This window comes from Poecilia mexicana, unplaced genomic scaffold, assembly GCF_051168715.1.
Source record: "Poecilia mexicana isolate PSO_F unplaced genomic scaffold, ASM5116871v1 scaffold_4, whole genome shotgun sequence".
Classification (NCBI taxonomy): domain Eukaryota; kingdom Metazoa; phylum Chordata; class Actinopteri; order Cyprinodontiformes; family Poeciliidae; genus Poecilia; species Poecilia mexicana.
The window spans coordinates 4,959,615-5,062,933 of record NW_028263373.1 but is presented as its reverse complement, the minus strand read 5'-3'; the positions used below and the strand labels follow the sequence as shown (position 1 = coordinate 5,062,933).

The following is a 103,319-nucleotide window of genomic DNA, read 5'->3' as shown; positions in this document are numbered from 1 at the left end:
TGTGTTTTATACTATAAAGTACCCATTTTCCATTTAATTTAACCAAATCTGATGGGTTTTTTTTTCTTCAAAATCGCTGAATTTTCGATTTTTCGCATTCAAATGCTTGGAAGCGAAGCCGGTGAGGCAGCACCGAGCTGAGCCTCACCTGGGATTGCGCAACCTCTCGCTAACTGCACTGGCTGCCACTCTATGAGAGCATGCTCCTCCTGTCTGTACGTCGCCAATAAAATGGTTAAAAACATTTAATGTATGAACTGATTTTCCATAATTTAGCTTATGTATTTAATATACTGTGTGTGTAACGTGTGTCGTGTGCTGAGGAGCGATCAGAAACGGCAGAGAACAGACTCGAGGTGAGGCAGGCAGTTCTACCTGCCTCATGGCAGGGGGCGCTCATGATCCCAGACATTGTGACTCTACAACTGCAGAGTAAGAGACAGTAACAGCGAGCTAGCCATACGCTGATACAGAGAACGAGAAAGACGTGGTTTTGAATTGTACTTTAACGTTTCTCCCTTTGATGTTAAGCACAGCACAAACTTAATAATATCTACATGTCTAAGTTTGATTGAGATAATGGAATTATTCTGCGGCGGCGGCGGCTAACCATCATATGTTAAAATAGTCTTTTTGCCCTCCAGCATTGTACGCACGCGCGAAATTTCCTTATTTGAACAATAACGTGCAGGGGGTCTAGATTTGTAAATAATTAAGTCGGTCGGACTCTATGGGGGAGTCTCTTTAATCCATTAATATAACTTCCATTCGTTTAAATCTAACACTGCCACAGCAGGAATAATATAAAACATAATAAATATTCCATATGCCACAATGTTTTCAAAACATTGTACTGAATTAGTTAATGATGCCCATTTTAAAATCACTGCCACATTTAAGGGTTTCCAATTATAACTGCATGGACAAATGCTACTTCATCTTTTTTGTTTCACCCAGTTGAACTATTGTGATGGTGTTTTATAAATGTATGTAGAAAACCCCATGAGTCAGCAGTTCTTTAAAAAAAAATGCTGCTGCCAGAGGCCTGACCAACAACAGAAAAATAATGCTGTACCTCAGAAGCAGACTCACCCCACATAGAAATGTGACGGTGCTGTGGAAGCCACTGAGGCCGGAAAGTTAAAACTGTCCTGAATACATGTTTATGCTCTAATTTTGTTGTTAGAGCAAATTAAAAAAAATAAATTTAAATTTAAAAACTACAGAAGTCAAATATTAACAATATGTGGATTACATTTAAATATTGACTTTGTATCACAGTAAACGTTATAGCAAGTTCGTTATAATAGTTGTTACACCGCTCCCTCTTGTCTATGCTGTATTTGCACAGTTTTTCTACTTCTTTCAAAATGTCCTATTTTAAATAACTTGTCACATGCTTGTCATGGAGGTCAAGGTGGGACCCAAACGGCTGAAAGAATAAAGCCCAGATTGATATCAGTTGAAACTTCAATTTTAGTGCAACAGAATAGCCAAACCACACTAACATGAACAATGAAAGACAGACTGCTTAAATAAGAGTAGAAGTAAGGAATCAATATAAGAGAACTACTAAACTTGCTAACTAAAGAAGAATATGTTAAATAAAAAGCTAACAAAACAATTAATCGTTTATTTACTATAATGTATTTACTAAACCACCATAATATGATTACAGCCTATACCCATAAGAACAAACTTAACAGTCATATTTTATTTACTTAATATGTTTACATTTTGTGTAATTATAGTTTCATTTCATTAAATACTGAAAAGTTAAATGATCAGTTGTATGTTTTTACCTTTGTGCTAATCTGCATGCATTCGTTTTGCATGTCACTGCTGCTGATGCATCTGAATTTCCCCACTGAGGAATAAAAACATGTTTCTATTTCAAATTTTCTATTTCTAAAAGGGACTTTCTCACACTAAGCACTGCTGCTTAAAATGAAACTTCTGAACAGAAAAATAAAATGGCTGGTAAAAAAAATAAAAAAAATGTCTACCACAAACTGATTAAACCACCTCTTATCCGAGTTTCTGAAAACAAGACATTTTTAAAATGTTTTTTTTTTTTTTTTGAGGGGAGAGGTTATCTTGACATCACCTGAACATTTAGTGCTACAGTATGAACTCCATTTGATTAACAGAAGATAATCAGGTGTAGGCATACTGTTTTATTATTTGAAAGAAGTAAGATGGAACCAGAAGATGTTTATTACAAAAAAATGTACAGCTGAATTGCAATGCTTTCCTTTCCTGCAATGCTTTACAGATGACAGATCTGTTGCTGGCTCTGATCAACCAAATAATGGCGGCATCACCAACCACACTGGTAGATGCAGCAGCTACTAATCATGTCAGGGTTGGTACGCCAGAAAGTTTGTCTTTGAGATCTAACAGTGTTCTTTCATAGTGCTCTGCAAACGTTGAAAAAGTTTTATGTCCATTACAGCCACAGATTTCTTTTAACAAGTGCATCTGGAAAGTATTCACAGGGCCTCAGTTTTTCCACATTCTGTTATGTTACAGACTTACTACAAATTTCATGACATTTCTTCAAAATTCTGCACACAAATACCAAATTAAGACAATGTGAGAAATTGTTTTTGAGTGTTTTGCCAATTTATTAAAACTAGAAAACCAAAGAAATAAGTTACATAAGCATCCAAAACCCTTGCATAATACTTTGTTGATCCACCACTGGCAGCAATTGCAGCCATAAGTGTTTTAGAATATGATACCTCAAGTTTAGCTCCCCTATGTTTATGCAGTTTCTCCCAAGTTCCATCAGGTTGGATGGTAGATGTCCGTCAGCCATTTCCAGGCCTCTCCAGAGATGTTCAGTTGGATTCATGTCTGGACTGGGCCACTCCAGGAGATCCTCAGTGAATCTGAAGCATTGAGTTGTCATCCTGCTGAAAAATTAACTGCTTGCCTTGTATTTCTTTGGGACTTTATGTGATAAAACATTGCAAATTAGTCTATTAGTCTGGAAACTAATGAGTCCATGACTAATGGTATCTCTGCCAACAGATTCTCCCACCTGAGCTATGGATCTCTGTAGCTCCTCCAGAGTTACCACACACCTCTTGGTTGAATGACTGATGCTCTAAATCAGGGGTGCCCAATATGTCCATTGTGATCGACCAGCAAAATGCTTGTTTAATATTCTTGCTCAATATCCTCTATGAGATCCTGAGTTGTGTCTAAATTCATGCTCGAGGGTTTATGAAATGTGTTTGGTTCAGTTTTCAACATGTATCAAAACTTTTATACATTATTTACATTAAATCTGCTTAATGTATGTAAAGCATATTATATGGTCAGACAACACAGTAACACATTGGTATAAAATCTTCATAGTGCTCACATCATCAGGGTCAAAAGTTCACCCAAACTAGTTCTTTAATGTAAAATTTTGAATGATGTGAGTTATAAATAAACCTTGGGCCAATGGTGTTTTCCTCACATGTTCGAAGGTCCTCAGGAAGCTTGGCCACAGAAACCGTGTGTGACAGACAGCTCTGTGCATGTGGTCGGTTTGTGGAGGAAACCCGGTGACAGATCAGCTCAGTGCAGCTGGGCAGATCAGGATTCCTTTTTCTTTTTTTTACGTGTCCTGTTGCAGCATTTCACACACACCGTATAGAAAAGTCGGTTGACTACAAGTTCAAAGACTGTTTTGCTCCACAAAAATGATACCTCAAGACAAACTTTATAAAATCAAGTCTGCAGATCAGCATCTCTTAGGTCTCCCAAGACTCCAGTACTCTGGGATGTACTTTTCCTTCTTATAAACAGACAAAAGACAGGAAAAACAATTGTTTAAGAACCAATATAAATCCATGACAACCATGCTAACATTTTATTACATGTCTTCTAACAGTACAACATTCAATCTGACCACCACTGCTCACACAGCACCCTCCACACATAATGGCACCTCACTAAACATGAGTAAAAAGCTTAACATAGATTCATCTTTGATTGCTTTAGATTAATCACACACACTGAATCACTGGTGGCAAACTTCCTGTCACCTGCTGTTAACACAAAAGGATAAGACTTACTCGTCTCCAGTAGCACTCAGCCAGAGGCCTGGATCCTCTGCGCTATTATCCTCAACTCACCCCAAAGGTTTTCTCCAGGGTTTAGACCTTGGGGCTAAGAAAAAAATGTACTTTCTATTTTATGTTAACTGGGCCATACATTTTTAATCCTGCTGAGAGATTCAATTATGACCCATTTTATATTTGCTGGCAGAGCCCTTTACAATTAACCCAAGCCCTAACTAGTTACTTTTCCAGGGCATTTTGTAGAGGAACAGGCCCACAGCATCATAGATCCGCCTTTGTACTTGGACATAAATTCTTGCTTTCCCAAATTTTGTTTTTCAAAAACCTCAATTTTAGTCTCTTTTTCAGATTTTTACCTAACATTCCTCCAGAACTATTGGCTGTCATGTAGAATCCAACAGAATCTAATGGCTGTTATGAAAACTTAATGACTGTAACCATCTGATTGTGAACTTTGGGATTTTTTAATTTTACTTATGTTCTGCTTTCTTTATCCATCCTGCTCATCTGTGTGTGGTTTCAACTTTTAAGAGTTCCAGTAAGTGTGGCAACATTGGATTTTGTAAAAAAAAAAAAAAAAAAAAAAACAACCTCAGAAATGTTTTCCTACTAATCCAGATTTTTTTTATAATTCTGTGTGAGTGTGAGATAACAAAATATAATGTCATAATAAGTCTTTTTACACATATTTACCAGGGTTCCTAAAAGTGTTGATGGTGCTTTATGGTGTGGAGATAATTTCTCATTTCAACACGCCTTCCACATTGGCTAAAAAATATATTGTTCTACAGCTCTGCCTAATTTGAATACATGGATCTAATACTTTTTCAATATTTTTACAAATGTATCAAAATACAAACAGCGGTACTGATTTTCACAGGGCAGCGATAGGCAGTACACAGATAATAACTATGACAAATGGCACAAATCATGCTACTGTAAGTGCTACAATGGTATCTGTCACGGTTCACTCTAAAAAAAAGTTGAGAACTTCTGTTTGCAGTCCAAACTGTGTCCTTTAAAGTTTTCTCCACAAAAATATCTCCTCCTCCACGAGTACAAAAAAAAAAAAAAAAAAGTCCAGCAGACACCCCACAGACCCTTTGGTGTTTTAGCAAATCACATAACTCCATGTTTGTAAGTCCCCCCCTCAGGGATCAGAGAAAAATATAAAATCAGAAGGAAGAAAGATAAATTTGTTGATTTTTGTTTTTACATTGAATTGAAAGAGAGGAGTATTTCTTCCAGAAGGCTTTCTAGCAAATGCGTCTTTCCACCGAAGGCTCAGCTATTCTCCACGTCTCCTCATACTTTTGGTAACCCAATAAAGTGTCCTGTCACAGTCCTCCGTCTATAGCTGGGTGGTTGCGTTGAAGCGTCCAGTCCTCCTGTGTTGCCGCTGACTGGCGGGGTGGTGGCAGTAACGTGGCGGCCTGCCGCTCATCTTTCTCTTGGAGCTACGTGATGTGCGAGGGTCTGGGGGGGCTGGTAGTCAGGCCTCCTCCGCGGTGGCATCTATCCCAGCGTAGGTGAAGTTCTCAAAGAGAGCCATGTTAACGTAGGCCTGGAAGACAGGTGAATTTCAGGAAAACCGATGTCAAAATATAAAAACTATTTACAGCATTCAATTGAAATTAGCAGTTAAACTTCATGTAAGTGACCACATTTCTGCCTTGCTCATTGTGACTGTTAATTTGTAACAAAGGGATGTTTGCTCTAAAGAGAAATTGCAGTAACATGATGATTTATGATGCAACACCTTTTGTAATGCAGTGTATGATGAACGTTTTTATACCCTTTGAACTTTTTCACATTTTATTAAACTGTCAAAAATGTTACAGATATAAATCTAAAAACTATTATGTGTTTTTGTAATCAACCATGTCAAAGTTGCTGATTGGAAATAGGCCTATGCTTTGACTAGGCCATTGTGATACATGATTAGGCTTTGGTCTAAACCATTTCATGCTAGCTAAGGATGTATATTTAGAGTGATTGTCCTGTTGAAAGATGAACCTGCAGTTTCTCTTCCAGTCTGGAACTTTTCAACCTGCAACTGGTTTACTTCCAGGATTGTCCTACATTTAGGTCAATCCATCTTCTCATTAACTCTGACTACCTTCCATCTACCTGCTGAGGAAAAGCATCCCCGCAGTATCATGCTGCCTCCACTGAGCATCAGTCAGGTAATGGTGCATTTAGGGAAAAAGTGAAAAAAAAAACAACAACAACAAAACAAAACAAAAAAAAAACAAACAAAAAACAAAACTTGAAGCAGCATGAATCCTATTGTGAATCAAGAATTACCTTCCTGGCTTCCTGCATCCGGCTGAGCTGGACAGAGATTTGTGAGAAGGGTGGTCTCTCATAGGGCCGATCCCTCCAGCACTGCCTCATTAGTTCATAGCTGGGATGACAAACAATGACAGAACTTCCTAAATAATTTTTAGATAAAAATGCTAACACCCTATCATTTTGATAAAACTCCTAACCAGAACTAAAATAGTAAAACAGTTGAATTAATTGCCTTTTAGAACAGGACACTTACACCTCATCATCACAGTTTTTGGGTTTCTCCATCCTGTAGCCCTGTGGCAGTTTTTCATAAAGTTCGGCACATGTCATTCCACAGTATGGTGTACCACCTAATTCACAGACAAACAAGAGGCAGCAAATAAATGTAATGTAAAACATGAGACCATGACCATGTCATGTCTATTATTCAGAAAATCAATTGTGCTACACATGTAGATTTGGAGAAGATAGCTCTTCCTGACACTACAAAAAGAATTAACAAAAAGCAGAAATAAAAATAGAACTTTTCTGGGACTTTCTCTAAAGGGCTTGTATCTTTGCAGTCACAGGAAAACAATTTTATCTTGCATTTTATTATGATGTTGCAAGCATTCTTACCCAAGCTTACAATTTCCCAAAGTAGAACTCCAAAAGACCATCTGTGAGAAAGAAGGTCAAAAAATAGTTGAGATCATGCAAGTCAGAGAGAACATAAAAGTTTTTTTCTTTTTTTTAACTGTCATAAAAGAGCAAATGCACTTTGTTGATGGTATCTGTGATGGTATCTGGCGCCCTGCAAACAGAAACTAGCTGTGCCAATCTACGAATTAAAAACCGTGCAACTCCAAAACACTCTTATCTTGCATTCATTAAATGCAAGATAATGCAACTAAAAATGCATGAACTAGAGATGTACTACACAATTTTTTTTTTAATTTTAATAATGTAGTAGTTGAAGTTTCTTCTTAAAAATGAAGATGTGCTTGTGTCATTCAGTTTCAAAAACATAAAGCCACAGTCTTTTCTGGAATCTGATAAGCAAAACTTTCTGACAAGAATAACCACCAGTTTTATATGTCACAAGCTGGTGTGGTAGATTACATAATCAGACAAAGTGTTTGTGCTCAGTCTGTCTTCTTGCCTCACAGGTATCTCTGCTGCACTAGTTCCTACTTAAATTTCACTCATTCTTCTTTCACTAATTCTTAGTACTGTTTTGGTCCTCACAAGGTATTTTTCTTCTTACTTTTGCTGTCCTGTGCTCTGCTGGCCTGCTCTCTGTTGTATAAACAGGCTCCTGTTGACAGAGTCAACTGGCAGTCTGTTTCCTAGGCTTCCTGGTTTGTGCTTATCAGTTACATTGCACACTTTTATCAGAGTAACAGTGACGGGGGGATGATTTGTTGTTTTCTGAAGAAAGACACTTTGTTTTGTACATAATGAACAACTTTAATGGCATCATTTTGTTCAAATAAAAGACTTACACGTCACTCTTGCTCGTATACACGCTGTAATTCAGGGACTCGATGGCCATCCATCGTACAGGCAGTCTACCCTAGAATCAAACCAGCAGGTGGTTAATTTTCACAAAGTAACTGAAATGTCAAATCCTGAACATTACACCATCTCTGAATCAGTTTAAACGTCTGTCTTCTCAATGTGATGAATTAAGCAATACAAACCACAGCTTTACAATTACAGCACATAAAGGTAGTTTACATGTTTACAGAACACTGCCCTCTACAGGAGAACCTTTTATTGATCCATTACTTGTCTGGATGTTTCCGTAAAACAAAATGGACCCAAAAGTTTAAAAAACAATTAATGGGTTATGTGCTTTCTTTTGTGCTCTTTTACGTGTTTTTTACACGATGGATATATCTGAATTTATTAAGGTAAGATGTTAAGGTAATTGTGTGGGAATGGTTGTTTACTGGATCAGAGAATAAAACTTTTCTATTCTATTGTAAAAGTAAATAAATATTTATTCATGCTGGTGGTTGTGCTGTAAGGTCTGGATCAACATAAAAAATGTTTAAGTTTACTGTGCCATTCATAATCACTTTTTTAACCCGTCAAATATTCAGATTATGTCACCTCAGTCAACCTGACGTACCCATTGCTCAGGGCAGATTTATTTCCTCCCCCAGCCATTCCCCCATTTTGTGCCCAGTTGATGTACATTTTAATTAAACTGTATGTGAGATTAGACTATGTTAGTGAATAAATACAGGATTCTAGTGTGTTAAACTAGCAAAAGATTTTAAAAAACAGCAGGACAGTAACCCCCAGGTTTGGTATTGGACACGACTGGTGTAATTCATCTACTCAGAGATGCTTTCAGCACCCTCTCTTGGATTACTTTGTCAAAAAAAAAAAAAAAAAAAACAACTCACCATTGTTTTCTTGACATACACCTCTTCTCCTCTGGACAAACCAAAATCTGCAATCTTTGCCACTAGGCTGTCCCCTACAAGAACGTTCCTTGCTGCCAGATCTCTGTGAATGAACTAAAACCAACACAGAGGAGATGAGAAAGGAAGTAGTGATAATTGTAAAATGAACATGCTTTACAAAAGGGCGAAAATAAACTTTACCTGAAGTGTGAACATAATTTACAGACAGAATAGAATTTTGAGTGAGTTAAGAGTCATTACTGGAGCCTCTTTGCATAGTTTAGTGAAATCTTGCATGCAAGATTTAAGACTTTATGCAACGTCGCAACATCCAATGACATCAACTGACAAACAGCTGTTTTTGAATCCCAAGCTCAATCAGAGACAGACTATTCACTATGAGGCATATTAGATTTTCTTTTCCCAATCTTACCTGCTTGTCACTGAGGTAATGCATGCCGGTTGCCACATCAACAGCAAACTGCAGCAGCTGCTGGGAGGTGAGGGTAGAAGCAGTACCGTGCTCTTTTGCAAAAGCAGGATCGGTTTCCAACACACGACTCTTCCTCAGAAAGTCCAGGAGGTTCCCATAGGGAGCGTATTCTATGGCTATGTACAGGTAACCTGAAAAAAGACATAGTTCTCATAAAAACCTCCTGGCTAGCTCGGCAATTTTACCATGTAGTTACCATGTAGTTCTGTTACTGTTAAAGTGTCAGTCACTATTGCTCCAGCCTACTATGATACACATACGCTTGCTGTGAGCCGGCATATCATGCACATTTAGGGTTTTATTTATTTTGAAGCACTGCTTTTCAAATTGGCCAATAGCATCCAAACAAGAATTAGGTGGTTGAATCTGAATTTAATGTGGATTTTAAAAATCGTTAATATTCAAGATCAACTTCCCACTTCAGGTAGCTGAATGACTTCTATAAATAACTTTTATACTGTACTCAGATTAAAAAAAATGAAGGTTTAATCCTTTAGTGACTCTACCACAAATTATGCTTCTAGTTGTCAACTTGAGATTTTCAAATCAAAAAAACACTATCAACTGTCTAACATGGCGGTGTCATCCTGTGGTGGTAGTGCATTGCACCATACAATAAAGCAGCAGTACAAACTCCAAGTTCTTGTACTTTATGTTAATTCAACACAGCAGAACATTACTTCCACCAAGGAGGAAGACATACCAACCAGTACCATGATATAGACATTATGTCAGGCCCAATCAATATTTAAAGACCAAGAGCCTTTCAGCATTGCATTCAATCAGTTGTTTAAATTATTCATTTTTATTTTTTATTCCACAACAATATCCTGTCTGTCTACCTAAAAACCCTGAGTGAGGCCTTGACTGACTTGGTTGCAGTTGCTCAGAGAGCCAACCGGTTACAGATGGTAAGGGACTTGGCCTTGAACAATTTAAACTTGACTCAGACGTAGGCCGGACCTTTTTATAAAATCCTCACTGAACTCAACCAGATGGCTGAATCTCTGTCAACAGATGACAGCTTTCAGCCTTTCCACAGGCTACTAGGCATTTGTAGCTGTTGGAAAGGTTTCATGCTGATTTCACCAGGATCAGTAAGAGTGCCAACACAATTAGTGAGGACCGTATGGGGAAGGAAGGAGTAACAGTCTGATGGAGAGGCTGGTCAAATGTCTCACACAGAATGTTCTGTATTTCCAGCAGGAAAAAAAAACAACAAAAAAAACATATTTGCCTCACAGGAAAAATTAAACAAAATATATTATTATATTAATAATTAACCAAGATTTGAAATCACTAATCTTATCAAAACTTAACAGACTTTGATCTTGATTCATGTTTGTAAGTATGAAGCTAAATGGATTAATAATAACCATAATAATCATTTTGAATTTTATTGTGAAAGGAAAGAATTGCAGAAGGTGCCCACTTGTAAATTTTATGCAAATAGTTTTTTCCCACTGTTTTATGGCTCCTTATTTATTCCTTCAATTATTAACCCACACCTTCTTCACTGTTTCCCCTTGAAAACTTATTTAGCTTTCACATAATTGTTGCTGTAAATATTCACAATAACCTAGCCAAGTTCTTTCTGTTTCTTCGTCTCTTTTGTTCATATTATTCAGCAGAATTGTGGTGTGGATTCTTGAATTTGTCAACCATTTATATTTCAAGGCTAAATTGGATTAGCAATGCTTCATCTAATGTGCTTACCACTAAATTTCCTCTCTCATATGTTATCAGTCTTTGATCAAACAAAAATAATCACATTATTTGGGTTGGAATGCTATTAAAAGAAACTGATACATCATGGCAGGAACTAGCATCAGTTCAGCCTTCGGAAAACAGATAGCAAAGAAGTGAGATGCATGGAAAAATCCCTTCAAGCCTCTGTAGCGTGAAAGGTTTTCATTTTGGATTCCGTTCTTCTGGTGCCTTTAATTCAAAGATGACAGAAGACAATTGGGAGGAAAGGCCACTTAATATCATTATAATTATTAATATTACAAAATTGTTCAAACTAATTTTCATGAAAAATACCAAACCTGGATGTTGTTTATTAAAAACAGTTCTTACAAAAATGTTTAAAAATTCTTACGTTCTTTTTAGATTGGAGCGTCAAGCACCTCACAATGTATTCATGAGCCTCGAAACGTTTTCACATGTTATGTTACAACCAAATTCAATGTATTTTTCATGCATTGTTTCAATGTATGATGCTACCACTACTATGTTTCAGTATGCAAAATATGAGTTGGAATGATGGAAAATATAAAATTTCTTTCACTTAGGCCAAAAAGTTCATATTTTCTCACAAGATAGAAAATGCAAACTAGATTACTCACAGTTTTCCTTTTCAAATTTGTGGACTTCATAACATTTTTTTCCAGCATTGCCATGCTCTTTTCATTTAGGGTTTTAAATTAGGCGAACAAAGCTTACTTTATTACCTCATAACTTATTGTAGTGAGTTGTGTAAGCAAGTAAATGCACAGGATTTTATCTAGGGGCTCCATGGTGGAATAGTTGTTGGCATAACAGCATTACCCATCATCGACTTCAAAACATTCCCAAATGCACCACTAGATGTCGCTCACTCACCTCTGTTTTCACAGGCTCCTATCAAGTTGATAATATTGGGATGCTGGCCCAATTTGCACAACACTTCCAGCTCTCCAGCAAAGTCTCTGTGGTCATTCTCTGAGGCAAACTCTGCAGGCAGAACAGCATGCTTCACATTGTTACACAAAACACAAGCAAAACTAATTTTCCAGAATAAATCTCACAGGCGTTCACTAGAATCTCAGAAACTTGTCTTTTAAAAATCTTTCAAGCTTTTCTATGTATATTAGTGTCTTATTCACAAATATCCAGAACACTAAACATTTTTTATGTAAATGTTAAGCTTCTAACCTTTGATCTCTCAGTCACTTGACAATGAAAGAGATTCCTAAATTTCAGCTCTTTTCTCTCTAGATACTAAGACAAGAATGAGTTTCACTGTACTTTAAACAATGTAGATCTGTTTTAGTTCCAACTTGTAACGCTGTCATGATCAGGTAGAAGGACAAAAATGAGTTTAAAAACAGCTAGTATCCAAAGAAAAACTTGGGCTTTCAATAACCTTGAGAATATCTGATCAAGACCAATTTAAATATCAAACTATGTGTCTCATTGCAAGAAAAGTACAAAGAAATTTGAGTTGGTTTAAAATGTTGAAAAGTACTTACCTTTTAGCATCTTGATGGCTGCACTCATTTTGTTCCCATCCTTTTTGATCATGGCTTTAATGACCTGTTATTAAAATATGGTTGGCTTAATTGCTTGAAAACTTGATTGCCATTCATGCATTGATCAAAGTAGTAAACATGAAATAGTGTAAACCTGGCCAAAGTTGCCCTCTCCAATGACATCTTCAAATTTAATGTCCTCCCATTCAAGGATTGGGTAGGTGAGCGGTTCTGGCGTGGGTTTGGGTCTTCTTGTTAGGGTCAGGGTTCCTGAGTTAAACTGCAGAATAGTTTCTTCTCCCTACCATAAACGTTGGCAAATAAACAAATAAATGTGAACGTTTTGTTTTCATATGTAGTCTTGAAAAACGTTTTTATATTCTTCCAAAGTTACTACCAGCACACCCTCACCGATCCAGACTGATAGGTAAATGTGCGCCGACGGTTGAGCAGCATCTTCCTGATATAGAACAGAGCCAGCAGGGCGAGCAGTATGGTCACACAGGTAACAGTTACTGAGCCCACCACTGCCACCAGGAGCTGATTACCGTCCCCTGTGGGCTTTCCAGAAACACCTTGGGTGGTTGGTGCTAAAATCTGTGAGTCTGTTTTCATCGGAGAGACAAAGTACAAAGGGAAAAAAAATGAGAAGAGAGACAGGGATTATTTCTCTCAGGAAGCAGCACATGTAGTTTTAGTAGTAATCTTAAGAGCTTCTTTTCCAATTGCCAATTTTATCAAAAAAGTAACATAAAACCTACTTCAAAAGAAACAATAAAGTCTTTACATCCTTCTTATCATAATTGAAAAAACGACCCAAGGACATTGGGATTTTCTTTCCTTTCGTGCCCTGAGATGCAGTGTTTTGATTGTGTTTTGCTTAAACAATGTTAAAGTCACGCAATACCTTCAACGAATTTTTACATCCAACTACATTATTACAACCCTAACCCCCCCAAGAAACATTTAAACATAGAAAACAAGCTCCTTCTTACCATCTCCTTGTGTCTTCTCCTGAACAAATGTACTCCACTCTCCGGGCACTTTGGAGCAAGCTCTCACTCTGAACTGGTACAGGGTGCTGCTATTGAGCGCCGTCACGTCTTTTGTGGTCTTGTTTCTGTCATTGATGTCCAGCCAGTGATGAGGACTGCCCTGGCCGACTGGCTGGTACTCTATGACATATTTAATTATGCCTCCGTTTGGATTCTCTGGGGGCTGCCATCTCACCTGGACGGCCGATGTGGAAAGGGCTTGGGCCTGGACGCTGCGGGGAGGTGAAGGCCCTGGAATGCAGACACAGACACTATTAGCTGTTGTAGAACAAATTTTGCAACAATAAAAAAGTTGGAATAAGATTTTTTTTAACATTTTCATTTAGTTTGTGTTTTATGTTTTTATTTTTTTGATTGCTTTACGTGTTTTTGTGGCTTTTGGTAGCTTTGCTGTTATTTGAGACACCTACATTTTTATGTCAGAGATTTATGTAAATTGTGTAAAAGAACAAAAGTTGGGCCTTGTAGCTCAAGTTTGTCTTGTAAAGTCTCCAAACATCTTTACATATCCATTTAAGTATTTTAACAGTAAAAATTGCAGATCTCATTTATTTTTTCACAACCATCAAAAAAATTGAGCAATAAAAGAAACCAGAGGTTTCCATTTACCCTGGCTGTTGACACGGAAGAGGAAAGGTTTGGAGGCTGGCCCCTGGCTGCCACAGTTGATGAGGCGCACCACCACACTGTAGTCATGATGATACTTCAGGTTGTGAAACTCGGTAGAGAGCACATTGAGCAGGGTGGTCTTCTCCAAAAGTTTTTTATTGGACGGTGGGGGTTCAAAGAGCTGCACTAAAAATCCAGTGGCTGTGCCAGGAGTGATGTCACTGTTGGTAGGTAGCCGCCACCACACTTTAGCATTATGGCCATCTACTGTCCTATTTTCGATCTCGGGCTGAACCGTGGGTTCTGCAGCAAACAAGTAGAAACAGTAAGTTAGAAGTGCTAATTACACCAGAAGTTTGCATGCACTATAGCTTTATTTCTTACGGTCTGAAGTTAAATCAGTCCAAACTTATTTTGATTAGGTCTGTTAGAATGACCAAATTCATTTCTACTTGCTAAATGCCCCAATCATAAGAAAAATGATATGTGAGAATGTTTTAATGAAGCTTACATACATAATGATTACTGTCTTTTCAAACTAAGAGTCATCTGGAAAGCCCAGATGACAATATTATGGCTTTGGAAATTTCTGATGGGTTATCTGACACATTTGAGTTAATTGGACAGGTGTGAATATATTTTAAGGCTACACCTGGAGTCTGCTGGTTTCCAGTTTGACAAGACAGAAAGGTCAACAGAAATCATCATAGATATCAGAAAAATAACTGTGGAGCTGCACAACTCTGGTTCATTCTTTGGAACAATGTCCAGATGCTTGAAGGTGCCACTTTCATCTCTTCCAACAATTAAACGCAAGTTTAAACATGGTGGGAATGTCCAACCATTATACTCCTCAGGAAGGAGATTGGTTCTTTGTCCACAATGTGCAGAATAAAAGCCAAACATCTAGTGAAGATGCTGGCTGCAGCTGTTAAGACAGTGTCATTATTCATGGTGGTATCCTGCACCACCATGGGCTAAACAGTCAAGTTGCAGGGAGGAAGCCATTAATCCAAGAGAAACATATAAGCGCCAGATTGCAGGTTTACTAACATACAAAGACTTTCATTTTTCGAAGCATGTTCTCTGCATCTGATTAAACTAAACAATTACACTGTTTGGCCATAACGGCCATCATTACATTTGGAGGAAAAATTGGGTCGCTTGTAAGCCTGAGATCACCGTCCCGAACGTAAAATATGGAGTCAGTATCATCAAGCTGTGGTGCGTTTAGCTGCAGACGGAACTGGTGCACGTCATAAAATGAATGGCATTATGAGGAAAGAACATTATGTGGAAATATTGAAGCAACCTCTAAACACATCTGCCAGAAAGTTAAAGCTGGGGTGCAAATGAGTGTTCCAAATGGATAATGACTCAAAGCATGCAGCCAAAGTTGTTACAAAGTGGCTAAAGGACAACAAAATCAATGTCTTGGCATGGGTGTCACAAAGCCCTGATCTCAAGCCAATGGAAAATGTGAAGGGGGATCTGAAAAAACATAGAAAAATAATAAAAGGTGAAAACTGGGACAGCAAAGGTTAGCTGTAAGTTCAAATAGGAAAGCTTTAACAATGTCAGTCTTCTCCATTTTTACCTCTCATTTCTTAAACATAAGATTTGAAGAACTAAAGAACAAATTCAGACTTTTTCAAAATGCCACATTCAATATTTCAGGTCATTCTACGTCAGTAGTCTTGCTATCTTTTGAGTTTTGGGAAGTGTTATAGCGGTGAAGTCCCCTTTGCATTTTTTGTGTTGGCTTATGATTTTGTCTCCCCTGTTTCTGTTTCCTGATCTCTGTGTTTAGTTTTTAAGTAATTTCCACCAGTCAACTTCTCTAACTTGTCTTATTCTTTTGATTCCCTCTCATTTGCTGCCATTCTATAGTAATTAGTCTTACTTGGTCCTCAATATCCCAAGAGTTTCAGTCGCTCCTGATTCTGACTCAGTCTAAATGCCTGTTTTGTTTCCCTTGGTCCCGATGTCTCCATGCAAGTTATTTCAACTCATGTTGCCTGATTTGACTTCACTCTTTCTCCCAACTACATTTGGTTGATGTCATTTTAACTTTATTGACAATTAAGTGTTTTATTTTCCATCTCCTTTGGCTGTTTGCCTCAGTCTTGTATTTGGTTTCATCACTGGAACGAATCTTGATAAAAAAACAGATCAGACCTGAAAATGGACCTCAAAGGTGAGCTTATCAAGTTTTTGCAACATGTGATAATATAGTAAAGCAGCATCTCACCTTTTATAGGATTGAAGATGTGCCTTTGAAAAAGATAATATTGCCCCCACCCTGCAACTCCATTGTTTCACGTCCTCGTACCTTTCCAGCGTTCAATACTTTACTGCCACTGCTGTCTGAACACTGCAACGTGTGCTGCACTTCCTTTCTGCCGCAGTTTCAGGCATGACATCACAGGCACAACCAAAAAACATAATTGTGACACTTTGTCAGAAACCAAAGGTCTGATCAGTGACAGTTTATTGTCCTTTTCTAGCAGCCTTCAAACGCACAGCCTTGACCATGGCTTCAGCATTCCAAGACTCCTCATCATCACCATCACAAACACACCTCCACCAGTCTTTGTTTCAGTGTTCTTGAAAATGATCTAGCTCCTACCAAAGACTCTTTAAGCGATTTAAGTATGAACCCAAATCTGGCTGTTTCTATGCTTTTGGAGCTAGTTCACTTATTTAAATGGCCCACAAGTTATCCTCCAGACCTACTTTCTGTCCTATGGCTGTATTCTGCTCATACCGCTGTAGCTGTAGAGGACTCCCCGTTTACTTCCACAGCTACTTGGCCTCCATTTCTAATCATCTTTGCCAGATCCTTCAGCTTCCAGGCCAGCTACTATTTCTGTCATTTCTTGCAATGGACTCCAAACCACCCTCCAGAGCTCCATCATTGGACCATTTAGCTTCCCACCTGAACTCGCATCATTGTTGGGCCAGCCTCCATGCCCCCCACCTGAATCATTTGCCTCATTTGCCCTTGTGAACTCTCTCTCTCTCTCTCTCTCTCTTTTTTTTTTTGCTCTGTTCCTTCAGGCTTTGCTTCCAGTTAGTTTTATTTGGACCCTTTTCAATGCATCTAGAGAGGTACCTTGGGAGTGGTTGTACTATGTGTAATGTTGAGATTTATGGTAAGTTTTGTCAACTTTGGTTTCACATTTGGATAATATCTGTCCAATGAGAATAATTACTTTCCCTTAAGCAGGTGTTTTGAGTTAAGTTTTACAATGTCCATTTATATAGCATAAAAATGTGGTTAATTCTAGTATAATTATAGTGTAATTAAAGTGTAGCTGTAATAATATAGTAACTGTAATAATATGTAGTTAAGTGAATTTTATTATTCTTTCTCTACTATTGTTGTGCCCCCCCAAAGAGGCAGTTTCTTTATTCAACATCTTTCTTGCAAGCACAAACTAAGACAGTTGTTTCATTTGTTATGATTGGAATCACAGTACTAACTCATGTTTAATGAAATTATGTCTTTATTGTCTGATAGTTTTCCTTGTCCAGAATATGCCTGATTGTGCTCTGGTATTTATTTATTTTTTTTTCAGATCAATACGTTTTTGTTTTGAACGTGTGTGGCTGTCTGAACTGATAATTCAGTTCTACATTGGTCTCACCAGGACAGTCTGTCTCCATGACGGCTTCTGGTCCAGATTCTCCCTCTCCTCCCTCCCCTGGACGACTCAGCTGGACGCGAACGCGGTACCTTGTTGAAGGCTCCAGGTTCATCAAAGTGATGGGCTCCTTGTCACTATAAACTGAAACAAAACAAAGAGATGATAAGATTACTGTTGTAGATTCTTGTCTTCTATCTCTTTTAGCCTCTTTAAACTACTTACAAGAAACCCGCTGCAGCTTACATAACCATGTTTCTGTGTGACTGCCGGCAGTCACATGTAAACAGACTGAAACTGATAAGACTACCCTTTAGGGAGGAAACAGATTGCAGAGAAGAATAAAAGCTAAACTCGCGCTACAATCTTTGCCTCACTTGGTTACATCCCTAAGGGGAGCTCAGTGTGGCCCAGCGCTGGACGGTGAATGTAACTCTGTATCTTTTCTATTTGTCTGACATGTATGGCTTGTACCATTTGATCATTTTTCGGCTTTAAAGCCTGCTTTTATACATAACCAAATTTCATTATTTCTCAAGGTAATTTGCACTGAGGGGTTCTGGTCGGGACCTGGTTAACGGACCTGGTGGTGCACAGAGACAAAAATGAATGAGCTCCAACATTACCAAACATTTCAATTGTGGTTGCGTTGGTTTAATTTAGAGTTTGGCAGTTCAAGTCCTTAATGGTATTCTGCTGCTTTTAGATGTGTCCCTGTTCCAATACACCTTAATGTGTACAATGTAAATATGTCTAATCAGACACATTTTAGTTTAAGCAACAGAAGTGTGGATATTGGAACTTCTCATGACCATCTGTTCAGAGATTATTATATGTATGCTTTTCCACAAATATTAGTTTTGTGAGCAGTTTCTGTGTTTATGGTTAATTATGATATATTGTTTTACTATCCCTTTTCCTTTTATCGCCAACTTAAGCAAAGTTTTGCTGCTCAGATAATTCTCTTGGCTTTTGCTAACATGTTACAACATTTGGGACTCCATTTTTTACAACTTCTAAGGGGAGAAAATTGCTAAAACATAAAAATCATAAAAGCACTTGTACTGGCTTTATGTTTTTCTCAGCCTACCTATAATTGAGGACCAAAAGTCTCTGTTCTCCACAGGCTTGTACAGAAGTTTGGTTGAGATTATGGGGCCGTCGCCTTTGTGTGACTCCACCGGCATCACCAGCAGCTGCTTACTCCTTTTTTCAAGTAGCTTTGGAGCTGTCGTTGGCACTGGGGGCACTGTGTAGAAACATGACCAACAAATGTGACAAAATGTACCCTTTGTACACGCACTACTCAAAAGTAACTCCACACTCAGACCTTTGATGGTAACGTTGAACTTGCGAGAGTCCCTGCCTCCATTGGTGGACACTCGACACTCCCACAATCCCCCTTGTTTAGCACTCAGTGGAGGGATCTCAAACAAGGCTGTGCTCCGATTTGACTCCTGGATTGTCTTGGAGGCCTAAGTGAAAAAGATGGAAAATGGCTGAGCAATACAGGATGAAAGCCGCATGTTCATTTCCTGTGCCCACTTCTGTTCCTGCTTGACTTTTCCTCAAGAATGTCGTCCCAAGGAAAACCTTCTTTGTTCCTGTGGGAAATGCTGGCACAACTATTCATCAGATTGTTTCTGTTATTAAGGAAACAGAGCAGTAACAATAACATGGTCTGAGCATATCACGTCAAGGCAATGCATGGAGACTGCTGCAATGTAGAGTGATACAGCCTTATCTGGTTAAACCATTGTTGTGTTGACTTCCTCAAAATGTGACCCAGCTTTGAAAGCATCAGTCAAGACATAGTTCAAGTACCTTTTCCCCCTCAACTTCCACATTTCTGAAACTTTAGTCCCTATATCTTACAGCTGCTGGGGTCTTTATGCCTCTTTATGAACATTTCTTCTCATCCATTACTGTCATTTCACACGTTTCTTTGCCTTATTGCTGTTTTCAAAGCGCTAATTAAATTAAGAATCTGACACAAAGTAATACTACAGGGGAATGGGATGAGGCTTGAAAATAAATTTGCAGTGCTAGGAAAAGTGATTACAATTTGTGAAAGAGAAGAGAGCAGAGTTTTACTGAAACATTTTGTAGCAGCAGGCTTATTAAGCAAGACAAAATCTTAACATCATATGAAAGGATAACACAAGAATGACTGAGGGGGCAGTGGTTATGTGGCACACCACAATCAGCAGCCAGACCATGAAGACACACTGGCAATCTTTGAGGAAGCATGATGCTTTTTCAAGTCAAAATATGCATTACAAAACAAACAAAAATGACATAAAAAACAGTTCAAATCTTCTCACATGCACAGACTGTATAAAACTGAATAAACTACAGCTCTCTCGAAACTTGTGTTTGAGCCATAATCACCTGTAGCATTTTTATGTACATCTGCTAGCTGTAGAAAAAGTTGTATAATTTGAGTGTAGTGACAGATGGTGTTCTCAGAATAATGTTTTAGAGGCAACTTGTTCTGTTTCTGGTGACATGGTCCCTGGGAGGAGAGAGAGTACCGATGGACACCTGTGTGCATTGGAGTAACACTGGTAGTTAGACACTGGATCACTTGTGAAGTCTACCTACATGCTGGCTGAATTTCAGTATTTATTTTTTTTAATTATTTATCACTAACAACCATTCACCATTACGGTAAATCACAGGTAGACTAGGCTCACCTGGGCAGAGTGCCAGTCTGTTAACTCTCCAAGGTAGTTTCAGCTAACATTTCCCCTGAATTCAACCTGATCAGAATATAAATGAATTTGTATGGCAAAAAACTATGTATGATTTTTCCTTCAATACATTACTTTGTTTTAGCCTATTACTTAAAATCCCAACAAAATACATTCACGTTTGTGATTTTAAGATGAACAAATTTGATTTTTTTTTTTTTTACAATGCATTGTGTACATTTGCATTTTAAATTATTTATATACTATATATTCATGTTTATTTTAGCTAGGCCTTCAATATATTATCCTCCCAAGACTACTTCTGGTCTACTGACCTTCAGCACAGTGTTGTCCAACTTTCGAAGCTCAAAGCTGTTGTGGCTGGGTAGGGGGTTGCCTGTAGCTGAGCATTTGACTTTAGGACTGGAATTCAGATTACACTCCAGGTCACAATCCAATTCCAGAATCTGAGGAGCCCGTTCTGGAAAATAATGGAACATTTTCGGATTAATGGTTTATAGGTGATATGAAAAGGTTGCAGGATAAGAATATTTTGAAAGTTTTGATTTTGAATCATGGTAAAAAATACAGTTCTACCATTTTGGTATTTGGGTAAACATGGTGTATTTATCACTACATAAAAGCTGATTAGCCTTTTAAAGTTCCAGCTTTTAAATGTTTGGTGAGCAATACTTAGACTGTAACAGTTTCTACATCTTTCAAAAGTTATGTGAGGCTGCTATTTTCTTTTTGTTGCCTTAACTCAGAATAGTAGAGCTTTAATTTTTTTTATTTTTACGTAAGGGGTTAATATGTCTGTTATGATGCTCACCAGACTTCTCACAGTTCTGTCCTCTCCATCCTGTGGGACATTGACATCCACTGAAACGGTTGCAAACTCCTTCATTCTGGCATTTGCAGCTTAACCGGCAGTCAGGCCCATATGTGTCATTAACACAAGCTGAAAAAAAAAGGCAAACCGAACACCATATAAAATTTAGATAGTTGAATTCAGATCTAATGTGGCTTCAAGGAAAGTTAGGTTTTAAAAACCTTTTTCACAGAGCCTCCCAAACCAGCCGCTGGCACAGGAACAGCCATAAGGATCTGGGAGGCAAAAGCGAATCTCTTTGCAGTTGTTGCTGTGGTCGGTTCTGCAGGACTCCTGGCAGTTTCTCCCAAACATTCCTGCCCTGCAGGCTGCTCCCCATCAGTGGAAGGTAAAAATCACAAATGTATTTATTTGTATTCCTAAAAAAGTGCTGTCTTTCAAACTGAATTGCAAAACACCCTGACTGCAACCAATCTGTCAGTGTCACCAGCCAGGAAAGCTGCTGAAACATCTTTTCAGTTATTTATGTTTCGGCACACAATAGTCAGTGACGTTATAGTGAAAACAAAACCCTCACAATCCAAACGTTACAGATCATGGACCAGCTGTTTAGATAAAGGATATTTAAAAAATACAGATGACCTTTTTTTGTATATTCTAAGAGACATACAGACAGATAGATAATCAACTTTTATGGATATTATTCTGCTGTATTCTGTCTCAGTGTAGTACAAACCTGTCTCACAGCGTGTCCCCATAAATCCAGGAGGGCAGACACAATCCCCATCTAAATCATGACAAACTCCTCCGTTAAGGCAGTCTGGGCAGTCTTTGTCGCAGTTATGGCCCCACTTCTTACTAGGACAGTCTGCAGAAATAAAGTACTTTATTATAAAATATGTTCCTTACTTAATGATGACTTGATAAGTTTTTGCTTTGTCTAAAAAGTAATTTCTGTAAGCATCTACTGCATAACCATTCTTTACAATCATGTGAAACATTTTTACATGCTTGTAAATATTAAATAAATTCACCCACACATTTAAATCCAAAGCAACATTTTTTTAGTCATTGAAAAGACTTTTAGGTTACAGATAAATGTAAGGGTTTTAATGAGTATTAATCACACCATGACACTACATGTTATTATTGATCCATCAGAGTACCAGGATGTTGGTATTAAGTTTGACGTATGTCCAAATGTCTGATGACTAGTAACAAGTTGCATCACTGCTAATTACAAAGCAAAGCAAACAAAGATTCTTCAAGGACCCTACTGTATATTGACCCACTTCTCTTCTACAGTACATAGGTCAGACACACACACAACTTTATATTTTAGTGTAACTGCATGACCACAATCCATTCAGTCACGAATTAGATGTCCATTTTATTACAGAGTACGTAGATAGAAAAATAGAATTCCTCCAGCTCATCACAACAAAACAAAACCAAAGTAAACAAAAAACCCATAAAATGATAGATTTTGGTTCCCAAAATGGAACATTGTTCAGTTGTTGATGTTGACATGAAAAACAACAGAACAGATAAGAAACCTTGTTCTGGAGCTTCTCTCCTAAACAATCCTGTCAAACAGCCAACATGCAGAAATGTTTCCCTCCTTTAAGTCAGGCCTGAATTTTATTTGTCATCAGATTTTATTATACAGCCTCTTAACGCTTAAATTAGAAACATTTTCATAATATTTTATCTTCAGTCATTTTTCTTGAGTTTTTCTCTTTTTCATGTAGAGCTTTTTGACTCACATTATGTATGAATGGGGATACATAAATCAGCTTGCTTATATTTTGTCCACATATCATCTTTATAAAAAAATATAGAACAAATAGAAGAACAAACACAAAATCATGAATCTTAAGCTTACTGTGAGCAATTCTCCAAAGCATCCGCGTTTCAGATAACTTTGAATCTTCAAAAATTCCAGTGCAGATTAAAAAAAAGAGACTGAACATCAACTAATGAAAATTAACCAAGCAGAACACTTTGGTAACAAGTTGTAAGCAAGTTTTAAGAATGAAGCAAAAATAGCAAAGACACAAGCCAGGAGGGAACTGATAAATGTTTTATGAATACGGCTTTTTAGAGCAACATGTTCTGCTTTTTTATGTTTTGTGCAAACCACAGGGGTGAGAAGCAGATTCATACATCTATCTGAATGCCAACAAAAAGGCAAAAAACACCCACAGAATACATTTGGATTTAAAAATCACAGGCATCACTTGTTTTCTTTCCACAACAGACACAAAATCAAATTGTCAAGGGTTTTGTTTTGCAACTCTCTATAAGTGCGTAAGCCCAGCTGAAACATTACTAGTTGGAGAACCCACAGCAGCTTTTGTGAAGCTATGAGAAACAATGTGAAACATGAAGGGAAAATCTCTCACACTGGAATGCAATCTCATCTGGACTGTGGTAGTATTATGGTTTAGGCCGGCTCCAACATCTGGGCCAAGAAAGCTTTCCACAATTAATGAAGTAATTCTGGATTAACACAGTAAACTTTGAAGAAAACCACTAATGTGTGATAGAGTAAGACAATAAAAACACAGTGGTTTTAGGAAATACCGTGGCTGTTTATTTTCCAAGGAAAAATATTTTCTTCCAATATAAGGTTCTTCAAATATATACAGCAGGGAACCTATTTAAGAAAACCAAAAAATTATTGCATAGTTAAGTCTGGCTCATACAGAGCAATGGTCAAAAATGAATTCAAGCTGTTGGAACGATCAACAGAAGCTGGAAGTAGTTAGCTACAGTTGTTGCTGCACGTGGGCTCCATGCAAAATAGTGAACCTGACGGTTAGTGCAATTCTACCACTGTTAAATAAAAGATTCCCACTTTCAAAGAGCCTTTTTAAAAATCAAATTAACAATGTTAATTGAACAATGTTTTAAAATGAGCTTCTTATTCATCTATTGCATCACACACAATCACATAGTGCAGTTCAGTTGCATGCAATGCTTTTCATCAGTGTTTAGTGTGCTTTGTCACACTTTATAACACTGCATCAATAAAACTAGAGAACCACGGCACTGTAAAGTAGAAAGGAAATAGCACATTGTTTTTAAGACGACTGCTAAAAAATGAAAAATAGAAAGAAAAGGAAAGAAAAAAAAATCAACGGTGACTTTTATCTGAATTCAGCTCCCCAGAGTCAATCTTTTATAGAATCATATTTTGATGCAGTTACAGCAGCCACTTTTATGTCTCTACCACCTTTGCCTTTATAGAGTCTGTATTTTTGCCTATTTTTCTTCTAACATAGTTTTTCTCCAAAAAATTGACACACATGTAGCTCCATTCATGTTTCTACTATCCCTAGAGCATAATGCTGCACCACCATGTTTCACCATCAGGTTTGCTGACTTTTCACTCCACATAACATTCATCTGGTAGGTCAGAAACCAGAGAAGCATCTTCCACTGCCGTCCTCTGCATAGGAGGTGACAAACTGCAAACATTGGGGCTTCTTGTGACTTTCTAGAAACAATGGCGTTTTTTATGAAGCTCTTCCAAAACAACCAGATTTGTGAAGCATATGACTTATAGCTGTTCGTTTTTAGAAATGATCCCACCTGAGCTTTGGAACTGTGTAGCTCCTCCACAGTTACTAGGGTCTGCCAAGTGCTGCCTTGTCTTGGTAGGTTTGCTATAATCTTTCCATTTTCTGTTCATCGATTGAACTCTGATATATCATTTTATAACCTAACCTGCTTTCAATTTTCCTGTGTGAGTCTTAATGATGTTTGTTTTCTAACTTTTTCCCACAATGCTAAGAGGCCTTCACAAAACAGCTGTATCCATGCAGGGATTAAATTACCAATGGATGGACTCTGAAGGGAAATGCACTATTTTTGTTAACAACACAAAAAGACAAAGTTCCAGTGAATGCTTGACTTTGGGGTTGTAATGTGACAAAAGATGAGAGAGTTCAAGGGTCAATTTTACTTTTGCAATGCGCAGCATTTAAAATATGTATACACAACACTGCTTGTCCTACCAAACATGCATGTAAGCAGTCTCACATCTTCACCCAGATATGCTCCTCCAACATAGCAACTGGTGGAGAGTTTTAGATTTAACAAACCTCTAACGATAAGTCTCATCCAGGCGCCGTGGAGGGGGCTGTCCGCAAAATAGCTGGCGCTGTAGATGCCTTGATTGGCCAAAGTTGCATTCTCCACTGTCAGCGTAGCAGTGCTGTTAGTCACTTCAATCCAGTGTGTCATATAATAGTAGTTTCCTTTGAAAACATGAAAAAAAAAATACAATACACTGTAGAGTGTAGTTTCTGCTTTCACTTCCTTCATTATATTTGTGTGAGTATTTTGTCTGGATGGTCTTTTAATGTGTTTTGAATTTCTGTGCTTCCCTTACCGTTAAATTTCCAGGTCACGTCCCTCCGTTCAGAGCCCAGCATCTCCATGCTGAGATGTGCAGTCTCTCCTCTGTTCACAGTCATTGTAAGGTACTTTGGAATAAAAATAGCTGGAAACGCAAAGACCACCAATGATTTTCCAGCAAGATGAATGAATCTGGTTGTCTAGAAGTGGAACATACCTCCATTGTTGTTTATCATTGTGAGCTTAAGTGGTGACTCCTCCGGGGTCTCACAGTAGAAAATTCCAATATTCTCAATTTCGCGGAAATCCTTTGCCACAACTCTGTGAGAGTCCTTGTGCACTTTGAAACTAGTTGGTCTTGGTAATTTGAGGATACTGTTATCTCTCCTGATATTCAACCTGACATCCGCAGGGCTGTTTTCACCATTGATACAGGAGATGGTGAAGTGACTGACGCTGGCGACCTTTGCTGTTGAGGTCATCGTCAAGTCCATCACTGCACCTGCATTACAGGACACCACGTAACAGTTGCTGTATGCTAAGTTGTTTGCTTTCAAGTCCAGAGTACACATAATTTACATTGAGATCCATAGCTGGATGGGTAGTTAAAGTTCAGATAAAAAGAAAATACACCTTACATCAGGTCTAAAATAATATACCACAAGTAACCCATTACCATTATTTACTAAACAAAGATGAGGACAAAATGGAAAACTACTACTCAAAACTGTGAGATGCTAATTTCCTTAAACCATAATTACATAACCTAGCATTTCAGGCAATATTTAGTTGTTAAATAATTACTTATATACACATATACATATGCATATGCAGTATTTTCCTGGTCAAATAAAATGTATGTATCATAAAATGTTAAACTAATTAGTCATGGATCTCAAACAGTACAAGTTCCACTGATGGTACGTTGGCAGCATGTACTGATACCTAAAAGAAATTTTGACACAATACAGAAACAGATTAACTGTGATGTATAATTAATTAATAATGAAAACATTAGCTGTTTCCATAGTTGGTCATTTTATTGAAACTATTTATCAAAAGAGAACAGAGAAAACAAATAAAACAAATGCATATCCAGAAGTTTCAGTTCATACCCAACTTTAGCTAAATTGATATATTCTAGTTATCTTCAAACAACAGTTTCTGACTGAAACCCTCAGTGACTGTGCTAGCTACTGTTAGCAACACAAGCTAATGTTTTTCTCTGTGAGCTCAAACACTAAAACAACATATGTAAAGTAAGTGTGCAGTTTGCTGTAAATTAGTTAACAGGAGAAACATTCAGAAGTGCAAATTACATTTTTCATTTTCTGTGTTTTTTTTATTTATTTATTTATTTTTTTTTTACTTCTGGTTAGTTTTTATATGCAAGGCCACCATTATGGATTGATTCTAATAGGAGATCTTACTGGTGCACTGAAAAAAGTTGATACAACTGAAATAAATTGCTTCCATAAGTAACAAGTAACTGAATTAAAAAAAAAATCCAAAATTATTTGTAGCATGTACTAAGTTGTAATGTTAAGGAAACTTAGTAAATTGACTTCAATAAACTTAATTTAATTAGATGTTGTCAATTGAAGCAATTTATTTTGTTGGAACAACCTTTTTTTTTCCAGTGTAATATTTCAAAATGAAAAACTGATATTTTAACTTCTGCATAAAAATATAATGCACAACTGGATTCTTTAGTAAATTTGAAGTGCCACTTGAGAACAATAGTTGTTTTATTTTTTATTTATTTTTTTGTTTTTAAACAATAACTTTAGGTCCTGTTGTTCTTCTGTTTCAAAACGTATGTCAGTGTTGGACAGCTTAGTATTGTGTTCCAAGTTTTCTGAGAACAGGTTGATTCTTTGCAGTTCCTTAGCCAAACATTTCTGCACTCAGATTTAGTCACATTTATTTTCTCCTCTTTTAGTCACACACATTCTTCATACGTGATCAAATTATTCCAATGTTCAATCTAAGAGCAAAATTTGGCTTAAGAAACTATTGTGCGAGTTGTTTTTTGTATTCTGAGATGTTCTGATGAAACACTAAACCTCATTCTCAAAACACAACTGATTAAAGCCGCGTGACTCAAAAATCTCAGGAAACGGTCCCCCGGGCTATTTAGGATCATTTGGACCTATAACGTCACAAAGGTAACAAAAAAAAAAAAACAGAAATAAAAGACTAAGATATAAACACTTTTAGATTGATATTAGAACAGTTACCTGAGACATATCGCTATCTGTTAAGTCGTGCCAAACACATTAAAAGTCTGCCTGCCCAACATCCCTTCTCCCTGCATGTGAAGCCACAGAGTCCACAGAACAATGGGAGGAAACCTGGATGAGCTTCGTTTTCCCCTGAGGGTTTATTGAACTAAACTCTATCATACCAAAGTTTATGATGCTATATCACATTATTATAATTTCAAATTAACTTAAGTCATAAATTGTTAGCTGAAAGCGACACATGGTCGATATCACGTTTTTTTTTTAAATACAGCTAAACATTTTCTGAGTTTATCTGCTGCCATATCTTTAATAAACTGCCACTCACCTGATAAGTCACAGAAGCAGAACACCAACACCCACAAGATCCCCATGGTTTGTGTAATCCTCACTGGAAAAAATAAAACACGTTTTCCACGAAATCACTTGCCAACCGAACTTTTGGAACTCCACTCCTAAAGCGGCGCCGCTGCGAGACGGCGACGCGCGTTTTTACGCATAACGTATTCCAAAGCTCGCGGTCAGGTGAGGAAAAAAATAAAAAATAAAAAAATTCTTCAGTAACAAAGCAGTTGTCAGAGAAGGTATATCAATACTGTCACGATGACTGCGCTCTAAGCTGTGGTGAAGCTCAACCTCCTCTGGGTGGGAGAGGAAGGAAGAGCGTCACCAGACAGCGGAGAGCTGCTGGCGCTCCAGACCTTCCCGATGCGGAAGATGTTTTAATTATCCTAATATGCTCAAGTGATTGGCTCCACAAAAAAACAAAGACACTCACACAAACAAAATAAAATAAAATAAAATAGAACACAATAATAACTGCTCAAATTAACCTGAAAAGAGATAAAAGAAAATCCTCTTAAAATAATCATTTGTTAAAGAAACGACAATTTGAAAGTTTTACATAAAGTTGATGTTTTTAAGTATTTAATATTAGATGTAATCCTTTCAAACTGTGTCACTTTACAGGAACAAAGAAAAGCCTAATACATACTCTTGCTGTCTTCAAAATCCATCTGTGTGTAATTTAAACTCAGTATAAATACAGCTGGTTTTCAAACGACTCCAAGGTTTGTTAGACAAGATGAGTGAACAAACAACATCATGAAGACAAAGTAACATCACAGACAGGTCATCTATAATCCAGAGAGAGGTTTAAAGAATATTTATCAGTATCCCAAGCTCTGAGCATCTGACAGAAAGCTGTTCAGTCGGTCACTGGCAGATGGAAAGAGTTCAGCACATCTGCAAAAATGACACGGCTGCCCACCTGAACTTACAGTGCAGGCAGAGAGACCATGGTAGATCTGGAGGAGCTTCAGAAATAGATAACTCTGGTGGGGGAATCTGTCAATGCCTACAGCCTTTGTAGCAGGACACGAACAAAGAAATAGTTAAAAAGCTATAGGTTAACTCCAACTATAACACATGCTGCTGAGAAAAACTGTTTTACTCGTATAGAGGAGTCATATTCAACTTTTTGGTGTACGTGTTCAATGTTTGCATTTAGACCCCCCAAAAACACACTCCCTACTGCGAAACATGGTAGTGGCAGCATCATGCTTGGATGTTTTTTTTTTTTCTGTCAGAAGAGCTAAAGAAGTTCATATGAAGATGAATTTAACAAAATAGGCAAGAAAACCTTTTACAAAATATAAATAATCATTAAAAATAATGATTATATTATAATCATTATAATATAATGATTATATTGCAAATCATTATAGATCTGCAATATAATGATTTAGACTACAGCATATTGATGTGTTAGGATTGTTTGGCAAGGCTCTATACCACCTTTCATAGACACTTTCCACTCTGCCTGACTGAACTTGAACTATTTTACAAAAATGAGGTAAATGTTCAGCATCTAAATGTGCTATCAAACACTTACAGATGCAGATCTTTACCACAAAAGATTTACAGCTTTAATTGCAGCAAACATTGGTTCAACAAAGCACTGACTCAAAGGTGCTTAATGCATGGCACACTTTTCAGATTTATACTTGAAGATTTTTGAAAAAAATATTTTGTTTTTACTCACATGTAAGAAAAAAAAGTTTGTTTTAATATAAACGTTTGTGTATTGTATAAATTTTGTTCAAAGTAGATATCGTACAATTAAACTTGCTTTTTCGTTAAAGCCAAATAGATATGAATTAAGTCTCAATAATGCATCAGTAGATGATATGCATTGCTGGATACAAGACCTGGGATTCATGTGTCTTCTAAGACTGACTTACTAATCTGCTGCTGTATAACTTGTACAGAGCAGAGAGCAGCAACAAGCCGGTGTCAAGTTCTGCCAAATGTAACAGCTTTGTTCTCTCACTTCGATGAGCTGCTTACAATCCCTGCAGCTTTTATGGTGAGCCAGACTCCCCTCTTCCCCCCTAATCAGTCAGTCTCAGGAAACGATGAACAATATGCTTGTTGTGTCTATTTCTACCGAGATGTTTTAAACGCACTGCAGTCTCCCATTCTGAGATGTGTGGTTGGGACGATTGCCCATGCTTCTTTCTTATTTGCTCTGCACAAAAAAAACAAAAACAAAAAACTACTTGGTTGATTTAGCGCTTTTCCTACATTTCCTTGTGGCTTCAGACAATCGCCTTAAAGTTCAAATGACTTCTTATTGTTTGAGATTTCCTGTTTTCAGTTTTGGGAAACTACATAGGTTTCATTTGCAAGCAAAGCACTTTCTCTTCTTCTTTAAAAAAAAATATGTATTTCTGAAAATAATGACATGTCCTATAAAGTGGGTCCGTCCCATATTTTCAGGTCAAATAAATCATAAATCTGAAAAAAAAAAAAAACATTCCCTAAAGAAAAGGATGTATTTGTGCTTGAATTAGATGAACTTAAAGAACAGAGTGGATACTTCAAAGTACAAAAGCAATCAGAAATAGTTTAGTTTCCTGATGAAAATATTTTTATTTTGCTTTTTTTCTGCAAAGAACAGAGTCTTGATGTTCACCATCAACTGAGATCGATGAGCTCCTCAGTGACCTGTTATTGTGACCTGTTTGCCTCAGCAGAAGATCTCGATCCCATTTTCTCTGCACATGCCTTTTGTACGTTTATGGATAAGACTGAGCTCAAAAACACGATCGGTTGCCCATCTTTTTACATCACCAAATCAATCCTGACTGAAATCTACATCTCACAACCTAAAGCATACATTCACACAACTTCTGTCATTTTTAGCTCACTTTTGAGAACCAAATGAGATGGTGAGTAAAATAGAAAGTGCTAAGTGTTGCAGACGCAGCTTGGTGGAGCCTGCATGGAGCGCCAGAGGAAAAGCCTAAAGGCTGGGTCAGCACAGGCGCTTCTGCCTTCAGCTGCATAAAGTCTGTCAAGAGCCAAATAAAAAAAAGGTGTGAGTGTTTTTTTAGTGACTGTGTGTATCTGAGCACAAAAACTGCACATGTGTCTGTATGTGATGGTTCCTTTGAAGAAGAGAGAACTGTGAGCAAATATGAAGAGTAGCTGTGTGTGTGCACGCGTGTGGTGTGCATGCATGTGTGTGTGGAATCCAGTGTGTGTGCATAAGTAACTACAAAGGAAATGGCTCTTGTTGGTTGGATTTAAAGGGTGGAGGCGAATATCACTTTGACAGTGACCATTGTGTCCTATAATCTTTGTTGTTATGCATCAATTATGGAGTGTGTTTATTGTTACAGCCACAGCCATTTACTTAATGAGATTACCAGGCAAGGCCATTCCTCTGTCAGTGTGTTAACCAAGTTCAACAAGGACTATAGCACTATATACAGTAAATCATTTTCAAAAACAATACACTTCTTGCATGGTTTTGAATAGTAAGCCTAAAAAAATTAAGCATGGATAAAAAGAACACAATCTGTAATTTATTTTGTTCCACAGGATGTTTTACATTCAGATTCCCTCCAGTAATAAATGGGAATCCTGTCAAAGAAGCAGTATTTATCTTCTAATTAAACTGAGCTTTAATGCTGTAATTGAAAGCATGTCTTAACCAAACATTACCAAACATTCTTGTGTTGTTTGGTAATCTGTATTAACCTTCAAATATCTTCGCAAGAAGTTGGCTTTACATGCTGTGTCGTGTGAATTTATGTCAAAGTATGCAAAGCCTCAATGTTGTCATGTGGAGGTGTAGGTGGTGGTGAGGAGAGACGCTGAGACCCAGGTTTTAGTGATGATGATTTTAATGATGAAGATACTCCAACAGTCCAAACACAGGCAGCACGGCAGAGAGACAGGCACGCAGCCAAATACCGGTAGCAACTGATAAACTGGACATGAAACGAGAGCACGCACAAACCAGGACTTGGCAGTTCCACTGGTGAGTACGATTTAACGTTAGAGCAGTAACAAACCAACTTAGACGATAGACACCGTTAGACAAGGACCCGACAAAGAACACAGACAACAGGTGGGTTTAAATACACACGGGGTAATCAGGGGAATGAGACACACCTGGGGAGCAATCAGCGGGGAGGACAGGACAGAGACTAACAGGAAACAGGACTGAACACAGAAAAACTCAAAAATAAACACAGAAACACGGATCTTGACAAATGTATTTTCGCAGGATTGTTTGAGCTGGACCAACAGAATATAGTGCATCACTGTAGTAGAAGGAAAAGAGTACATGTTATTCAAATAAAAATCTGAAAAGTGTGGCATACATTTGTATTTAATGCAACTTTAATGAATATTTCGTAGAACAAACTTTTTGCTGGGATTAGATACATCTGCAAACTTTGTTTATAGAGACTGAAATTTCTGCCCACTCTTCTTTGCAATCAGATAGAATGAAGAAGAGTGTGAATATTTTCCAGTCGTAGCATTTGGATTTCATCCCAGACTTTGACTGGACCTTTTTAACAAATGAATATGCTTTGATCTAAACATCCCACTGTGGTTCTCACAGTTCACTTAGGCTTGATGGTGAACCTCCACCCTTTCACGGCCTCCAACTAGTTTTCTTCTGTTACTGTCCTGCATTCAGCATCTTGCCAGAAACTTTTCAACAGGTTTACCTTTCCATGCTGATTTAAAAAAAAACAAAAAAAAAACATCCCTAATTCACAATGCTGCCACCTGCATCTTTAGTATTTGAGATTGTGTTTTAAGGCTGACATGTTAATCATTCTTCACACCTTATTTACATAACATGCTCCTCCAAAATTGGCAAGTTTGTGAAGGATAAAATGAATAAGTTGTACTGTTGACATCTGATCTCTGCAGCTCCTGTGGAATTCCCATGAGCCTTTCTGCTACTTCACTGATTGATGTTTTTCTTGCTCAGTTTGGCAGTTTTGTGGACGGCCATGTTTTTGTAGGCTTGCAGGTGTGCAGATGGCAGAGTGAACTGAAAGTTCAGAATATTGCTTCACAATGTAACCCTGTTTGAAAATTGTCCATGACTTTATCCAGAACCTTCCTGCTGTGTTTCTTCGTCTTTGTCATTCTGTTTTTTTGTCTGATCACAAGTAGTGATTAAGATTGCCTTATGAAGATGAAGGGTTGCACAGGGATATCAAAGCTTTAGAAGGCAGTTCATCACATTTAAGGAGTTATTTTAAGCATTTTATACACATTTCTCTTAAACAGCATGTATCTCATAATAGTCATATTTATTTCCATGTTGAAAATCAAGACATATACAATACAACACAGACTTTTCAGATTTTTCTTTCTAAACAGTAAAACAGCCATATGTTCTTTTCCTTCCTTCTCGATGATGTGCTGTGTGGTGTTGACCTATAGCATAAACTATCCACACACTCTACATTCAAGTCTGCAACGTGAAAAAACTCCATTCAGAAAACACACTGATTGATTTTAGAGAAAGCCTGCCATGTTTGTCTCAAACACTTTGCTGTAGCACACTCATCAGCATGTTTTGGCGTTTCTGACATTTTGTTGTGGTTGTCGCACTGGTGGAGGTGGTGATGGTGAAGACAGGGGTGTGTGCAAGTGAGAACGACAACAGAGGCGGGAGGTCTGAAAGACTTTGTGAGAAAGTTTGTATTAAATTCCCATTTCCCTTCATTGTGTGCTGAGCTGGCCTGGATCCACACGCACTGATCCTGCTGGGCCCTGGGAGCCCAAGAAAGGGGGGCACTCACACCTTTTGGGGCCCCAGCTCACCCCAACCGATTCCTCCCTAACTGCAGTTTCAAACCCTTGATCTTCATCCCACCAAACCCCCTGATCTCTGATAAAGAAACCATGTTCAGTTCTAAGTGTGCGCTGGAAAACAGGATAACACCAGTTAAATGAGTAAATGTAATCACTGCTAAATGAATTGATGAAAGACAAAATGGCAGAATGTGAGATAAAGCATGCATGTGTGACAAATATTAGCAGATTTTAGATGCCTCCATCAGAGCAAGTCGGATTTCCCCAACGATAAACAGCCACAAAAGCCTGATAACAGAGTTTCTATGGGAATTTTGATTGGGCTTTCGCTCTGTCAACAATTATTAAAGCACAGTTTTCTTAACCACATGTTAAAGAATGTATTTATATACCAGAACATCTTTCTTTACTTTGTTGTTTTCCACTGCAAGATAATGAAGAAACAAGGAAGCCTGCAGTTTATGTTGTCAAGGCATTCATTGAAAGACCAGAATGAAAAATGACAATACATCCTTAATGTGAGGATGGTTAGTCTGTTGAAAAACAATGGTGAAATGACCAACTGCATGGAGAAAGATTCCATCTGCAAAAATAAAATAAAAATCTGAGAATCTTTCTGGACCAACAAACACCTTTTCATGGTTTAGTGACAGACCAGATATCTACAGCTTTTCACCAAAAGAGAATAAAAAAATACACAATGAAAGTGATTTTATTCATTTCTAAATCAGATGCATCGGGACACTATCATGTTTCTAACCACAATGTCTCTGCGAAGAGACAATCCCCATAACATCAAAACAACCCAGTTTTGGACCAGCAGCAGACAGATGTGGACCAAATGCTTTTCCATGAAAGACAACCTCAGATTTGTCACCGCCTTCACACAAATGCCTCCGAATGGTACAGCTGTGAAAATATCTGAAGAGACATTAAACCACACTCTTGGCTAAAGGACATGAAGGCATAAGTGTCAAAGTTTTGGAATCCACACCCTTTGTCACATGTCACTTCCTTTGCCATATTTCCTCTCACTTTCCACTGTATACATTCTCACAAAGCAAAGCTGCCATTTACATAACCTACAGAGGAAAAACCCTCAAACAGATGGAGCAGTGAGTGAAATGATGACTGGTTTTGATAGAAGAGAAAAACAAACAAGAGTTGGCATAGTGACAGAGCAATAACTATCCTAACATAAAGCAAATTCGTGAGGTTTTTGAAATTTTATTAGGATAATGGGTAAAACTGAACATTAATGTAATCAATTATTGTATTGATTATTAGTTATACTAACATTTGTCAACTATTTACAACAACAAAATCTAAAGAAAATATACTACTTAGTAAATGAATAATATGTCAATTTATTTCTACACACAAAAGAGACATTTTTATGAGTGTATTATTGAATGTTCAGAACATTTTGACAGTATTTTAAGTGTAGAACTACATCCAGTAGTTATATGATTGCCAAAATTAAATCAGTTTTCTAAATGCTGAAATAATGACAGATTTTTATGTTTTCCATACATTTAAAGGTCATGGTTTTGTAATGGGCTCTCTAAAACACTGACTTTGTTCTCATTAAGCCACTTTCTAACTAACTTTGTGGTATGATTAGTGTCACTGAATATTTTAAGTGAAAGTTTATTTTCCTGGCTAATGCCTTGAGCTATTGCTTCAATATTTCCTCACAACTCTATTTCTTCATGATATCATCTATTTTGTGAAGTGCAGCTGTTCCTTTGGCAGCAAAACAGCCATAACATAATCCTGTCACCCCAATATTTACACTTGGCATGATGTTACCAGGTTATTATTATTATTTTTAATCTAAATGTAAAGATGGTTATTATGACATAACACAGTTTTCACATATTTGTCCATTTGCATATCTGCAAACTATAATCTAAATTTGTATGTGACATTTAGAGAAGTGGCCAATCAGCCCATATTGCTGCAGGACTCTTTTTCTTCTGGATTCAAACATGGGCTTCTCAACTAGAAGAGTTGTGAGCATCTATGCAGAATATTTGTGAGCATCTATGGAGAATATTTCACTTTTGTTCTGCGGTTGATTTGCATATTTCACACCAAAACACATTGATCTTAGGAACACAGAACTATTTACCTTCCTGAAAGTTGATGATTGGAGACTTTTGTTGGGTTTATACTCGAATATTCTCGTTTGAACAGATGAGCAAAGACACTTAGGGAATGTGAAAATGTACAAATTGAGGAACCAGTGTTGTAGAGGTCTCTTCTTCATAACTTAACTGTAAATATTACATTGATGAATTGGTCACTTTTGATGCTTTTAAACATCATGTAATAACAAAAAACATTTCTTAAAATATATATCTGAAATGTGCATGGTGTGCATGTTGTGACACAAAGAGTTAAAGTAGAAAGCAACATTATCTCATTCTAAACCTTCATTTAAATAGGATGTTCTAACTGACTCTCACAAAGTCATGACATAATCGTCTGAACTGCATAGCTGCATGGATAATGTCTTTGTAGTTATTAGCTCTTGCCAGGAAAAGAGTTGTCATGAGGTCAAGATCAGCCAATCAGCTCCACTTTCAAGACTTCATGTAATTATTCTATTTTGCTGTCTGCAAAGACAGATTTACATTTTAGAATGTTGCATGTTAGTTCATGTTTAAAATCAAGATATAAATCATTTCAACTGTAAAATTAACTAAATAAATCAAATATGAGGTAAACGTTGACATATAATGACAGACATTAAGGGAAACACATTTGAACATAATACATGCAAAGTTTATAAAAACGTTAATATTTTGAAGATTCTGGCATTCTACCTGAATGCATAAAAAAAGTATTTGTAACTAGAGTTGATTGAGAATATGTTGATGAAACTCAAGGAAAGCAGCGAATGAAGTGTGAGATTGAATCTGCTGTTTTCATGTGCAGTACATTTAATAAGTTTATTCCACAGGAGCATGTAATTCAAGGTACCCTTTGAATCCCTTACTTATCTACTGCAGACACCCACATATAACCTCATATGACCGTATTCTAAAGTCGGGTTGGAAACAAATCGAGTTACTGACAAGTTTTACTGCCTCATGATTTGGGTATCAAGTTTCTAATGACAGGAACACTTCCCTTCTTCCCCTCCCATTTCCTCGGGCTCCACCAGCAGTCTCATTACAATTATAAAACATTTAGATAGACTTTATGGTTATTATCAAACCGTAACACAAACTGATGATTATACAGAAGTAACAATGTTACCATCCATATACAGTAAGTCTCTGTCAAATTGTAGTCAACAGAATGTTATTAACCCATATCAGAGAGGTTTCAACGTGTATGTCGGCAAGTTTCTCAAGATATAAAAGAAGAAAAGATCAATATGATCTATACAGTCTTAGACAGCTGAAAGAAAGTTCAACTCTATAGGTTTAAATGCAGAAAGATCAGTGAGTAGTAGTGTACTTAGACAAGATGGGAAGACAATTATTGTTACATCAATAGCTAAAGTGGAAGCGTTTTCTAATACAGCCCATGAAAGAAGCAAAAGAGGTTCTATTCCATCTTAAAGTCATTTCTATTTGACTAAAAATAATAACATTTTGGGAAGCAAAAGCACATTTAGAAAATAATAGTTTAATGAGGTAAATATTGTGATGTCACAACATGGAGGAATGTTTCATTTCAAATCTGAATATAGAAAATAAGGGCGTCTAGTCAAACCATCTATCTAAATTTAATGGATAAACTTACTTTAGCCAATAAGTCTATAATACATTTAAGACAGATGATTGACTTCAAAATAACCAAATAACCAAAATACCGTTAGTACAAACATAAAAAGACAGTCATTGTTCTCCACTAATCTGAAACACACGTCCAGCCGAACAACAGGCGGTACACTGAGTTCATTTAAAATCAATCCACCTGTTTATAACTGCCTTTGTTCACTAACTGGAAAATTGATCAAAATATTTGACGTATATTTTATGATGATTATTATTGATAATTTTGATAATCTCATTTGACAACATGTAAATAAACAAACTCAACTTAAGAACAGTTTACACACTGTCATATTTTATTTTTAAAAATGTAACAATAGAAACACCCTGTGTGGAAAAATTAAATGCATCCTTGATTCAGTGGTTTGTAGGAACATATATTCACTTCTTATGAGAAGTGATTATATGAGTATTATGTTACTTGGAATGCTGAGTATTTTCAGCTCTGAAAAATTATGACTTACATTGTTTTTCCTATCCAAAATTGTCTTGCTGTGCCTCCCATCAAAATACAACAGCCAACAGTTTAGCCACATTGTTTTGATGGTCCTTTTCAGGCATTTTTTGAATTTTCTGTCTCTGAATGATAGTATCTGCACATGAATCACAGACACACACACCAAAATCTAACAGAGATGAATCTACTTGGTCACCAACATGTTTTGCATTAGTTTCATACGCTGACAGAAAACATGGTGCAAAACTCAATCTGAATGACCCGCCATCAACCCCATTCTGCCAGTCTGCCTCCTGGGATGAGACTGGGAATGTGGCTGCGGTGATCTGGGTCCATCACCAGATGTGGAGTACAGTGACCCACCAGTCCGACACCACACACACCCTCCATGTTTTCAGGATGTCAGCGTTTAAGACCTGGTGACCTTTCACAGGTAGCCGTGGTGGAACCACAGACATTCACCTCATTAATGTTGTTATAGAAAAGCTCTGAAATAACACAAAGGAAGTGATCATCAAAATTGAATCACTGGCTTTTTTTTTTTTTTTTTTTTTTTGCAAAGTGACACTGCATACTCCTATTCTGCCTACAGTGTTATTGTTTTTTTGGCAATTTGAGAAAGAGTTTGCAATGTGCAGAACATGAATAAACTATGTTCTCTGTATATTTATCCAGATCTTCTGCAGAAAACCAGAAATACCTCCACTGGCTTTATCTTCAGTGGAGATTTGAGCAGTGAGTTTCCATTGAGACTACTGCAGTTTTTATGAAGAAACTGTATCTGCTATTTTTAGGTTTTTCTGAAGTGCTCCTTAACTCTTGGAAAAGAGCAGTCAGGCTACCTGCGTAAGAAATCTTGGTGGTGGGTAGTTTATGATGAAAAGATGTCCTTTCCTCTTCTGGACTATGGTTCCAACAGTGCTCACTGGAACCTTGAGAAGTTTAAAAGTGCAGCAGCTACTATTGCCAGTAAGTTTGGCAAGAGTAAAGTCTATATGTGAAGGATTGTTTGCCTTTTCAAATTATTCCACTTCAGTCCAATACTTCAGTAATCAGAAACCTCTTTTGAGGCAATCAGTTAAAACTGTACAATCTTAAAATGATATATTAAAATATGTTAAATTATGTGACTTCACATGATACTGTCAAATAGAGAGTGCTCCAAGAGACAGTTTAAGAAAGCAAAAAAAAAAAAAAAAAAAAGAGTGAGATGGATGAGCTGTTTTTGCTTGTCTAAAGTGTCTAAAGGACTTGAGCCAGATTCAGGAAAAGGTACGTCTGCTGAGGGCTGATATGTGTGTGAAGGAAGTGGAGGGAACACAGGGGCAGGAATCGCCCTGCAGACCGGAAAGGCCTTGTGGAGGTGATGGTGGGGGTGGAGGTGGAGGGTGTCCGCTACAGTCTGATAGCTTGTTTGAAGCACACACACACGCACTCACACGCACACACACATACACAAACATACGGAGTAACATATAACGCACCGCTCTGCAGGCCGTGGATTCTTGTTCCCACCAAGCTAGTCAAGAGGAGACAAAGTAAGTCAGATCTTGATGGCTAGTGGTGGCAAAACATGCATGCACACTTATTAACTCAGGAAGTTAGTGTAAGTGCATTTAATTATGTGCAAAAGTGCTACTGTAAATACAATGGTGCAATCAACAGTGATTCTGTTGTAGGAAATCCACCTTTTAATGCAGCAGCAGTTGGAGATATGAGCTGCAGGAAATGATCCTTAGGCCTTTTGTTTGATTTAAGACTGGAGGACTTCATTGTAAATAAACTGAAAACACTAGCAGCTCTTTTAATTGTTCTGCCGTTGCCCTGACATCTATTAAAGACATATGTATATTAGTCAATAATTGATTAAAATGTTGACATATCCAAAGGTCAAACTTTATTAGTGGACACAAATGGAAAGAAGTAAAGAAAAGCCTGGTAAAAACTGTGAAGTGCCAAGAGAACGGCATTTGCTGTGCCCACAGTGTTCTCTTCACAATGCATTCTTTTTCACCAACATCCTTTATTCTTTGTCAGGGTTAAAAACCAAACACTAAAGCAAACAAAAACAGGAAAAGCCAACAGTTTAAGTTGTTTCTCAGATTTTGTCTAAATTGCCTCCATGTTGCAGAGGATGACTGCTTTTGGTACATTTGGGTGAGAGGGGTTAATTTTTTTAAACAAACACCTGGTTTAAAAAATAAGTTTTGATAGTTATTTAAAAATCTGAAGTTGTTTTAAGCAGGCTATAAGGCATATGTCCAATAAGAGAATAATAATTTCAACCATTAGAGACTTGACTAGGACTTGAAAATTTGCAAATGTGGACATACATAGTGGAAACTAGAAGGACACTTTTAACAGAAGCAGTTTATTTTTTCAGCTTCCTCTTAATTTTTAAAAAGCGACTATTGTTAAATAGGATCTGTTAAATTTAGAACAATCTATCTTGAAAAGTTGATGACTTAATGAAGCATGCATTCATGAGCTAACTTCATACACCATGTCTTAATGCTAAATTCAGACTTTTTACTGAAATTTGATGTTTGTTTTTTTTGCATAGTTGTTCATATTACTAATGACGGCCGACTGCAGTCAGACTTCTGTGTGATCAGAAGAACATGGACGTCACACAACAGCACACTGTTTGCAGAATCTTATTTCAGAATTTCAGAATTATAATGTTCAGCCAGCCATTATTGGCATTAAGATTTACTGCATCTGTCTTCTGCTGGTGCAGAAAGAATTATATTTTATGTTAATGGTGTAAAAATCGTATTAATTGTGACATGACCCTTCAGACTGCAGATCCTTTCAAGACTACCGGATACGATTTTGTACCACATGTGGAATTGACACAAATCAGACTTTATTTTGGCTGAAAATTTCGGACCTTTCTCTCAAAAAGTCAGACTTGGGTCGTACATGTCTGCTGAGTGAAAGTTGCTTTACAATGATAACTTTTTTTTACCAACTATCAATTACATGATCACCTTCTTTTTAATTTAATTTTACATTTATTAGATAAAAGAACATTGTTTTTTCTTAAGAAGTCTCTAAAAAGTAAATTGTTATTTATTAAGTCAAAACATTTCTAAGTCAGCAGCTGAGCGATAGACTAAACCTTATGTGCTTCTTTGTGTATGTCTTCTCATGGGCCTGGTTAGAGAGATTTTTATAATTTCCATCCAAAATTGTATGTATCAGCTAAGTCGTACTGGAAGTACCACTAAAAAATACAGTTAATATATGCACTGGATACCAGCAGTAAAAACCGTAGAAGCATTAGTAGTATGATACTCTGTCATAAAGTGTCTCTGGGCTCTCTCACTTTTCACATTAACAGACTTACAGCTTCAATAACAGCATTAGGAGGAGTGCAGCTGGAGCATATTAAAACTGTGGCGACTTCAATGCTCACTCCAAGGTAGATGGGAAATGGATGTGTTATAATGCTCCTCGTTTCACCTTCACATAGTGTGTTTATGTAATACTGGGTGCATTTCTGCTTAAAGCTTTGGTGTAAATTCATGAAACCCTGACATCGAAAACAAACAGTGAATTAAGCATGCCTGGTTATTAACATCTCATTAGAATGAGTCACTTTCTTCACAAAGACAATAATCCTCTAATCAAACCCAGACCTGGATTATTGGGTATCCAGTTGCATGTTGCAAATGCAACAGAATATTTAGCATGGAATAGTTATTAAAGGTAAAGAAAAATATATATATTTCTTCCAACTATCTTAGAGAAAATGTTAGACTGAGTCTAATGCATTTCTTCCTCTTTTTATTATGGTTATGGCTATGGTTGCTCAGGGACTCCCAAGACCATCCAGAACCACAGGAACCAGCGGACTCTAGCAGTTTTAGGTTATAGCCAAGGCTAGTGTGAGGGGACGTTGGAACTGCCAGGGCCCGCTGGTTCCTGTGGTTCTGGCTGGTTTTGGGAGTCCCTGAGTTCTGGTCAGCATTCTGGACACTGGCTAGGCACAGATAACATGAATTCCCCTGGATTGCATCCACCTGAGGGTGGCCACCTGTGGGAGCTCTGGGGGTCCCTGACAGCAGTCTCCACTGTGCTAAGCTGGTTCCTTTGACTTTCCATCAAACTCAAAAAGTTTGATGATGCAATGCTTGAGGCTTGTGCGGGCACCTGGCCACCAGCGTGACCAGATTCTCTGTTCTATCTGTGCATGGGGATGTGATGGTGAGGTAGGGTGGGGTTTGGATCTGCGCTCTGCATCTTTCCTTGTGTCTCTTTGAGGGATGCTGCTCCTGTGCTTCACTGCCAGGCTTCCTTCACATCAGGTAGACAGCTACTCTGAGAGAGTATGTTATGATGTATGGCATTTTTCTAACCCCGTGATGATGAGTTGTTATGTGGTGAATCACTGCTGTACCTTCTCCAAAATAGTTTAACAGAATGGTTAAGTCATACAGGAAACATCTACTTCAGCAGCTGATGTTAAAAATGGTTCTACAAGCTATTGAATCATAGGGTGGGCTTAGTTTTTTTAGACCTTTTAACTCTTTCCTTGCTTGAATAGTATTGGCAGGAGTCTATTGTGTGTTTTGTACACTTGAGCTTACATTAAATAATTTCTAAATCTCGCAAAGATCCGATGACTTTTCATGACAGGTGAAACTCTACATGTAAGAGGGGGGTGCAGTATCTTTTTTCCTATAACCACAAATACATGAGGCCCTTGAGATAAATTTTGGGGTGAAAGTGAAAAAAAAATGCAGATGCAGATGTTTTATTCATAGACATATAGATTTGAAGCAGATGTGTAGAAATCCTGTCTCACATTTTCCTGTTTCCTGACAGGGCCACAGCACATGGACTCATAAACTCCAAAATATGTAAAAAATGTGAAACTATATCGCCTTGTAAAATTCACACCTAGATTTGTTTCAGAAGGGAAATGTTTTTAGGGAAGAAAAAAAAAAACACAAAAGAAAACTGGCAGTTACCATCCAGCAAACCTCCAGAGAGCTTCGGATTGTCTCCTCTAGATGACCAATGGCCAGACACAGGATTGTTTGTCACATAGCTTTTCCTCCTCAAGTGCAACTGTCCATTGTTATGTACAGCACAGCACGTGTTGTTATTTCCCCCTTCTTTTAAAGACCTTGTAAGGTTTTCCCATCTTCTTCACAAAAAGAGCCGTGACCCCAGACCCCGGCACTTTTCTTGCAGAGCAAAGAGTAAACAATGCAATTCAGCAGAAGTGAGTGGAGTGTTGAGGGGAGAGGGGGAAGAAATGTCCTTGCAACATAATTTTATACAGATTCTGAGTCTTTATTATGATCCTAAACGATCCAGAAAGCTAAGAGAGGATTAATTAAACATCTTTATCTGTCACTGATTTTAAAAGTGTTAACTGATTCTGATTAAAAAAAAATATCAATGTTATGCTCTCTTTGCAAAATAAAGTACTGTATTTTAATTTAAAACCAAAATATGTTGTCACTGTCATTTATATGTAATTTTAATGGCATCAGGTTTCATGCTACAGTGGATCTCTGGTATTCGCTGAGGTTAGGGAACACAACCGCCCAAGAATACTTGAGACTCCCTCTAATAACACTTATAGCTCAATAGCTGATTATTTTAATAGTGCAAACACCAAATATCTGCTTTAATGCACACAGTGGAAAGTATATTAGCACTACCATGGAAAGTAACATATTTGCGAGCATTGCATTAGAAAACATTGACCAAGTTAAAACAAAATACATTTTTTTAGTTTTTCACATGACTGAACTATTTTGTTAACAGCAAAGGACTTGCTTACCATCCTTTTTAAAATTTTATTTCTGATTCGAGAATCTTTATTCCCATATCATGCTTCCCTTAAATCACATCAAAAACTCAAATATGGAAGAAAAGGTGAACAGCATGACATATGAAGCACTTAAGGAAATATAAAAAAACAGAACTGCAATACTTTTGTATACTTTTATATTGATGTCTACATATTTTTAATTAGGATCATTATTCAAAATCAATTCTAAAGCCTCTACTTTAAGCATACTTTTTTTGAAACTCTGTTTATTATCTGTTAATGGTCCTTTTTTTGCTACCAAAATGTACAAATATTGTTTTATTTCTACCTACAAAGAAAAAACAACATTTCACCCACTATAATTTTCATTATGCTGTTACCAAAATATAAATAGTAGTGTCATCTACAAATAAAAGACACTTTAGTTTAGTTAATACTTCACAAATGTCACAGATGTATAAAATCAGTTCAGGTTCTATCACTGAACCTTGTGAGATTATCCATTTAATATATTTTTGCCCTGATAGTTGATTTTTAAACAGCAAACAGTATTTTGACCTTAAGCACTTATGAGAAGGGCAAATAAGCAACCGTTTCCAAATAATCTTTTCTTAAAAAGTATTAATTAAAAAAGTATTTTGCAATACACAATACTCAAAATTACATGGATGAAGAACAAGCTTGCATTGTTTCCTCTTTGCTACCAGCCTTTCTGAAACTCCTACATCTTCCAGATGATGCTGTGTTATCATTTTTGATTCTCAACCCATCTTTGTCCCTGATATTTTCCACAAGACATGCAGCTGAAGCATCCTGGAACATTAACAGGGAGTATTGGTATGGGAATTAAACGTAAAGATACAGGAAGGTCAGGAAGTGGCACTATTGTTCTCAGGGTCACATCGCTTTTCCTTTCAGAACCTCAGAGGCATTTCTCTCTGTTCAATCTGTGGATCTGATATAAACAAAACTTCTAGACGCCGCAAGTATCTAGTCACACATCCTTTCCCAAGACGGAGGAGAAAATGTTTATATTTTAAATTCACGAGACAAAGTCTGTCACCTGAGGCAATTACATGCAAACAGACACACCCAGAAGAAGAGGAGACAAATGATAACAAAATTATTCTTCAGGTTATGGATGGGTCCATCCACAGAACATTTGTAATAAACAACTTAGATTGGTTAGTTACTGTGTTACTTACAGGTAGTTACAACGTGAAGGGTTACGTACTGCTTTCACTACGTGTTTAACTTCTTCCTGGTTTGCCACTGGCCAGGTCTAATATCTCATTGGCCGGGGAAGGGCAGGAGGAGGTGAAAGAGGGAGCACACCTTGGTAACCAAAGTTACTCATTAACATGTTATTCCTGGAATGAGCTGCAGAGCACAACAAAGATCAACCTTTGCACAGCACTTCTCTACGTCACAGGCAAAAGCAGAAGAAAATGTTAAAGCTCACTTGAAGTATGTGGGAAGTCGAAGAGAGCAGGTGTAATCTGATACCGCTGGGACTCTGATGACCAGCTCACCAGGTAAGACCTACTGTAAACAACTGGGCTTTTAGAAGGGATTTCGCTAGCAGTATTTAAGACAGGCTGGGTAAATGTTTCTCTCCTGAATACAAGTATAACGAGGCTACTTACAAAAACTGCGTAAATGTAAAATTTATGACATTTGATTTAAGCAATATAAAAGCACTCAAAGGTAGTCAAGCTAATGAGCTATTTGGTTTGATGACCTTTAAGAAAGTGCTGAGAAAATATAACAAGCCTTACTTGCACTGAAAAAAAAAACATTTTCATATTTTGTTCCTTTAATGTAAAACTACAACATTTTCTCAGCAAATAGTTGAACAGACTGACTTATTATTGATCCCTAGTTGTAGTCAATGTGTGCTGTAACACATACCAGCCAACTTACTTTTATTTCATGATTTTCTATGGAAATAAAGTCACAGAGCTAGGAGTAAAACTTTATTAACAACAAAGTGGCAACATTTCCACTTTCTTGTTAATAAAGTTTTACTCAGTTATGGTTTAAGATTCTGATTCAGTCATTGTATCCAATATATGTAGGAAAGATGAAGCTAAATGCATAGTAATAGGGAATGTAAACTGTGACTGAAATTCAATATTACTTTAAAGTAAATTGACAAATTAATCTCATAACTAAGAGAGCACAGTTTTCAGATCTGCCTTCAAGAATATTAAGCAATAACCGACAGCATTACTTTATTGTTTCTGTTATTTTTGCCATTTTATGATTTGCCTGTTTGGTTTTAACACTTTAGACAACTGTAAGTTTAAGGAAACATTTTAACTTTCTTACACTTGGCAAAAACTTTTAAATGTATTTTATAATGTTCATGTTTCCTTTAATCAGTGATCAGATGATTAAATCCTGAAAAGTCTTTTGGTCTTTTTATAATGCTGACCAAATTAACCAAACCAAGGATTTTTGTTTTCTAAATGAATAATCCAATGTCTTTCTTTAATACAATTTTTTGAGTTTAATAAATATGAGATAATATTTAGCGACATATGCTTTGATGCATAAATCTGGATGACCTTGTAAATGATGCTTTTTTTCTAGAAAAAAAAAAGCCGCTACCTTTATAAAAACATTTATAAAACAAAGCTGTAGCTCAGTTTTCTTCTCTCTTTTTCTTTTTCTCGGAATTTGCAGAAACAGGAATTGGCAGGTGACACTTCAAATCAAACAGGAAATACATCAATTTGGAAATCATTTCACATAATTGTTTTGTGTTCTTTTTAAAGAGCTCTTTGTACAGCCTCTATTTTTAATAACGTACACTGACCACCATGTGGGACATCAACTGTTTATACTTATAATATTTATGCACCAGCAGCAGTTCACCTTTACTGGATCACACTTTCCCATTACAGATTGTATAAACAGGTGAAAACTGATAGTTTCAGTATTTCTTTGCTAAAGTAAGCCCACAATAAAAGTTTATTGCATGCTTATTGTATACACTGTGGGACTTTGGTAACCCTACTGTCAGTCTGGAATAAAATGGAAATCACTAGACATCTGAAAACTCATTACTTGAACTTTAATGAAAAAAAAATCTGACATTTTTTTCTAAGTGCAACAGCTCTTAGGTTAACAGACACTTATCAGTCTCTGTTAACCGTTGCTCAGGGTTCAAAAATGATGTGCCTGTCTATTATCTTTGACTTGCAATGCCATGACCTGACTCTCTTTGTACATTTCAAAGCAAACATAAGTGCAGAACTTGGTGGAGGGACAGAAGAGAAAGCCTGAAGCTCACGTACATCTTTTTGTTTCTTAGCTTCTTGGTCAACATTTATACTGAATAACCATGAATTATGAATATTTGCACATCAGATAAAAAAGAAGATAATTCTGACTTGCAGTAATTATATAAGAAAACATATTTTCTGCAAAGTCTTAGGCAAATTGTGTGGAACAGTTAATTTTTGAATAAAATCAAACTGCTAATTATTTGGTCTTTTTCATATGGTTTGATTACACTCAGACACTATGAGGTTCATTTCAGCTTAATAACAAAAATAACATCTGTCACCCTCTGTCACTGTTAGAGTCAACAGACACTTAAACCTTAATTCAATTCAGGGCAACAGAACAAAGAATGACAAAGATAAACTGGATTTCTTTTACAAAATTTGTTTGCAGATGAGTGCAGGAAAAAATAAATAAAAAAGCAAAGTTAGCCTTTATCACATACATGGATTCACGTATTGAAGCACACAAGAGCTGCACAGGAACAACACCCACACATAAAATGCATACTTCTATCTCCCGCTGGTCCACGTCCTGCTCTGCCTGATGTGTATATTTTGTCCTGCTTTGCTTATGTGAAGACAGAACAGGAAGAGATAAAGGCAGCCCTGTTGGCTTGTTTACAGCCAACAGTGCTGCAGAGAATGGCAGGACAAGATGAAGGGGAAGAGGCCTAATGGCTGGAGTTGAGCTGCCGGACCCCTCTCGCAATGAAAAATCACCTCAGGGTCAAGAAAGTGAACAAGACGTGCCGAAACCTTAAAACATGCCTGAGAAAGCAACAGACACACAGTGGGGATTGAAAAAAGCTCATAAATTTATGATGGAGAAACCAGGAGAGTGTTACACTAACATCATGATTTATTTTCCTTCCAACGCTAAATTATCCTGTTGTAAAACCATGTAAATAAAACTAAACAAAATTTGGCTGAAGGACATTGTAAGAAGAAAAACATGAGTTAGAGGACCATAGTTTCTTTGCTCTTTGCCAGCCGCTCTCAGTGATATCTAAACAGTTAAATCTCTGAGAACATGCAACAACTTACTATAACAAGAAGAGACAGCAATATGCAGACGTGCAAATCAGAATATTTAAATAACTGTGGAGAGAACAGACCTGCAGCTGGACTACAGGCAAGTAAAACTGACCAACTGAGCCTTTTTTTTTTACCTTGACTTGGTGTTCCAAATTCAAAGCCAAACCGAGGTGATCAGCCTGTTAGTGAGTGCATTTACTATGATAGGCTAATTTTACATGCTATTACAGCACAAACACCTATGTGTCACATGGGCATTGAACTAATCTGATCAGGACATTTAACAGTCATAATTGTAATCAGATGATATGGAAAGTTTTGATTGACCTGTGAGACCGTTCTTTTTCAAAATCTTTTTCTTTTTTTGGGCCTTCAAGTTCAGTCAGCAAAGCTACTTTTAAAAATTAACCCTGGGCATGAATAAATGATTCCAGAAGTTACTCAGTACGTTGGCATAACCTTGACCAAGCACTGATATGTTATGAATTAAGATGAGTTGAGCTCAAATAAAAGGTAATAACAATTTGTTAGAAACCAGAAAAATGATTAAAGACACAAAGTTTTATTATGCTTCCTCAGTCATAAAAAAACAGCCTCAATTTTAATAAGCATCCCACTATTTAATATCTATTTTGCACTTAAGTGAGATATTTTATAGTATATGAATAACTTAGCACCCAAGTTGTTTTAAAAAAGGCAAGCACTCCTTGCCAACATCCATGCCATGCTTAAGCTCCTTGCACACAGAGATCAGTTTGTGCTGCAATCACAGGGGAATGAGAATCCAGAAAAAGAATCACAAAAGCTGATTGCTGAGAATCATCGAAATTCTGAGGTCCTAGATTACAGTTTAAACTCCAAATCTATCTGTGACACTGCCCAACAGAAGCTTCGGCACATTCTTTAGCGATGACGAAGGGTTAGAATGAGGTGAAGATTAAAAAAAGACATGCAACATTTTTGGGGATTTATACAGTAATTTCATAGTAGTGGCATTGCAACTCAAAAAATTCCCAAAACACATCTAGGCCAAAACCTTCAATCTGCACTATAATCAGTAAAATATACACAGATTTCAAATATTGTGTGATTCCTTCCAGCTCCACTTGCTAAGATCTGCTCATGGAGAAGTCAGTAATTAAATGTTGTGCAAAAGTAGTACGGATATGAACAGACAACGCCCTTCACATGGGTCCTATCATGCTAAAACTGCTGGCAGTGGTACAAAACCCCCAATATTTATGAGGGATTTTTTTTTTTTACTTGTCTCATCTTACACACGCAGTTGAAACGCCACATTCACATACACAGAACGAAAAGACATAAAACTGTATTTCTCACTGCCTCATTCAATAACAAGATAAAGAAAAGAGAGACTTGTGTTTAGACTTCTTCAAAGTAAGAAGTTTATAGGCAGATTTCCATCCCTTTAAACAATTTTGGGAAGCTCAAGTGATGATGCCACAACCTTAGAGGCCTCTGATAAACTAAAATTCAATCTCTGCGTTAGATGGAAGCACAGCTGTGGAAGCACTTGAAATTGCATCTCAAGTACAGCTTCCTTGTGGCGCATCGGACTTGTGTGAAAGAATTTTGGATCTCCACATGATTCATCTTTTTAACATTTTTCAAATGCGACAAAGGCACCACATTTATCTGTTCAAACAGTTATATTCAAATTTAAAAGCCATGGGAACATTTAGGCGTCAAACTATAAAGCAAAGAAGTGGGTTCCATGTCCCAGAGGTGATTATGCTTTGGTAAAAAATGTGCATTTCAACACCAGAACTTACATAAATGACTCTCTAAAGATACAAGCTAAAGCTACTAAGAGAGTATTACTGTCCACTGAGTTCCTTGTTGACATGGGCTGAAAGGCCACTCAGAAAAGAAGAAGTAATTATTCAAAAAGCAACATATAAAGTCAGGTTATTGTCTCCAAATGGACATATTGTCATGAGACATGATAAAACTCAAAATTAGCCAAAATGAATTATCATTACATTTGGAGGAGAACAGTGGGAGCCTGCAAATCTGGGGACACAACCAAAGCCATGAAGTATGGGGGTGACAGGATAATGTTGTAGCTATCTGCTGCTGAAGGAACTGGTGTGTTTTACAAACTGAAGAAAAGAACATTAAATCGATTAAAGCAACGTCAGAAGGCATCAGCAAGGAATTTGACAAAATGTGGTTCTTTCAGATGGACAATGACCCTAAAGACAGAGCTAAATAACCTACTGAGTGGCTAACAGACAACAGTCAAATTTGTGGTCTGAACTTTAAGCACCACAAAGGTGGCATATAAACTGAACTCTGTTAGACCAGTTCTGTCAGTAAGAAAGGGTCAAAATTTCAAATTATTATGAGTTTGTGGAAAAACACAAAAACACAATATTTTACCAGTTTAGACATTGTATGAAATAAAGAAATGCATTTAAACTTATGAATTTGAAGAAAGTTACAATACAAAATATCATAAAAATGATCTGTTTCATAATAATCTGCCACTTAGCAAATGAGAATCATCTGGGCAGTGCTAACTGATGTAAAAGTGAAGCCTGTAGCATGAAAAAATATGTTAATTTTCATACAATGTATGTAAACATCTGGTTTTACTTGTTAGGATGGAGCATCTTTACTTCAAATATCAATCAGAAAATACCTTAAAAAGAAGAATAGTTGAAAATGTGAAACATCTACAGGAAGAGAAACGTGTTTTTAAACAGCTTGATCCACAGCTCTTATGCAAACAAATATTCATGTTTACTGAGATCATTAGAAGTTAAAGAAGCTTGTGTAATCCTGTCAGACGGGATTTTTTTGTACATCTGTTTGTACTTTACATACAGGGAAGTTTCCTGCACACTCATGGATGCAAATGTCCAGGAAACATTTAAATAACTTTACATAAGGATCTTCAGCTCACAGGTTTATATTTGCATAGAGTAAATAGACACACATGATGGTTTCAGCACAAAGTCAGTGTATGACAGGTGAAGAGAGCATCAAACTAAGTCCAGTTGTTGAAACCACACAGATCACATCTTTATAGATTAACATCTTAACCTTTTTAAAAAATATGGTAACACTTTATTTGAAGGGGGTTGAATAAGACTGTCATGACACTTTCATAAACATGACATAAACATCAATAAGCCTTCTTGAATATTTATGACTGTTGTCATAAAGCGTCATTCGGTAAATTATGACACTTTTAATACAAAGTTGACATTATTCAAAATGTCTTTGTTATGACAACTTGACATTAACCAATAAATCATTACTGTTTAAACTTTACCTTTAATAACATAAAGTTACCTCATTTTTAAAGTGCAGTCAGTAATTATTTTAAAACAAATTTATATCAGTAATGATTTCTTAGTTAATGTCAAGTTGTCATAACAAAGACATTTTAATAATGTCAGCTTTGTATTAAAAGTGTCATAATTTACCGGATGACGCTTTATGACAGCAGTCATAAATATTCATGAAGGCTTATTGATGTTCATGACATGTGTTATGTCATGTTTATGACAGTGTCATGTCAGTCTTATTCAACCCCCTTCAAATAAAGTGTTACCAAAAATATTTAGTGTTTTTTTTTATTCTATTTGCTACTTCTGTTGCATCTTTGTTTTGTAACTGCCCAGCATCCTTGAGTGTCTTGAATGATGTTTTTTAATAAAAATGCATTAATTCTTTGTGATGATTTTTTTTTCTGTAAACTTGAAAGCCAAACATTATAAAACCTACAAAGTTATCTCAGCTGTATCAGAGGGGAAAATGTTTACTGCTTAAATATTTTCCATTTCCTGGTTTTGTGCTAAACAAACCAAAATGGAAGAAAGACCGCCAAATGCTGCAGTGTTTCTAATTTGAGGACATTTCCCCTCAGCGCTGCTTCAACAAGAAATAAATCTGAAAAACTTTGATATTTGTTGTTGCAAAACAAATAATGCCTGCAGGCTTCCTTCTTATTACCCTTCAAGATCCTGCCAGGCTGCGGCGTCTATGTTGTGGGAAGCCATGTACTCAGATCCTTCAGGCGACTCACACACACAAATTTGTGAGTTTTTATTTGTTGCAGAAACACCTTAGAAGAAGGATTTCAGCAGAATGTGGGACTTCCTGTTTACGACACACTTTTCCTGCTTTGGGTGAACTCCAGAGAGTTTGTCCTCATTAATGGCTTCAGAATAAAATCACTTCTTCTTATGACATTTTATTTATTTTTTTTTGTGTTAAGTGACACATTTAGGTCATTTGATTGTGTCGACTCTGATGAGATTTGCTTTCTTTGGCACAAAAACATTAGCATTTCCAGCTAAAATGCTTGTGAGCTTTGGGAGTCTAACTGGAGAAGATATTTTTTTTCCAACCCTTCTTATAAATATGTAAACAGGTAAAAGCTAAAATGTTCAAGCAAAAAGTTAATATGTTATTTACTCTACTTTCTACAGGACCTGGTTTGACTGCTTCAGAAGGAGTCTGATTTATATTCCAGCTTGTCTCCACCTATCCGTCAACACCAGCAGGTCACTTGTCCCTCAATCTTGCCACCTAGTGGAGTTCCAAAGGTTCAGCTCTGATCTGGCAAAGATAAACCAGCCAACTACTCCCCTCATCTGGGGAGTTGCATTCCCTGCAACATCTTCCAATCATCATATTCAACCTTTTACCTACTGGGAAGAATGTAACACAAAACGGCTGAAAAAGAAAATAATGAAAAGCATGATTTTGTGTTTTCTGCGAGTGTTGCAGAACACAAAGTGACCTATCTGGGAGATATTCTCACGAGACGTTTCATGCAAGAGTTGGTTGACTCAAAGCAAGTGAAAGGCCTAATTCACCAGGAAATAAATAAATAAAAAAGGCTCTGACAGAGAAATCATCAGGAAATGGCATCATCAGTAAATCAAACATCCATACCACCACTAACAACTAATGGTAAGAGAAAGGTTTGTTGTCTGTTCCTAAACCAAAAACATTTATTTATTTATTTATTTATTTATTTACATTATATAAGACACAGTATATCCATCATACAACAGAAATCAGAAGTTTACACACACAAGTTAAACCAAACCAAACTTCTCTTTTTTTAGGTCAATTAAAATTACCAAAATTATTTCTATTTGCCAAAATGCTCCACAGTTATCTTCTTGATATCTTGGCAGACTCTTTTTTACTTTCCCATTCCTAATGTGCCAAACAAGAACACAGTGTGCTTATGGTGTGGCCTTAAAACACAAGCAGCTGTGTCTCCAATGAGCTCAAATGGGTCCGTTAACCTTTCAGAAGTTTCCAAAGTCATGACATCATAATCTGAGCGTCCCCCATTGTTTAAAACAGATATTAATAGTTCTGATAGTAAACCTCTGATTTTTAAGACATTAACACAACAATCTCTGACATATTCTTGTGCCTTTTATTGATCATTTCTGGCACATTATTTAAACAAGCAATAGTGATTAAATTGATTTTCTTATGGAGCCATGCTTTGTTGTGACCGTTTGTAAGTAGAAAGCTTCATGTTTTTGTTTTGCTTGTTTTCTTGTAATTTTTGTGTGGACACCCAGTTATCCTTTCATGAATTTACTTGTGCGTTTTTTGCCTGTTCGACAAGCCAACTCTGACCTGCACAAAGTACATAAAGTAGATGATCAACTGAAGCATAATGCTTCTCACAAATCCTGGGCCAGATTTTTGCTGGATTTGCTTCAACTCTTCTTTCAGTTAGCTGATCAGCAGTAAACCGAATCAGCTGGGGGGAGGGCCAGAGCTGTCTTACTTTATGACATATACATCAAAAATTTAAAATATACATATAAATTACCATTGTTTGGATAAACAACAATTGAAGCCCATGACTGCTTTCTACTGTTACACGTTTTCCAAAGCACATCAATATTGTAAAGTACGTGATTTTCTGTGATGCTTTCTTACAGACACCACAATAACCCGCATACCAAAACCTCCCAGTCACAACTGGGAGTTTTTGGTTGGTGTTCTGGCCACAGCCATCTCCGTCTCCCTTCTCCTCGCCCTTCTCGCCAAATGCCAGGTGGTCCGACGTTACCTGGCCAGCTACAGGCACACGCGCCTGAGGGAGCCCGACACCGTTAGCCATTCTGACTCTTCAGGTTGGTTTTTAAACACAAACCTAATAGAAAACTGCTGAACGTTTTGACATGAGGCATGATTTATAAAGGTATAACCTGTTTGAAGGCTGGTTTTATAGCATAGGAGGGGAAAAATGCAAGGCTTTTACATCTTGTGAAATGCATAAACCGCTTTTTTCATCCTTCACATTCCTAAAGGAGCAAGTGAGCTTAAAAACATTGCCAGCACATCATCGTGATAAATCAATGATCAGTTCCAGAATTCAAATCAAAATGTGAAACTCATTACAAACAAATTATTTATATTATTTATTTTTTTTAATATTATGGCTTACATCTAAAAAGACAGCACTTTGTTTTTCAAATAATACAGATATTACATAAAACCAAAACAAAAAATATTTTCAATAAAGAAACCTGGGACTAGTGCATGCAGTAAGAGGCGACCTTTCAGGGAAATGTAAGATTTGACTCTACCTCTCACTTTGCTTATAAAGCCATGTGGAATTAAAAAAAAATAATTCTTTTCTTGGATGTTTCCATTTCTTCTAAAAATATGAAACTACAAAAACTAAAAAAAAAATTCAGAGCAAAAATATATCAGACAGATGATCCTGTCAGTCAGCATGACTTCTTGAACCTTTTGTTTTTAATGAACTGATGCTTGTTTTATTCCCGGCTGCAGGCATGGATGTAGAGTTTGATATGCACAGGGGACGAGTGGACCCTCACTGCCTCCCCCCTGTGAGCGAGGAGGATGACGACGGCTTTATTGAAGACAACTACATCCCGGCCAGTGAGAGAGCCCGGGCTGAGAGAGCAGCCAAGGACATGGAGGAAGACACAGAAGAAGAGATGGATGTGATTGAATTCAGCATCACTTAGAGTCTCTGGACGCATGTGGGTGGTTGGTTGAACCAGAAACCTCCCAGACACCATCTCTACTCCATTGTTTGTCTTTGCAGTTGGTGTGAATGTTTTTCAAATTAATTATTACACATGCCTTCTAGTTTGGAAGGTCTGAATGTGAGCTCTGAAGGACCATTAAATTCACATTGCTGACAGTTTCAAAATATTTTAAAGAGCGTGCAATCATGTAAAAGTCAAAATCAGCAAGAGAGAAGCACTGGCTATCTTGAAACACTGCAAGAAGCAAATATTTAATCCCCTGAAATATTTGGTTGCATTTCAGGTGGCAAACTAGAGGAACTTAACAAGGTACACTAAAAATGCATTTCATGTCACTCATCTGTCTCTGAAATCCCACAGCTTCTTAAATGTTATCCGGCTGCATGAACATTATTTTCTATTTTCCTTCTGCTTAAATTTCCAATGTGGCACTTTGCTTGAAAATTGTCAGGTCAACAGACACTTCATAATGTGGCCATAACCATGAACATTGTCTTCTGCTATTTTTGTCTGTGTTGTTTTTTATTTTTGAATAGCTGAAATACATGTCAAGGCTTCTATTTTTTATTTTTTAAATCCACATCATGTGAGTTTGTTAAAAAAAAAAATACTAGCATGTGTTGTGTGCAAACGTTTCGGTTAATGCTTATAAAAACTGCATCATAAATTCAGATGCTTTCAGTACCAGTACTAAGAAAATATTCAGTATTCTTCTTAAAGCTTCTTATAAGAGTTAATTTCCTAAAACCTAAAAGTATCTATTGTGACTGTAACCTTTTACGAACAGAAATAGTTGATTTGAAATTACTGAAGGGCTAACTTTAGGACTTTTCGCTTCAACGAGCACCAACTCGAATCACTCACCTTCTCTTTTAAACTCCGCGACAATGACATAAACAACAGTAATTAAGCTTGGCACTGCGCGCTGGGTCGAGCCCTGAAGCGTTTCTGTGTGAGGCCACACAGCTGATGAGAGCAGCCTGACAGGTCTGCGTGGAGCTGTCAGGCGAGGCTGCATCCGGAAGAGCGGCACGTCAAGTTCACACCAAAACCGGAAGCAGAGCTATTTTGCCTTCAAAACAAAAGCGTTGAATTTCACACTGTCAGCCCACTGGTGGGAAAAAGACAGGAAAATAGATGATAATAATAATAATAATAATAATAATAATAATAATAATAATAATAATAATAATAATAATAATAATAATAATAATGCCCAAAGTCTTGCATGCTTTAACACAAGCAATTTCACAAGGACGCATTTTATTAACTGTTTATCATTATCATTAGTTCTACATCTTTACATATCTGTTGGATCTGAGGTATCTCGTCAGTCACTTCAAAATCCACAACCTTTTCAGCCTTTTATTTAAGTTGTTAAGAGTGTAAAACGGCTCATTTGCACTGAAAAAGCAACACTAAGCGCTAAGCCAGGCGAACAAAACTGATTTAAGCGTTCTGCAACATTGTGATGAGGTTAAAATTAATCTTAATTGATGATGAAAATAGATTGGTTGAACTCATTTTGAGGCCGGAAATTGTACTTCCGTAAACGCAGTGAGTTTGACGCTCCGGAAAGCGGCGCTGCAGCGAAACGCTTCGACTGAACAGAGCGCAGCTCAGAGGAGGGAGGAGGAGAATGATGGGAGCGACTTTTTCTTGCATTTATATGACCCATATCCTACAGTAGACCTAGAAATCATCCTGCCTCATTCTTGTTCTCGAGGTTTTTTTTTCTCCGGCAAGATGTCCGCCTCGGCGATATTCATCCTCGACCTGAAGGGAAAGGTAAGTTTTTGGCGACTTGTTGGTGGGGAAGTTGACATTAACAGCGCGGCACCTGCGATACGAGGACTATTTAAACTAAAGAAAGCGCCTCTGCTGAAGTATATATTTTTATTTCACCGTGCTTGTTTCTACTGCATTTAGAAAATTTCCGGCATAGTTGTGTTTCAAGAGAGTAAGTTCGTGAATTAAGGCTAAATGGGCTGTAACACTGACATAAAACAGACAGGAAGAGAACGCCAACTCGCCAAACTCGTTTATCGATGCTGAGTGTACACACACAGAGGGCTTGTTCTTGTTCAGCGATGCAGCCCTTATTATGTGTGATGTGTCCTATTTCAAAGTTTTGAACTTATCTCTTGGAGCTATTGTTTCTTTTAATTGCAATTGATCCGATTGAAAAGTACTTCAGTGTGCATGAAAATATATAATTTCGGTTTTTACGTATAATTTAGTCATGAGAAAATATCTTTCCACTGGATCAAGGATTTAATCTGCCTCGTTTTCTTTTGTATTGCTTTCCTTGTCTCTAAAAGTCCAATTTAATTGTCTAATTTTTGTTTCCATTGATCTTTTGCACATGTTTTCTTGTTTGATAGTTAACAAAAACCGTTAAAATGTGCTTTGCTTATTTTTGCAGCAGATAGGTTGAGGGTGTGCATACTGTAGTGAACTCCACCCTAATCTGGTTTGATCAGTAGGTTTGTAATATTTCTCCTGTCTCAGGTTGTTCACACAAACTTAATCCTGGACTCACTTAATTTTGACTCTTAAGATGCTAATGAGATTTAACACAACTTGGGGGCCACTGTCTTGAAACGTTCAGATCCAGCCGTGTTCCAACACACTTCAATCACATGAATGACTGAAATAGCCTCTGCAGAAATGAGCCCAATATATTCAGGTCAGTTGGAGCACGGATCCATGTAAAAGTTGCTACAGTGACTTATGCAGGATTTGGTGATCGCTGATCAAAACAAAGTTTGTACAATTTAAGGAGGAACCAGTTCAGTTAGCATTAGCTCTACGCTATTTGTCCTAGATTTCTACTTGTACTCTGTAAGCAAAAAAGACATAGAGGAAAGTAATGTGCTCTTTTTTGGTAATGAGTAATTTCTTATTTAGGATCCACTGTTCGGCTATTCTTTCTTTAATCAGTAGAATACCGGGTAATTAGGTCTAATTCATGTCTATGGACTGACTGGGACAATAAAAAGGGTCAAAGGTTAGCGCCAAACACTCAACGGGTCAGATCAGGAGCTGAACACCCCCTCCCAACAAAAAAGCGAGCTTCAAAGAAACTCAGTGAGGAGAGAATTTCGGTTTGCAGTGTGAATATTTAATCTCTGTGACAAGGACACCAAAACTTCCTGGATTTCCTGTGAGAACTGTTTTTTTTTTTTTTTTTCTCTTTTCGATTGTGTCCTTATAAAGCTTATAAACGGCCTCATACTGTAAATCTCTGAGTGTAGGGTGGTTGTTCAGTCTGTGGTAAAAACAGGAGGCATAGGTGCGTCATTGGCCGAGGCCCACATGGATACGAAGAGGTGTGTCAAACCCTAAAGTTATATTGATTTTTGTCTGTTGCTGTTCATTTTGTTAGAATATATTTTGTCATATTAAATGTGTTCTGGATTTTTTTTTGTCAGCTCATATTTTTTTCAGTTTCAATTAAAATGCCAAGTTTTGTTCATTTTAATGCTCTGGAATATCTTACTTACTTCTAGTGTAATCTACATAATATTTAGTCTAAGCTATGTATTTGTTTTTAATTGTTTTAACTTCTATGTATATTTTAGACCTGCATTTCACATTTTCTTTTAATTTGAACTAACTTACAAGAAAATATCTAAGAATAGGAAGCCTGCTGGGATTGTTTGGTCAGCACTGCAAACCCGCCACTGTTTGTCTTAAAGTCACACTGCCCAAAGAAAACCTGCGGAGCTTAACTTTGAGAGCAATAACATTTATATCTATAGCTTTTTTTAAGATTCATTTCTTTAATGTCTGCCCTTCATATGCCGAGGAGGTAGTAACAACGAGAGAAAAGTGAAACATGCAAGATGCCAGACTTTGAGGACTGACTTTGGACACCTCTGCACTGCAACATCAGACATTGATTGGTGAACTGTGCAATCAAAGTCAGATGTTGATAGACTAGAAACCCACTGTTTTTCCTGAGATTTTTTTTTGTTTTACCAATATCCCGTAAATTCTTTTGTTCTCTGAATGAAAATGGGTGAAAAAAAAAAAAAAAACTGTCTGGGGTGTATATATTTTCAGGTTTTGACTGGACCAAAACATCTGAGTATATTAGTGTTGGTTTTGTCCATGACATCCTTGTAAATGAGATTTTAAATCTCAAAAGACTCACCACAAATAAGCAAATACAGATAATACAAACTAACCTGTGGGATTCTGACATATCTGACATTTACAGACCTCATGATTGATCCAAAATCTGTGTGTCAGTTTGATTGATGATTAAACAGTCCTGGAGTCACTACACGGGCAACAAAAGGAATTGCTGAATAGCCTTTGCTGCTTGACAACGATGCCCAGAAGGGGGAAAGATCCGTCCTTCATAGCCTGATTGTACAGATTAAAGGTTTCTCTTTTCCCCTCGTTCAGTCTACTTATCTCTGCCCTCAGGCTACTTAGCAGTGCTTCACCTTCCATCCTCACTGTGCCTCTGGCAATGTCCTGATCAGACAAGTTTCTAAATTTTAGTGCTCGTAGAGCAAATATGCATTTTAGTTGTAATTAAAAGTGTAATTAACTGGAGTAAAAGGTTGAATTCTGAATGAGTATTTACATAGTTTTGAAGACATTACAAAAAATCAGTCGAGCACAACCTGCCCATTTCAGCTTTCAGACATATTCCTTAAAATGCACAAGAAGGCAGAAGCCAATCTCCACATCTGCCCTTTATCCCTCCACCGTAAAGCCGTCCCCTTTCCACCATACCTCCTGGGCACCAGCCTGAACATGGATAGCTTCTGGGACCCACTGTTGTACCAAAATGTCAAGCTATTAAAATCATTACGGCATCAATTGTTCCTAGAGCTTCACAATAGAATTTTTCTATACAGTAATTTACTTGAGCTCAAGTTTAGGGTTATTGTGAGCATTTAGATGTCTCCAGCAGATGAACGTGGTCATATAGTAAGTGTAAAATAACTAAAGGAGTCATTAGAGACTTGGATTCAAAAAATGCAAGCTGAAAAGTTTAACTTTAAGTTTATTGGTTCCTCAGTATATGATGTTTTAAATTTGTGATGTTTTCATTTTTAGTCACAATGTTTGTTTTTTTTTTTTGTTGTTTTTTTTTTTGGATGGAAATGCCAAGCTGCTGGTCGATTCCAGACTAAAAATCCCAAATGGATTCTGGGTGACTTCAAAATCGGTTACTGCCATAGAGCCCAAGATAGGCCTTCATTACTATAGAGATGTCATGACATTTTTCCATCATTTCATTTTTCTGTCAAATGCTAAATTAAATCCAGACTCAGTCCTTCAGACACCCCACATTTGTGTAGACTGATTCATCTGGCTACACAAAATATATTAAATTCACAGGGGATAGGAACTGCAGTCATCAATGGACAGCTAAAATTCACGAATACTTGAGGCCTCTTCTAAACACATTTCAGGTGAGAGGCAGGGTACACCCTGGACAGGTCGCCAGTCTGTCACAGGGCCAGACAGGACAAACAACCATGCACACACACACTCGGGAGAATTTAGAGAGACCAATTTAACTAACAGTCATGTTTCTGGACTGTGGGAGGAAGCCAGAGTACCTGGAGAGAGCCAATGCATGCACAGGGAGAACATGCAAACTCCATGCAGAAAGACCCTGGGCTGGGAATCAAACCCAGAACCTTCTTGCTGCAAGGCAACAGCTCTACCAACTGCGCCACTGTGCAGCCCAAATATATAGTCTACAGATTTAATTATTTCTGCTCTTAAGGTACAGCCAATTAGCACCAAGGAAAATGAATAGAGTTTCTGGATTGGCTGCTTTGCAAATGCCAGCCAATAGCATTCAAGTATCATCGCTTTTTGGTATTTCAGCTTCCAAAGCAGCATTTGATTGAATATTTTCAAAAACCTGCTATAGTGGGTGAATTTTCTGCTAATAAATTGGAGCTGCGAGCCACAGAAAAATCTGCAAATCATAAGTAGGTGCTCCACTGTAATTCCTCAGGAAAACTAATGGTTGCTCCAAACTTGATGTTTCCTTTTTCTAACAATGGTGGTGTACAAAATCACTTTAACGTAATTATTTCCAAATATTAGTTTAGTAAAACCACAGTTTTGACAAGCAGTTTTGCTCAGGAAAGGATAAAAGGTAGTAAAATTTGTTTCCAGACAACAATGATAGTAGTTTGCATGTTAACATACTCCCTATTACTAAACAATGGAGCTGTCGGTGTCACTTTGAGCTGGAATCTCAGATTGGGATCAAAAGGAGGCATTGTGACCATTCCTGATGTTAAATGGTTTCTATTGACCAAGGAACTGTGTGGCATTATATCTGAATTTCTTAGGGTTACAGTATCCCATTCATAAGCAAACTACATTTTCTGCCAACAGCTCTTTTGCTTATTTCATAATCAGCCTGGTATTGAAGTAACTCAGTGAGATTTATTCTATGATTTACGTTGCAAAGTGTTGATGGGTGATCCAAACTGACATTAGCTTTGCTGAGATATTTTTTTTTATCTAGTTTGCCTTCGGGTCAAACACTCCAGTGAGGGTTTTCTGGTCGCTATTTGTCTTTGAGGTCAGTAGTGAGTGGATTGTATTGATTTCACATTCTGGACACAGCCACCCATTGTCGTGTGTGTTCCTGCCCCAAATTCCCTCTAAATGCTGTTTTTCCCTCCCTTCCCTCTCTTTTAGATTATCTACAATTTTAGATACACATGATTTAATAAGAGGCAGTTTTGAATACACCTTAGATTTTTTAATTTAGGACATTTTTTTTCATTTGAGGAATGTAAACCCAGGTATAAACTGCACTATATGAAAATAACTGTTTTCTTGTCTTTTTAGTTTTTATCTCTGAATAGGATTTGTAGTTAATCTGAAAGTATGGCAGGTATAACGCATTAAGCATGTTGTGTCAAATCTTTAAATAATTCCTAAATTAAAAAAAAAAAGTATTATATGTAACTCCAAATATCGGCATGCTCTCTAATGGGATTTCATATTTCGTTTGTGAAATTTTCATCATGATATAGTATGTTTTTTAACAGGTAGTGTAGTGGTTCAAATTGGGGGGAAACAATCCACTCTAGATTTTAATGAACCCTGGATTATTAAGTCGTTAGACTTTGGGGCATGCATTATGCTCACTGTTTGTGGAAAGTGTTCTGTTTGATGTACTCTACCTTTGCTGAATGCTCAAAACTGCATGATATTTTCCTTTTTAATGTGGCACTCATACAAACTAACACACGGCGTTGACGTCTTCCTCATCTTAAAGTCACATTTAGGATGTTTTGCAGCAGGTTACATTCTTCTTCACTGCTAACAAGAAAGAAGCTTGACACTTTCATTTTCAGTCACTGTAGAATCAGATGACTAATACCTCTCCAGAGTATGCAGTTGTTTGGTAAATGACAGTTGTGTACTTTTCAATGTACAGCAGGGAAATGGGTGATAAGGGAAACTCGTCAAAGCTCATAATGAGCCCTGAGAGTTTTATATACATTATTAATCAATCTCCCAGTTTTTAAAACAGATTAACTAGACAATATAGCATGGAGCCAGTATTTCCATTATGCCAGTATTTTTTTATCCCATTGCAATGCATATCAACTTCATTAAAATAGTAACTCAAAAACCTTTTGTAGTAGGATGATCTGTGATAGCAGTGACTCCAGAACGACATTCTTTCTTTAGAGAAAGAATGTTGTTGTTTTTCATTAGTTTGGTTTCAGAACTTCAAAGTGAATCTCTACACACTGGCAGTATTCAGTATTGCAGTTTTTTGATGCAACAACCTGTCCATATGTCATTCTTTTTCTCCACTGACCTTTGAACTGCTTACTCTGCGGTTTCCATCTTTCTTCACAGTACCTGAGCATCGGCCTCTCCGCATCCTCGGATTACTTGGCTGGAATTTCTTTTTTATATCTTATTTCCTTCTACCTTTGTACCTGGCCGTGTGTGACCTCTCCACAACAAAGTCTCTATTAAAGACAGAGGAGAGTTGTGTGTCTGTCAGCGTGTGTGTGTGTCTGCGTGTTCATGTGTGTGAGAGAAAGATACAGACCCCCAAAGCAGAGGAATTTTTATTTCTTAATCTCCTTCCATGGTCCATCACAGTGTTTCCCAACCCTGGTCCTGCAGGCACACTGCCCTGCATGTTTTAGATGCTTCCCTGCTTTAACACACCTGATTCCAAGGATTCCTGCTCAGGAAAAGCCCATTAATCAACTATCAATTGAAATCAGCTGTGTTGATGCAGGGAAACACATAAAACATCCAGGACTAAAACATCCCTGTGGACCAGGGTTAGGAAACACTAATCTGGGAAGTTATTTTCTCAGGCTATGTCCACACAACAGGTCTTGATACTCGGTTCCAATTTTTGATACTCAGATTTTGTTGTTTATACTGTTTTGCGTAGTCGTTCATACTACTAATTAAGTATGACCTCAATCAGACGTCTGTGTAAATAATTCAGTTCATTTGTTACTGATTATGTACCACTGATAATCATATTGTTTCTGATGTTCCATCAAAGTACTATGACTTTGCATTCTTGTTATTATTTTGGTTTTGCTATAAATATATTTTTAAACTGTCCTGGCTTATCTTCTTTAAACATGGACCTGTATGAGATTTTCACAGTATAACTGGTTAAACATAATAATTTATTGGTAATTTTATTTTATACATATACTGTGACAACTGTGCGAAGCGCCTGTTAAACTAAGTAGCTGTTTTTAAGTGCTTATTCCTCAAGTTATTGTACCATTTTGCTCTTAAAGTACCATAACATTTTAAAAAGCTGATATTATCTAATTAGTCAGGATTTCTGACCTTTTAGCCAGCATACTGTCTGCTACCTTGAGCTAGTCAACTGTGGATTTAAAACAATGTAGCATGGGAAAAAAAAAAAAAAAACATGGGCGGTTGCTTTTGTACTCATACTGCAGTGTGACAAATCAATCTTAGTCTTAAACCTAATTTGTTTAAGCCAGAAGACTACTTGTAGAGATGCTGAAAATCCAGCTGAAATTTAGTCATTGAGATGTAATTTCTTTGGTAAATATACTTTTTAATTTAAACGTCTGATGCATGCTGCACATGCCAAGATTCTGAATTATTTTCATATCAAGATTTTTGTTTTAATCCTGTCTGTTGGAGCTCAGGCATGGAAAAGCCTCCAACAACTTTTGCTTTGATTTTCATTAAGTAAATGTGGACGTTGTTGGAGTTTTCCTTTTTTTTTAATTGTTGATCTTGAGGGAAAAGAGCCAACATCCACACACCTTCAGTATACCGACATGTTGCATGGCTGAACTTTTACCCTGTATTTTCCCTTAGAAAGTTCCGCAGCGTGGTTTCTTTGAATTTTGACCCCAATCATCTTGTGAACTTTCGTGGGATCTGCTCTGATTCTTCCTTTAAGGAAGCCATTCATCATTCATGCTGAGATAGCCATCAGTCCATTAAAGCTTCAAGGAAAACATTCAGGCATGAAACACTGTTTTCACATTTTGTTGCAAGAGAAACTGAGAGAGGATGAGTTCTCTTTCTTTTTTTTTGTCTTTTCTTTCAACTGTCAGCCAAAGCTTCCTGAAGCATCTTCAGACTAGAGTGCAGATTTGGTATCTCAGCCAAAGCTATGAATCTTTAATGACTGAATGGTTACTGCATAATATTTCCTCTCCCTCTCTGCTCTTGTGTTATCCGTCCAGGTTTTGATTTGCCGTAACTACATGGGAAACATGGACATGAATGAAATTGACCACTTCATGCCTATATTGATGAAGAGGGAGGAAGAGGCTGAGATGACACCGCTGGTCAGCCATGGCTCCTCACACTTCCTCTGGATCAAACACAGCAACCTTTACTGTATCCAATGCGAGTTTATTTCTGTGTGATGTTTTGTGTGGAAGGTGTCTTCACTGTGGATGTCTCAATTCACCAATGGGTGTAGTTTCTCATGAAGACTGACAATCCCACCTCAAAGTGTCAGCCCCTCCCTGTCAGTCATTTCTATTTATGATGCGGGTAAATTTTATCTTCCCAGAACAGAACCACAGGAGGCCCTGTGCTCCAGGTTTGTGTACCCAGCAGCTCCGGAGCTTCTCACTGTCTGTCTTTGCATATCTTGAATCAGAGTGAGCAAAGTGTGATTTACTGTGCAGAATATCCTCCCCTTTTCTACTCTGAGATTATACAGTCAGTCTTCCTAGAACATTATTAATTCAGCATCATATTGCAGTTGGGAGTAACTGCTATTCCCAGTGCATTGAATTACATCCTAGCTGTTCTTCAACCCTGGGTTATGTTCTTAATAATTGCTTTTGAATCAGATGCATTCTGGTGACTTTATATAATGTTGCATGTGCAATTTTTAACTTCTGTTCTTTTGCAAAGGATAAGTGAAAATAATTATTTTGGGTGCAACCTTTGGATGAAAAGTGATTTTTCTTAATAGCTTCTTCATAAGTGGTAGCAATGACAAAGAAGAATGCCAACGCTGCTCTGGTGTACTCCTTTCTCTACAGAATAGTTCAGGTGAGTCATGCTTTTAGTTCTTTAACTTTTACTTTAATACCAGTGAAGTCCTTTTAGTGCTGTGTCATCTGCCGGATTGGGGGTGGTCTTTCGGGACTTGGAAGCTCCTCCCCCTTTGGCAGCCAACTCCATATATCTGTGCATTCATCCCACAATGCATTGTGGATGTATGTTTTGTTTTAAGTGTGTCATCTTTGTCTTTACATTTGTTATCTCCATCTCCCTGCCCAAAGGTTCTCCCTGTTATTACTTTCCCTAATTATCTTTATCTTTTTATAATTGTTACAGCTTGTTCTTGTAAATTCAATTATGCAACAGGGGTAATTTGCTACCCTCTTGTAGGGAAAATCTGCTCCCACACAGCATGGCAACCTGACACACCATGTTCTTTATCTGAGCTGATGTAAATAACTCCAACTCGTTTTTCTTTTTGCAGGTATTTAAGGAGTATTTTAAGGAGCTGGAGGAGGAAAGTATCCGTGACAACTTTGTGACAGTGTATGAACTGATGGATGAAGTGATGGACTTTGGATTCCCCCAGACAACTGAGAGCAAGATCCTTCAAGAGTAAGAAAAGTGATGCACAATCTGTGACTCCACTAAAGTCCTTGGATTAACCTGTTCCTTTTAACTGAGGTGACATTTTAAATATAACGGATTGTGTTTGGAGTGATTCTAAGCCTTTCACCGATGGGTTTCTGCACAAAATCAGTCCACTGGGCTTCCGCTGACTTTATTTGACAAAAATAAAATCGGTGACTTCACCTAAAGTTTGTAAACAACAACCTTAGAGATTTATCTAAGTCTGTGGAGAAAAATAGTGAACACTTATTGACCAGATCAGTGCACTTTTTCATGACATATTAGCCTCCAGACCTGGCTCATTATTATGTTTTATCTTTTTTTTTTTTGCTTTTTCTTGATTCCTAAATTGTATGTGCCATGTAAAGTGAAATGATTTATCTTGAACACATTTTTACACAGTCACAGTGGCGTATGTACACTTTTGAGAGACGTGTAGCTTCTAGAGATTCACATCTTAGCTGGACAGTGATCACAAGTTTCCCTTTTTAAACTCTGATCAGTAATTGGCATGGGAATTGTGATCACCTTTTTTGCCTCTCGCTTTGCTATATTTACTATCCCCCATGTGGGTTCTAGTGGGGTTGAACCTCCAAAGCCTGTGCTGCCGCTTTGAAAATGTTTCAAAATTAATTGGCTTTTCTTTCTCCCAGGTAAGTTGGCATTCAAAGTGGTTCGGTGATTAAAGTTTTCTTAACCAATATGGTTTTTGTGGAAATTGAAGTCGTTTTCTGGTTTGGTGTCGAAATCATTTTGTGTTGAAGTTATTGTGGTGTTTCAGTTTTTGCACAAGATAACACACAAATGCATTCTGGAACCACATTTTCAGAATATCCCAACAGCAATTCACAGCAGGAAACAAAAGGGAAGGGTAACATAATTACCAGTCTTTATAACAAGGATTTGGCAATTATATCTAACAAATGTTTCCACAGAAATTATTTCCTTTAATTTAAACATGAGGCTGATAAGTTAATAAGGTTATATTTTTTAAGCCTCTAAAAGCAGTAACTGCAACACTTTGTTCTAATTTCCGATCTAATTACACATGTTCAAGTGACACTTGTATTTTCCATCAGGGATAAAGAGACTTTGAGATAACTCCTTTGTGGTATGATGCCAGGAAGCAGCAGAGAGGGAATTAGTGTAGCTAACGACTAGGCTTTGAGAGCCATCGGCCTAAACTGTAGTCATAGTAAAGTGCAGAACTTAACCAGTGAGGAAGGTGAGAAGCGCTTACGCTTTGTTCCTGCGCTTTTGGTTTTAGACAGAGTTGCTTTGTCTTCTATTCCCTTCTCAGAAAGGCATTTGTCTCCAGGATAAGACCCAACTTATGTTCTGTAACATGCAGCAACTCTCTGACATTGCCTCAGTTTGCACATTATCCTCACTGATTTTCATTAAAGAGTACAATTGTATAACTTAGCTGCTTATGTGTAACGACTTTTGCATGTAGCTTGATGTTCAGTCTCTTGAATATGTGTACTGTGTGTGTGTGTGTGTGTTGACTGAATGATGCTGATAATCACCCGTCTCCGATTGGCACTTACACACAATGGCACCGTCAGCTGAACACACTTAAGACTCTCAGACAGAAAAGCTCAGCTCCCCAACCCTCCATGGAGACAAACACTCTCTCATCCCTGCAGACCGTAGACACACACACACACTCTGATTGTGTCTGTCTCTGGGAGTTACTTCAGTTCTTTAACCTTTTTATGACCCAGCAGCAATAAGAACACTTACAATATTACACTGCATACCTGGCAAGAGTTATTGTGTAGGTGGGGAAGGAAAGAATAAGTTCCTCATGCATAAAAATATACCCATGAATCTAGAGTGGCTTGCAAAGTAGTCATGCTAAAATTATTTTCACATGTTTTGTTAGTCATAAGATTCAGGTTTTTCAACTGAGGTGATGTGATTGACAAAACACCATTGTACATAATTGTGAAACAGAAATAAATTGATAAATGGATTTCATATTTTTACAAATACAATCTAACCAATCCAGTATACATTTAATTGCTACCTCACAGAGTCCATTCTTGGTAGACATCTTTTTCTGGAATTAGTTCTGCAGTGAGTTTTAAGAGAAATGTCTCAACTTTGTCCATTCTTCTGTGCAAAATAGCTTAAACTCAATTGGATTGGACAAATAACATTTTAACACCCCATTCCCCCAAGTCTTGCCACATATTCCAGTTCACTACTGGAAGGTGAACCTTTTCACTACTGGAAGGTGAACCTTTTCACTACTGGAAGGTGAACCTTTCCACTACTGGAAGGTGAACCTTTTCACTACTGGAAGGTGAACCTTTCCACTACTGGAAGGTGAACCTTTCCACTACTGGAAGGTGAACCTTTTCACTACTGGAAGGTGAACCTTTTCACTACTGGAAGGTGAACCTTTCCACTACTGGAAGGTGAACCTTTTCACTACTGGAAGGTGAACCTTTTCACTACTGGAAGGTGAACCTTTCCACTACTGGAAGGTGAACCTTTTCACTACTGGAAGGTGAACCTTTCCACTACTGGAAGGTGAACCTTTTCACTACTGGAAGGTGAACCTTTTCACTACTGGAAGGTGAACCTTTTCACTACTGGAAGGTGAACCTTTTCACTACTGGAAGGTGAACCTTTTCACTACTGGAAGGTGAACCTTTGCACCAATCACAAGTTGTTGTTTTTTTTCCCCGTCCTTTAAGATTTTTTTTTTTTTTGGACTGGCTTGTACTTAGTTCAGTCCATTATCCCATCAACTCTGATCAGCTTTCTGCTGCCATCATCATGTTTCACAGTGGAGTTGTAATGTTCAGGTTGATGAGCAGCATTAGTTTCCTACCTCACACTGTAGCCTTCATGTAGGCCAAAAAGTTCAGTTTTAATCTCGTCGTCATCTTCCTTCACGCTTGCTGTGTCTCCTGCATGGCTTGTGACAAACTAGAAACAGAACCTCTTAAAGCTTTATTTAAATAAATGTTATTGTGATTCTTGCATTAAGAACATATTAAAAGATTGTGAAACTTGTATTTGCAACAGATTTGCCAGATGATCTTCTCTTGTTAGTAAACTTGCTGGCCAATCAGTTTGTGGAAGGTGTGCATTTGTGCCAAATTGGTTTTATTTTCAGCAAAACTTAAGTTATTTTCAGAACTTGTTTTATTTCAAAACATCTGCTTTAAGCTTCTCCATAAAGCAGAACACAGATGGAACCTAATCTGTCTGCTTTGCTTGTTGGTCTTAATGATACTGTTTGTTCTCTAAGTCAAGGGGTATTGATGCTTTTATGAGACACTGCATGTAAGAAATTTAGTTTTATTTCTGTATTTTATGCCTATTTGACCTTGAAGGGTTAAAAAATTTTCGTGTTTCTCCTATTGTTATGCTAATCTGTCAGCTTAGTGCCAGGCGCTCTTCCAGATCCCTTCATTAGCATTTCTGAGGAGAATCAGGGCAAAATAGAAAAACATCAAAACAATTCAACATCGACCCAAACCTCATATGTCAAATTCTTTCATCTCTATCAGACTTTCTTGCATATGAGCAGGCATTTCTGAAGTGTGAGGAATTGGGACAGAAAACAAGGGAAAATCTCCTGCCTTAATCTGTCAATCAGTCCTAAACTTATTTGTTTTTTGTCATTTTTGCTGTTGACATTTAAACAAAACTGCACATTTGAAGTGAAAACAAGGCCTTCCACTTACCATTTGTATTTCCTCCTTAATCAGCAGAATTTGTCTTCATAGTTCATGACACTGGTAGCATGCTAAAAAGGTTTGTCGATTTAGAGCAGCTGCAGTTGATGATTTTATTATATCTGTAGTTTAAAAGTCAGCAAAGAACAATCATTAAAATTAGCTTTTGAATTTGGCTCCACATGCCTCTTCAACTGGTTGCTGCTCATTGTTCAGCCTGTCCGGCTGCAGCTTTATTGTTTCTGTTACTCTCTCACTGTTCTGAGCAGCATTGTGTAGATGAAAGGCAGCCAAACAGATGTTTCCTTCAGACCTTAGTGGAAATCAAAACAGAGCTATAAATGAACACAGTCCTGAAACTACATAAATCAAACCCATAAAGGGCTTTTCTTCAACCCTGTACCTGTACTTACTCTAAATACATTCAAATAATAATAAAAAAATCTTAATGTCGATCAATTCATAATGAAAGTAGGTGAGTGCTTCCTTTAAGACTTAAAATCATCTAGAGGGGTAAAGGTAGCGAAAGAGAGGATTTATGCACGTGGCTTTTTATCTGCTGAATATGCAAAACACCAATAAAGCTCTACTGAATTTAAACCTTTACAAGTGAAAAGTTTGCTCCCTATTTAATTTGCTTTAACACCTTAACTAGATGTTAAATGGTAAATATGAAAAAAGTTACAATCTGATTCTCAAGAGAAGTCGCAAGAAAAAACATTTCAGTCAACAAAGGAAAGGTGAAACTGAAAAATAAAACTTTGGAAATTACATCTGCAGTGCCCAAATGTAATTGTTTCTTAATATGGGATCTCCAACTGATCACTTTGCATGTGTAGGTAACATACATAAAAATGTTGCTCAGCTCAGGAAGACCTGATCTTACAGGGATTTTTTTCTTTCCTTTTTTTTTTTTTTTTAACCTGATCTGCTCCTGAAGCAGATTCAGTATCCAGCAAAAGTTACCATGGTGATTCATCTCAGAAATAAGTGAACCAGTCAGAGTTTTGTGACACTAAAAACCCAGAGTTGAACTTGGAGATACCTCTCTAAGCTACTAATCTTGCTTTGTAGTGCGTGCCTTATGGCTGATCACAGAGGGAGGAGAGGATAGAAGACTGCAGCAGCAGCTGCCATTTTGGATCACTTTCTGACTTGGTGCTTGAAATTAATGGAGTTTATTTAAAGGAGATCAAAGCGTGAGGCTGCACAACATCTGAATCGAATCCTTTTGTGAATATTAGCCAAGTACTCTATGTAAGTTCAAGTGCAGGTCAGCAGCACCAGTTCAGATTGGTTCTAATGAGCAACTTAAGTACAGTTTGTTTTATACAACGTCTCTCACGCTTCAGTAAAGACATGCTGTTTGTATAAACTGCCATTAAGAGTAAATACAACGATTTATTACTCAGTCCCTTGTTTTGAGTATTTAATTTCTTCTACATTTGCTTTTTCTTTCACTTAAATTGTATTATTAATGTATTTTAGCAGAGCATTTAAATTAAAGTACAGCAGTAGAAACAGCATCAGCTTTATTGGCCAAGATTGTGCACAAACAAGGAAAGTAACTTCAATTTCCAAGCGCCTACTTACACTCTACAAAAATGACAACAGAAATGACATATATTAAAGGGGAAATTAAATAAGGATAAAGGAACAATATGTAGATGCCTTTGCAGTCATTTCTTTATGAAGAAGAAAAGACCATGATTGGTGTAACATTGTGCAAATATGCTTTTTTTTTTCTTTTTTCGATGCACAGTTAAGTAGCTGATTATTCTATTCAAAATGTTCATCATATAGAATTCCTGGAAAAGAAACGGTTTCTGTGACGGCTGGGCATTGAAAATGGCATTCTGTAGCCCTGACCAGAAAGTAACACCTTAAACAGTTTGTGACCAGGATGTGTGGGGTCTGCAGAGATGCTAACAGGCGATGCTTTCATTTATGCAGCCTTTGTGTCAAATTTTGACTGATTTATCTGAGACCAGACAACACCAGTAATAACAGATAAAACTAAACAGGTGTTTCTTATGGGACTAGTTATTTTACAGACACCTTTGTATAACTAAATAAAAAATGGGCACTTCTACTACCCTATATAGTGTTGGATTTAAAAACAAAGTTCACGTCAATTATTGCACAAATGCCCATGTGGTGCATTTATGGCTTGTTTTCTTCCATTGTTTACTCTTTATCGCTCATTTCTTTTTGAGTTTCATGCTGCCACGGTGTGTTTAATTTGACATCGTTAGAGAATTTAAATTGCATGAGGAGTCAAATTGAGTCCTTAATGTTCTGGTACTATTGCTTTGGGACTTCAGCCATGATCCACAAGTGGAGAAAACATGCAGCAGTGGAGTGCCTCCCCAGGAGCTGCCTGCTGAGAAAAATTACTGAAATTTTTAATTTATGACTAATTTTTGAGATCAAAAGAAGACAGAACATCTTAAGCATCGCATGCCTCACTTGTCATGGTTAAATGTAGTGCTTATGGTTCAACAGTGAAGAAAGAGACTGGGCAACAATAGCCTCTATGGGAGACTTGTAATCCAACAACTGCTGCTAACAGTAACAATCATGAAGGCCTGTCGAATAAAAACTTTTTGATTGTCAAGACTTTGGAAAATATTCTGTTGACCGATGAGAGGGTCACTCTTTTTGGAAATTTGGCATCCCATTGCACCTGCCATTAAACAAACCGTTCAGAAAAAGAACATCATACCCACAGCTATAATGGTGATTGTATGATGGTCTGGGGTGACTTTACTGCTTTTAGACCTTGGCAGCTTGTTGTAATTAATGGAACAATTAACTTTGCTCTCAAACCAGAAAATGCAGGAAGGGAATGGTTGTGCATAAGCTTCTGTCCGTAAGTTTATGCAAACTTGGTGAAGCACAGCTGCAAGTCCATTTCTGAATGACTCACAAAAGCAAAAAGGGGGTTTTGAATGGTCTAATCAAAGTCTGGACATAGATGCAACAAACACTTAAGTTTACCAGATAATTGTCTTTTTCACGTTGGATCAGATTGGTTTGTACAGGTCTCCCCCTTCTCATGCCACGCCTGCTTGATCTGCATTTAAACAATTTATCTTTGTCTGATATTTTTATGTGAAGCATTTTGTATGGAAAACTTGAAGACATTTCTTACTTCACTCTGTGGGATAATCAGAAGTTTCACAGGCTTATAAATATATTTCACAGTTTAAAACTAACATTTTAATGTGTTTGACCCTCACTTAGCAGTGCATAATATTCCAGAAATAGAAAATGACAAACTCTGCCCTGCAGAGGAAATGAGGCCAGTAAGAAGTACACAGTGGTGTGCAGGTGTTACTGTTACATCAGGTCTGGTCACTTGTTGTTTATCTAACTGCAGCTGCTTTTTTATTCTCATGACATGTCATTAGTTGTCTCTGGAGTAACAGAGGACCTCTAAAATAAATTAGCTCACTTAGGGATGATGTAATCCCTTGTGCAGTTGTTTTGCATATTACTAGATCCTTCTTAAAGAAGAATTATTTCTAATTAATAATTTATTTACCTTTTGTTGCAGTCAATAAAGAATTTGAACAGAACATTCTGCACATTCACTTGACACTGAACTTTATGAAGGCTTTAAAAATTCTAAATCATTATTGAGAGTACTTAAGAATTAAAAACTATGTGAAAGATCTGTTGATGGTACGCAATAAAGAAGTTTTTTTGTCCCAGAGTTAAAACTGAGAGATATTCTGTGACATGTCTCTTTACCTGTTGAACGTAGCCCATATTATGGTGTGTGTTCATGGTGAATGTAAAACAGAGACAACTGGGGTTTTGAGGGACTTCCCTGTTTGTGCTTTTGAAACTGAAACGGGAGTGAAGTAAAATACGATACAACAATTAAAACTACTTAAAATAAAACTGCAGTGGAGAATATTTCAGGAACTGAGTGAGAAGCAAAACAAAACCGGGAACTGAAGGCCAACGCTGGTGGCTAAACATTTACCTCTGAAGTTGCAATGTGGATCTGGTAATAACATGAAACCCAGCTTAACCGAGTTTTTAGTTTCACGTCAGAAACCCAGATATGCTGATAGTTGTGCTTGTCAACAAGCAAACCCCTGTTGGCAATATATGTTAATAAAACTGACAGTTAATGTGGGTGAAAATTTGAAAAAGACCTTCTGGTGATGCAAGCAGAATCAGTCGGTACCAGATCGAGTTGTGTCAATCCCCTGATCATTTGACACCAGTCCGTTGAGTTGCAGCTCATTGACTTACCTCTAAAAATGTGCCAAATGAGGTTTTCTTTTTGTTTATGTGAGGATTTAATCTGTACATGTCTTCATACACAAGGTGTTCAAGCATGTCTTTGTGCCTTAGTACTGTCGACTCATCTTTAGTTCAGCTCGTTTACTTTGGCAATATTTTATAGTCAAACACATGCATACCATTAAAATGGATTTATGTAAATCTCTCTTTTCCAATTACGAGCATGAATAGAGTTCCTACTAAATAAATACAAATACTCCTTTAATTTGTTTGCTCCACAGTAGCTCATTTATTATCACCTAGAAAAACATTCTTTATGAGACAGAGTGCCGACCATTTAAGCTCACCATTTTGTTATTTTTTTTCCCCCTGCAGATTGAAGTCTTTAGTAAATTATAATTCATGACTGAATTACTGGCATTTGTCTTTGTTCTCAAAAGATAGAATATCATATTCTGCCTAAACCCCCTTAATGAGGACTTTTAGCATTACTTTTTTGCTGTGACACATTTTCTTTTACAGCTTTTCAGGTGTCAGGCTCTGCAGGATTACTGAGTGACATTGGTCACAGCAGGAGCTCTTTTAATATCTTCTCTCTGTTTTTTGTCTCTGTCAGGTACATTACCCAGCAGGGGCATAAGCTGGAGGTTGGGGCACCTCGACCACCTGCCACTGTCACCAATGCTGTGTCATGGCGGTCAGAGGGCATCAAGTACAGGAAGAATGAAGTCTTCATGGATGTCATAGAGTCTGTAAATCTTCTGGTGAGACCATTTCTTACTTTGATAAAAATCCTTAATGTGAAAAAGTCTTCTAACATAAGTATTTAATTACATATTTTATGCTTTCAAACAGTGTAAAAAGAAGCTATTGGCTTAATTTTTATGTTTTTTCCACTCATTTCCTGAACACTTTTATGAATATAAAAAAAGGGGCGTTATTGTACGGATAAGAGCGCATTAGAGTTGAAATCTGTCAAATCTCTGGCCTGTTGGTTATTCTGTCTTTCAAATATTCACCCATTTATTCACCATGTTTGATTGCAATGTTGTCTTTGTTATTGTTCTGACTGTATTTCCAGGATTAAAAGGACCTTTGAAATACAGAAAACATGTTGAATTTTTTTATCTTTTTTTTTTTTTGTTTAACTTCAGAAAAATGTTTTAAAATTACAAGCCTTTTGTAATAGACAGTAGTCATAGTCTGCAGTGAAATGCTGTATTTCATGTATGGCAGAAACACTGGCAGTTTTGTACTAGTTGAGATGAAACTAATGAGGAAGTATCTTTGATACTGTCTCCTATATGAGCAGGAACTACATGAAACATAAAATTAGATTATCATGATTTGTCATCTAATGTCTTTCCTCCTAATTTTTTTTAACCTTTTGCCTACAAAATGTTTAATTTTGTACACCATTTATGACCTCAATAAATAAATGAAATGTGCGTACTGTGGGGATAAAAGTAGCATTTATTGATGTAAAATGATATTTTTTGTTCTGTTTATAGGTGAGCGCCAACGGCAGCGTCCTGCGCAGTGAAATAGTGGGCAGCATCAAGCTAAAAGTCGTCCTTTCCGGAATGCCTGAACTCAGACTGGGACTCAATGACAAAGTGTTGTTTGAGCTCACCGGCAGTAAGTACCATTAAGGTTAAGTGCTCAGAGCCCTTTGTGTCTCTAAAAACATTTAACAGTAGTGGCCTAAAACAAAATGGCACATCGTTTTAATATTCAGTCAGAATGAAAGTAGGAAGTTCATGTGCTTTGACAGTTGAAGTAGTTTTGTGCTTTGTAACAGTTGTGTAGTGATGGATTGTGTGAATGTTCATGTACAGTGAGCTTCACTTCTGGAGGCTAGCCAGGTGTCAAACGGTAGTAAAGAAGCCATTTCTCTCCAAGAAAAACATTTCAGAATAGACATGAAGCACAAATGACTGAAAACAGTCGTGAGCAAATAATGGGATGAGAACATTTCTCAAAAGCTACTTTCCCCGAATGATCCACTCACACTTTGATGATGAACATTTTCTTTATTTATATTTATTTTTTTCACATTGACAGGATGGTGAGGAAGCTCCTCTGTTTCTAATCTCATTAAGAATCTATTTTCAATCTTCATTCAGAAGTCAGTCAGAATTTGGCCCAGAAGATCATCTTCAGTTTGGAACCCTTTAAAACAAACCAAAAAAAAAAAAAAAAAAAAAAAAAAAAACCTTGTGTATACCTCTGAAACAAGCTGATCTGTTAGGCTTAACATTTTGAACCACACCTGATTCTTGTATCATCATAGCATTTTGAGTTTTATTTACGTGACCAGCTGTAGCTTTTCTCTTTAACCAAATGTTAAGACTGAACGTTGTATGTAGAATGTAGTACTTTTTTTTTTCTTTAAATCGGCTATTACTTGAATATCTCCCATTTGGTGTCATATCATGTTTATAATTTGGTTATAAAAGATTAATATGGAGTACTAAGTAAGAATTGTATAAAGTTACACATCATTTTTAATATTGCTTCTCGACATTTAAAAATTCATAAGATGTTTGACACTGAATAAACACTGCCAGGCTGTGTTGTTAGTGACAGGAAGGAATTTACTAATTAAAATATGTAATTGCTTACATAATTGCTTTGTAGGTGTACTTTGGAATGCAAAATATATGCAAGTTAATAATGACAGAGACCAACTCGCACTCACCTTGAACCCACCTTCACTCCCAGCGTCCTTTTTCTGTTGTAATCCCATGCGTTGCTTTTCTTTTCCATCTACCCCCCTCGTCTCTGCCAAGAAATTTCTACCTTCATTGTTTCCCACAGCTACATCTTTCCTCCCCAATTCCCTGAGCATCCTCCTCTTCCTCGCCTCCGTAGCCTACATTTCTTCAGCACGCCCTTCTGCTTCTCACCAAGGAGGGAAGGCTCCGTCTCTGTCTAGCCTCTTTGCCACAGAGTTAATCCTCACCTCGGGCGGCAGCCCTGCAGATGAAAGGTGAGGGTTTGTGGCTATCTGACGTCTCTGTGGAATGTCTGCAGTCCACAACACCCACCGCTCCCTCCACCCCCTGCTGCGTCTTGCAATGTAGCAAATAACATATCGCCTTAGAAACGCTGATCAGGAATAATGATCAAACACTCTGGGAGATATCATGCAGACTCTCCATGAATATTAATAGAATCATCAGTCTCACTTATCGTTTGCACTCGGACGTGTTTTTGTTTTTCACACACACACACACACACACACACACACACACACACACACACACACACAGATATATATATATATATATATATATATATATATTCCATTTCTAAATATTCTCTTTAAATTATCTGTGCTTTTTTTGCATTCCGACTCGTTAGACATGGGAGTGAGTGTATAAATCATTAATTGCTGCCCTCTACTGGCCAAAGCCCAGAAATGCTACAACACAGAACTTAAGATAAGGAAATAATTTTTTTTAATTGTCAATGTTCCATTTCACTCATTCATTCATTGTTTAAATCATATATTAATTAAGTCTAATTCTTTAATTATTTTTCCAGCAAAGACCTGGTTGAGATTTACTCCTGAAACAGCATAACGGGTCAAAAATGAGATATTTTCTATATTAACAGTGTTCCAAATGTAGCTTAAATACACTCGGTAAAAAGTGAGTGACAGGAGTGCTGTGTGGCGCAGGGGTTAAGCACAACCCACATATGAAGGCCTTAGTCCTCGATGCCGCTGTAGCAGGTTCAATTCCCAGCCTGGCGACCTTTGCCCTTTGCTGCATGTCTTCCCACTTCCTTGTCAATTCACTATCAAAACGCCATTAGAACCAATAAAACCTTTTTAAAAAAGTGAGTGACAGAATACTTGATAACTCTTTAACAGAAGTCAGCAAAATCATTTACTTTGAGATTAGCATGTTTTGTTAATGAACATTGTTAGCTCAAACACTTTGTTGAGGATGTTGAATTTTTAATATGAAAGAAGGTCTAGTACAGTTTTATAAATGCAGATATGCCAGTAGTTCAGTCTTTTTACCAACATATTAGAACATCTGACATAGAAAGACAACATGAATGTATCAGCTGCATCAAGGGGCCTTCGTTTACATTAAATCTCGTTGAGTGCAATGACATACAGAATATTAAAGAAGTACTGAACCATTCCCCAGTCTTGTAAGCAAATACAATTCTTAAGGTGCAATTGAGATTAAATTCTTACCAGGTGTCTGTAACAAACCATCTAATCCACACATGGAGAGAAATCAAACCTTGGATCTCCATAAATTAAGTTATTTGTCATAAAATGGAATGGCAAAGGAGACAAGGTATTGAACAAATGAAGAAAGGGGTGCAAAGAGGCCTGCAAAGTCTTTCAGTAATTAAAAAGTAAATCGGCCACTTAGTGTGACTTAATAGCTTCTGCTTCAGTCTCAACTGATTGACTATGAAAAGGTGTCTCATTATGAAGGTGTCTCACAAGAAACATGTAATAATGGCAAAACCAATGAGCTGCCTCAAGATTATCCCAACGTTGGTGAAAAACATACTGATGGCTACAGGGGAATTCAAAGCTGTGCCTATATGACATTTTAAAAATGACTTGTTTAAATAATTTTACAAATGAAAAGTGAAAACACATTGTTCACAATCAATAAGTACAAGACCTGCAGAAGAAAATTCATATTCTTGTCGTGAAAACGGTCACTTCCACAGCTCAGACAAATGCAAGATGGATGGAAGCTCGACCAAATGTCAATGCAAACAGGTTTCCTGTGAAAGGCAGACCCGATTATGTTCCAACTGTCTACTTCTGTGCACTAAGAGCATGGAAACAGGTGTGCGTGGCCTTAAGGTGGACCACAAGGGACTTGACTGCTTCGGCGATCCCCCGCTGACACAAAAACACACATTTATCTTGTCTTCTGGCCCCTAAGGTATGGGCAATGACAAGCAATGAAGAGCGTTCCATATGACCTTACCTTTCTCTGATGGTGATGATGCATGGAAGGTATGGTATGTGTTGCTTACTTTAAAAAAAAAAACAAGGACAGAAGCATTTTCAAAGGGCTTCCCTGCATTTCCTAACTAAAAGAGCTGTAGTTAGTTTAGCCCTGACCTCATCCAGTCCCGACTTCAGGGAATGTCACACACATACAAGCGCACAAACACCCACACAAACCGAAATCAATAGAGAAACAGGCAATTTTCTCACATCTGCTGAGACAGGCGATGCATAAACCTTTGCACGTACGCCGACTCAAGAGGACAATGAAGAAGGTAGCTGCATACGAAAATATGCACACATGCTCATACGCTTTCTCTCAGGCAGCCCTAAGTGCTGGTCCAGGGTTGCATTCAGAGCAGGTAAGGCAGGTTTTGGCTGACTGTTCAATGGGAGGATTTAGCCAAGGGCCCACAGACCCACAGTCATTACAGTCTTTTTCCACAACTCAGCAGGCTCTATTAACCACAGTGGATGGGAGCGCTAGGCTTTCTGCTTCAGACTACAGATACAGACTTTTAAGAGGTTGAGTTTTACATTTGACAGACTCACACTTCTCCACTGCCTGTGGGAAGAATATTTAGTGGATTTTTTTTAGTTCAATCACATCAAAGTTTTGCCACAAAGTTTTAAACATTTTAAAACTAATAATATGGGAAGATAATGCAAATGGTTAATCAGCTCTCGACAACCATTTCCTGCTTAAATTTATTTACAGGGTTTATACAGGTGCTAGAAATCATGTTGGAAAACCTCTGGTAGGTGTTTTTAAGTGGAATGTCCTGGATTTCTGTATAAAGACCTTGAAAGAGATTGGTATTCTATTTGCAGAGATTTTGTAATAAAGTCCAATCTAACATCTGATACAAAATCTGAATTTGGAAAATGTTTACATTTTAACAGATATTTTCATACACCTAATAAAACAAACATATTTTCTTTTTCACTCTGAACTTTGCTTGTTTTATGTTTGTTGGATTTACCAAAATTATTCATATTTGCTAAATGCCAGATAACATAGTAAGGACTTTTAAAATTTTATTTTTCAATATTTATTATTCCAAATGACTTAATGACTTGTTGATCTGTCTTACTGAATTAAAAATTGTCTTATTTTTTATACATTAAACCAGGGGTGTCAAACTCAATTTCACCGAGGGCCACTTCAGCATATTGGCCCCCCTCAACGGGCCACATTGACGGTACAAATCAGGAGTGCATCCCTGCTAAAACACCCCAGACAAAAGGTTGACTTCCCTCATTCAGCTCTGTAGAGGCTTATAATGAGTCAATGGTCCAGGTGTGTTAGAGAAGGAATCCATCTAAAGTTGCAGATGGTAGCTCTGGAAAACTAGACTTGGGCACCCCTAGCATAAATGTATACAAATACAATGTTAAAAATAAATTAAACACCAACCTCATATTGTTAAATAACTGATTTTATGTATTGAAGTTTTAAATATTACATTTGAGTTTCCATGGATGTAAAATTACTGCTCAGTTTAAAAATTACAATATTTAAATCAGTGTTTAAAGGTAAGCAAACAAATAATAAAAACAAGTCACATGGGCAGACATTATAGACTTTACGCAAAGATTTAGTCTCAGAGGCAACTGAAACCAATTAATTAAAAAAATCCTTTCTGATTATCATCTCATGGTCTCTGAACTAAATGCGTCTTTCTGACCGGGAGCTGACAGCGTGTTGAAGATTATGGACCAGACGCTTTGGAGCGTCTGGTTAGGAAGCGCATTACAAACCTTGACCAGAGAAAACTAAAGAGAATGTAACGTTGTGTTAATCCATTTGAGGAGCCGGTAGTTTATCTTGAGGAAATAAATGACGATCCAAAAGTTAATTAGACTGTAACATGCGCATTCCGCTGCTCAACCACTGCGGACGCAGCTCCGCCGCTGCGAAGACTTAGAAACCGCTGGGAGTAACTCATTCAGTGGATTTAACAAATGGAGCCTTCTTGGTGCACGTTACAAAGGAGAGCGGCGCTCTGGAGGAGCTGCAGACGTAACATCTGTCCGTTTCGGAGAAGCGAAACCACAAAAACAAAAAAATTAAATAAATAAATTAATTAAATAAATAAATAAATAAATAAAAAATCCTGGTAAAAGGGCACACCGGACCGCACAGGGTAAAACACCCACAGAGTTCAGTTGATCTGTTTGGATCAGACAGATCCAACTGACGGATGAATTAGCGCAGATTTTTCTGCAGATGGGAACCAGGAGGAAGTGCGTTCAGACCCCAGCGGGTGAAGTGATGCTAATTTAAGTGAAGTCGTTTAATTTAATTTATTAAAAGTTATTGGGGTGGTTTTTGTCACTACGAGAAAAACGAAGATACATTTATCTGCTTAATTTGTGATGGGATCTGGACTCACGGTGAATATTAACTAAACCGCATAAAATGCGACTAAATAGCCGATGTTAATATGATTGTAATTTCACGGATAAAATAGTACATGACCGATTTTTTTTAATGTTGTCGGTCAAGATAACGTCTAGCGCGACCTGCCGCCCTGACACCAACTCACACACATCAAAGAAGCCTACATTGAAGTCGATTGGCAAATGAACCATCACGAAAGAGGAAGGGTCTTGTTGTCTCACTGCACCCCAAGAGATGCAAAACCGTTTCTGTCTGGTTTTGAACCAGAGACCTTTTGCGTGTAAAGCAAACATGATAACCACTACACTACAGGAATTGCACTTCTCTGCTTTGTTTCAGTTTGAGGTTCCAAAGTTGATGATGTGATGAAACGCATGAAAATTTCAACTGAGGCTTGCACTCATATGCCTGGATTCAGAGTACAGACCATGACACCACAGAGCCCTTGTTGACCTTTAGTAAACACCTGTGATGATTAGAATATACTAAAACTGTTTCTGTCTGGTTTCGAACCAGAGACCTTTTGCGTGTAAAGGAAACATGATAACCACTACACTACAGGAACTCATGATCTTTGTGGTGTTCCTGGTAGATGATCCAAATTTTGTTAGAGACTCGGGTCAACAAATACTTATACCACAGATCATCTCAGAGAGCACAGTAACTTGGTGAACAAACTGTCAAACTTATAATTGTGCTTAATTTCACATTACAGTCCATAAACTAAGCCTGGGATCAAAAAAATGTATTGAAGATGTCATTAGCAGAGACAAATGGTTCTACAGAGACTTGGCTAAATGGCCATAAAATAAAATCAATGCTTACAAATAAAAAAATGGTTCCAAAATAAAATTAACACATTAAAATAAAAATATCTCTGAAATACAATCAACACTTTAAAATTAAAAATAATAGCAACACTTCAAAATACAAAATCTCTGGAAAATAAATAAGCACTTTTATCAAATCTTCATTGTGGTAAGATCATGTAAGTTCTTCTTAAATCCATGGAAACTCAACAGTTTCTAAGGTAGGTTAGCTCAGCAGATTAGAGCACGGTGCTGGCAATGCTGAGGTCAGTGGTTCAATACCCATACTGGTTAATTCATACCTAAGGTCTTACAATCAACACTTCAAAATAAATGAGGGTTCAGAAATAAAAAAATGGTTCAAAAATAAAATCAACACTCTAAAATAAAAAAGGGTTCAAAAATAAAATCAACACTTCCAAATAAAGGGTTCAGAAATTAAATCAACACTTTACAATAAAAATGGTTCAAAAATAAAATCAACATGTCCAAATAAAAAAGGGGTCAAATATAAAATCAACATGTCCAAATAAAAAAGGGGTCAAAAATAAAATCAACACTCTAAAATAAAAAAGGGTTCAAAAATAAAATCAACACTTCCAAATAAAGGGTTCAGAAATTAAATCAACACTTTACAATAAAAATGGTTCAAAAATAAAATCAACATGTCCAAATAAAAAAGGGGTCAAATATAAAATCAACATGTCCAAATAAAAAAGGGGTCAAAAATAAAATCAACACTTCCAAATAAAAAAGGGTTCATAAATTAAATCAACACTTTACAATAAAAAAATGGTTCAAAAATAAAATCAACACTTTAAAATAAAAAAAATGGTTCAAAAATAAAATCAAAAAATGGTGATTGGACAATATTTATTTTCCTGGTAGTCAATATAAGAGAGATGTCATTAGCATAAACAAATGGTTCTACAGAGTCTTGGCTAAATGGCTAAAAAATAAAATCAACACTTACAAATAGAAGCGCATTACAAACCTTTGGTTGAAATGGTCGTTAAATTTAAGTCTCCATTCCAGACCAGAGAAAACTAAAGAGAATGCAATGTTGTGTTAATCTATTGAGGAGCCAGTAGTTTATCTTGAGGAAATAAATGACGATGCAAAAGTTAATTAGACTGTAACATGCGCATTCCGCTGCTCAACCCCTCCAACTCACACACATCTTCATTCACAGTCTTACTTGTAAATCGATTTTTCTTTTCTTGGACGTTTTGATGTTAGCTTGTCGATGTCTCAGTTTCATTCGCTGGGAAAATCAATAAGCAGCTTGAGGTGACTCTGCTGCTCTCTTGTGGCAAGAAGCTGTAATGTTGGCTGGTAACAATCGGAAAGCATTGTGGGAGATGTAGTTTGTAGTCAATTCGTGCTCAAAACCTATTTTAAGTCAATCATTGGCCTATAAAATGCTGTGTGGCCCACGGGCCTTGAGTTTGACACATGTGCATTACGCCATAGAACTGCCAATTGGTAATTGAAGTAAAGTAGCTTCGATTTCAAAGAAGCCTACATTGGAATCGATTGGCAAATGAACCATCACAAAAGAGGAAGGCTCTTGTTATCTCACTGCACCCCAAGAGATGCAAGACCTACAAAAAACACTTCTGTCTGGTTTCAAACCAGAGACCTATTGCGTGTAAAGCAAACATGATAACCACTACACTACAGGAACTGCACTTGTCTGCTTTGTTTCAGTTTGAGGTTCCAAAGTTGATGATGTGAGATGCAACACATGAAAATTTCAACTGAGTTTTGTACTCAGATACCTGGATTCAGAGTACAGACCATGACACCACAGAGCCCTTGTTGACCTTTAGTAAACAACTCTGATGATTAGAACATACTAGAACTGTTTCTGTCTGGTTTCGAACCAGAGACCTTTTGCGTGTAAAGGAAATGTGATAACCACTACACTACAGGAACTCATGATCTTTGTGGTGTTCCTGGTAGATGATCCAAATTTTGTTAGACTCGGGTCAACAATGGGCATGGAACAATGTCAAATACTTATACCACAGATCCTCTCAGAGAGCACAGTAACTTGGTGAACAAACTGTCAAACTTATAATTGTGCTTAATTTCACATTACAGTCCATAAACTAAGCCTGGGATCAAAAAATTGTATTGAAGATGTCATTAGCAGAGACAAATGGTTCTACAGAGACTTGGCTAAATGGCCATAAAATAAAATCAATGCTTACAAATAAAAAAATGGTTCAAAAATAAAATTAACACATTAAAATAAAAATATCTCTGAAATACAATCAACACTTTAAAATTAAAAATGGTTCAAAAATAATATCAACACTTCAAAATAAATAATGGTTCAAAAATACAATCAACATTTCAAAATACAAAATCTCTGGAAAATAAAATATTATGTAAGTTGTTTTGAAAACACTAGAATATAAACACTTTTATCAAATCTTCAATGTGGTAAGATCATGTAAGTTCTTCTTAAATCCATGGAAACACAACAGTTTGTAAGATAGGTTAGCTCAGCAGGTTAGAGCACCATGCTGGTAACACTGAGGTCAGTGGTTCAATACCCATACTGGTCAATTCATGCCTAAGGTCTTTCAGACAATCAATACTTCAAAATAAATGAGGGTTCAGAAATAAAATCAACATTTCCAAATAAAAAAATGGTTCAAAAATAAAATCAAAAAATGGTGATTGGACAATATTTTTTTCCTGGTAGTCAATATAAGAGAGATGTCATTAGCAGAGACAAATGGTTCTACAGAGTCTTGGCTAAATGGCAAAAAAATAAAATCAATACTTACAAATAAAAAATGGTTAGAAAGTGCATTACAAAGCTTTGGTTGAAATGGCCGTTAAATTTAAGTCTCCATTCCAGACCAGAGAAAACTAAAGAGAATGCAATGTTGTGTTAATCTATTTGAGGAGCCGGTAGTTTATCTTGAGGAAATAAATGACGATGCAAAAGTTAATTAGACTGTAACATGCCATTCCGCTGCTCAACCACTCCAACTCACACACATCTTCATTCACAGTCTTACTTGTAAATCGATTTTTCTTTTCTTGGACGTTTTGATGTTAGCTTGTCGATGTCTCAGTTTTATTCGCTGGGAAAATCAAGAAGCAGCTTGAGGTGACTCTGCTGCTCTCTAGTGGCGAGAAGCCATAATGTTTGCTGGTAACAATCAGAATGCATTGTGGGAGATGTAGTTTGTAGTCAATTTGTGCTCAAAACCTATTTTAAGTCAATCATCGGCCTATAAAATGCTGGGGCGGGCCACAAAATAATGACATGGTGGGCCACATGTGGCCCGCGGGCCTTGAGTTTGACACATGTGCATTAAACAGTGTTTTTTTTAAATTGGAAGGATTTTTTATTATTATTATTTTGTTTTCTGACCAGTCAGGTGGGTGGGTCAGAGAGATATTTCAAAACCTAGAATTTTGTTATATTTTAGTTTATGTTTTCCCTGCTGTAGGCTGTAGAATATTATTAAGACATGATTAATAGCAGTAATTAATGATCATACAGCAGTGAATTGAGGCTCTCTTTAGTTCACTTGTATTGGTTTTATCTGTGTGGTGCTGCAGAAGCTTGACAACTTATCTTGAAGATACTTTAAATTACAAAAATTGAGGTTGAAATTCATTTCATTTTGTGGGTGTAGTTATATTTCTCAGTGTCAAGGGCAAGATGTCTCCATTTTTTGGGCTGCAAACTATTTGTATAGTCGGGAAGGAAAGGGGGCACAAATAGATGTGGAAGAATAATATTCTTACAGTGCATGTTAGATGGAGTGCATGTTGGTCGGTCATTACCTTGACCTTGATTCACTCCCCCAGGACTGCGTTAAATCTTTCTGTTTGTGTGTGTTGTGGCAGGAGAGAAGAGCAAGACGGTGGAGCTGGAGGACGTGAAGTTTCATCAGTGCGTCCGTCTGTCGCGCTTCGAGAATGACCGGACCATCTCCTTCATCCCCCCCGACGGCGAGAGCGAGCTCATGTCGTACCGCCTCAACACAACGGTGAGCAGACCCACAAACAAATCTGTCCTCGTAAAGAGCGCACGCACCAACAACCACCTGCAGATTACCAGAGCCAAGAACACATGAATTATTCACCTCATTCTGTACCGCGCCTCGGACACCTGCATCACAGCCGCTTCTGTTTATCCAGAAAATATTTTCCTTCCTCTACTTCTGCTTACATTTGTAGTGATAGTAATGAGAGAAATAGTGCAAATTCCATCCACGTTTTAAGCAGGTTTTTTTTTTGTTGTTTTGGTTTTTAAGATTTACTAATTTAAGTCATAAGTTATTTTTGTGTGACTGACGTTTCAGCACAATATGCTAGACAATATATAACAGCTTACACAATTTACAAGGGCAAGTCAAAAAGCTATGACCTAAATAAAAATAAAGGGGCATGGCTTTTTCAGGGTTTTGTGAAAATCTTTTAGAATATGAGAGCTCCCCAACTGTTACATCATTTTATCATGATACATTTTTTATCATAAGAATTTTGATTTATCATTGTCACGATAATCCAATTAATTGTGTTTAATTAAAACGGTTTGTATAAATTTGAAAATCCAGTTACCGTGAAGAAGTTACTGTTACAAGTGAAACCTTTTTACGTGACTGGCGTCACATAAAAAATGGTGTCTGGTGTCTAACGGTGGAGGAGCATGGAGTGGTCTCTGACTGGAGGGATGCAGAAGCATAGACGAAATTCTGAGAGATCAAAGGACAATGTGAGATTTTTATGCTGCAAATATTAGCACGCTGTCAATGAGAAGTTCCAAAACTACATTTGGAAAAAAGGTGAAAAAACCATGATCAGCTTTCATAACATTTATAATTATATGCTAGACTAGGATAGTTTAAACGAAACTTAAAGGGAAAATCTGCAGGCTGAAGCTCAAAGTCATCAGTAGATTTCACATTCATTTCTGTAAACGGACAGAACCTTCTTCCCTGTTCAGACTTAAAGCAGCAACCATATTTTTTTGACCCTTTTATTTATTCAGTTCTTTCCCCAATCTTTTATTGGATCATTGAAAAGGTTTGGTCGCACATGGCCCCTGCTCCCTTGTATTCTTCATTTATTTTATTTAGCTGCTGTTCCCTGGGTTTAAAATGCACAATAGGCACCTTCATTATGTGAGCATCATTAAATGAATGATGAATAGCTGGTGTAAAAAGCACAGGCCGAGCCCTTTTCCACATTTAATTGTGTAATATCTTTATAAACTGCTGCTGTGTGAATGAAAAGCAAATGTGGAGACTTTCAGACAAAAATATACAAAATTGCCTCTTTTCCAGCTGCAGACCAAATATTTTTCTGTGGTGTTTTTGATAAATCTTTTATTTGGACTTGTTTTTGAGCATGCACTTAACTAGTTAAGCCATTTTGAGCTGCGACGACCAATTAGAACCACAGCAATAATAAAAAGCCAGTGTGTATTGACCTGGGTTTGTTGTGCTCTCTCAGACATTGGCTAAAAGGTCTCCTGTGAAATTATCCTGACTAAAATGTTTACTGCTTTTAATTCATTCCATTTTTACAAGCACAGCATGTTTCCTCTCTTGTCCACTCTGTTAATAATGTGATGTTTTCACTCTTGGTCTTGTGACCTGGCTTACCGTGTCTCTTGGTGTGTTCCTGACAGGTGAAGCCTCTTATATGGATCGAAAGTGTTATAGAAAAGTTTTCTCACAGCCGTGTGGAGATCAAAGTGAAGGTAAGGACAAGTGACAAAAATAAACAGAGCCTGACCACAATGTGTTTTTTTTTTTCATATTTTATGTGAGATCAACATGAAGAAGTGCAGTATCATTGAAAAAAAATCCAACATTTCTTTTTTATTTAAACAGTGGATCAAGTGTTTATTTAGATCCCTTTACTCTGATATCCATAATATTGGTAAGCAAACGGCACCCAACGGGTTTTATGGATAATATTTTGAAGCAATTATGTTTAGCTTGAATAACAATATAACAAGCTTTAAATGTCTTACAGAAGACTGTCCAATCATGAATAATGCAACACGTATAAGGAGCCCCTTGAAAATGAGGTGATACATCTCAAGGGGTTATCCTTGAAACAAATAAAATAAAAATAATAAGTATGGCAAAACTGCAAGGCAGCCAAAAAGATGAAAAGATAAATGGAAAATGATAAATGGTTGGGGCAGCAGGACAACAGCCTAGTCAAAGTCCTGACACAAATCCAAGTTAAAATCTGTGGCGAAACTTGGATTGCAGGGCAACAACTCTTAATCAGTCTGAGCTGGAGATACTTTGCAGAAAATAATTTCTGTAGGCTACATTGTAAAGATGAGAAAGTTTCCAAAAGACTTGGGGACCAATTGCCACTGAGAAATGGTTAAATAAGGTTTGCACTGTAAAACAGTAATTCATGACATTTTTGCATACAGTTTTTTTATTTGCAAAAAGTGGAAAATGAATAATTTATTTTCTAATAAAATAAATAAAAATAATGTCTTCTAGTATGTATGAGACAAATGGATTTCCATTCACCATCTGTTTGATGCCTTGACGGCAACATACACTCAGAATTAAAATCTGTACAATCTTTAGGATGTAATTCATTCAAAATCTCTTGGATGACCTTTGAACTCTGTCCTCTGTCACCCTCTATAGGCCCGTAGTCAATTTAAAAGTCGCTCCACTGCCAACAATGTGTCCATTATGGTGCCGGTGCCCAGTGACGCTGACTCACCCAAGTTCAAGACCAGCACCGGCAGCGCCAAGTGGGTGCCTGAGAAGAGCGCAGTCCAGTGGAACATCAAATCCTTCCCTGTTAGTGTGAAACACTTACTTAAGTCACTTGAATACACATGTAAACATATCAAAATGTATTTACACCATGTTCACTGCAGGTGGTGCAAAGTCTACTTTTTTTGTTGTGCTATTATCTTCCTTTGTATTTTTTTTTAAATACTGAGGGCAATTATATTTACACACTATTTAGGCTTGTGACAAAGTGAAGCTGTTGTGTTCAGATAACAGGATGCATTGCCTGATCTCTCCACATGCATTTTATCTTCTTCCCCTCTGTTTTACTGGTAATCTGCATTTTGCTGGTATTTTTTGCTTTAAAGCCTGTTTAAATGAATTTCTCACAAACTTAAAAAACAACAACTTAATGCCCATTAATTCAGTTGAGACTCCTTTTATCTGTCAACTTGTGATATCTTCTCTGTAATTCATTACACCTTCAGCCTGTCAGGAAGGGCTAAGAATTACCGATGTGGTTTTGTTATCCAGCTCATGTGTAACTTCTGTGCTATTATTCACCTTTGAACGCTGTAAAATTGCATATTCTCCCAGACAGCCTCAGTTAACAAGAAATTAATGAAGGAGGTTGAGGAAACAAACAAAGCAGCTGCTGGTTGAAACCAGAAGCCAGTGGCTACATTCACTTGCAAGCAGCATCAGTCTGTAAATGTTACAACCCTGTATAAACCTGCTCTAAAAATACCATTTTACCTAAAAAATCTACTAAAATTATGTGCATGTACAGTTGAAATATAATTTTCATCAATAATTTAAAGATACTTAGGAATATCTTGTTTTTCTTTATTTTGTGTAAAAGCACAAGGTTATAAAAATCTGCAATCTTATTATCTAACTATTAATCAGCCTGCTGTGACAGTTGGGGGACTGCATGACTGCACAATTTTCCTGCCAGATTTGAAGTCATTATTTCCTCTCTACATGGGATGAATATTAAACGTCCAAAGAGAAGTACTTCATTTGAAAGGTTTTAAAGTCAGAAATGACAATAATTGATGTCCAGGCAATAAAACCAAAGTACAGAGTGATAAAGTCAGTGTTCATATAATATTCTGAAGAATGATTAACAATTTTTATGTGTCTCTTGTGGAGCATGATTTGCCAGAAGTTCTATAAAATGATTCACCTTGTTACGCCTGAGGAAGTTGTCTTGACTTACCATAAATGCAGTTTGTTGTTTTTTCCTTGTGTAAAATATCTGAAGTTTACAAGACTCTGTATCATCTGAATGTCAGTAACCAATATGTTTCCTGGTCTTTGTTTCTGTGTGCAGGGGGGGAAGGAGTATGTGATGCGGGCCCACTTTGGGCTGCCCAGTGTAGAGAGCGACGAGCTGGAAGCAAAGAGACCAATCACTGTTGATTTTGAGATCCCTTATTTCACAGTCTCTGGGATTCAGGTAGAGCTCCTCAGGAACAATCAAGTTTTCTTATCTTGAACAAGACATAAAGTCTTGTTCAAGATGGTGAAATCAAATTTTTGCATCTATTTGGTCGTTTTTTTGGGTAGTTCATATCACACTAAACACTAGAAAAATACACTGTGTCCACAATCATTAGAAAAGTGAGCATTACCTGACTGGATTTATATGTGTGGCGTCAGGAGATCAACACTTGTATCATGATGTGCGTTATTATTAGGCAGCTTTCATTCCTCAGGTAAAATAGGCTATAAAATTGATTTAACTGAGGTTGCACTATTTGGACTTCCAAGATTTTGGGGAGGAAATCTATAACTAACTAACGATTTGTTACAAATAGTCAAAAGAGTTGTGAGAAATGTATTTTGGAAAGTAAATGACACAAATTATCTGCCAAACATGTGACCTATTCTGCTCCACAGCTGTTATATTTCAGAACTGCAACCTACCAAAAAAAAACAAAAAAAACAAGATGTTCAATGGCTAGCAATATGACCAAGGGGAGAAAGGCTAATTTAATGGTCTACATGAAATATCAATATCAAACATATCTGAAGATGCAGTTGTCAAAGTTTGTATGTATTGATGAGATTTAAGTGACTCTTGACGGATCAAATGAATGGGGCCATGGCTGGATCAATAATGGTACTATTAGGAACTTGTGGGTTTCTCTGAAACAAGAGATTCATGGAGGAAAACAGTCAGCCACTTTGAACAGTGTATGGGAGGCTGTGGTTGCTGCTACATAAATACTTGATGGTCAACAGATCAAGAAACTGAGACTCCATTGGAGTTTCTGTTGCTGAGGGGAAAATGGTGGCTGTCCAGGCCACTGATTTTTTACTTTTATTTTTTTTTACAGAAATGTAAACAGTATAGTTTACTATTCTCACTTTAACAAACTAATAAGATGAAAAAAAAAATCTTCATAATATTTCTGCATATTAATAACTACCAAATGATGGTTGATACATAAATTTTCTCCTAAGGAATCCAGAATCTCACTTTAAATATTCAGGTCTGATGTTAATGAACAATTTTAGACTGGCTGAGAGCACTGTCTTTATTCGGTAATAAAATCAACTTGCCTAATAATTGTACACACTCTGTAAACACTTCAGTGCGTCATAAAAGTGATAGTTATTGGATTTAACGATGCACAAATTTGTTCACATCAGCTAGAAACTCTCTGCTGCAGACATTATGTGAAGTTAATGGCTGAATCACAGGCTTCAAAATGAATATCTTACAGACTGTGTGTCTGCTTATGTGTAAATGAGTGAAATGTCTATAAATAATATGTATATTTCTTCAGGTGCGCTACCTAAAGATCATAGAGAAGAGTGGCTACCAGGCGTTGCCGTGGGTGCGCTACATCACACAAAGTGGAGGTGAGAGAATAAATACTGTTAAAGCTAACAATGAAATACATACACAACCCTTGGACCTGGATTCATGAGTAAACATGCATTGGTTAAGATAAAGTGTGGGGCTTTTCGAAGGGAATTTTTTAAGCAGAAGGTTTTTCTCCAAATAAAAAAAAAAAGTTCAAAAAAGAAAGTTAAAACCCAGTGAGCAGTGATTCAGACCCCAGGCAATGCTTGTTATGGGCTTTTTGAATATTAGATTTATGCTCAATAAAGGCTGGAAGGTCTTACAACCAAGAGAGTTCCTACATAGTGTGGAATATGGTTTGTCAGTTGTGGATAAGTATTGCAAGAAAAAATGGAGAATCGGAAAGAAATATGGTGTAAAGTGGTGTATCTATCCATCGCCCATTTGTTTGACCATCCATTTAAACATCTGTTTGTCCATCCCTGTTTGCTCAGCCACTTGTCCATCCATTTGTCTATATACGCAATTCATAACATTCACAACATGTCCTCAATAAATAAAGTTTGATTGATTGGAAAAAATTAGGGCTGAGGTGAAAAGGGAAATGTAATGTGATGGAACTGTGAATGAAAGTGCAAGAAATGTGATCAAAATCAAATGATTCACTTATGTTTATGTCTGAACAAAAATTAAATCAAACAGACAGCCACCCAAGGCCTCCCTTGTCCTTGGGTGGCACTAAGGACAAGATCTAGAAAGTCTACTCATAACTATACCCTTCCAGTAACATGTAGTAAAACCTTTCCTCTAAACACGTTGGGTTTTTGAGAATATTACAAAGCAATTCATAGGATAGGATTAGAGTCACATTAAAGTAATACTCTTCAGTATAATCCTCTGTACCACCACACTGGGTTCATGAAGGGCACAAACAGAAATGATATGGAGATGGAGACCAAATCCCCACGCTGGCCCGCCGCCAGAAATCCTTAAGTGCCAAACTTGCTATCCACAGGGACAAAAGTCATCTTTATTGCATCTGTCATGTTCATTACCTGACTTTGTCAGGAACTGAAGAGGTTGAATGATGCCAAAGAGTGCCAAAGGGCTCCCAGGGTGGCACTCTGCAAATGCCACTGCCCCTCACTCTGCCTGCTGCTACATCAGCAAGGAGGCAAAGGAGAAAGAGGAAGGGGCAAGAGGGTGGCCATGAGTACAGATGAAAGTACGAAGAGTGATGAGAAATATGGTGACTGAAGAGAACACTATCGCCTTTCTCACTGTTGCTTCGACAGCACAGGGGGAGAGAAGGACAAGATCTAATTTCACTCACCACTACTTTCATGCTGATTAAATAATGCCCTGATACTGTAGACTGAAGCTACTGACTTATTAATGACTGAACACACATCCAGTCATACTTTACAGCAGTAAGGTAGCATGAAGCAATGGCAGGTATAAAACATGTTGATGATTTTCTTCAGATTTTTAAGAGGGGAGAAGGATAATGTAAAAACTATAAGTAGTATGTAAAAGTATCAAACTAAGAACTTTATATTAACTGTCAAGTGATCCCCCCCCCCCTCATGTAGTGGTTTTGGGGAGTGGAGGGATAAATAAAACAGTCATATCTTGAGAAAAGCTTGAGATTATGACATTTAAGTTAAAAGAAAGTTTTAAACGAGTTTTCTCTCATCTGTTCATTACATTTCTCCAATTTTGATGAGTTGAAACAAAAATATGTATTTCCAATTTTTTTTAGTTATTGCATTTTGAGGTGGATGGTTAACATGCTCAGTCGTTCCATATGGGAAGAGGCATATGCCAAAGTGTTGTGTGTTTTGTTGAGATTTTTTTATTTATTTATTTTTCTTGAAGCACTAAAGGATGGTGTGAGACGTGAGCATATATTTGCCAAACAGTATTTCTCACATCTCCCATCAGCTGTTGATGTTGGTTCTGGTTTGGCTCAGAGATCATCAGAACCAGCATTAAATATGGGCTGAGTTTGTATGAACTATATGTATAGAAGAGTAGTTCTGTGTTCAAAGCTGCACCTGATTTATGACCATGTTATAGAGAGAATAGTTTAGACTCTTCATGCAGTCTTGTTAAGTTAATGAACATTGAATGGCAATAACTATTCTTGTCCTATTTCTACTATATTTGCAATCATAAAGGAGCTTTTACAATTTGAGTTTAAAATACTGTTTACAGAAATGCAATTTAGAGCTAATTTAATGAAAACTTTTCTGAAACTTGCTGGACATCTCAAACAAAATAGTTTTTTTTTTTTTTTTGGTTCTTTTCTAACCAAACTTGCATGGTAGGAGGATAAACTTAGTTAATCGGTCAGCCATAATCAGACTTCTAGATGTTCTAAACTTTTTCATTTTTGCTCTGACAAAATTTTGTGTGATATAGTGCTATGATTTTAATAAATTGGGCCTTTTTACATATACATTTCTGGGGTTCCACTGATTTGGAGGATGCTGTATATTCCAAAGTGAGTAGGTAAATAAGGGCAATTAAACATTGATTCCGTAGATTTGTTAATCATGTATTTGCATCTTGAAACAAAAGTGGATCTTGTTCATATTTGTCCCTGTTTGACTCAAACAGGTGGATTTTACTCACTGCATTTCTGATGCTGAACAATTATTTACTGGAGGTTTAGATGACCTAATCTTTCACAATAAATGTGATGTAATGTGATATTTAGATTTAATTTGGAAACAACCTTCACTTAACTTCATTTAAACTTTATCAGATATTTAAAATATGATTTATTGGATGCACCTACTTTGATAGCACTTCTGATGGCACTTTTTGGGGCGATGCGGGAACGGCGTTAACGCTCCGCTGTTACATTTCTTGGCAGATTACCAGCTCCGGACGAACTAAAGGGCACAGCTGCTGCTGCTAGACGAATGGGTAGTTTCTCCTTCTGCCTGTCTCTGTCTCCTCTGTCTCCATTTCTCCAGCTTGGCGTCAGGAGACGACAGCTGAGGACAAGAGCAGGAGGACATCTGAGCATTTCCTCCCACTGTAAATGGTAACTGGAAGTCATGTCTTCTGCATTTACAATCCTCAAACACGGAAGAAGTGTTTCATCACCTCTGACCTACATTTCATCGAAGGGTTTTCCAGGACTCTAGTGCAACGTTTTTATTACATGAATAATAAATTAACTTTGGTTCAGACTTCTGCTGCTCCACATTTAATGTCATATTTCTTTTGATTTAGTGCCCAATTTTAGTAAGAACTTGACATTTTAAGTGTTACTCATGATGTGATGTTTTGTGTGTGTGACATGTAAATTAACTGATTACATGGAGTGGAGCAGCTCTGAGTGAAAGCAGGTTTTTATTTCTAAGAGAGACATAGATAATGGAGATTTGTGATATGATAAATTTAAAATGTGCCATGTGCTTCCAATTTCTCTTCTTCAGTGGAGAACATTACCTTGTTGCTTTATGCAGGATCGTAACCACAGCTTTAAATCAGTCGGCTCATTAAGCTGTCAAAGTTCCCATTCCCCATATTTTTTGTCATTAATATTTCGATCACTTTGAAACATCACTGTGATACAGTTTTATCTCTGATATATATTCTGCCTGAACTGCAATACAAGTTCAGAGCCCTGAAAATGTCTGCCGTCACCACAGGCACTGTGAACATAATCCTCAGTGCAATGAAACCAACACCAGCAACCAGGTCAATGATTAATAAGGCACAATATTGTCAGAGGCATCGACTGTAAGATAAAACCCACTGACTGAGGTTATAACCTTGTCCCTGTTGTTGAAATCTGCTTTACAGCTTTGAAACTCTCCAGGAAGAAGCATGAGAAAAAAAAAATCTTGATCTTATCTCTTGTTTTTACAGCATTATTTTATCCAGTTTGGATTCAAGCATCAAAGAACAAATGGGTTAAGAAGTCTTAACAGTGTGATGGGAAGGGCTAAGGTAGAATAGCTTTTTCTTTTTCCTCTCTTTTTTACTTCACAAAGTTTTGACTTTGTAAACTTGTAACTCTTACCAGTACTGTTTTCTTTTGCTGGCTTTTGACGTCTGGCTTTTATGATTCTTTCATAGATTTTGCATCATGTTACTTCATCTACACTGCTTTAAACAGTTGGTTTTAGAATATTTTTTAAGGGCCTCTATTGCAATCATTCCTTCGTCTTGGATCAGAACAAACATAAGTGGCCCTTTTGTTTTTTTAAGTGTGTGATATTGTCTGATTTATTTATCAACTGCTTGTCCATAGGAAACAAAGGGATATATTTGGAAATAAACAATTTTTTGTAACCAGTCTTGAAAGTTTGCTTCCTTGCTTCCTTGACCAACTCCTACTTTGTAAATAATGTCAGAAAATTACCTACATACCACTGTTAGAAATTCATTCGTTTAATTCTCCTTTCTCTGCAGATGATCTTCCATTGAACTATTTGCGACTCAATGTATTTATGTTACACCTTTTGTCCATTAGTAAAAGATTGTTCTTTAAAACTACATTATTTCATTCTAATTCAGAAAGTGATAGCATATTTTCTTAGATGTCTTCACCGCTCTCTTATTCATTCATTATGTTGTTGAACGCTGTTTTGCCATCAGCTGCAGATTTATGTTTTCTATTCTGAGCAGATTTGCACACCTGGATTTGGCAGTTTATTTCTTTCCGTCTGGCAGAGCCTTTTGAGCTTTGTCAAACTGAAGAGATGGGCCACTCAAAAACAGCCAGATGATTATTTTCTTTAAGTGCCTCTCAGTATATGTGTGCATTCATCCCTGTCAACCCTGAAAAATACGAGTGTGTCTGAGACTCGCTGTAGCACCACCATCCTGCACTTTAGGGTTGTTTTGGCGAAGTGCTGGGCACTTGTCAGACCAACAGTAATGTGCAAAAGTCTTCAACCAGCTGTCCTTTCCATGGATTTTGCTTCAGATAACATTTAAACATTTCGGACAGTGGTTATTTATGCATTCGGAAACTCTGTAACAGCACCTAAAAAGACCGAATCTATCTCTGTGTGTCTGAATCATACTAACAACACAGAAGCCTCTGAAATGCAGTCACAGGTATCGGTTTGTATGTGTGGTGTGGGAGGGTGTGCAGGCACCACACACCTCTTACTAATGATGCTGTTGTCTGTCAGCTTGAGCTCCTGTGTAAGCACACACCAATGTGTGGCTGGAGGAGTCCGATCTGAGTGAGTTAGCTACTGCAGTGGCAGTTTTATAGGTACACCATGTCATCACAATCTGTTTGAAAAGGCGTTTAGTTTGACTTTGTAATTTTTTTTTTCACCCAAAATCAATTTACTATCAGCTTGTCAATAAATATCTTAGAGGATTTTATTTCTTTGTCTCTGAATCATTAAAGTCACAGAAATGCAAGAAACAGGGTCAGCATTGGATTCATGTGTGTGTTGTCCTTGGAGCTCTGTTGTCTACTGGTTGTGACTAATCAGAACAGACAGACTTTTTCTTCTTGCTTTAAGTCCTTTTCTGGTTGGTTGCTCAGTCGAGCCATACATTTAAATCTCCAATGAATGCAGGTGCCTCTACACTTTTTCCAATTAACAATTATTGAGGCCACTGAGCCCCAGGGATTGCCAGGAGCTTTTTAAATTCTCTTTTGCTCTTGTCAGGGTCTATACTTTACCACCGTTTTATCAGTCGGGTCTGCTGGGACTTTCTTGGGCTTTATAGCTTACTTTCTATCCTTAAATGCATTGATTTATTGGGTCTTACAAACACAAGTGTGTGTTCCCCCAAAATTCCATCCAAGTTCATATAGAAATAGATTTTAAAACAAAAACTATGTAACTGACCAACACTTTAGGCTAACAATGTCATAATCTTCTGAATATTATTTTTTTCTGAATATTATTTTTGAGCCGCTACTTTTTTCCCCCACACTTTGAACCATGCGGCTTATAGCCCGGTGCGACTTTTCTGTGGATTTTTCTTCAACCGCCAGGGGGCTCTTTAGCAGGAGGTGAATCATTGGAAGTCAAACTTGGAAATCAAAGAAGAAAATGTTGATTTAGAACAAGCACATGCTAGCAGCAGGCACGACGGAGAAATGTTTTCAAACTCATACCAGCTCATCATGGAACCCACACGAAGAAGTTCATATGATTTTAAGTTGAAGACTATCAAGCTGGGAGTACAGAGTGACAGCTGCTGCATGTAAGCTCAGCGTGAACGAATCCATGGTTGGGCGGAGGTGACGCAAGGCTGCCTCTTTAATAGCAGATCTGTTAAGGACGCAGACCTCCGCTGCGTCCTTGTGGAAAACCGAGAATGGCAGAGATACCAGCGGCTTATATCTGTAAGTTTCCAGTAAAAAAAAAAAAGACTTTGTGGGTGTGGCTTATAGTGAGGTGCGCTCTTGTGCCATCCCTGGACACGTTTTATACAAGCAAAATCACAACAGCTTTTATTTTGTTTGTGTGTTCAGGGGGAGAAAGTGGTACTAGGGACTGGTGTACTAGCCTACACCAGTCCCTAAAGATCATGGCCTTGTGCATTGTTCTTTCAGTCTGCTGTCTGAACAATGGTTAACTGTTTGACCCTGTTTGTCTCAAGGCAGCAAGATGTGTTTGTGTTCAGACAACAAAGCGGCATGATCTGCATGAATGCTCGGATGAAAAACAATGGAAATTTGTTGTTTATCTGAGATGAAATGAAACTGAATGGCTTGTCAAACTTTTAAAGAAAGTAAAATTGTTTTTGTTCATTCAAAATGTTATGCCAGCTGCAAGAAAGGAAAAAAAAACTTCCTGTTTATCAAAGCATCTCTGATTTTCAGCTCTTCTCTTTCTTTTACTAAGCAGACCTCATTACTGCAGATGAGGCCCCAATCTGTCTATCCAATTCAGTTCTGAAACTTCACTTGGAAGGATGTTTCACTAAAGTAAAGAATTCTGGTCAGATGTTTACAAGCACACCATATTATTTTGGACTTTTAATAATGCATTCAAGCTCTGACTTTCAAAGTGTGATGTTGTTGTCCCAACAACCTCAGAGGCTTTCTGACATTTTTGTGTTTGCAGCCATCCCCAAGGCTGCTGGTATTACTCTGGCTGTATATTTTACCACTGCTGGTTGGTTTTCTGGCACAAGTCTGGCATTTAAGAACATTTTCAATAGGGTTGATGTTGAACCTTTCCCAGAAACTTACTGTTTTGCTGTTTTAGTTTTTCCAAAACCAGTTTTGATGTGCGTTGGGGATCATTGTCCTGATGAAACACTCAAAGTATCAATCATCTAACCTTCTGTACAGCATAGAGAGATTGCCAGTGTTTGGAAGACTTTCCTGTGATGCCTTAAATAAGGTGTGTTGAATGATGTGACATCACGCTGTTAAAAACAACACAGATTTCTGAGATGAACCAGGGATGTTGAGGCAGTGGGAGTGATAATTTCAGTTTCATCTGTCAGCTGGGAAGAATGACCATATAACCATTACTTATTTTCTCTCAGCTAATAGAAAACATAAATAAATGTGAAATCCAAACATCCTAAAAGAATATCCCAGCTAATGTAGATGTTTTCAGTACAGAGATGATAACATATATTCCTATCACTTGCAATTATTCCTTTTGGAAAAACATAAAGAAAGCAACAACAAAAAACTAGGAGCTAAAACAAAGTTTCGAGGAATTTCTCTATAGATCACTTTCTGACATGATCCAGTTTTTGATTTTTTGAAGCAGAGAAAATTTACAATAAATACAAAAGCATCTTGAAAAATAAACTTGCATGCTGTGTCAATATTTCACCCTGGAAGAAGAACTACACAACCACACTGATATAAGAAAAACTAAATGTTTTCACATTCCTGTCACTGAGTGTTGTGCTGAATAAACAAGAGCTTGAAAAACAGTTCATAAACACCACTTTTCATTGGAAATCTTTCCATATTTTATTCTCCCATTTGTATTGCAGATTGTGCTTTTATCCTGAACAATGATCTACTATTGAGCTGATATTAGTCAAAGGTTTTGTCCAGGGGTCAGATGAATAGTTTTTGATGTGGATTAGCATAATATTGAATGCAATACCTGCAAAATAAAGCGGACCCTTTAAACAAGCAGATGTTACTTTTAAGACATTTATTACAATGCATTTAGCCGCTGCTCATAGCAACAGCTGCTATCACAGTTGCAACGTGCTGAACTGTAAAATGTTCGTATTGTCTCTGAATATTCAGAATTACTTAAAATAACATTCATCCTCTTATAAAAAAATGTCCTCTTTATACTTTAAGTTGATGCTCTTCATAACACTAACTTCTCATTGGTTGTATCAATGTTGGTAGAGATTCTATACATACATAAACATAATTAAAGGCCAGATTTCATACAATTTAAATGTTTTAAACAATATTAATATACAAGTATATACAGTCCCAACCAGATATGTAGCTACTCTGTATAAAAAGATACATAACCATTTTTTCTCATTGACATTAAAGCAGGTCAATATCTTCCAAATTAGAATAACTGAAATAATTTTGTTTTGCTAATTTCCAGATTATGGAAACTGTGTTTTTTCTGGGTGTTTTTTTTTTTTTACTTTGTTCAAATCAGAGGTTTATGTAAATGTCCCTGGTATTTGGTACAATTTTCTTTTACCACAAATAAGTTGTCACAAACATTTTGGGTGACTTAAACGGGATTAAAATCAGGGGTGTAAGATGGCCGCTCCAGAATATTGACATGATCACTTTATAACTAGTCTTGTAAATGATACCAAATGTGTAAACCAATCAGGACAGGCCATTCTCTTCCTGGTATTTTGACAAATTTCTCTTCATTTGTCCACAATGTCACACCAGGTTGTAGCTGTTGTCCTAAAATACATGTCTCATTTTTACTCAATCTTGTGATGCTTCCAAAGCCATGACATGATTTCTCAAATTGTTTAAAGGCATATTATTCTATGTGAACTTCTGATTTTGATAAAAGCAACAAGTAAAACATAATGTTATCTTAGCTGACTTATGATGGCACAAAATAGTTATGTCTTTTTATACAGTGTATGTAAATAACTAATTTCAACTGTATTATTTGTATTATTGTCATTATTGTGCTTCACTGTTATGAAATATTGTCTTTGCTCTGTAGTTGATCAACTTCATATACATCTTCCAAATTTGTTTCATCTTTCTTTCATGCACATTTGAATGAAGAAAAGAATGGATCTTGTTTTCTTTTCAAATCTTTTGATCAGATTAAATTTTTCTCCAGTAAACTTGAAACAGGAACCATCCAACCAACACGGCTTCATTGCAGTCGGACCTCATATGAGGTTGGCCAAGCTGGAGGCGGTCTCCCTGCGAGCGTGGCGGTCCATGTGTCCTGACACGGTAAACACATTCAGAACTCGGTCTACAAGTCTCCGTCCGTGTCTCGTCCTCCCCAGCAGGACAGCCACCACCGTGTATATTCCAACGCCCACGACGGCGACTCCTCCACCCGCCAGCAAAACCACTCCAGAGATGTACATGTCATTGAGGGCTTGGCCCGGCTTCGGCATATGGTGAACCAGCGCTAAATGCAGGAGAACCCCTCCACAAATCAGCAGCGACATCCCCGTGATCAGAACCACCAAGATGTCGGACAAGCCGCCGCTCTTCAGCATGTCTATCTGGTGTCGACTCCGGACGCAGTTCATGTCCTGCACGGCCGAGCTGAGCAGCTGCTTGAGCAGGACGCCCAGGGCCAACAGGCACAGGGCCGTGCCTGCGCCGAGCCGCCATTCGCTCGATACGCTGGTGGTGGTGGAGAGAAGGCCGACGCCTCCGAGTCCGCAGCCCAGGATTAGGAGCACCGAGACACAGTAGCAAAGTAAAGACCGCCCAGGGTCTCTGAACCACCACAGCTCCACCTGCTCCTCAAGGATGCTGTGCTGGATTTGGGCCGGGTCCGCCGGACCGTTAAGGCCCAGATCTGGGCTTCTGTCTTCATTCAGAGGGGGGAAGTTGTCCAACTCTGGCATCCTGCTGCCACTCCCAACCAGCTGAATATGGACGACAGCAGAATCCACCAATGACCTTGGTCTTTTGTCAGATTTCTCGATGACAAAAACAAAAGAAGATTCCAGATGATTTAAATAAAAATATTCATAATTCTAACTGTGGAAATCTAAAACGCTACAGGATTTGTAAGCCTCCTCTAAGCCCAGTGTATTTGGATCTTATCAGCACCGGTGTGTACAAAAAGGTCCCAGAAAAGTCATCTTAGGTCGGCTGCCTCTGTGTGAATGAAAATCTTTATAGCCCACAGCCAGTGGATACAAATTGTCCTTTACTGCATCAATATTCAAAGCAAAGAATCCGGGCAGCAGCAGCAGAATTTTTAGTTTGTCCCTCCACGGCGGCAGCAGTCACCTGGAAGATAAGACAGACATATATTCAGTAGTGTGTGGGGTTTATTTTCTCATGGGTGCCCTCTCTGCCACTGATTCTGAGATCTGTGGCAAGCACGCTGCAATGACTGACTGGGTACATTTATTCTGTTCCTAACCAGACAATAAATCACTGCACAGAAATAGATCCAGTGCTCCTCCATCTTTCTTCCCCACCAAGCCCATGCAGAGAGGCACTTTACTAAAATGCCTAAATGTGCACAAAATGTTAAATCAGGTTAAATTTTGAAGTATTAAAGCGCCACAGAAAAAAACACTTCGTAAAAGTGTCTGGTCGGCACGATATAGAATCTTGATCTTCTAATGCTGAGTAAAGGAAAAACTTTCAGCCTCATTCCTTTGCAGATTATAAAATTGTGGAGTTTTTTAATGAAACAAATGAAACAGATCAACAGTGTTTAAATTAAATTAAATATTTTGCACACTGCATGATTAACATCTCACATTTGGTCAGTTCCTCTCCCAACACACTGGCACCTCTTAGTAAAATATTAGTAAAAGTTTTCTCCAGATTCTCC

General features: G+C 37.3%; 4 protein-coding genes across 4 annotated transcripts; 2 read left to right on the top strand and 2 right to left on the bottom strand.

The window, feature by feature from the left end:
• Positions 1-3,845: 3,845 nt before the first annotated feature.
• tie1 (tyrosine kinase with immunoglobulin-like and EGF-like domains 1) lies at positions 3,846-28,958 on the bottom strand. Its single transcript, XM_014970246.2, has 24 exons — positions 28,269-28,958; positions 25,915-26,199; positions 25,732-25,842; positions 25,442-25,597; positions 22,069-22,200; positions 21,554-21,700; positions 21,333-21,461; positions 20,836-20,981; positions 19,138-19,282; positions 18,898-19,056; positions 17,811-17,951; positions 14,161-14,463; positions 13,492-13,782; positions 12,908-13,101; positions 12,651-12,797; positions 12,497-12,560; positions 11,868-11,978; positions 9,204-9,394; positions 8,771-8,884; positions 7,859-7,929; positions 6,993-7,033; positions 6,628-6,724; positions 6,387-6,486; positions 3,846-5,643 (listed from the first exon to the last, which is right to left on the bottom strand). The coding sequence occupies exons 1-24, from the start codon at positions 28,312-28,314 to the stop codon at positions 5,572-5,574; spliced, it is 3,393 nt and encodes a 1,130-aa protein (XP_014825732.2). The 5' UTR covers positions 28,315-28,958; the 3' UTR covers positions 3,846-5,571.
• A 16,500-nt stretch (positions 28,959-45,458) lies between these two features.
• On the top strand, positions 45,459-56,110 carry cunh1orf210 (chromosome unknown C1orf210 homolog). Its single transcript, XM_014970243.2, has 4 exons — positions 45,459-45,652; positions 52,909-53,395; positions 54,397-54,591; positions 55,256-56,110. Exons 2-4 carry the CDS (start codon positions 53,347-53,349, stop codon positions 55,453-55,455), a joined length of 444 nt encoding a protein of 147 aa, XP_014825729.2. The 5' UTR covers positions 45,459-45,652; positions 52,909-53,346; the 3' UTR covers positions 55,456-56,110.
• A 617-nt stretch (positions 56,111-56,727) lies between these two features.
• On the top strand, positions 56,728-96,675 carry ap1m3 (adaptor related protein complex 1 subunit mu 3). The gene is made up of 12 exons (XM_088004842.1): positions 56,728-57,267; positions 65,205-65,361; positions 65,963-66,030; positions 66,467-66,597; positions 75,187-75,334; positions 76,082-76,208; positions 86,662-86,804; positions 88,451-88,522; positions 89,445-89,603; positions 90,874-90,999; positions 92,336-92,411; positions 95,237-96,675. The coding sequence occupies exons 1-12, from the start codon at positions 57,226-57,228 to the stop codon at positions 95,257-95,259; spliced, it is 1,272 nt and encodes a 423-aa protein (XP_087860968.1). The 5' UTR covers positions 56,728-57,225; the 3' UTR covers positions 95,260-96,675.
• A 4,000-nt stretch (positions 96,676-100,675) lies between these two features.
• Positions 100,676-102,925, bottom strand: tmem125a (transmembrane protein 125a). Its single transcript, XM_088005243.1, has one exon. The coding sequence runs from the start codon at positions 102,370-102,372 to the stop codon at positions 101,674-101,676; it is 699 nt and encodes a 232-aa protein (XP_087861369.1). The 5' UTR covers positions 102,373-102,925; the 3' UTR covers positions 100,676-101,673.
• Positions 102,926-103,319: the final 394 nt, after the last annotated feature.

What these genes read in the sequence shown, in the direction of transcription:
- tie1 (XM_014970246.2), bottom strand. Translation starts at nt 28,314, where the DNA reads ATGGGGATCTTGTGGGTGTTGGTGTTCTGCTTCTGTGACTTATCAG. An exon ending in AGCCATCAAGATGCTAAAAG is followed by an intron (nt 11,979 to 12,496) that starts GTAAGTACTTTT and finishes TTCTGCCTGCAG; the next exon opens with AGTTTGCCTCAGAGAATGAC. An exon ending in TTGGGAAATTGTAAGCTTGG is followed by an intron (nt 6,725 to 6,992) that starts GTAAGAATGCTT and finishes TCTGTGAATTAG; the next exon opens with GTGGTACACCATACTGTGGA.
- cunh1orf210 (XM_014970243.2), top strand. Translation starts at nt 53,347, where the DNA reads ATGGCATCATCAGTAAATCAAACATCCATACCACCACTAACAACTAAT. An exon ending in ACCACCACTAACAACTAATG is followed by an intron (nt 53,396 to 54,396) that starts GTAAGAGAAAGG and finishes GCTTTCTTACAG; the next exon opens with ACACCACAATAACCCGCATA. An exon ending in TAGCCATTCTGACTCTTCAG is followed by an intron (nt 54,592 to 55,255) that starts GTTGGTTTTTAA and finishes TCCCGGCTGCAG; the next exon opens with GCATGGATGTAGAGTTTGAT.
- ap1m3 (XM_088004842.1), top strand. Translation starts at nt 57,226, where the DNA reads ATGTCCGCCTCGGCGATATTCATCCTCGACCTGAAGGGAAAG. An exon ending in TCCTCGACCTGAAGGGAAAG is followed by an intron (nt 57,268 to 65,204) that starts GTAAGTTTTTGG and finishes TTATCCGTCCAG; the next exon opens with GTTTTGATTTGCCGTAACTA. An exon ending in GTTGTTTGAGCTCACCGGCA is followed by an intron (nt 76,209 to 86,661) that starts GTAAGTACCATT and finishes GTGTTGTGGCAG; the next exon opens with GAGAGAAGAGCAAGACGGTG.
- tmem125a (XM_088005243.1), bottom strand. Translation starts at nt 102,372, where the DNA reads ATGCCAGAGTTGGACAACTTCCCCCCTCTGAATGAAGACAGAAGCCCA.